General features: G+C 48.5%; 2 protein-coding genes across 4 annotated transcripts; both read left to right on the forward strand.

Annotated features, from left to right (window-relative positions):
* The first annotated feature begins 30671 nt into the window (after window positions 1-30671).
* On the forward strand, window positions 30672-104913 carry LOC144145003 (uncharacterized). Its single transcript, XM_077676503.1, has 15 exons — window positions 30672-31267; window positions 48066-48385; window positions 51665-51805; window positions 55218-55615; window positions 60946-61609; window positions 62708-62847; window positions 63295-63398; window positions 88909-88971; window positions 92313-92407; window positions 93790-94017; window positions 97729-97872; window positions 97929-97989; window positions 98502-99290; window positions 102542-102783; window positions 104709-104913. Exons 2-15 carry the CDS (start codon window positions 48127-48129, stop codon window positions 104870-104872), a joined length of 3492 nt encoding a protein of 1163 aa, XP_077532629.1. The 5' UTR covers window positions 30672-31267; window positions 48066-48126; the 3' UTR covers window positions 104873-104913.
* On the forward strand, window positions 66233-80211 carry LOC144144456 (uncharacterized). 3 transcript variants are annotated; one of them, XM_077675909.1, is made up of 6 exons: window positions 66233-66494; window positions 67215-67284; window positions 67706-68004; window positions 70894-71037; window positions 71924-73573; window positions 79932-80211. In XM_077675909.1, exons 3-6 carry the CDS (start codon window positions 67794-67796, stop codon window positions 80078-80080), a joined length of 2154 nt encoding a protein of 717 aa, XP_077532035.1. In that variant the 5' UTR covers window positions 66233-66494; window positions 67215-67284; window positions 67706-67793; the 3' UTR covers window positions 80081-80211. The 3 variants fall into 3 exon arrangements, with proteins under 3 accessions (XP_077532035.1, XP_077532033.1, XP_077532034.1); XM_077675907.1 differs by lacking the exon at window positions 67215-67284; XM_077675908.1 differs by lacking the exons at window positions 66233-66494; window positions 67215-67284 and adding an exon at window positions 66508-66649.
* Window positions 104914-120893: the final 15980 nt, after the last annotated feature.

A 120893-nucleotide genomic window follows, 5' to 3' on the forward strand; every position in this document is an offset into this window, starting at 1 on the left:
TACCTTTATCGCGTCGTATGTGCGCACAAAAAACGCAGACAAGAGTGGTATGCTGTAGTTCGGTTCCTCAACGTTCAATGTATAGCATGGAAGCTGCAATAAGTTTTCATTACTACGCCAAAAAAGCGGAGGCCCATCGGGAATCTTAGAACGGCCGCAATAATGACAATGAACTTGTACGCCGTGGCTCGTAGCAAGCTCGATCTTTCCCTTTCCCGACTATGGCTTTGAGCATTCAATAAAAGCATAAATAGAAACAAATCAGGAAGCCTCGATCTCGGGAATTCAGTTTACAACAGCAATTTCAATCGCTTCCATTGGTAGCATGACACATTCTGGCATTTGTGGGATGCCCTGAAATGGTAACACCACTTAACTGCCCCCACATTTTTTCTAAGAGCTTACAATATCTTTTGTGTACTCGAAAGGCAACATAAAATTACTGAATTTTCACCAGCGCATCGATATTAATGCAACCGTTCAAACGGATATTTTGCTTGCAGCTTTAGTTAAGTGAAATTTTAGCGACTCTGAAGGCAGGTTTGGTGAATAACTGTGTCGAGTCACTTATCTAGGGCTTTCATCGCAAGTGAACTTGCTAATTAAATAGCTAACGCTCGCAGTACAATCAACATCTCACGTTTAGCTAGACTTTTGCAAAGTGACAAGCAAGTTTACAGTACGTGTGTAAACCAAGCTTCTGGGAACTTACAGTGAGCACGTACAGGTTTTCTGTTACGGCTGCAGTGTTGACCATTAGCGTTCCTTTTAAAATCTAACGGGTGCCTAAAACAGCGATATTTGTTTGCATTCTTGCGTAATGTCGCATACAAACTATAAAGATGGAAAATGAAGTTGCCCTGTTGCAGATGTAGAATAATGTTTCTTTTTATTTCTCGTTACGAAACAGCGCAACGGGTTTTCGGTAACTACTTTGTGTTGTAAACTGAACCTCGCTTTTGTCTTGGCATTTCTATCTTGAGGATTGGCTAGAAAAGGCACGGATAAAAGTTTTCTGTGCGCTTCAATTTTTTTTTTTTTTGGGGGGGGGGGGAGAGTTCTGCCAACGTTCCAAACCCAAATAACGGGAGAAACCAAACGTTGGCGATCAGCATTACTGGCAACTGGAAGTACGCTAGGCATCGTGTTCCGTAGCGGTGAAAAGGCGGTACTGCAACAAGCAGACGCCAGTATTTTCAAAACTGATTAGCCTCCCTTTGAGTTGAGGCCTCGCTGTAGGACGGACAACTCGGCTGAGGTAGGCTCGTACGAGGAGAGGTTCACGACGTTGCGCCGTCCCTCTTCCGTGGGCTTTGGGCGTAACGCTTCCAGCCGAGTTGTCCGTCCTACAGCGAGGCCTCAACTTCAACACGGACACTGCACCAGACCCGATGAAGGTAATCAGCGCGGTGGAAAAAGCCGTTTGTCAACTCCCGCCAAGCGTGCGGGATGAGGCCCGCACTCGGGCAATTGGAGTGCTCTCGAAATGGCGAAAACAAAGGTGGTCCCGCACAGGATTCCAAGCTGCCGAAAAGCGTGCCATACGAAGCCTTCAGGACAACAGCGATGTGGTAGTCCTTCCAGCCGACAAAGGGAACTCCACCGTACTTCTAAACAGGAGTGACTACAATACGAAAATGATGTCTCTACTGAACGAAGGCCCAACGTACGTGGGTTTGCCCAAGGACCCGACAACAAGCGTGCAAAGTAAGCTTCAAGGGCTTCTAGCTGAACTTTTCAAGCTAGTGCCTCCTGAACAAAAGAAGCTCTATTACCGACTTCTATGCACCAACGGTTCAGCCCCCGCCATTTATGGCGTACGTAAGATACACAAGCAAGGATGTCCTCTCCACCCAATAGTAGACTTTACAAGGTCGCCACTGTACCGCCTTTCTGGATACCTGCACCAAGTGCTGAGTCCCGTAGCGGGTAAAACATCGACGCACATCCAAAACGGATCCGACTTTGTTGAGAGAGTGTGACATGTGACCTTGAGTCCCGACGACGCTATGGTGTCCTTTGACGTGACATCCCTCTTTACCAGCGTCCCTGTCGACCTTGCTGTGACCGCTTGCCGGGATGTTTTGAACCGTGACAGCACACTCACCGACCGCACCCCCCCCCCCCCCTTTGACGTGCTTGAGCTCTGCAAGCTGCTCGACTTCTGTTTGAGCTACACGTATTTCACGTATTGCAACAAATTCTACAAGCAGGCCCGCGGCATGGCGATGGGAGCTTCAATATCGGTAACTACAGCTAACCTTGTGATGGAGGCCATAGAAGAAAAAGCTCTGAGTTCTTTCACGCCCGCCCCAAAAGTTTTCTACCGTTACGCGGACGATTGCTTTTGTGTTCTCCGAAAGGATGACGTTACAAGATTTCAGCAATGCTTGAATTCCGTGGAACCCAGTATCCAGTTCACTGTTGAACAAGAAGAAAATGGATGCCAACCCTTTCTTGACGTTCTCGTGAGGCGCACAGATAATGGACTCGCCTCTTCTGTGCACAGGAAGGCGACCCACACAGGCCAGTACCTCAACTTTGCCTCCTGCCACCCCGTTGGCCACAAGACATCTGTTGTTTCCTCCTTGGTAACCCGCGCCAAGCGCATTTGCACCGGGGAGAAGCAACTAGATAGAGAAGTAAAGAAGATTCAACAAGAACTATCTCAGAACGGGTACCCGCGGAAATTCATCAAGCAAATCGAACAGCGAATTTTGCATCCTGCCGAAGATGCACCGACGCGAACATTCCACTCCAGGGCGGCAATCCCTTATGTCGCCGGCGTCAGCGAAGCCCTTTCCAGGGTATTTTCCAATTATGACTTGCGGGTTGCCCACGTGCCCTGCGCAAAACTTTGTGGCAAGCTAGTGAACGTGAAGGACAAGCTCCCGAAAGAAAAGTACCCTGGTGTCATTTACAAGATCCCGTGCGGCGACTGCGACTGCGTATACGTTGGTGAAACTGGAAAGTTCCCGAGACGCCTCAAAGAACACCAGCGTGACGTAAACAAAAGGAACGTCACTGCGGATGCTCTCGCAGAACACGCGGAAGCCCATAATCACCAAATTGACTGGGACAGTGCCACAATCATCGCCAAAGAAAGAAACGCAACAACCAGGCTCCTCGTCGAATCACTTTTTATTCAAACGACGGCAGATACCATCAACCGGACAGAGGGCAATATGCCCGGTATCTACGCACGATCATTACGACGCATCTTGACAGCATGAAAACCGCGACGACGTCTTACCTCGCCTCATTGCGGAGCCGATCGCGGAGGCCGTGGCCATCCACACTCGGTACGTCCCGCCGCCGCCAGGGGCCGACTGTGTTCGATCTCGAGGTGAATAGGCTGCCGCTTCATCATTCTTCAACATCATGTTCCTGCGTCGAGCAGCGATCACAAATCCTGCAACTGCGGGCGTTGTGCTGTGACTTACATCGGTCTTCATACTGGAGCTTTCGTCACAAAGTGGCCGTCTTCAAAGTACAGAATGTGCTTTTCCGCGCCTACAGCAAGGCTTGTTGAAGAGAGAGAGAAACAACTTTCGCTGAGCCCATTTCAGGTGACGCTCGCAGGCGTCAGACGGGGTGGAACCCTAGTCACAAGTCCCATATGAGTCCAATAGCTCCTGGCCCCTGGACGCGAGCTCTTGCTGCGTCGACAGGTCGGGGCTGGACATCAATATCTCCCATCGCTCGGGTAGGGGGGGAAGGGGAAGGGGGAGGGAAGGTAGAGGATTCTTGAGCTCAGTACACTCCGCCAGTATGTGCGGCAGGGTGCCGTCCGTCTTTTTGCAGAATGGGCAGATGGGGTCGTATTCTGCCGGGAACATCTTGTTCAATAAAGCTGGGTGCGCCAGTGACCCCGCTTGTGCGCGGAAAATTGGGTTGGAAATCAATCAATCAATCCAACACTTTATGCGGATTACGAAACTGTGTTTTCTACGGTGAATTTGATAAACAACGACCTCACAAACGAAGGGATGCTGGAGTTACGTGTGGGAACGTCTGGAAATCCTGCGAATCAAGTTTGGGCTGCGGCTTTCAGACCTCAACCTTACGCGCATTTCAGGCTGGGGAAGAGAATGTGCGAGGGTTATTCTAGACATGATAATATCTCTTCCAGATGAATATTTCATGCGCACGTGAATGTACGGAACTTTGATCATATTTTTATGATATTTGCAGTCTGGTTGCAGATCCAGTACGAGGCCACAAATTTTGAGCACTTTATTCTGTCGCATACACTCTGCTTGAAATTTTTACAGCTTATGATGCATGTGGCCTCATGTTGGCTATACTAGTAGCGTTAGGAAAAATGTCATTGGTTCTTCTGGCTCCTTTCGGCTTGTTCACTGGCTTCCTGTATTAACTTCCAAACGGCAATCCTGTGCCTGTATATAGCCGGACTTAAGTTGATTTCATTGCCCATCACAGAATGGCAGGAGATGTGATGCGGTTTCAGCACATTCGCATATGGTTTTAACGTACGCTGATGTTAACCGCCAAAGGACGCTGAGCCCGACAAACCCTTGCTGCGTTGCAACACCGCACCAAACGACACACACGCAGCCGCGAGTAATTAATTATTTACTACTAAAAAAGCATCGTTTTTCGTCGTACAAAAGACGGAACAATTTTGAATAGAATGGTCTTGCACGTAAAACAAAAGCCATCCACTTTAGTGTCCCTACAGCGTCCTTCTCCGTTGCCATTCGCCACGCCAGTAGCCACGTGCGCATAACAACGAGTCGGGTAGATATAAAGCAATTGCAGGGCAAAGGTTATTGCATTTAGCAGGTATACGTATTATTTACGAAGCATGTGATTTTGCAGTTTCTAATGGAAAATAATTTGAAAGGACGCCCCCAACTTACCCTTCATGCACACTGGTATTTCTACTGTATGTGTATCCTGGAAAACGTGATGCACAACGGCTGTTGCGTTTTTAGGTGGGAACAGAACTGCTTTGTTTTATTTTTAGTGTTTATTGTTAGAGAATTTCACGCAGTCCAGGAATAAAGAAAAAGGTAAAGCAGTCGCGCATGTTTCTTTTTCAGTATATTCAGTTTCAGGAGTGTTGTAAGCTGGGATGGTGGTGCTGTTCCATGACGGCTAACAGCGCGAAAACTGTACGAAAACGAAAACACGAAAAGGGTTGTGTCTTACCTCCCGCTGAAACCGCGGGAATTGGACCAACTTGACATACTACTGCGGAAGGCGTACAAGCAAGCGCTAGGCCTCCCTCCTCACACCGCCACTAGCAAGTTGGAAGCGCTCGGGGTGCACAACAAGGTGCGGGAGATCATTGATGCCCACCTTGCATGTCAGCCAACTAGAGCGGCTCAGACAAACTTCGACCGGTCGCACGGTGCTGAGGCAGCTAGGCTACCGGATAGCGGACGCCAGCCACCCTCGTCCGGAAACTGTTCCCCAGGACATCCGCACGCTCATCAGGGTTGCTCCGCTCCCGCGAAATATGCATCCTGAGCATCACGTACAGCGCAGACAAGCACAGGTACAATTCCTGCAAGGGAAGTACTCTGACCACCCGCATGTGCGCTTGACGGACGCGGCCCACTACGCGTCCCATCCAGCCACAGCAGTTAGTGTCATTGACGGCTCGGGCGATGTCGTTCGCACTGCGACCGTAAAAACCACAATAATCGTTGAAGCCGAAGAAACGGCCATCGCACTGGCGATGATGTCTCCAACTTCAAGTAAACCGCTTCACGTAATTACAGACTGACAACAGGCATGCAGAAACTACGGCAACGGTCGGATCTCGATAGCGCTCTCCGACTTCTAAAAAAGCACAAGGACACCCTAAACCCAACTGTACTAATATGGACGCCAGGTCACGTAGGACTTGACGGAAATGAGCGAGCACACGCTACAGCCCGAGCATGCACCCTCCGGGCACCGCACCAGTCGCTCCGTGGCCCAGAGCCTGTCCAGCAGCAGTACCGTACACTTCTGCAACACCACCGCCTTGCCAGATGTGCCTACCCACCACCGCACCAGAAGCTCACCCGAGAGGAGGCTGTAGCCTGGCGGCAACTACAGACAAACACATACCCCCACCTTAGCTTCCTGCACATCATACACCCCACAATGTATCCACCAACATGCCCACACTGCAGCGAACATCCAACACTGTACCACACCATGTGGGCTTGCCAAAACACACCAGCAGCCCCCATTATTCGCACCCCCACCCTCGAGCAGTGGGAGGCCGCGCTGTGCAGTTCGGATCCTGAGGACCAGCGACAGTTGGTGGACCGGGCACGCAGAACCGCAGCCGCCGCAGGGGCCCTGGACTGATGGCTTCTCCCGCTTTCAAGCGCGAACCTCTTTCGCTTGAATAAATGTTTCTCCACCACCACCCCCTTTTAGTGTTTTCGTACAGTTTTCACGTTGCTAGCCGCCATGGATATTCCGTTTTCCTGCCTGTTATAGATCAGCTTTAATAATCGGAGAAGCAGTGACGGGCTATAAGCGGGCTTGAAATGAACCAGTTCAACCCGTTCACATACTCACTGAATATCAGAGGGCGTAGCATTTCTCCCTGGGGAACTCCAGAATTAATGCCCGAAAGGTCCGCAAAGAAACATGCTGGTTTCAATGGCACAGATAAGAAGTCGTAAGTTTGTGAGCAATGTCATCGATACCGTAGGGGAGTATCGTGTCGCGAAGTGGCCTTCCGTACTGCAGTCTGAATCCTCTTGAGTTCAGAGGAGAGGTCACCCCATGAAACGTGCTGCTTCGGATAGCTCAGATAGGAAGTCACATGACTTAGGAGAAGGGGCGTGACTTATGAAAAAAAAATATTTTGTGAATTATTGAATCAGCTATTTTTTACAAGACAGCATAAACACCCCAGTTTCAAGTAAGTGTAGTAAAGATTGCGAAAAATAAACTATTTTTGCTTTTGGTTTTAGTTTAACTTGAACCTGAAATGAAGATATATTGGTCGAACGAAATTCAGAAAAAAAAAACTACAAATGATACAAAAATAAATACTTTACAACAACGAGCTACCGAAATTAAGAAAATGCGCACCCTATGCATCCCCCAAAAAGCGTAGACTGAACTAAAAAAAGACCGACAGAGTACCACGGAAAAACGAATAAAAATATCGTGAAAAACGAAAAGAAAAAACCGGAAATGCTGTCCGGAAGCCATGCTGAAAATTTCCTAGCAACGAGTTTTTCGCAAAATGCCTGGATTGTCAAGATGCGGAAGTTTTCAATTAGTTGAAGAAAAAAAAAACACGAAAAATTAAAATACGGCGGCAATTTCTCCGGGCATTTTTGTTCCTGTTTTGAAATGTTAAAGTCACTCCGCCATTCGCATCCTTCTGGGAAATGAGTCACTTGATAGCTGACTTAATTTCTATGCTGCCTACATCAAAAGTTCTAGTATTGCTTAAATGCAGCATAGCAGTTAGTATCTCCTGCTCATCAGCAGGAAATAGAAATGCAGCCTTGTGTTTGAGTATAAAGACATCATGCATGCATTCTCCCGTTTCTACCAGGTATCTAAATTTTGATCAATAAATTTCCAATCCCCTTCGTCTAGCGATGGTGATGGTTGAAACGCGAAACTTTCTTTCTCGTGCTAGAATCGAATGTGGGAGGGCCAAAATCAAACCAGCTGCAATCAAAGTCAAAGCGTCAACGATCAAAGTGCAAACTGCATGCGAGTCAAAGTCTAAACTCCGGCGACAGCAAACAAATCCCTCTCGAGAAATCCGAGTGCCCCCTCCCCGAAACCATCGTCGTCTTTTAGACGGAGGGGACTTGAATTTTGCTTCGAGAAAGAATGCTCTAAATGTGTAGTGTGTGATGTTGTTTGAAGCAAGTTGGCTTGCCTGCAGTGTGTTTTGATTACGACACCGCCATCAGCGACGGCAAGAAAGTTTCGCTTTAAAATGAATTCAGTGCCATACCATTTTGAGAATGGTGGATGACCAGCGGAACTGTTTCGGCGTTATTTGTGGGCCAGAAACTCCAGCTCAAACGACGCCGCAGCGCCGGGAGTTGCAGTTCAACGGGATTGCAGCCCCGCCGACGTCTTGCATTGTCCGCATCGCGGTATTCCAGGGGCCGACGGGCATCATCGCCCTTAAGGTCCGAACACATGAGCGGAAAGGGACGCGTCCCCGCACGCGTCCTCACGAGAACAAGTTTGGCTGCCGGATGACTCGCCTCGTTGGCCGCTCCCGCGCGCATCCAACCTGCTAGATATTTTGACGCGCCGCGCTTTACGTTTGGCCACCGCGGCCCGATCGTCTTCGGGGGTCTCCTTTCGCTGTCTTCGCGCTCATTTTCGCCTTTTTTTTTCAATTTATTAGTAGGCTTCACTGTATAGCACGCAACGTGGGAAAGCCAGCTTTCAACACCCAGCAGCGATCTTCCCAAAGTCAGCTTCACTTCTAAACACAAGTGCATTGCTGGGAAGACATTTTTAAAAGACGATAATCTTTCTTGGGGGACTTAAACCCAGAAATTTTGGTTTGTCTGTCTGTCTGTCTATCGGTCTGTCTGTCTGTCTGTGACTCGATTCAGCCACCCGGCCAAACTTAAAGGAAAGCTGCGAAATAGTACTAAACATCTGAGTCCCCTGTCAATGTTCATACTTGTCAACATTTCTGCACAAGAACAAGACATTACGAACATATAAGGCCGAACATCAATACATAAGGGATATTTGCAGTGCTTCTTTATTTAAAAATTCATAGATGTTCTTTTTTTTATGATATACTACATCTACTGCAGAAAGACGTAGCCTGCTGTTTTCCGCGCTCCTGGCGGCATTTGAGAAATCACACGGCAACAGCAACGAAAGGTTTAACTAGATAGGTTACACGTTCTGTTTGGAACGCGTTTGGAGTAGGGCAGCGTGGTTCTATAAACGTTGAAGTAGGACGCCTCTATTCACGCACGTCTGTGCCGTACTACAGCGCTGGCATAGAAGAACCTGGACTGTAGCCATGGAACGCGGTAAATTTAAATTGACTTGAGCAAACGTTTAGTGTTAATCGACCAGGGAGGAGCGCGGCGGAAGAGAAACAGCATGAGAGGTGAGCGGGAAAGCAAAGGAAGGCATTTACTTGACAAAAGACTGTCGTCTTTTGTCGACATCTGCAACGGAAGGAGCAGATACGCGGCCAATTTTTTGAGACGGTATAGACCCCTTTTAATATCAGATTATAAAGCGCCGGAGGTAGGTGCACAGGTGGACAAAGGGAGAGGGTGTGTCGATGCGAGCAGGGGAAGAGCTGGTTTTTTCGGTCTACGCACACACAAAAAACGGGGGAATGTGCCTATAACAGCTCCGCCGTAAAACAATCCTTGAAGAGATTGGAGAAGAATGACCCTGATATAACCAGACCTGCATTAACAATAGCTGCAGTTCTTTGAGGCTTATTGGGAAGACGAAGTGCGGGGTTTATTTTTCTCGCGTAAATTCAAAAGGACGACGAATACTGCTGCCTCTTGAATTGCGCTGGCTGTTACTACGACGGGACGAAAGTGGGGAAGTGCACGAAACAAATCGAAGTCAGCTCATTTGATATCGCGAGATTTGAGTCATCGAATAAACATTTTATTGTTTTCAGTCTTGGTGCTGGGATTAAAGAACACGCCTAGAGGAAGCCGTCCTTTGCCCGGGATTACTTGAATATTGCTGGCCGTGCTCTATCCCCAAGACGTCGCTGGTCCAAGAAGTCGGATCTGGTCAACAGTTCCACCCCCTGTTAATAAATTCGGTGGGAAATTAAATAATTTTGTTGTACCAACTTTTCTCAGAAGTGACGAGTTGATTTAGGGGGTCCTTAAATTCTTTGAATGCATCGGTGTTTGTACTAATAACGAATCGTTAATACGTGTTGTTTTTGTGATTTGCTAACCAAAGGGATTACGACACTTACTTATTTGCTCCATAGTTTTGAAAGCAAAGGACGGCTTTATAAGCTTTATAAATAGCCGCGAATTCTTTCAATAAATTTTCACGCGACGAAGTGTGATAAGAAATTGGCCGCACATCTTCTCCTTTCGTTGCAAATGACGACAAAAGACGATAGTCTTTGTCGACATTTGCCAAGTAAATGCCTCCTTTTGCTTTTCTGCTCACCGCTTATGCTATTTCTCTTCCGTCGCGCTTCTCCCGAGGTAAACACACTAAGGGTTTGCTCAAGTCAATTTAAATTTACCGCGTTCCACGGCTACAGGCCGGGTTTCTCGATGCCAGCGCTGCAGTACGGCGGAGACGCGCGTGTATCGAGGCGCCCTACTTAAACGTTTATAGCACCACGTTGCGCTACTCCACGAGCGTTTCAAGCGGAACGTGGAACATATCTAGTGGAACCTTTCGTTGGTGTTGCCCTGTGATTTATCAAATGCCGCCAGGAGCGCGGGCAAGAGCAGGCGACGGTTTACTGCAGCAGATGTAGTAATCATTTGTTATCTCTAAAACCGAGCATTCATGAATCTTTTAATAAAGTAACACTGCAAATATCACTTAAGTATTGATTTTGTGCCTTAAATTTGTATAATGTCTTGTTCTTCTTCAACAATGTTGACAAGTATGAACATTGACATCGGACTTAGACGTTTAGATTTGGCTGTGAGTGTATAAGACTACTGCGCAGATTTTGTTTTACTTTGGCCGGGTGGCTGAATTTAGTCCCACACAGACAGACAGACAGACCGAAATTTCTGGTTTTAAGTAGCCCAAGAAAGGCTATCGTCTTTAAAATAGTAAAGAGATCACCGCGAGATCGACATGTAGGTGGCGACAGCGTCGCGCTGCTTGTGTGGATGCTCCGCTGAGCGGACCGGGAGAATGCACACTGTGGGCGCTCTTCGTGCCTTTCTCGCGCCGTATGTGGGGACGAAAGGCGCAGACAAGAGTGTATGCTGCAGTTCGGTTCATCAACGTTCAGTGTATGGCATGAAAGCAGCAATAAGTCTTCATTACTGCGCCAAAAAAGCGGCGACCCATCGGGAATCTCAGAACGGCCGCAATATTGACAATGAACTTGTACCCCGTGGCTCGTAGCAAGCTCGATCTTTCGACTATGGCTTTGAGCCTTCAATAAAATCATAAATAGAAACAAATCAGGTAATCTCAATCTCTGAAATTCAGTTTAAAACAGCAGTTTCAATCGCTTTCACTGTTAGCATGACGCATTCTTGCATTTGTGGGATGCCCTGAAATGGTAACACGACTTAACTGCCTCGACATTTTTTTCTAAGAGGGTATACGATATTTTTTGTGTGTTCGTAAGGCAACATAAAATTACTGAACTTTAACCAGTGCAGACATATAAATGCAACCGTTAAATGAGGTTTGACGAATAACGGTGCCGGATCACTTATTTAATTAAGGCTTTCGTCGCACGTGAACTCGCGAATTAAATTGCTAACGCGCGCAGTACAATCAACATCTCTTGTTTAGCTAGACTTGCATAGTGACAAGCAAGTATACAGTGTGTAAACCGAGCTTCTGAGACCTCACAGTGAGCACAGATTTTCGGTTACTGCTGCACTGTTGACCATAAGCGTTCTTATTGTAAAATCTAACAGGTGCCTAGAACAGCGATATGTGTTTGCATTCTTGCGTAAGGTCGCGTACGAACTATAAAGATGGCAAATTAAGTTGCCCTGTTGCAGGTTTAGTATAAGGTTCCTTTTTATTTCTCGTTACGAAACAGCGCAACGGGTTCTAGCAACTTCTTTGTGTAGTAAACTGCCCCGCGCTTTTGTCTTGGCATTTAATTCTTGAGGATTGGTTAAAAAAGGACGGATAAAAGTTTTCTGTTCATTTCATTTGAAAAGCCAAGCGTTGGTTATCAGTATTACTTGCAATTGAAAGTACGCTAGGCGTTGTGTTCCGTAGCAGTACTTCAACAAGTAGACGCCAGTATTTTCGAAACTGATTAACCCCCTTTTGTTACGAGGTTGTCCAGGAAATGTGGCTCGCTTTTTTCAAAATTGTATTGAAAGCGAGCATTGTGGGAAAAATAAAAAAAATCCAGCGAGTGACGGCACACACCCTCCACACATGTGGGCAACGACGTGCATTATATTACGCGATTTTTCCTCTTTCTTTAAATTTATGTCCAGATTAAGAGGCTAGGACGTGACCATATCAGGGATTTGGTTATGCTAAGTGAAGCACATTTTTGGACAAGGTGGGTTATGTCGAGATTTGAAAATGGGATTTATAAAAATGACACACGAAATGCCACAGAATAGATGCAAACTCACAACTGCTTAATTTTCCTGGGAAATCCCCCAGAAATGCTCTTACGCATCCACAGAAACGTATTTTAAATAATACGTAAAATTAGCAGCACAGATAAGCAACGACTGTCGAAAAATGGCATTTATTTTCTGAAAGGTCCGGGAAGAATTCGATCACACAGGCGCTTGCGGGTGTAAAATACGTCCCCGGTAATGTATGGGCGATAGTGCACGGGTCGTGGGCAGTGTAATTGTTTTTGCTTGTTTCTTCTTTCTATAAGGACACACTGCAATTTTTACAAGGGTGGGGCAAGTGCACGGGTATGCACAGTGCACGGGCATAGAATATTGTCAGGGCCATCCTAATGACGATCGAGATTTATTTTTCTCTTGAAGGCGATGCAACAAAAGAGAGCTTAGACTACTACTTTCCCCACAACTTGATCCGTCATCTTTCAAAACGTTCGTGTTAGCGGCGAAAGCGATCTGCTCCAAAGAGCGCTAATGAAAGAATCTTCGTTAAGAAAAACAAAAGGTAAAGCGATTAGGTGACTTAAAGAGCAGACTGACTGCATAGCGAAAATTCCGTGCGTCCAGTCGGGCGTCCGAATTTGTATGTACTTTGGATATTCAGTAAAAATTTACAGAATCACATAACAAGAGGCTTATGTTCCTACAATGAATACTGCACCGCATATGACCGCATTACCAGGGCGTAAAAAGAATTTATTATAACCCACATATCCGGGCGTACCAGGGCATACCTGAACGCAGTGAACTCGCTTCACATTTCATTTACAGTTTTGTATTTTATTTTTGTGTAAAATTTCTTCTTATGTTCTGAATCATCTTTATATGGGACACTTTGATTCCGCCCCGAGTTCTCGAAATTTCCTTCATGATCCCCTTCCACCTTCCGCATCACCCAAGCAACCACCGGACGTCCGTCGGCCGTCCATCGTACGTCCATTCCGGCTCTAGCGGACATCCGTAGGACGTCCGTTTCAATGCCGATGGGCGTACCATGTACGTCCGTGGAACGTCCGGATTTAAATCTTCCGTGCGTCCAGTCGGGCGTCTGAATTTGTATGTATTTTGGATGTTCAGTAAAAATTTGCAGAATCACATAACAAGAGGCTTATGTTCCTACAATGAATACTGCACCGCATATGACCGCATTACCAGGGCGTTAAAATAATTTATTATAACCCACATATCAGGGCGTATTAAGGCATACCTGAACGCAGTGAACTCGCTTCACATGTTTCGTTAGCGGTTCTCAATTTTTATATATTGTCACGAAGCCAAGGACGACGCAGTTGTCTTAAAGGAGAAACAAGTTTATTGGAGCGAACTTGTGCTCCCCTAACAACTCAAAAGAACACAGAGGCGGTGAAGCAGCGGTCAACAAATTGACTTGCGTCGGCGAGCGTCGCAGAATCGAATGCCGAGGCGTCCGCTCTGCAGGCTGTTTATCTTTCGGCGCGAGTGTTTCTGGAACCGTCGATTCACATCCAGAACATTGTAGATCACAGATGATTATTCTGGGCTAGCGACGTTAGGGCGAAACAGTTTGCTTATCTGAATGTGATAGCCCGTGCGGCATAAAAATAAAGAATGAAAGAAGCGCTTTGCTTGGAACGCAGATAACACAGCCGGGCATGGCCCGGTAGTAAAAACAAACAAAAATAAGCAAGCCCATACATGGTTCGCCGCAATATCCTTCCCCAAAAAGGTAATCATAGGAGTCGATGAGCTGCTTCAAAAAAGTAAAAAGGAATTAGGCTTAATTTTAGAAATATGCAGATGGAATTTGGCACACACAAGTCAGGGTGTTGATGTAAAAAAAATGTTTTTAATTGAAAAACAAAGTAGCTTTTTCGTTTTTGCTTTTCTATTGAATTTAAGCCATTATTTGATGCTTCGTAGTAGCTCTGTACGTCCACTGGTGGATGTTATTCGGACTTGTACACCCGTTTCTGGATGTCCCCTGTACGTCCGAAAGTGTACATCCAAGCATGGACGTACAATGAATGCACAGTGGCCGTCCAAATTGGGCATTGGATGTTCGGCTGTATTTCGGACGTCCTACGCACGACCGTGGTTGCTTGGGTGCAGCTGTCCCGAAGAAAGTAATACGTCAAGATGGCATGACTCTCCTTCGCCAAAACCGCATTATACCGTATTTTCTCTATTCTAAGCCCCCTCCCATACTTTCAGGGGAAAATGCCGAAAAAAGTTTGCATGCGAATCTAAGCACCCCCTTTTCTAAGCAAGCATAACAAGGTGGATTTCAGACTCATGGAAGCGGGTCCGAGTTGACGTTGTGGCGAAGCCATTTATGAAGTTTTCAGTTACAAACCTCTTCAGAAAACGACCTGCTGGGGGATACTGCAAGCGGTGTCCCAGCTTCCCAAGTGGCACAAGGACTCTAGTGGTAGTGAAGGTGACTGGGTATCTTGCGTAAGCGGTGGGTTCACTGTCTGTATCTATTGTCCTTTTGAATGTTCGCCAAATAAAGCATTGTTCCTTGCGCCCGTCCCGTCGAGATACGGCCGCTAAAAAAGTGGCGGGAGGGGGTATTGAGGTTCTTCGAACCTAAGCACTCCCCTTACTTTGGGAATCGAGGTTGTGGAAAAAGGGGGTGCTTAGAATCGAGTAAACACGGTATAGGCGACTGAGAAACTGAAATCTCACTATCGATATAATGTCAACTAAAATCCCGACCAATATTCACTCTTATGGAAGAACGTCAAGTTGGGCTATTTGGTTTAAATTCACGATTTAAAGAACAGCGCGAAGTAAACAACGACATCAGATCTGCGACATAGGGAGGAATCACCGCTGTGCCGTCGTTCCTTCTCTGTTGTCCCCGTTCACTTCGCGCTGTTTTTGAAATCGTGAGCCAGCAATTATCTGACAAATTACACCGTCTAGATATTCGTAAGACGTCACCGTGGTCGTTTGCCGAGCTTTTCAGACAAGTGTCGTTCACTTTGGGTTATCAATTTATCCACCTTACGCTCTAAGCCGTAGGTCGTCTTCCCCACAGCGCTCCAGAATGAGCAAATTCTAACTGCGCAACAGGACGAGTACAAGAAAGGACACAAAGAAGCGAAGTTCTTGTCCTCGTCCTGTTGCATAGTTGGAATATAACGGATCCTGTTCAACTCGCCCAGCTTTCTCTTATTCCAGAATGGCCAATTGGAACTAGCCGCGGTAGCTCAGTGGCTAAGGCGTTGTGCGCTGGCTCTATTCCCGGCCGCGGCGGCCGCTTTTCTGATGGAGGCGAAGAGCAAGAACGCCCGTGTGTACGAGATTTCGGCGCACGTTAAAGATCCCCAGGTGGTCGAAATTAATCCGGAGCCCTCCACTACGGCGCGCCTCATCGCCTGCTTTGCGTCGGTGCGTTAAGCCCCACAGTCAATCAGTGACCAATTGGAGTGACCAAGTGTGCAAATTCGGCGAATGAAGAAGCCAAAGATATAATTCGACTTCAAAAAGTGCACGTTATGTCACACTACGTCATTCATCAGATTCGCACACAAGGCCGCTTTGATTAGTCATTCTGGAGCATTGTTGTGAAGACGCCGTACGGGGACTTTTAGAGTGTACCCCTACTGGTCAACCTGTTGGTCAGTTCAGTTGATAGAGCGAGTACCCGTGCACGGCGCACAACTTGTCGCCTTTCCCTTCTCCTCCACACTTCTTAGGACAGGCCCTCTTGAGGGGGACTGACCTGTTAATATTCCTATGAGACTTACTACTTCATAATACACGGACTTGGAAACCATCGTGCAGCAATACAAAAAGCTACACAAATACATACCAATGTTCAGAACAGCCTAGCTTGCTTATTTTATTGATATGTCACTTCTGTACTGAAATAAAAAAAAACAAATCTTTTGCTTGCTGGACAGCTTGCGCAATCTAGTGAAACTGGATGAACCAGAATACGTTTCTTGTTTAGGTACTTTTTAATCTCAGTAGAGGAGCGATATATTTCTAAAGGAAGGAAACCAGACCGTTAGGAACATTTCCTTGCATCTGTAAAACGATGCGTATCGGCACACGATGCTCTTTAAGCGCGTGGGTCATGAATCAGTGAGTTCTGTAGGAATGTGAGGCCCATTTCGAACATCGATCGTCCCGTTTATCTAACAGTCGCCGGGCTTTAAAGTTCCATACTACGGCGATAAGCAGTTCATCCTTCCCCATTGCCATAACCATTTGGAATGTACAGCCGGTAAAACGCTTGTCTATAACAGCGATTTCAACTTCAACCAGCTACATCCGAAAACTGCCGAAACATACTCGGTCCAAATTTATGTCGGAGGCAAAAGCGAAGGGCTAAGACTTCAGAATTCCGCAGTAGTTTTATTCAAATCCCGCTCCGGCGGGGCAGGATAGGGCTGAGAGTACGAACGCTGTGTTATAGACAAGCCTTTTACCGGCTGTACTCCCGGATTATATTACTCCGTGCAGCGACCGCGGAAGATTTTGCGAAAAACTAACCGATTTCAGTAACCAAAACGATGTCACATAAGTATCACGCCTGTACCTCTGAGTTTTGTTTTTTGGTTTCGTTATCACTCAACAGCTTCATTTGTCCCTTACTCCGCTGCTGTAAATTATGCGTGTATTTTTTTTTTCATTTTTACGTTTTTGTTTTTGCTTGTTACAATCTGTGACCCGCGTTACTTTCTTATGGAGCTGCGCAATTTTGATCTACGCCCCCCCCCTCCCCCTCCACTTTATGTAATGCCTTCGGGCCCTTAAGGATGCAAAAATGAAATGAAAATAATAGAAATAAAGAAATAAATGAGATAAGAGGTGATCACGCCTTCTGGGTCCAAAGCTTTCCGGACTCTGGCCAAACGAATCTTCTGAACTTCCAAGTTTCGCGAGGAAAATTTAGTACCTTTAAACTTCCTCCACTTTGGGGGTTGCCCCTGAAATTATTCGGTTAGCTGAATATTTTTGATTGTGCAAACCTCTTTACACTTACAGTAAGTGTGTCATCTTTAAAAGTATCTGCCCCAGTTTTTTAGAACCATTTTGGAGTGGCGTGGATGTTCCCCCTCGCCTCATTCACACACACGATTATGGCTGTTAAGGCCGCGCCATCTGCTGACCACCTTCCAAATTTCACCGCCCCGCGCCAAATTCAAACCGGTCCAGTACATCGCTCCGGGTAACCTAGACAGGAATTGGTTGCTCACTATTCTGGCTCGAGTGGTCAATATGATGCTCATAAACTACTCGCCATTCATCTGCTCGTTTTTTGAACTCATTGATATCCTTGTCGCATCGCACTATATACTAGGCACTAAGGAACTGATCCCTGCCGTGTCCCGCCGCGCTGGCTCAGTGGCTAAGGCCAGTGTCGCTAGCTTATTTAGTTGCTCTAGTTAAGACGTTCTGCTGCTGAACCCAAGGATGTGGGTTATATGTGCGCCGCGATAATCGCTTTTCAGGCGGATGCGAAAAGCTTAAACTCCCGTTTGTCGAGACTCAGGCGCACGTTAATGATCCCCAGGTGGTCAAAATTATTCCGGAGAACTCCACTACGGCGCGCCTCATAGCCAAAAAAATTAAACCAAGATTTGAAAGGTTTGGTTTTCTCTATCGTAGCCTTTCGTTTAGGCCGCAAACGCAGGAACATCCCTGCATTGCTTGAGAACAGCTGAATGAAAGAGCATGAACTTCATGAAGAGAATTGCACGCTCAAATATTGTCGCACATGAATCGACAACGAAGGATGACGCAGAGGCGTTTAACCTATTCAAATTAAGTGTAAAGCATTGATTTGAATGTAACCGAAATTGAGGCTGATAAATCGTGAGCATCGGGGGTTGGGAAGCTGGCCGGTGGAGGGCATCCTTAGTCCGCTCTGCCTTGGCTGCGGCTGGCTGTCCGGGCCCTCGTTAATACGACCGGTCTTGCTGGATCGCAGGTTCTGTGCTGGACAGGCAAGCCATCCACTGCTCGTAAAATGGGGTGGGATCGGGAGTGACGCCCGGGGTTTGTTGCATGGTGTACAGGACGTCGAAAGAAGGGCAGAAATTTCAGTTGGCGGGATATCGAGTGGGGTAGATCGCGCGAAAAACTGTGCTTTGGGGATATGTATTTATTTGCAGTCTTCAGAGGGTAGTCGAATTATCTAGTGTTAGCCGTACGTGCGGTGTGGGGTATTTTCTCCGGTCTAAGTATGTCGCATACTTGAAGAGCGAAAAATTGACATTCGTGCAGCAGCTGATTTCGCACATGTTTCCCCAGAATGAGTGACAATTATGCTCGGCATTAAATAAAACTCTGCTGTTCAAGGCTAAATAACACTTTAACGATCGGCACCACACCTAAAGTAACGATATTGCACGTACGTGTGCATGGGAACGGAATATCGCCACTCTGTAAGCTACGTAGTGCTTGTTCGGCAGTTCTTAGTGCCAAATCCCAATGTCTTACTGCACGGAAATACTACCGAATGCTGCCACGAACGAGGACAGTTCCGCCCACTGCACGCCCCCATCTTTTCAATGCCGACGCGACTGCCTTTCGCCGGCTTGAGACCAACTCCCCTCCCCACGGCTCTCCTCCATGCCCTGTACCCCACCCTCTACTACGACACCTTTAATTTCTGTCCCCAACTTGACACTCTGTCCCACATGGCATAGAAGTGTCAGAAAACCCTGTCCCCCCTCCCCCACCCCCCACCCTCCCTAATCCTCACGCAAACTACGAGCAGTGGGCGGGCGGGCCAGCACCCGGACTAAAGAAGCCCACCCGCCATTTCCAGTGCGGGTGCCCAACCATCAGCGCCGGAACCTTGAGGAAATAAAGTTTATTCGCTCACTTACTCACCCGTCACTGCAGGGTATATCCTCGAAGTTGCATTTTGGCTTTACAACCGATGCGATGGTTGAGACGAGCCTGTGTGTTGCGAGCTTTGTCACTTAGGGAGCGCATTGAAGGACATTATTGCTCACTGAACCACACAAATAAAGGTCTTAGGCGGTGTGCTTCGTGTATCACAGAGCTAACCCAAGTGGAATGCATTCAAGGTCAGATAAAGAAAAATAATCCAATGCAGCTCACACTAACGCGTAAGACTTGAAGGTAGTGAAGCTGTACGCAAACTTTACGACCATCACGATAGTTTAAGTTCATGATTGCAGCCGATTTGCCTCTTCTTCGCTGCCGCAACGACCTTTGCTCCATCATCGTTGCTAAAGGGAAGCTCACAGTAACACTAAGTTATAATCAATAGACATTGAACGTTATGTATGCATTGGCACTTTCACCACACTGACACCGAGAGGACGAGCTGTATCCGTTCGACGTTGCCGGACCGCTCACGCCCCTTGGCCCGTTCGCGTTGAACAGATTCGTTGTTCCGGGCCCACCAACGCCTCCGGGCAGTATTATCTGTGGCCACGTGGTCCGTGCTCGCTCTCTGTATTCGTTTCCTTTCTCGATCCCTAGCGCTACGAGACTCGAGGTGAGCGGCCTCTTCATCGGACGTGCGGACGACCCGTGGCCGACCCATCCCCGCGACTGATTGCGCCCCGATGCTATTCTTCTCGAACGCAGGAATTTATCACTTGCCAGTGGTCTTTACAAAGCAGTGCAGAGCGGTCTGACAGGCCTAGTAGAGCGTGCAAACGGACAAGTTGTGTTTAATAGGGTGCATGAGACTTTCATTGAGGCTTTCGACTCCCCTTCCCTCATCTTCCAATAATACCCCCCCCCCCCCTCCCCACAGTGCCTCAGGCTTGTTTCTAAATCAAGTCGTTCATTCATTCATTCAGCGTCTAAAGGTCCAAAGAGACGAAAAGATACAACGAGACGACAGGTCCAACAGTGAATTTTTCTTCGCGGTGAAACTTTCATCTCGTTGGGCATTCAGGCTCGATTGGACCTTCCGTCTCATTGGATCTTTTATCTCGCTGATGACGTGACCGATTGGGTCTTCCGACTCGGGGGATCTTTCGTCTTGTTGGGCATTCAGGCCACAAGCGCCTGCGACTGAGCCGGCGCACTTCTAAGACGGACCATTGTATACCTTTTAGCACATGAGAATGACGAACGCACAGCCCTATATCGTGGGCGGAAGGCCGCGGAACCATGATTAGCGAGTGACGCGAGCACTGTGATTGCGATTGCGAAAGTTTTGCCACGATTTCGGCGAACGCTGGAGTTTTTTTTTTTTTTTGCCAATATTAGCAAGTCTCCCGTCAAACGTGCGCCGGGGACGCTGGGCGGTTGGCGCGAGGCACGCGCTCACCTGCGCTCGGCATTTACTTGGTATACTTTGAACTGCGGACAGGAAAAATAACGATTTGCTAAATAGCTTCCTTGTCAAAGAAGTTGGGGCAGGTTGGTGACACAAGTCGGTGTGGCTAACAAGGGATGAGAGGAGTTTTAGGGGGCGACACACGGTGAGGTGGCCATACGGTATGATAAGGAGAAAGTGTAGTAACAAACTAAGTAATTTAGGGACATTGTTGGTAGTCATCCGTGGGCGATGGTGACAATAGTAATAGGGATGATTATACCACGACGTCTATTGTCCTTGGAAATTATTTCAAGAACCTGGCACATCGCGTAGCCTTCATGTATGGTACTATAAGGACGGGGCGTTCATCAAGCGGCTTTGTCGGCCCAGCCTGACTAACCAGCTTTCCATTCTTAGAAGAGGACGGCAACCGGGTTGGCGCATACGCTGAGGATTACACGCTGCTCTCTTTAGAGCCCTCAGCTGCAAAATGCGCTATGGCTGAGGGGCAGTACACTTACTGCTGCTGAGCGATAACTTTATTACACAAGGTACGTTATTCCTCCTAAAGTGTGCGCTAACAGATATTACTGGGGGAACTGCCTGGTGGCCTGATGGTGGTGTTAACATCGTCGCTGGAACGTGCGCTTTGACGTTCCGCGCTCGCCCGAGGCGATGATTAGCGGAGGGTTTGCCGCCATCCGCTTGCCCTCCATACTCCGACCAACCTCTCTTCCAGCATCCTCTCTATTGAAAGCGTACCGTCACCCGCCAGCCTCCGTGGACGAGCACTCAGTGCTGGTACAGGAACAACAAGAGGCCTATCTGCCGCGTCCTGAACATTCTGGAAGTGGTGCTACCCCGTCTGCGGGTATTTTGGAGGGTAAAAAAAAACAAACAAAAAAAAGGGCCCATCTCCCCGCGAGGGGGACTCGAGTAAATGCGTCGCATAGGGGGTGGATGTATTGCGTTAACGTTTAGTGTTTGGGGGGTTGGTGCTATCACGTGTACACCACGCAGCTATCACGCCGCTAGCACGCCGCTGAGTCGCCAACGCACGCCGCTGACGACGTAGTTTGAATGAGTCAAGGATATAAGGCGCGTTCGTAGCCTTTCATTCTGTGTCGGTTTTGTGGCGCAGTGGGAAGAGCACCATGTACCTCGCGTTCCGCCCACAGGTAGTGAATGCGTTGTATCAGCAGCTTCTTGGCGTAGTTTGAATGAGTCAAGGATATAAGGCGCGTTCGTAGCCTTTCATTCTGTGTCGGTTTTGTGGCGCAGTGGGTAGAGCACCATGTACCTTGCGTTCCGCCCGCAGGGTCGTGGGATCGAAACCAGGCGCCGGTAACTGTTATTTCTTTTTATAGTGTAGGGGGAGGCTGGCTGCTGCGGACGCCCACGCACGGGTGACATCGTGAGTTATACAAATGCTCTGCATTTAAAACAGAGGACACCCGAGTACTTCTGATGCGTTGTGGATGCGAAAGCAGCGATGTTCAAATGATCGCCACTGAGTGCTCCGTCGAGTTTTACAAAGGGAGCTTACATTTTCGAGTGTTGATGCGGGGTACGTGTACGGTGTACTGGTGTGGACGGCCCCCTTTCGCTGCAGCCGAGGTTGCAGTCGCCGACGAAGTAGATGCTTCGGACTCACGCAGAGGGGCCCGGCTCGCAGGTAGCTGTTGCGCCGCTGGGTGACGCGAAAGGGCATGTGTTTACCTTTGGGTATGCAACACAGTGTGAGCATTGGGACTGGCACGAAACTGAACATTTTGGTGGCTAGCCTTGGACAGTACACCTCTGCGAGTACGCTCTATCGCCGTTGTTTGGGTTTAAAGGGGCCATGAAGACAAAATACAAGTTTGTTTTATGCGAAATATTTCATGTCCCCAGTGCTTGTCCGGATGCAAACGATGTTTTATTCACTGAGAAATTATTCAATTTAAGTTAAAATTTTCATTTTCCCGCTAAATCGCCTGTTTTCGTGGTCTTCAATGACATCACAGGAATTGACCGCTCTGCAGCCGATTGGGAAGCCTGGTTTACCGTTAGTGAACCTAGATGGCGCCACCATACCGTGGCAAGCCGTTTTCCGCATCTGGTTTGATTTTGACCTTATCTGAATCTGGCTTGTTTTTGTTCGGGGAGAAAATAATCGTTTCGTGAAACATTGTACTCGCCCGACAAATATGATCACGTAAGACACCGTTGCTTGCTTCAATCGGCCAGTGTCGTCTGAGACTACCCCAAAGCTCCGCAGTTCTGTGCAGCTAAACCAAGCATAGTGCGCGCAGTACCAACAGCAGTACGCATCGGTACTCCTATGTCTACGTGTGCTTTCGTAATTTCCACTGTTTGTCCCACTATTCTTACTGCTTTAACTTTTTTCCTAATTATATAGCATATTTGAGCGAAGTTTACGTTAAAAGTGGTGTCAGTATCATTCTAACGAGGTGCTCTTTTGAATGAACAAAACTTGTGTTTTGTCTTCATGGCTCCTTTAATGTTTGGTAGCCCTAACTTCAAGATAGGTTACGTGTGGTAGCCCCAATGTTAACGTGAACAATCTTCTCACAGGCGTGCGGATCGAGCGGTCGTTGTCACGGCGCAGGGGAGAACGGCCACTCCGACATGCCTTGCGGGTACTGCACCCCGTACGTGGTCAGGTGGCGCTACCGCGCATGCGAACGAGCCTGGACCCAGTTGCGCGTACATGCAAAGACAGCTACGACCATAGGGACCGGGCGGCCGTTGTATGGCACAACTATGCACAACCTTCGCTTCAGCAAACAGCACCGCCTGTGGCGAACCGCTCGTCACAGGAATGCCGGTGGCAGTCAGCGCAACGTAGTTGTGCATAGCTTTCTTTCGTTCTGCTGCCAAGCGTAGATAACCACAAGGTCTTATTTCAGATCGGTAAACACTGAAAGTAGGGGCGACCTTTACGAGGCATGCCATGTGTGTTATTTACACCCATACTCAGTAATTACAAATAGCAGACGACGCTCGCGCCAAGCTGGAAGTCAAGCTGGAATTGCAAGTCCGTTCCTTCGTGCAAATTTTCCATGGCTGCATGCAGTTTGTCGTATCGAGGAATATATTGCAGCTAAATGCCACAACGTTATTGCTTGTCGTGGAAAAGCAATGCATTACAATACTTGCAATGGTTGCTGGCTAGTTGGTAAATGGTTTTTCAAAAAGCAATTCCTGCCTGGGTGAAGGACGAGAGACAGGAGGGTGCCGAAAGCCTGTACTCAGTTTCAAAACTGAATGCTGTCGAGTTTTACAAGCTGCCACCTTCGCTTGAAAAAGCATGCACTCCTCTTTTTAACGACGATGATGGTTTATCGCAAAGCTTTCTCGTGTGTGTTTCCTTGGTTGCCTTCTGGATTTAAACTTTGACTAGTTGAGATTTGAATTTCACCAGCACGCAGTTTGATCTTTTGATCGTAGCGTCTTTGACTTCGACCCTTTCTCGATCTATTTCGCGCGAAGAAAGCTTCCCGTTCAAACATCATCGTCGTTAGACGGAAAGCTGGATGATTTTTCTATTTAATTTTGCACTTCCATGCACCCCTCCCCAAATCCTAACCGCTCCCAGTGTTTTGGAAATGCGTCTGCGATGGAGGACTCGGGCTGATGCACCCACATTTTAGTCAACTAGTCGCGCGTTTTTGGTTTCTTCACAAGGCATTACGCGATTTTTAGGTGCTCGGCAAAGAATACTGGAGCATTAAAAATACAGGCTGGCGTTAACACTCTCGCATTGTTTAACTATCGGCGCCAGCCTTTTCGTTCATGCAGATGTGGGATGGTTTGTAGCTAGCGCTGTTGGGTGGGTGAATAACTTTGGCTCTTGATAAAATGACCACTACAAACGTGGGAGTTCCGCTTCATCTCTCGGGTTCACATGCTGTCACAGTGTCCCCCACCAAAACCGAAGGCACAAAGCTCACGGTAGTACAGAAAGAAAGTCTATACTGCCGGGACGTTGGCATGGCCACATGGTAATCGGTCTCGTACATAAGTGCCTTCTCTTCAGGATTCTCGGCTTGAGAATTCAGGCCAACGGACAAAATACTGAAACTGTTAAATTTGTAGAAAAAAGCGTCCATCAAACAGACTGATTTCCAGGATACCAAGCAGACATCATGGAATGAAGGAGGGCAATTTGATCAGGCTAGTACAAGCGTTCGTACTGAGTCGCATAGCGGACGTAACACCTTTCTCGAGACTAAGGGAGGACGAAAAGACCAAAATTAATACCATGATCAGGAAATCATACGAACAAGCTCTCGGGATACCAGCTACCACGTCCAACGAACGTTTCGAGGCGTTAGGAATTCATAATACATTGGAGGAAATAATAGAGGCGCAGAGAGTTGCCCAGCTAGAGAGACTCACAAAGACCTCGACTGGCCGCCATATTTTAATGACTCTAGGCATTCGGTACGAATCTCAATTCGGCACCAAACGCGGGATTCCATGTGAAGTATGGGAATGCATACACGTCCCTCCTATACCGAGGAATATGCATCCCGAACACAACCAAGAAAGAAGACGCGAAAGAGCGAAAGCCTTACAAAAGAGATTCAAAAACTCTGAGAACGTGGTCTACGTGGACGCCGCGGAATACGCAGCCCGCGATGCCATGACCGTGGTAGCTATCGATTGCAACGGCAATTCCGTAACTAGCGGCCCGATACTGACGTCGTCGCCGGATGCGGCAGAAGAGGCGGCCATTGCGATGGCGATGGCCTCCACGAAAGCTAAATTTATTGTCAGCGACTGTAAAACTGCAATTAGGAATTTCGCAAAGGGATGGATCTCGTCCGAGGCACTGAGAATTCTGGTCGGCTTCAAAGACCGGAGAAAGGTCCAAATTGTGTGGACGCCGGCACACTCTTCTCTTCCGGTAACGAGAACGCTCACGACGCGGCTCGAGGTTTGGCTAACCGAGCCGAACACGTCGAGGAAACATCTGAGCACTTCTCGCGCGCTGGGATGGGGAGGGACCGCATGGTCTCGTACAGAGACATAATTAATCATTACAGATTGGAACGGGTTCAGTATCCTCCCCCTCACTGTACTCTCAACAAGTGGCAATCTGTAGCATGGCGCCTCTTACAGACAAATACATTCCCCAATCCGGTCATGTACAGCCATTGTTACCCGGGGCTCTACACGAGCGAATGTAAGCTATGTACGAGCAGGGCAGACCTGCGCCATATTATTTGGGAATGTCCCCAGAAGAAGAATTCGTTAGGTGCTTTGCTATTAATTAAGACCGAGGAGCAGTGGGAGACCGTTCTGCGCAGCTCCGATCCGGATGTACAGATCCGGGTTGTCCAAATGGCCGAAGACGACGCCGGAGCCCAAGGACTTCTGGCCGCCGTCTGAGGGGGTGAAGAGGCTCGGCCTCCTTTGCATCAAAACCATGTTGGACAAATAAATGTTGTTTCTCTCTCTCTTTCTCTCTTCAAAGCAGACGTGTCGCGGTATCCCATCGTTAAGGCTTGCGTGGAAATCGTGGTCATTGAAACCAGCGAAGATAACTAAATAAATGTAGTAGAAATTAAAATTAATAATAATGATTTCATTCCTACTCAGATCGCGCGGAATCAGGCGCAGAGCGCTGCAAAAAACACTCATGTCAATATAGCCCGTTCCCAAACTTAAAAGCGCCCAACAAGTTTATGTAGCCGTTAGTATATTTAACAATAAATGAATACTAATAATAGTACCATTATTCGTACTCATATCGGGTGGAGCCAAGCGTAGATCGCTGCAAAAAGCGCTCATGTCATTGTAGGTCGCACCCAACTTTAGAAGCCTCCGTCGACAAGTTTACGTAGCCGTTATACACAACACATCTGCCTAGACTTGGTTTCACCGCACATATGCGCTCACAACACCACCAAAACATTCTAAGCACCGAAGCGAGCACGGCAAAAATAGCGGCAGGCTGCGTAGTCCAATGCACCGGCTCATTCCTCTTACAAAAGGAGTGTCGAGTGGTGGCGCCACCCGTTCTCACCGTGTGCTCTCGTCCCAGTTGCGCGTAAGTACATGCAAAGACACGGCTCCGACCTTGCGCTCAACCAGACCAAGTCTGTGTGCATCTGTATGCTCTCGTCTGGCCGCGTTCTTTGATATCCGAGTAACAGCTCCAAAACAATGAAAAAATGTGTGTTCGAAGAAATGTTTAAAAAACGGCGAGCACACAAATAAAAAATTAACATTTTACTATTATTGTTCGACGACGTATGGCCGGACCTCATAAGCAAAATGTACGTTCGTCGACCCCTGTAGTCGTCCGAGAATGTCACATATGGAGTGTCCACCTCCTGATCGAAGGGAAACACAATGCCAGGTAGACCTCAGGTTATTTTTTCTGCTAAAAATGTTATGCTGCAAACGCGTGCTGTTGACACCGAAGTTTGCAACGACATGCACAAAGTAGAATAGGCTGGTGGCCGCTTCTTCACCTCCCACCCCCGCTCTGTAATGCATTACATCTTCCGCCTTTGTACACCTCGTATTTCCATGTCACGGTGTAGAAAGGGCGAGCTAACCTAACCTCCTCATCCGGCAGTTTGTGTTCCCTTCCCTCCCCCCCCGTGAGGCACGCCTCCGAAAACCGTGACGGATCCCATTCTTTTGTTACGGCAGCACGGGAAAGCAATCCGCGGTGCGGAGACAGCAAGCGAAAGGAAAAAAAAAAAAAAAAAAAAAAAAGAGGGGGCAAAAATCAAGCACACACAAAAAACTGCACCTTATGGCTGGTAAACACCCCCCAGGTGAGAAAGACGTTGTTAACAAGCCTCCCGACAACTGTGAAGTAAGGAACTTTCCGCGATGTTTTTTAGCCGAGGTACAAAAAGCAATCAAAGTGTGCGTATACTAACTACCAAAACCTGGGGAGACGCAAGTTTTAGGCATTAGCGAGGCGCAGCGGGCTTTCCCGTTGCTCTAGCAGGCGTTGGGCTCGTGCGGCTGCAAGTGGTGCACGCGGATGACGCATTCAACGCGGCGGCCCTCGAGATGCGTGACGGCCGGCTGGCCCGGAGACGCAGCTGCGGCCATGAGGCGTACGCGAAGAGCACGTCTCGGCCGACGAGCACCGACGAGATGTTGGCCGGCGAAGCTTTGCAAGGTATTCGGTGAGGCCGCTTCTGAGATGAAACACGGGCGAAGAAGGAAATTCAGAGTGAGGTTGAGCTCGAGGGAATTTATTTATTTATTTATTTATTTATTTATTTATTTATTTATTTATTTATTTATTTATTTATACTGCGATCTTTGTTCAATATATTAGCAGGGTGGGAGAAACATAATTTACATGAGTAACTTTCACGGCAAAACACACACACAAACATAAACATAAGCACAACATACAGAAAACAGAAAAAGATGCATAATGTGAGCAGATGCGACTCGAAAGCAGATAGTGATTTTTCGGTTACCGCATTGTCAGAGAGGTTGTTCCAATCGACGATGGTTCTTGTGAAGTATGAGCATTTGAAGCAGTTACATGCTGTGTGGATTGAGTGGTGTGACTTCTAGTGCGTGTCGGCGTCTTGTATCGTAACCAGTTGAAAAGTGAAATATGTTGGTGTCAACAGCATACGGTCCCGTAACTATTTGATGGAAAAATTTAAGACGTAGGATTCGATTCCTTTCTGACACTGTGAGCGGTTTGCTCTTATAGAGGAGCGTAGTTATCGATGTGCGCTCGTAAGAATTGTAAATGAACGTTACCGCCTTCTTTTTAATGTTTTTTTAGTTTTTTAATATTTGCTTGAGTGTATGAATCCGAAATAATTACCGCTTACTCTAACATACTCTGTGGCTCAGGCGCGTAGAGATCGTTAATTTTCATCGTTTCAAATAGCTTGCATACGGTATGACTAGCAAAACTCTAGACGTATATTTTATTGCCGCTTGATGGCACAAAGAAAACTCCGGTACACAAAGAAAACTCCGGTGAAAAGTACAGGACACAGAAAGTCGATTTTCATTTTAGAGAGCTATATACAGAAATCGAGAGGTCTCCGAGCAATCAGGTTAACTAAGCAAACATGGGTAAGCGCTTATTAATGAGTATATAAGTCAACGCATACAGATATTCCGAAAACCTACTTAAAATAAACAGCAAAGTAAAATATGAAATCCACAACGTTCTGTTAAAAATAAACAATGCGTTTGAAAGTCCACGTCTAATTCACGAAAGCAACTGGCTGCATAGCCCTCCACTGCACCGCGCGAGATGCCGACCAATGTGTAGTCACGAGTTTTTCACATAGCCCTGCGGCCTGTGGATAATCCGACGGCGCCAGCTTTAGGATATCAGCAGTCACCGTATCTAGACTGAGAACCTTTCTGAAAGCTAAGGCGTAACCACAACCTCAGGTTCCTTACAAGCAGAGGCAGGCTTTCTGCTCTATGGATTTCGTTTTGAACGGTGGACGCAAAAGATTTGCAATTTTTCATTTTTTTTCTCAAATAAAAAATATACACAGCCCTTTTTTGCCCCTGTTTTCGCTCGGAATTTCGCGTATCACATCTAGTTTTGAACACGGTAGTACCTTTCATGCTGAACAACCGAGTCCGTGGTCAAGGTGGGGGCATGGACGAGTAGAAAAAGGGATAGATATCATGAACCATCTCGGAGAAAGTTTCTGATGGGCACTACGAAGCGGCTGTTCTTCAGTCATGCTTCCGTCTTGAAACTCGTACGGAAGAATGCCACGTAGACCCAGCATCCTGTGTGCTTGCACTGGGAAAATGGCTATTTTATGAAGTGTGCCCGGATCCAGTCGGTGGGGGTCCCGGTTGGAATGATTTTCATGATCGTTAGAGAGTGTGGGGTTTAATTTCGATAGGAAGCAAAAGTAGAAGTCCAGGTGAGATGGTGGAGGGAACAAAAGTTAGAAAAAGAGTATTATTAAGTAAAGAAGTCTTCATACAGTTAAACCTCGTTACAACAAACACTGATATAGCGAATTATCGGTTATAGAGAACTAAATACAAACTTTCGATGGTCACGCTTCATTTCAATGACACTTATTCTTTTGTAACGTAACTGAAACCACGAGAACCGCGAACGATATTGGATATAACGAAGAAATATTTCACGAGCAGCCTGAGAAAGTGCCTGAAAAAAAAAAAAAAAACCGCAGAAGTATAAAGGCGTTTTTGTTCGTGGGCACCATGAAAAACTTCATCCTGCTCAGTGCTGTTAGCCTCCAGACGAAGATCACATCTTTTATCGAATAAATAAGGACGCAGGCCTGTTTTGTTAAGTGAAATTTGTTCTGATGTAATTTCACGTACTTATGTTCCGGTTCATTGAGGTTTGAAATGCACCAAGGAGAAAGGTAAGGGCTACCTTGTCTACCGTGAATTCGAAGCCTAAAAAATGCATTTCTTAGCAAGTATTGTCGCGCGCGCCAGATTTTCGATTTGTTAGAGCCAATTTTTACCTCTACTGTTGCAACGAATATCGGTTATAACGAAATAATTTTCTGTCCAGATACTACTTCCTTATAACGAGGTTCGACTGTACTTTTGATTTGTTCATCTAGACTCCCCCAAGCCTCAGTGCGTGTCTTTACGTTAGATAAGCCAATGTCTGTTCACACCCCCGAGAGGTTTAGCTCAAGGAACCTGGTGTTTAGTGCTTACTCTGACATCACCTCCTCCACGTAAACACTAGTTCCACTACGGCCCCAACAATATTCTCATCCGTTTTGGAAGCATGTTGTCCTTTTCAGCGGCAATTCCACTCGAGCAATTAAGATTTTGGTTGAAGGAGTGCCATTCTAGATTTTATTGTTAAAACAGTACCAGCAAGTTACTGATTTCTCGAAATAGCTTGTGGCTAATCTACTTGTCTCCGTTACTTAACGCGCCCATTGACATATATCTCGGGAGGATCATACACAGGTCTTGAGGAATCCTCGGGAGACGCGTATTACGCAATGCACACGTGTAAGTCGCCATGCTGAGAAATGGGAAACGACGGTTTCGCGCCCCGTGCAGCAAGCTTTCCCGCGCAGCTTTCGTGGATCGCAAATGGCGGAAGAGAGAGCGGTTGTCCGTGCTCTCCCAGGAAAAGCGTTTGTTTGTGTGTGAGCGGTGTGACCCCCCACTCGACCGCGGAACGCGCGGCAACGCGCGACTCGGCAGCGGCCGCCGCGAACGGGGACGCGTTCGGCGAGCCGCCGACGCCGGGCAGTGTGGGTTTGCCCGCGATACAGCGGTTGGTTGTGCTAGATCGCCGAGACGCTGCGTACGCTTCCGTGGCGTCTACAGCAGCAACAGACGGCGGAGGAACGTCGCTTGCTCCGTGGTCGCTTGTGTGCGCGCGTACCCGACTGGCCAAGTTCAGCGCACGTGCGGTATCGTTTCGCGGGGTCGAGCGCCGTCGTTCCCAGCGTCGTATCTTCCCGCCGGCGATGCTGCCCGGACCAGCAGCATACCGTCGATCGCGATAACGCGGCGCCCTCCTCCGCTCGTTTTCAGCGGCCTGCGCGCTCCTTCCAACGCCACTCGCTGTTGCTCCTTCCCAACCGTTCCCCTCGCCTCTCTCTGCTCCGAAGTGCGTGTTCGGTGTCAGCGCGGCGAACGCGAGTTCCCGCCTGACACTTGGTCGAAAAGCGCCGAGTATGTCAAGAACTACGCTGACTCTCTCCTCGCTGACGGCGTCGCTGCTAGCATCATCGACAAGGTGAGTCAGGCGATTGTGATCGCGTGTTGCCTTTCCTCCTCCCGTTATTCGTATCGGGGACGTTATACTCCGCGTGTTCATTTCTGGGACGCACAGCTGAAACGAGGATGCTAGAGGCGCGTGGTTGTGGTATGCTGCACCAACTACGCGCGTTCCGCCTACTGACCTTACAAAACAAAACGAAGGAATGCGCCGTCGTTTGGGCTGCGTTAAAATAGTAAAAAAAATTAACCTTTCATAAGTGTGCTTTCCATAAATTCAAGGCATGTGACGAGCTGTATAAATACTACTCGAAGGCCTCTGGAAAGCACAGGCAGGGTGTTTGCCGGCTTTGACCGAACCAATAACTCGACGGAAGCTCGCCGTGCACGCTCCAAGGCTGAAGGCAGGCCGCAGGTGTGTGCAAAATTAAACGCTAGCGAAGGAAAGGAAGAACGCGATTTATACGCCGTACGGGCGCAGGTATATAGGTACGCGCGCACGGTTTCTGGGCGCGCCTCCGACGAAGGTCCCTCGTTCATGCATCATGCATCGTTAGGGCAGACACCATTCGCGCTTCCCTCGCAGCCGGCAACAGCGTTTGCTCGTATAGGATGAGCTTTTTGCGCATTTTTCGTAGCGCCTTTCTGTATTCATGAGTTCCGCCAGGTATTTCGAAAAGGGTTGGGGGGGGGTTGGTAAAATGGTACAACTGCATGTTTTTGTCGGTTTCCTAAGAGTAAACCGAGTAGAGGTTGTATGCAACGAAGTTACACCGATTATGAAGCGCGTCCGCTTAGATCTACGGAATAATTTTGATCACCTGAGGATCTGATACTTCGACACTTGGGTGTTTTGTTTCCTGCCTCCGTCCTACAACGCCCCCCGCGTCTGTGGCTCGAACCCGCGATCTCGGGCTCTGTAGTGCTACAAGAACTCTTAAGAACTCAGTCGGTGTCCACGCATTCATCTTAACTGAACCCTTTTTAAAACACTGTAAACACTTGTATCTAGCGAAATTCAATCCGCGTAAGATTCACGGGCTATTTGCGGCTTCTATACCCTTCAGAAAACGTTGCTGTGTGTTGCATTCACTCCATAATGCATATTCAGAAACTTTTATTAATGCGATAGCGTTATTTGGCTAGGTTGGCGAAAGCGCGCACATGGCTGGCGTGCACAACAATCGTCCACAAATAACCGCCTCGGCGCGCGGTCAATTCCCATTGGCTGCGATAGTGCGCGCACCGGTAAAAAATATTACGCAAAGAAGTGCGTGTGAATCAGAAATCTCTCGCGCAGTCCCGGTTGGCTTTCGGGTTATGTGCAGGCAGTGTCGCAGCAGCATGGATAGTGATCGTGCCACAAGTACTGCTGCAGTGAGTCTGGTGTCGAGGTTGCAGGCTTAACGTCGACATCGGCAGAAGACTCGTCGACGAACCTAGCCTCAGAATGACTAGCGCCGGATACTCAAATCAGGAGATACTACTACCGGCCAGCATGCGCTGAGGTGTATAGAAACCAATGTTCCTGCTGTTCTTTGAGATTTCAATTTTCGCAGGCCCTCTCGCACGCAGCTGCGAACGGAAGTCCACAATTGTAGCGGGGAATGGTCGAGCTTTTATGGATGACCTCTGCGCAGATGTTTCCTATTCTCCACGAATGTTATTGCTGCCTGCTCGCGACGCCGTGCCATGAAACACATGCCGAATTTTGCGGCGACACATGTGGCTACATGATGGACGAGTGGTAAATGCAGTTGAGCGACCAGCGCTTGTTAAGAAGCGCCCGGGTCGTGCGCTGTGAGCTATAGGCGGGCACAGCTGAGCCCTTTGCGCGGGTGTCCTTTTTTTTTGTCTGTCTAAGAGCACCTGCCTTTTTTATAGTTTGTGAAGCGCATGAAGGCGGAAACAGTCTTTGCTCGAGGGTTACGTAATTGTAATTAAATTGAACGGGAAGCTGAAAAAAAAAAAGGTCGTTCCAAAGTTGACTCAACACTTACCTTTATACAGAAAGAAGTCCACCCGCATCGCTTTCCATCGGCTTCTTCACACGCTCAGTCGGGTGTCAGTGATCCACACATGCCCAAAAGGTTCTCCCGGGGGGAGGGGGTAGGAGCAAAGGGGTGGGGAAGCGACCTCGAACGGACGCTGCAGTGCGTTGTAAACATTACTTAATTGTATCATCAGATTGAAGTACGAACTTTCTGGTCGTGTTGTAAGTGTTTGCGGCCGAGTTACTGGTATTTTTACTGGTACTACGGTCGATTTACTGGTATCGGAGGTGCGTTTGAAAGCGCCAATTGTACTATCCCCCTCCGATGACGACACACTGCCAAACTTAAAGGGGCCATAAAGAAAAAATACAAGTTTGGTTCATTTAAAAAGAGCGCTTCGCCCCAATAACGTTGATGTCAATTTTGTCGCAAACTTGGGACTAATAATCGAGATTCTAAAGAAAACATATACAGGGTGGCGCGACGATAATTGGAACACTAAATTTTTTTCCTGAACGAATCGCCGCTCTCTTCGCGCTCAAACTTAACACGAAGGTCGCATTTTCTGGTCTGTTTTGTTTGACACCGGGAACAACGACGGTACTTACCTGTTTATTCTGAAAATAGATAAAAACGATTTTCGCCTATGGCGGCTGATTTGGACGTGCGAGCCAGCGCAAGGTGATCTTGGAACGACGGCGCCCCCTGGGGTATTCAGAGCGAAACGCACATTTGGGATTCATGGTAGGAAGGAGCTAAATAAATGGTGTAGCAGACGATCAGAAATGTGAAAGCGGGTTTTCTGATCGTTTGCTAGCTCATTTGGCTCCTTCCTAGGCGCATTTTCTGATCGTCTGCTGCACCATTTGTCTCCTTCCTACCATGAATCCTAAACGTGCGTTTCGCCCGGCATATATCCTGGGTGGCGTCGTTGTTCCAAGATCAACTTGCGCTGGCTCGCACGTCCAAATCGGCCGCCATTTTACGATAGGCGAAAATCGCTTTTATTTTTTTTCTCCAGAATAACCAGGGAAGTACCGTCGTTTTTCAAGGTGTCAAACAAGAAAGACAACAAAATGCGACCTTCGTGTGAAGTTTGAGCACGAACAGAGTGGCGGTTGGCCCAGGAAAGTTTTTTAAAGTGTTCCAATTATCGTCGCGCCACCCTGCATAAACCAGTGGTGACTCCTCAGTCACTTTCCGGCAATTTCTCTTTGACGTCACCGAATATTGTTTGGGCGATTTTGGCGGTGGCTGACCAAATCCACCGCCAAGAAACATAAGTGGGCGATTTTAATGAGCCATCTAGTTCCGTTTTGTGGCATCGCTTCAATTCTAACGTGCCGTTAACACACTCATAACTGCGTTTTTAGTGCTGGTCCATGCGGCGTCAGCCCTTCCCATAAGATGTCACTGTAGCGCGAAATTCGAAGGTTTTTCTACATTTCTTCGTTTTTCTAGCTTGAAAAAAACGTATTTCGTGGCTGGATTGGAGCGGAGCGAGTTACCAAAGGCTAGCTCTTTCAAATTGGACGAAGTTGTATTTTAGCGCGTTTAACATGTATAGCCCGTACGTGAACGAACAAAGGTCGGCATTAGCCACAAAGAAAGGAAAATAACAACATGGAAGGCAGAGGAAGCATGAAACCATTTTGCAAACCCGTGTGGCATCATTAGCTGGTGTGGCGACCGTGAACGGCGCATGGGGCTTTCTGTTTTGCCGTGCTATTCGGAGGAACAGACACAAGCAAATCAACTCGGGTGTCCCATCAGCGCCTGCATAAACCAAAGGAAGTTAAACTTTACCCACTTCATATTGGTTTATATCGACAACATCCACCGCGCGCACTGATGCAAACTTGCGATCTTGTGAAGAGGCTGCGCGGGGCAGGAGTAACGCATCCCTGCGTTCTCTCAACAAGCGCCAACATGTGTGGCATGTGTGAGGGAGTTCGCATTTTTCGTGGCTTAACCTCAATGTATCAGTACGGGATCACTACAAATAGGGAACATTTTCGACAAATCTTGGCCTCTACGGGTTTGTCATCTTTGACTGGTCGGAACTGCTCGAGAGCAGCTCAGTATTTCTTTTTTCTTTTGCTCATACCACAGTTGTCATGAGCTGCCCAAAAACTTCTCAAAACCGTTTAGGATAGGCAAATAAAAGAGACCAACTGTAAGTATTCACGAATGAGCTCTGATGACTTCTGAGTTTTAATTTTGTTTTCCCGCCATTTGTTTCCAATGAAATTTTTTTCGGACAACGACATTCGAGGGAGGAGCGCAGATGTGTCGACCCCGCCGTTGTCGGGCGTGACTCAATTCAACGCGGTCGAAAAAAAATCCCCCGTCCCCAGAGGTAGACGCGCCTGCTCGTCGGTGCCGCCGCAATGTCACGGATGATCGGCAACAGACGGCCAGACCGGGAACTACGCTCGGGGTGTTCCGGAAGGCGCCATCGCGCACAAGCGGGGCCCGGGAACTAAGCAAAATAGCGACGACGAGGAAGAGAGAGATGCCTCTCTCGAAAAACAAGGGTATCTGTGCCGCTGCTGCCGCACACAGCCCCGCGCAATTAGGCTTCGCGGAAGCAAGCGCTCCATTGGAATTCGTCAAGTCGTGACGCCTGTTCGGCGTATGTGGAGGTATCGGTGGCAGCCGTTCGGTCGAATCGGCGTTCGAAGAACGCGCGAAGGGGAAAGAATGCTGCGATGTAACGGGATATCAAGGGTATCCAATCACCCGGAAAGTTTGAACGCCACCCTTGCTGCTGTCGGGATGCTGCGGTCAACACGATCATTTTACATGTGAGGGCAACCATCTTTGCGGAGCTCGGTCCCTAAAATAACGTGCCTAGTTTACAGATGCGCCAGACTAGGCGACAGCAGCCAGCGCAGAGCTTTTGTTTTTCGCAACTATTTGTGACGTCATTTGCAGAGCTTGCTGAAGGCCCGTGGGGAATAAAATTCACGCGCGAGATTTGAAATGCGTGCAGAGGGCTCTTGACAACTTCCGGGAAGTTGCTTTCATGTTTGCAATTATAAAAATAGCGTACACTGCGCGCGCGCGAACGCACGCACGCTGGGAACGAGATAAACTTGCCGCTTTTGTAATGTAGAAGTAGGAAGGGCTGTTCTGCTCTTCAAACTAACACCGATGTGCCTCTTCAAAAGCTTCGAATCTGCGTTGAAATAAAAGCTTAATCCGCCTCGATTTGTCAAGAGGCTACGAAGGAATAGTTCGGGCTGACAAGCAAAAAACAAACATGCATTGTCGGCAAACGCGCGCGCGCGCGCGCTCAGAGAGAGAGAGAGAGAGAGAGAGAGAGAGAGAGAGAGAGAGAGAGAGAGAGAGAGAGAGAGAGAGAGTGAGAGAGAGAGAGAGAGAGAGAGAGAGAGAGAGACGTTGCCGTTCGAATATAAACCACGGCAAACTGCCGCCCCAAGGAGCGGCTTGTGCTTGTACAAGCTGTACAAGCGTCACGGCTCGCATTTACGAATAGCTCAGAGTGGTCGTTGTCTCTGTGCCGGAAAGGAGTCGCTCTACGCCTGCTCTTTGCTACGGGGCGTTTGCAGACAGCTCTGGTACTGAAGTGATATGAACGTATGCAATCAAGTCTTAAAAAAATCACCCTGTCCGCAATCTGACATGATGCTGTTGGCATGACAACTTTGCAACCGGCACGGGAACTTCACCGCGAATATAACCACCTAACGGTGATATTCTATAAAAAAATTCTGTTTTTGCGAGCAAAACAAGCCTAATTAGACTGTCCGGATCTCGAGCGCTCTGTCGAACTACGAGAGAGCGTCTGTGTTGCGTCACTGCCTTGTATGGGCTCCCCGGCGGTTCGTGACTTCACGAAGGAGCAAGTCAGCGAATACTTCAAGTATAGTCCCTGGAAATTTCGTTTGTCTGCCGTCCGAGGCCTTCAGCAGGGTCGTTTTGGTGATGAAAGCCTCGGTACAGGAAAGTTCACTGTAGCCTCGCGCCATTGAAAGCTTTCCTTTATGTCTCGGACAGACAGCACACCGGTCGGCTGCAGCACGCTTCTCAGTGCACTAGCCCTTTTTTTGCTACTGAGATATTTTTCTAAAAACTAAATTGTTTTTATAGTTTTCCCTGAAATTGTTATTTCTGCATCATTTTTTTGTGTCTAAATAAATTTAGTTAGGAATTTGCAAACTGTCAGCAGTACTCTTCACATCCCTGATCGTCTGCTCACCGCAAAGTGCAGACCGTTGCCTCCGCGATCGGCTTCCGGCGGAACGGCGCGCTGCCGGCAGCAGATCGCGGAGGCCATGTGCAGACTAGAGTTACTCAATATATATCGCGGAGGCCACCTGCAGACCAGAGTTACTCAATGTATACCAGTTGCCAAACTTCCCATGGGCACCATGTATCAAAATCCGGTCTGCGGTTACCCCCCTGCGCTGAGGCAAGCCCGGGGCAAGTTGACTAGCCTGTCGTTTTTCGGCACAAAGTTGAAGTAGTGCTCAAGTGCTTGCGGCTGCCGCTGTAAGTCATAAAAAGAAAAATCGTAAAAACTTAAGTATATGCTACCTAATTTATGTATTTTAATTTAAAAATCAAGCATTATTTTACGGAGATATTCTGATTAGGCCTTGGTTTAGCGACGTCTAGTTTTCGTCCCGTAGGGGCGTGCCAGTGCGCTTGCCTCTCATCTTCCCGGGAGCAGAGGGTCCCTCGCCGCCCGGCTTCTGAGGCGGAGTTAATTATTGATTGTAGGGTTTAACGCGCCGACGTAACGCAGGCGATAAGGTGCGCCGTAGTGGAGGGGTCCCGAGTAAGTTTGACCACCTGGGGATCTTTAACGTGCGCCGAAATCTCGTACACATGGGCGTTCTTGCTTTTCGCCTCCATCAGAAAAGCGGCCGCCGCGGCCGGTAATCGAACCCGCGACCTCGTGCTCAGCAGCACAACGCCTTAGCCAATGAACCTCCGCGGCGGGTCTGAAGCGGAGTTTCGCAACAGCTGTATATTGAAGAACTCTGGTGCAGACCATAGAGTTTCATACTAATAATACTAGAGGGAAATCTGGCGACCCTGTCTAGGGAAGCCGCGCTTCAGCGAACGTGCCGTCCTGTAATGAGCAGGCACGTTCCACGAGTCCATGGCGTGGCTCATGAACAGACTGGAAAGTTGCCTCTGGCTGCAAAAGAGCAACAATATTACCGTAGAATATAAATCAGATTTGTTTTTTGTATTATAGAATGGAAACTCCAAAAAGATTTATTTGTCAGGAATTATTCAGAAGCTTTATGCAAGATGAAAAATAAAAATATGTTATCCTCTTTTATTGATTTTGGCTTCGAGGCAAATAAGAAGCTTTGTGGCTAGTCAAGCCAATTGGCCAGAAAATTACCTAGCTGCAATGGCGGCGCCCACGATGGCCCGCGACTACAGCGGCAGATTTTCCTCTAGTATATATTAGCATGAAGCTCTATGGTGCAGACGGACCATACGGACATGTGCTTGTCGGAGCTGGGTTTGCTGCTGTCGTTTTATATTAGGGTTTGGAGTTGCAATTCCAAGCCTAACTGTTTTGGGTGATTTAAAGTCTAGTTGCGGATGGATTGGGGGCTGAGATGACGGATCTTGACAGCCGTTGCTGGGAGCCAGGATGTATGGATGCGTCGTGAGCTTGGAGCGAACGATGCCGATGCGATGCGCCCATAGTTATGGACGTCGAAACGGTAACAACAAGAGCGCCCCGCCAATATTTCCCGATTTCAAAACTATATATTCCTGCGGCGAAACGTGTAAATGTGCGAATGAGTTAATTACAGCAAGCTTCGAGGAGGCCACTGTAGTCGGTGAGCTCTTTCACACGGCGCATGTGAGGTCACCCGTTAACACCGTTCTGCGCCCCGCTCAGCGTATCAAGTTCGGCGGGGCCGCTCTCATTGCGTTTAACCGCTCGCGGCGCCCTCACCAAAGGCTCGAGGTATGGCGAACAATGGCGGACGTAATGAGCCTCCGTCGATGCATTGTTTGTGGTGCGCTGTAGCAGCGCAGCATGCTAACGAAATCCGCCTTGTTATCGGGCTCACGCAGCTCGCACGCCGCGCTTCCGTCGCAGGCAACGAAGGGGCCGACGCTGCAGGCTGGTCTCATCTGGCAGGCAGGTGTCGCAAGGGTCCTGCTCACGAGGCTAGCAGCCATTCCACCGCGTGAAGGGGAACGGCCAGTGAAGCTAGAGTGTACTAGAAGTTTTTTTAGTACACTCAAGTGAAGCTGCATAGAAGCGCCACAAATGAGCGGCCAAAGAGGCACGCACATGCGCAGCTTTCCCGCTCACGGTAGTCCTTTCTCCGGTGGTTACTCTGCAGCTATTTAGCGAAATTTAAATTTTTTTACACAGCTAATATTGAGGGTGAAAACTTGCTTTGTACCACGGTGTAAGAATAGTTCTTTGTACACAGTTTCTCAAGTCTAGCACGTTGCCCGACTAGGTTCCTGAGCCATGGAAACTATCTCATAGAAATGCATGGGGGGCAAGGTTTGACAGCTGCGAATTACACACAAAATATTCAGAATCCTGGAAATTTTTATTAGTGTTTTCATCTTCACGTTAACTTCTTGCTTTATGCCAAATATCACTTTTATGAAGTGGTTTTGCTAGGTTCCTGAGAGATAGGAATTTTGAGCGAGAAAGCTGGGTATGAATGCAATTTTGAAATGCGTGATGATGGCTTTGCGATCGCTGTAACCACTGAGTGGGGACAGTGATTACGCTACAGAGGTTACGGTAACAGTGAAACACTGATGTTTCAACTTTCGGTTTGATTTCAACATTATAGAGATATTTTTGCGAAAGTTTAGTCTATACGGCCAATGCGCAGTAGTTTGCTGGTGTGACACGTTAAAATGATATATTCCGAAATCGTTCAACATGAATTGAATGAGCCACGTTGTTGTATGGTTTTGGAGACATTCGCATTGCAGCTACTGACGAGTATCACTGGACCGTGTTACACCCTTCATACCGCTTTTCTTTTTCTGCAAACGCATGGTGTCCTTTTGATGTTTTCATGGACATGTTGGAGCAACAGTTTGTTTTAATTCATAGTATGTTCATGTTCTTCTGGTGACGACAGTTTTGGTGCACAATTAGGCGAGAAAATATGGGACCTCCTGACCATTGATTCACCGCAACTTTTTCTGAATTTTGCGTCGACAATAACGGTACACGTGCGACAGCCACATTGCTTGCACCTAAACGTACAGAAAACGGTCTCTATTTCGAGGCGTACAGTGGCGATAGGCCTCTTTGTATCTTTCTTTTGGTTAGCTATCTTTGTTTGGAGCGTACGGCACGATACCGCGACGATGTTGTCTTTTTATCGCGCTTTTACTGGCGTTGCCTTGTCGTGCAACTCCGCTGAGCCGAAACGGTCGGGAGCTCGTCGCCGGAGGAACAGTTATGTCGGCAGTCATGACACGTCTTGGAAGCCACATGCTTCGAGGTGAGCTCGTTAATCAGTGAAGACGTGGTGACGGAATTGTCTTTGTACAGCGAAGCTGCATATGCCACGCTTTTCACATATCGTCTGCGTGGACAAATCGGCGTAGAACGGAGATTTTTCACCCCCAAGAGCTAGTAGTTGGCGGTTCCTTTTCAAGGGCTGCCGGTGTGACGTTCTGGCCGTTGTCCATCTTGAAAGGTTACCGAGCGGCGTTTTGGCCAGTGTCTTTCGCGCGCACATCACTGATTCCGGTAGTGCGCGCGTGCTCAGGCATGCGTACAGGTTTACTGGTGGTGGGGTGGAGGAGGGGTGCGCACGCGCGCTCACCGAGGACATGGCTGTTGTACTGGTGCAAGATCGAGGGTGTGTAGAACGGTTTGGGTTAGTGTGGCACACAGACAGCTGCCTACGACGCTGGAGAGAAACAGTCAGAGCCATGTTTGTCCGCTACAATAAAACTGTAGGCTTAACTTAATTTAGCTAATTCTCTAGTACTAAATCGCAAATGACCAACAAGCGTGTTTGGTTTCGTGCGCTCCTTGCACTGCGCCCAGCATCGTTAACAACCCTTCTTCACGGTCACAGAGTGAAAGGGCCCTAATATTTTTCTTCACTGGTAACATCGCACATAGGAACAGAAACATCCTTCCTTTTGAAATCTCATGACCAAGGGTAGTGGTGATGATGATGATGATGATGATTGCTATTGGTTTCCCCTTTGTAGCGGGGTGATGACGTGTTATCTTACCAAAAAGGACTAATATACCTATGTTTTATACTCTTGGTTTAATACTAGCGCTGCTTAGGGCAAGCACAAAATGCTTATTAGGCAGAAAATACTTTTTTTTTTACGTTACAGGTGGCAACTGTCCTAGGCAATACTCCCATCTCTGCTTTTCGTCCACCAGCATTCTAATCTTCTTTTCGTCGCCTCAAACGCCTTGAAGTTAACTTCCTTTGTGCTACCCTTAAATCCTAGGGCTTCTGCAAGCCGAATATTTTCAGCGTGTAGATTTGGATGGATACCCTCGCATTCTAACACTATGTGCCGCATAGTTTACGTTTCTTTTCCGCAGACCACGCATACCCCATCATTTTGTGAATACTTCCCCACAAAACTCTTAGTTGGCAGGCAACCTGCTCTAGCCTTAAAAAGCAAAGCACTGCCCTGGGAATTATCGTAAAAATGTTCCTTTCTGATGTTCAACTTCTCAGCCTTGTACATCTCCAACGACGTTTTAGCTCACATTTTTTTTCTCTCCATTTATTCGTTTCTATCTGCCTTGCCTCTTTTTTGGTTACCTTGGCTGTTTTGGATTCTCTACTGTTCTTTCCGTATTTCATCCTTAGCCTTCTAGTCTTCCTTAACCGCTGCGTGTCCACGCTTTTTCAAGTATAAATACCTAAAAACCTTAGCTGCCCACCTACGTTGACCCATTGCTCTCAACCTCCCCTGAACACATATTTTACTCTGCGCTTCTCGAACTTCAAACGACGCCCAGCCCATATATGCCAGCACTGCTTCGTTCGTTGTTTTTCTATGCGCGCTTAAGGCTAAACGGCCTACCATTCTCTGGTTCACTTCAAGGCCTGATAGAACGTCTTATTTTAAGCAGGGATTCCTCTTAAGCTCCCTCTCTATACCTCTTCTCAGAAATAACAAAACTGGCATATCTTCTGATTTGTAGTTACAAATATGTCCCTGAAATGGTTGCCATTCCGGGACGTCGCAGTTTGCCTATACGTGCGCGTAAATATATACAGGATGTTTCCAGTAACTTGGTACAGACAGACAGACAATGAACTTTATTGAATGTCCTGAGGAGCACTGCTGCCGTCCTGCAGTAAAATTGGAGGTGTGGAATTTTCCTACAGGAAATTGCGTAATACTGATTCCAGATTGCGTGCACCTAACCGCGAATTTAAGAACCAGGCGCGTAATCTGAGATGAAACGCTGATGTGTCTCAGTGCGAAATTTGTGTACCGATGTTTTGGATCACGAGAAAGATTCAAGAGTTTTGTAGAGCAGGCTGGGCTTTTTTTGTTAGCACGCTTCTATTTCCCAATATAAACGTGTGTCTCCAAAATTAGCGATAAAAGTTGACAATTTTTTTAACTAGCTATGTGGTATTTACACGATAGCTCGCATTTTACATTTCCCCCAGCTGTAGCAATCACCGGCAAAAGTGCCATTTGAGGTTTCTCTCATAGCTGCTTTAAAACTGGCATGTTTCAGATTATTTGAAAGGCTCCATATCTTCGTGGAAGTTAACGGGTGTGCTATACTTACCCTGTTTGCATTTAAGGTAAGCGCTTGGTGAATGTTAGGTATCACGTTTGAAAAAAAAAAAAAAAAAAAACCCGCCGCGGTGGCTCAGTGGCTAAGGCGTTGCTGCTGAGCACGAGTTCGCGGGTTCGATTTTCGGCCGCGGAGACCGCTTTTCTGATAGAGGCGAAAAGCAAAAAACGCCCGTGTGTACGAGATTTCGGCGCACGTTAATGATCTCCAGGTGGTCAAAATTAATCCGGAGCCCTCCACTACGGCGCGCCTCCTCGCCTGCGCTGCGTCAGCGCGTTAAAACCCTACAATCAATCAATCAATCAATCAATCAATCAATCAATCAATCAATCAATCAATCAATCAATCAATCAATCAATCAATCAATCAATCAGTCAATCAATCAATCACGTTTGAAAAAATGAGTTTCACTGGGTTCTTGGAATCATATGTCCGGAATTGCTGGGCGTTATGCATGTTTAGCGTCATCATAATCCGCTCATTGTCCAAAGGCTAGGCATATTAACAGCGCTTTTCAACCCGTTGGTCGCAACGGGAACGTCGTTTTTATCGACCATTAGATTCATTAAGCCCCGGCCACTCCTACAAAATGTACAAAGAAGGTTTTTTTATTTGAAGGTAGGATTAAATTTCGCGCGCGCACGCACGCACGCACGCACGCACGCACGCACACGCACGTGTATGTGTGTACGTATATCACGCACACTGACAGAGTCAGAATGGTGGGATAGTGAGTGAGGGAGGGAGCTAGATCTGTAAAAGATCTTTTACTTGAGAAGACAGCGAAATATGGATGAAGGCAGAAGCATGTGCGTGGCCCTTACCGCCGCCGTTACAGCAAACGAATGTCTTCCGTGGAAAAAAAAAAGGAAAACGCATTGGTAATTGTTTTTTTAATGACTTCGTGACCTTCCGCGTTCCGCCAGAGCGAACTGAGGGGACTGTGCATTCAGGTGCTTTGCGCCGAAGCAGCTCCTCGTTCCTACATCGTCCGGGCTGAAAACGGAGCGAACCGTCCTAACAGCGGCAGCTCAGTGCGTTTACAACTAGAACACTGACGTTTGCAGGCAGCTTGTGTAAGACCCGGGTCTACTAGCACGTGCAGGTGTTGTGGGTTTTACCGATTCTGCGACGTAGTTTATAAGGTGTCCGTTGACGCCTGACAACCATTGTACCCTGCTGTTAGCAACACGCTCGCTGCTGTGACGCGCTTTAGCGTACAAGTGTCTGTTCGGAGCGTTTACCATGCATGTCAAATTTCTAAGGTCTCAAGCATTGTTCGATCAATGGAGATGATGGTTTGCGCGAAGGAAAATTGCGCAAAGGAGATTGCGCGAAGGAGAGGATGGTTGCTGAGGATCAGGGGATAGATTACGAGGACCGGTGATTGAAGATCAACCATTGATCACCAACTATTGCCGCATATTTATCGCCCAAAAAACCTTCACTTCTTTTTAAAGGGAAATGTGCAGGTTAAAAAAAAAAAACTGATAGCATTTTTTTATTGAAAGTGTATCACTGTTTGTGACCTTGTGATGCTACTGCGATACGCCATGCCTGATGCAAAATAAACCTTTGTAGCGCATGTCGTCAACCGGAATCAAAACAGGGATCTTGAAAAATAGCAAGTAAAACACCTCAGCCGCCCGCTCCGGTTTCCGCAGACTGCAGTTAATGTCCAAGCCGTATAGAATGAGTTCGTACACACTAAGCTGTCTTCAAAATGAAGAGGCCGTGTGGTGGGATTATTGCAGCAGCTCGGTCATTGTATATCGTTTGCACGGTGGGTGCAGCACAAAAGTGCAGACGTAAACAGCATCTTCTCTTCTTTCCGCCTGCCCGGACTCCCCAGGACGCTGGAGTTAACATCCCCCGACTGGCGGCCTGCTCGAAATAAAATAACCCGAACCGTATTGCCGACGCCTTCAGTTTTCCACAACTTGAACAAGGACTGCAAGTTATGTTGCGCCGCTGCATGCAAGGTTGCGGGTTTGAGTCCTGGACGCGTTTTTGATTTTACTGCGCACTTGATCAAAATTAATTTGTAGTTCTCCACTTCTGCGTGCCTCGTAGCGCTCTCGCCACTTAATTTTCCAGTTCATTTTTTCCCTCCTATTTACACTTCGCTAGCCTGTTAAAATGTTTATTTGTTTCTGACGTGAAGTAAAGCGGTGGTAGGCCGGTGATGATGGTCATAGACAGCCTCGTGTGGCTCGGGTCTCTGCAGAATTAGTTTTAAAGGGTCATGAAGACAAAATACAAGTGTGGTTTATTCAAGAATATCGATATCATCATCATCATCATCAGCATCATATTTAGGTCCACTGCAGGATGAAGGCCTCCCACATTCGTTTCCATCCACCCCTGTCCTGTGCGGCCCGAGTTGATCCCTTGCCTCCGAATTTTCTGGTTTCTTCCCTCCATCTAGTTAACGGCCTTCCCCTCCTACTAGATCCGTCTCTCGGTATCCGCTCTGTTACCTTCGTGGTCCACCCGTTGTCATTTCGTCTCACTAGATGGCCATCCCAAGTCCATGTCTCTTTAACAGCGAGCTGTTAGCACATCATAATTTTTTGTGTCCGCAGTTCAAAATTCCAAGAAATTGCCGAGCGCGCGCACGTGAATACAGGTCTTTTGCAGTTAGCAAAACGAATAAAATGCCGACGCTCGTGTGTGCGTGCCTCGCGATGGCCGCCCAGCGTCCCCTGCGCAAGCTCGTCAAGCCGAGCATGCCCAATTAGGGAGGTTGGTCAAGATTGCGAAGACCGCCCGGCCGAAAAAAAAAAGAAAAGAAAAACAAACAAACAAGAAAATGCCGAGCGGTCGTACGTGCGTGCCTCGCGGCGACCGTCCAGCGTCTCCGGCGCACGTTTGTCATTTGTCAGGCAAAGCATAACCACTAATGGGGGATTTTCCAGAATTGCAACCCCCCCCCCCAAAAAAAAAAAAAAATGAAAAGACTCCAGCGTTCGCCGTAATCGTGGTAACACTTGCTCGGAACGAGAAAGACTCGTCATAGCGTACGCCCCTCCAAGGTGGTATCCAATGACTATCACTTCCAAAAAATGAAAGAAGCTCACACTTATAGCAACAATGCTGAAGTAAGGGTCCTTGCGGCAGCAAAGAAGAAGCAAATCGGTTGCAATCGTGGACTTAAACCTTCGTGATGGTCGTGAAGGTCGCGTAAAGCTTCTCTACCTTCAAGCCGTACGCGTTAGTGGGATTTAGTTAGGCGCGAAGTTTCCGCTCCATACGTCACAATGATTCTAATTTAAAGGCGGTAACTTCCAACAACTAAGCTAGATGTTGTTACCGGGCGACAAGACAATGATCTGGCGAACCATGGGTGACTGTGAAGCGATGTATTTACACCATTTGCATGGTATCAGCCATGGGACAGAACTCGCGCACGGTGCGCGCCGGACACACATTCTTCGTCAATAGTTCTGCTTCAACATCACAGCGGTATGTTAAAAAAATCCCGGGCCATCTCCACTAACGTGAAACCTGGGGAGGGCCGAAGCATGCAGTGGGCAAGTGTATTCTTGGCTCCTTGGCGTTTTTGCCAACGGAGATGAAACCGTTTGGGGGTAGAGGTATACATCTTTTCTGCAAAAAGTCTCTTGTCTTTGAAGCACGATGCTCTCTAACGCGATGCGTAAACGAGTGTCCCGGTGTTTTTTTAGTACGCGTTACATTCTAGCGCGAGGCGTTGGAAAACGAGTGTCCCGGTATTTTAGCGCCGTGACTCCATGAGACGACTATTACGACGACGACAGGAGGCGCCAACAGCCCCAGCCCCCATGGGGCTTCGCACCGAAAAAACACTTCGTTGTTACCTCGTGAAAATATTAAGAAAAGCAGATGAAGCAGTGATGTCTTACCAGCGAGTTTCTCACCCGATCCTTGTGACGTCACAAAAACTCCTTTGCGCGATTGGCGGCCGCCGATCAAGAAACATGATTGCTTGTATAGTTGTGTCTCTAGTTTCGTTTGATCGCACCAGCTGAATGCTAACATGCAGTTTATGGATATATTTTTTTTTTTTTGAAAGTTCTTGAATATTTCCAACTCCATGTTTTTGTTGAAACAACGCTCTTCGAAGCCGAAATGGAGTTGAGGGAGTTACCAAAGTCTAGTTGTTTCTGATAAAGTGAAGTTGTATTTTGTTTTAATGTATTTTTTTAATAAATTACCACCACAGGTCGCTGTAAATCCGTGCGTAATTCCTTGTGCGTATGGGCAGTAACAAACTTCTGGTTTTCTGGTGCCGATTTCTGACTGTGCGGACGCTTCTATTTCGCCTTCAATTCCCACGTTATTAATTGGCTTAATATCGTTAAAATTGTGGTTAATATCGTCGCGTTTCTCGTAAGACGGCGATACCGCATCTCGCCGGGCTTCTTTCCAATTCGGCGCATCCGTGGGTGACGACCTTTCGTGGTCTGTGCCACCCAGGAAGGAACGCATAAAGTATTGATTTGTTACTCCTGTCACGTACGCTGTGGTGTCCATCTGGCGGCGCTTTAAAGGGACCCTGCAACACTTTTTTCAACGTTTTTTTTAATGTTAAATGCTTGCCGAACGTAGTCACCCAACACACCCAGTACTTAGATTAGGGTGTCGCAAAGTACCTCACCCAAAAATTACTTCTCTATGTCCATCAGATAGCTTGTAAACTCGCTCAAAGGGTTCTTCTCTGTTTCCCGGTCTTGACGTCCTTCGACGGCTCCAATTACGTCACTAAGGCCATGTAGCCGCTGTTGGCCGGTTTTCCTTCAGTTGCAGCAATGAACGCTTTTCGATAGCATCTTTAAAAATAAAGCCACAAAAACAAAGCAGAAACGGAAGGCGTATCTGGTGCGACGAGCCAATCACGCAGTGCCGCTCCGCGATGGCGATAACTATAGCTTTCGCAGTGGTTCGAGGCGCAAAGGAAATAGTGAAAGGCTGAAAGCGCATATCGAAAGTGTTGCAGGGTCCCTTTAAACGAGATGCCTTTAATGACCATGTTTTTCTCCCCGTTCCTGCAGGGGCAAGACCTAGGTAGGTGAACTTGGTGCTCTGCCGACCAGCTCGGAGGCGTTCGGCGCCATGGAGGCGGGCGGCCGAGGCAGTGGGGGCGTGAGCATCGTGTCGGCCGGCCGGGTGCGCACCGTGCGCGGGGACTGGTCCGCCGACTCGCGGCTCAGCTGGCTGGTGGCCGCAGCCTGCGCCTGGGTCGAGCTCTGGTGCGGCGCGCTGTCGGCCAGCAGCGGCGTCTTCTTCGTGGCCATCGTGGCGGCCGTGGGCGTGAGCCGAGGACAGGCGGCCTGGCCGCTCAGCCTCATCAACACCCTCTACCAGCTCATGGGTGCGTCCGCTCCCGCTGTCCCGTTTCTAGTTAACGTGCATCACTTTTCGGGGCAGTGGCGTGTCCCACTAGGGTCGCCTTGGCTCTACTGTCGAGTCGATTGACGGCCGCTTAGTGCCGCCTGCTCGCTGCATCTGCTAGACAGTTCTGCTTGGATCCTGTACGCCCTCTTCCAGGCACGTTGGGAAAACAGTGAACTGACTGTTTAGATGAAATCGGTGTCGCAGAGACAATCTAGAACTTCACCTGTGAGATCGTGTGGACTTTTACGTAACCACGCAAAGCTTCGTGTTCACTTTTTCTTTTAACGTCTCCTCCCCTACCACCTTCTTTTCCCTACTTCTTTTAGGGCCTTTACTCCCTTCTCCCCATCCCCGCAGAGTAGCATGTAGGCGGGAACATGCCGGCAAACCGTTCTGCTTTCATCAAATAAAAATAAAAATAAAATATGCGCCGAATAGCGAAGCGCCGGTGCCGGCATGCTGCACTGCCTGAAGTGATTTAGCCAGACCGGTCAAACTGAGGGGACCCAGTCCCTTGTTGTTTCACTGGCAGTGCCAAGCGTTACCGTCTCACTTGGTTTTGTTGACTTACCAGGGAGTGCACGCCAAAGCTTTACCGAACTTTTGCTCTACTTGAACGAATGTCAGCCTAACGATGCTGCCTGACGCATCGGAAAAGCGTGGCACTTTGACACGCTATTACACAAGTGCGATCACCGCTTATCCCGGCATGAGGTAGAGAGTAAGATGGCCATGCGCAGCACTTGTGAATAACTCTACGTAAATCGTCGTGACTGAAACAACGTGAGCGCATAACGCGTGCAAATGAGCTTCCGCTCATCTAAAGTTTTCAGTTTGCTTTGAAGTGCCTCCAAACGTATACCGTCATACAATGCATTCAAAAGTTAGGCTTGAAATTCTGTGAGGCTGACAAATTCCGGCAGAAAGTACGTACGACCTCCATGGCCAGGTGAGCGGAGCGGGAAAGGCACGAGGGCACTGTCGCTTCTTTCCAACATTCAGTCAGCCACCACTGATGATAGTACACGGGGACGTTTCAGCGCCTGTGTGCTGGCTGCCGTTACATTTGACCCCATTAAATCGTCTCGCGTTAATAAACCAACCAAAAAACAGTGCTGTCCGGGTACAGTGCCCAATGTTGTATTTTGAGGTTGCCCTGCAACTTGCTAGGGGGACGACCTAGATGGCTAAACTACAAAAAAATGTTCAATCTACACCTAGCAACAACACGGCTAGTCTCGGTACTTGGCACTTATAAACACGTAGTCATCTTGGGCACTCTAAACAGGGGAACACGACAGCGGCAATCAATCGTCCTCTGGCGTGGCAGCACCAAGGGCACGTCGGTGCCGGAACTGACACTGGCACTAACACTGGCACTAACACTGACACTTTGTGTTAGTGCCAGCACTTAGAACGTGCCAGCACTTAGAACGGCGACCGGTAAATGATGATGATATTTTTTTTTATTAGGAAGGGGGGGGACCGAAGGTCGCTGGAGGGGGGAAGAGGGGGAATAGGGAGGGAGGTAGACGACCACTAAATCACGCTCGCCAGGCCACTGGCAACGCCAAACTGGGCTAAGGTCGCCAGGTGTTGAGGGTGTTCGAGAATGTCCCTATGTAATGCTTCTATATCTGAATTTTGAAAAAAAAAAAACAAAAACAAAAAAAAAACCATTATGGTTCACTTTATGAATATCAAAGCGGAGCAGTGCAGAACAAGATGGTACAAATTTTGTGCCGTATCACGAAAAGACCATCGTTAAAATAGACTTTCAGACGATTTCATGAGGCGTAAAACAGCATAAATAAATGAACGTCACGGCGCTCAAGAGGTGCCCGAACGAGCCCGCGGTGTGCGTGATACACGTAAAATGCTGCGTACTTTCCCGCACTGGATGTTGGATTTGCACGGAATACACCTCATTGCGTTAAACGCAGTACAAATGGAATCGCGTAAAAGTGGAATCGCGTAAAACTGGCTGTTTTTTAAATGCCACTTTTACGCGTGAATCGACCAATATTTAAAATGCAGTATTGTCCGGTGATGGGAAAAAATATTTCGCTGCTTTTCGGTAAAAGGAGAACAGAACTTCCAAACTTTCCGCGACAGAAATTCCGGCAAAGAGCATATTTTTCTCCGCGTTGAAACAATGGAGGAGACCTGGAATGTGGCCTCTGTTGAGTGCCGATATAGATAGCGTCCAAGGGCCGCACTATGGCAACCGCAGATAAGCAACGTCAGAGGTTTTATATCAGTGACCTATGCTGCGCGTTGGAGGAATTTTGGTGAGCATTCTCAAGAACAGAGAGATATAGAAGCCTGTATTTATAGATGTAACGCAGGTTAACTAGTTTCACGATAGAAAATATACACCCAGCTCTGCAGGATTGGGAATTAGTATTGGTAACTCCAATACGAAGAACGCAATACTGCAAGAGTGCAACACTAATTACCCAGAGTTAAGGGCGTCGAATAGTCGGCCCACTTTGAACCACTTCCCCCGTTCTCCGTTTTTTTTTGTGTGTGTGGGTATATGAGCAACGGTCGCTGAACCGTTCGTCACGTCTTGCTGAAACAACACATCGCACGTGTGTGGAAAATTATTTCCCTCTCCAACTATCACCACGAACAGAATCACCGCACTCTTTTACGGGAGGAGTGATCGTCATATCACGGACAATACTGCCCCTGACGGCAGTGAATAGTCGGTGATGGTGGCTATGACGGTGGGGATACCGTGATGTACTGACGTACAGCCTCCCAAATTTTTAATAATACAGCGGGAGCGGCGACCGACCGGCATGTCAGCGCCTTATCACGTTGTTCAGCAGCGAAGTACACGCGCACCCGCATAGGGCTATCTGCTGTATGAGTGTCGTCTGCTACGCTGTTTTCTTGAGAGTGGTGCACCCCCTGCCACTGCATCTTGGCGGTAGTAGCGAAACGGTCAGGCAAGATAAGAAAAACAGGGGGTGTGTTGCCCTGAGAAGAACAGCGGAGCAGACGACGCTCCCACAACAGATAGTTCTATGCGCGTGCGCGTGCCCTCGTCTATTTTGCCGGTGAACAGCGTGATAAGGCCCTGACATGCCGATCGGTCGTCGCTCCCGGTATATTATTAAAAATTTGGGAGGCTGTACGTATGAACACGTCACGTGAACCCGCGGTGGTTCAGCGGCTGCTGTGTATGGTGCTTCTTGGCGGGTGGCGCAGCGTGATGCGAGCGGGGAAGCGGGCGTGCTCGTTGCAGGTCCCCTGACGGGCGTGCTCATCGTGAAGGGCTATGTGCGGAGCCTGTCCCTGCTGGGCGTGCTGCTCACGGCCGCCGCGTCCATCTTCTGCTTCTTCAGGCCGGACTACGTTGCGCTGCTCGTCTTCCTGCCGCTGGCCGGTGCGTGCGCCGGTTGCCTCTGCCTGCTCACTCGACACGTCCTTGGGCAGGGTCGTTTTGTGCTGAGATTTCTCAAGTGGCCGTAGAAGACTCGGACCGTGTTCACGCCCGACCACTTGAAGAAAGTAATGCTTAGGTCTCACATTCCACGTAATTCAATCAATCAATCAATCAATCAATCAATCAATCAATCAATCAATCAAGCAAGCAATCAATCAATCAATCAATCAATCAATCAATCAATCAATCAATCAATCAATGTTTATTGAAGTGCCCAGGAGCAGCCGAAGCCTTCGTGGTGGCGCACTGAGGGAGAAAAGGCAGCACTGAAATACATCAACAGCTGACAAATAAACAATCAGTGAGGAAGGCCAGGGAATAAAAAACGAATAACACTACAAAAACTGCAAAGACAGATTTAACATAAAATAATGTCAAACCGACATTACACAATCAACAGAGACTAATGTCTGGTCCATTGCAAAAAAGACAATTTACAATAAGCATATGAATGGGGCAAAGTAAGTGAAAAGAATGTCTCTACTAGTTCGGCTTAACATGAAGCTTCAATTATATGTACATGAATGCATGAAATAAGACAGGAATTTTTTTATGAATAAAAAATCCCGGGCCATCTCTACTAACGTGAAACCTGGGCAGGGGCGAAGCATGCAGTGTATAAGTGTATTCTTGGCGCCTTGGCGTTTTTGCCCACGGAGATGAAACCATCGGGGATAGAGGTATACAGCTTTGTTGTAAGAGTCTCTTGTCTTTGAAACCCGAACCTTTCTAGCGCGAGGTGTAAACGAGTGTCCTGGTGTTTTTTTAGTACGCGTTACGTTCCAGCGCGAGGCGTAAACGAGTTTCCCGGTGTTTTAGTACTGTGACCACATGAGACGACGATTTGACGACGACGCCTACAGCCCCAGACCCTAAGGGGCTTCTCCCCTAATAAGTACAGAAAATGAATAACTCTAAAATATTTGCAGTTGCAGAACAAACGTGATATACAATGACAAGAACAAGGGCACCCGAGGACGATAACTGAAGAGAAAGAGCACTGCCAAAATTAACTTAGCATATAATAATTAATCAATCAATCAATCAATCAATCAATCAATCAATCAATCAATCAATCAATCAATCAATCAATCAATCAATCAATCAATCAATCAATCAATCAATCAATCAATCAATCAACCTTTATTTTCAGTGCCCAGGAACAACCCTAAGGTCTTGGTGCTGGCACACCATATACAATACATTATTAAAAGAAACGTAAGACAGCACGGCACAACACACAAAATCCCCGATATGACAGAAAAAAAAAAACAAAAAAAACAGCGTTGGAAGCTATGGCACTCGGCCAGCGAAACTTTCGAGGCACTTGAAAAAGGAAATATACAACAAAATACACAGTGTACATGATGGAGACAGAATGTACATATAAAACGAGAGGTTTGATTTTTGAAAAGTCACACTGCAATAAAGTATTACCCTAAAACGAGCGATGCCTTTGCGATGTCCCATCTTGTCGAGACACACAGCAAACAGAGCAACAAATTTGACAGAACAATAGCGAAAAAAAAACAATGGCAGGAGTATAGACATAAATGATCAGACCAACAAATCGCAGAGATAATAAAAATGATGAATGAAACAACCCATTAATTGTTTATTAGTGTGTCAAGGAACGATGTGCTGGTGCGGAAAGAAAGAAAAGTGTATATCTCAGAGAAATGTAGAAAATAGCATTGTATAGTCTGAACGAGAATGAGACACTTTGAGATACACACACGCCGACACACGCACATGACCCGAGCACATATGCAAACAAGGCATTGCAATTAATGCATAGCAATAAGACACTGCTGACTGCTATGGAGACTACAAGTGTAATACAACAAGGCATGATTAAAACTCTGTACACTGAAACAATAATAATAATAATAATAATAATAATAAATTATGAGGTCTCATTTTACCACCTGAAAGAGATGTAAGGGCGAATGCCGCTGTTTTTTCCCGCAATACGGATATCTTTATTTGACCACCATTAACACTTCCTTGAACACGCCGTTAATTATTTTGTGTTGAAGGGGTCATGAACATGGTTCGAAACTTTGAAGGAAGGGGCGGGTGTCAAATTACGGATTAAAGCCTCATAATTTGATGTGACAAGGGCTCTGTGACGTACTCTCAAGAGCAGCCAAGAATAGGTCGTCAGTGCATTTACTTGATGTCGTCACGAAGAAATCAAAAATTGCGAATTGGGGATCAAGGCCTAGTATAGTAAGGCATCATAGCAGGGTAGCTCACAATGTGGTACCCCTACCCGCGTAACTCCGTTTTTTCTTCGGGCGGTGAGGCTGACTGAGATGGTGCGATCTGAGCTCGCTTGAGCCCGCACTTACCTTCTATGGGCACGACTTGTTCGTTAGTCCTTCAATTTCAGAAGCGCTGCGCTGTTGCGGAAGCTACTGAATCACACGTTTAATTTTTAGTCTCTACCCGCACCTTGGCTTCCCTCGTTGACACGGCATCCCTTCTGGTTCTCGTGTTCACAGCGCAACTAACAAGGATTAAAGGAAGATAAGACGCACAGGCGTGTTTTCCATTCATCCTTGTTCGTTGCGCTGGGAATTCAAGAATATGGAAAAACAACTTGCCCAAGTACAAGCGTTGACAGGTTGTATCCCTACTAGGCCCGAAATTGCTGTCTCGTAACCCCAAATCTCGCATACCGTGACAAAGATGAACAAAATCCTGGTAGATCTTTTTTCACCCGAAAACTAAGATGAACAGATCCCTGGTGGATCTCACTTCATCCCGAGACCAAATTGAACGAATTTCAGATAGATCTCTCTTTATTCTAGACCAAGATGAGCAGGATCCTGGTAGATCTCTCTCTATCCCTAGACAAAGAGGAACAGGATCCTGGTAGATCTGTCTTCATCCCTAGACCGAGATGAAGAGGATCCTAATAGACCCTTCTTCACCGCTAAACCAAGATGAGCAGGATCCTGGTAGGTTTTCCTTTATCCTTAGACCACGAGGAACAGGATCCTGGTAGATCTCTCTTAATCCCTAGACCGAGATGAAGAGGACCGTGGTAAAGCTTTCTTCATCCCTAGACCAAGAGGAACAGGATCCTGGTAGACCTCCCTTCGTCTCTAAACCAGGATGAACATGATCCTGGTAGACCTCTCTTCTCCCCGAGACTAAGATGAACAGGATCCTGGTAGATCTCTATTCATCCCTAGACCGAGGTGAACAGTATCCTGGTAGATTTCTCCTCTCCCCGAGACTGAGATGTACAGATCCTTGGTAGATCGCTTTTAATCCGTAAACCAAGATGAACAGGATCTTGGTAGATCTCTCTTTTCTCTCCCCTTACCGCGGCCCGTTGCAGGCGTCGGCCAGGGCCTGTGCATGCCGGTGAACTCGGTGCTGCTGAACCGGTACTTCGAGCGGCACCTGTCCCGCGCCAGCGGCGCCAGCCTGGCCGGCTCCACGCTGGCCTCGTTCCTCTTCCCTCCCGCCGTGACCCTGCTGCTGGAGAGCTACGGCCTGTGGGGCGCGCTGCTGCTCACGGGGGGCATCACGCTGCACGCGCTCGCCGGGGCCCTGCTGCTGCGGCCCCCGCCCTGGGCCGACGACGAGGACGACGTGGACGCGGCGCTGACCAGGCCCAAGAAGACGGTCGCGCCTTCGCCGCGCAGGCAGCTCGAGAATGGCGCTGGCGCCGCCGTCGCGGCGGCCAGTCCCGAGGAACAGGAGTGCCTCAATGCAGCTGTCAAGATGAGCAAAGTTCGTTAGCCTTTACTAACCCTTGGATGCCCAAAACTTTATTGTTTTGCTTAAGCGTCGGGGAAGTTTTTTTATGATATAAATGGAATTCCGGCATCACAAGTATGAAGTCAGAAAAAAAATTTGGTTCATTAGGACGGACTCTAGGACACACTGGGAAACACTGGGCACTGCCTACCCATGCATCACTTGAACAAAAGAGCTACCTTGATCACCAAGATTTATGGTTCAAGTGAAGACAATAATGTAAAGTTTGCATTCATTTGTAATAACAACGAAATTGCACAACTTCGGTTACTGGTCACTAGCCCGTTGAGCCACCCAGGCTCCATGCGAGTTGACACGCGTAAAAAATATTTTTTTTTAGCACACGGAAGTACGTGCTGCCCTCTCTTGTTTAATTTCTGAAGTTCCGGGATCCTTTATCTGTCAATAGGTGGTGTTAAGACTTCGACATGGTAAAAAAGCGCACTGGACGAGGACAGAAGGAAAGACAGTGACAATTTAGCGCTCGTCCCTTGTCACTGTCTTTTCTTCGGTCCTCGTCTAGTGTGCTTTTTACCATGGCGAAGTCGTATCACCAACTAGCCCTAATTTCTGCGTTGAATGGTGGTGTTACATGTAGAAAAAACCACAAAGATGGAGAAAAAAACTAATATTGTTTGAGTTGTTGCTCCTGAGCAACATTGGTCATTAAAGGGTTGATGGGGAACGCCATTAGGTTGCTTGTGAAGGAGATGGGGTGTGCACCGATGCCAGCTGACCGCTGGGATTGGGCAGCAACCTTTAAAAAGGGCGGCGTCTGGGAGGCCTTGTGAGGGCACAGTGAGATTTGACCGTAACGCTGTGGCTCCCAGTGCAGCTTAAGCTGAGACGATTAATGAAATGCCTGACCCACTTTAGCTTGTGCTGGAATGTCAGGCTTCGTACACTGTTTTTATAAACTAGAATAGAAGTTAGCCTACAGGGCGTGCCGCGTGACAGGTTAAACTTACCGCAACGTGAGTAGACCATATGTACATCAGCCGAGTTTAAAAAACTATGATTCCTGGAAAGGTGTAACGTAAAGGGTTGCGGTATGCTTGTTGAAGTAATTCGCGCCAACCGATGAAGAGACGCAAGCGAAGAAAGGTACGCAAATACGGTATTGGCGGTGAGCGCGACCACGGGCGGCGCTGCGGAGCGCGCCTCCGTGACGTCGGCTTAGGGATTCTCGCATTTGTCGTCTGCTTCACTCGGGCTCGCTCTCTATGCTGTTTCTTTGCGCGCGGTTGAGATTTTGTGCTTGTCCGCAGCAGATCTCGCGAATTCGCAACTTTTTTTTCGTAACAAAAGACTTAAAATAGCGTAAACTAGCTCAAGGCGTGATTTTGAGTATAGTTTTTGATACCGTTCCGGGAAAAAACATTGCCGGCGTCGCCCATGCATTGCATGCGAAGCTGGTCCTGAGCGGAGCGCGAAGAGTCGGAGCTAGGCGTCAGCCTCTGTGTTCAGCAGTCTTTCGAACAAAGGTAACAGCCGCAGGCTGACAACCGACAACAGCGAAAATGGAAGACCAAAACAAATTCCAGGCCTTCGGGGCTGTCGGCTTTGGCAGAAGGCATTTCGATTCCAGCTAATCGTATGTAAGGTAAAACAGATTTGGCAACCTTGCCTAACACTCGAAACTATTGTATCAAGTCACTTTACGTTTGTCACGGCATGAAAGTGTGCCGACATGCACTATGGGGCACAAATAATGTAGGTTGATTTCCAAATAACCTGCTATGTGTATAGGCGCGTGCTGGTTTTATACCAGGCTTCTAACCAGTATGCAGGCTGATTGAGCAAAACAAATAACCTGTAAAGCAAACATACAGTAAGACTATGTTCAGATTTGGAGGGATATTTCGGTACATTTGCCACAGCCATATCATCCCAATATTCAGATAGGCGTTATAGTAAAACTGTACTCAAGAGGGGGAGTACAGGGAGGAGGAGAAAACTTTAACAGTAAAATCGAGCTGGTTAGTGGGCAGGCTCCTCAGTCCAAGACGAGAGAGTAAGATTCATTCTTCAATTCACCGAACGTCATCCCGAGTAGGCCATTTGTTCTTTGCGACTGAAAGGGTTGGAAAACAATAAAGAGCTGTCTGGACATATTGGTTCCGAATTGTGTTATACTGAAAATTGGCATGTATACTATTAATTGCGTTAGTTATCAAGTATTTCAAGTTTTCACCACCGTAATCATGTCATAACTTTTCGGGTTGAGATTGAGTTCGTTACGATATCGATGGTTCGATAGAAATTAGGTGCACAAAAGCTGCCTTCGAGTACTGTGGACAACGTTATCTGCGCCGTAGCGCAGATCTTATTGCATTGAATATTCACACGAACTTTGTGAGCCTCGCAAACATCCCCAAACCTCCTAGGACGTTTAGGAAGGTGCGGAAAAATGAATGCGTTGGGCACAGAAAAAAAAACAAAAAACGTTCATCTAACAACAACGAAACAAAGAGAAAACACCCGCTTTATTTCCTGCTGTGCGACCCGCTGCTTGATACGTAGCATTAGACTGTTGAGTCTTCATAAGAGCATCTCAGAAATAGTTAAGGGAAGCCTACATACTTATCGAGGAGCTCTGGGCGCTGAAACTCGCAAATACGCTAGATAGGACGAGGGCGAGTTACACACGATTGTCTGAACGATGCTCTCTGAAAGTCGTTCTCTCTCTCCTCGTGTGTTGTAAAATTGTGCGGGACAAAGCTTGAAATTATTCAGAGCCGCCAGAATCTGATTGAAAACACGCTTTTTAAAGCACCAAAGCATCAAAGCGGGCGATTTCTAGCAAAGGCACTGCTGCCAGTCAGAACCGGACGACCGCGGCGCGGGTGTAGCAGCGGGGCGAATGTAGCAGACCGTGTAGCAGACGACAGCGGAGCGGGTCCCTAAGCTGACGTCAGATCCAGGGGGCGCCACTCAAACATCTCACCGCCAATAGCTGTAACGAAGTCTTTGATGAGTGTCGCCACGTTGTCGCCATCAGAGCACGTAAGCAGATTTAAGTGCCCAGAGGATTTTTTAAGTGCAGAGCGCTTTAGGCGGTCGCCTTGTCGTCGTAGCTTGCTCGCTGGACCCAAGTAGAGCAACAGGGCGTCCCGTGGTAAGGCTTTCGTTCGCGGCGTACCCCAGAGGCTTCGAAATATAAGCGGTTTACATAGTCATAAGCGCTTTAAACTCGTGAACCGCTGGCGCTTGTCCTACATCTCTCGTTGTTTAGCGCAAAGAAAACTATAGGTATATTTGAGGCAGAATATACGTATTTAACTGGCTTCGCCCGCTCTTATTTAGTTAGGAACGCTCGTTGAGTTGGTTTTTATGATAGTAAGCGAAAAACGCGGCCGCTCAAGAAAAAAAAAATGGTGCGTTTGAAATGACGCAGAAAGGCTCCACGCGCGAGAACAAAATGGCGCGTTCGAAATGCCGCAGAAAAGCTCCAGCCGCGCAAAAAAAAAAAAAAAAAAATGGCGCGTTCGAATTGACGCAAAACAGCTCCAGAATACAAAATTAAAGCAAGAACAAAAAGAACAGAACTCCCGCTGTCGAAGTTTCGGGCAGGGGGCGCGCGAGCACTGCGAAGGCGGAAAATTTGAAGTGCATGGGGCGGTAGCAGTGAGCGGATAACGGCGGTACAGCCCATTATGGCGAATCACTGCTCTGCACTTCCCACAGCTTTCACATTGAGTGGAACGGCTTTAATTTTGTTTACTGACAGTGCTTTGTATTTTTGTCCTTGATGTTTCATTTTGTCTGGGAAATTCGCATTGACCAGGCAGTTACGGTTATCGAGCCTTTCACTATTAGGAATGGTTACTGCACAACACTGCCAAAGGGCAAGTGCGTTCGCTATACTCACACTTCACTGTACGCTTCGGCGTCTGAGTCCATCATGCACGTTTTTTTTGGGGGGTCAGTCGTTGCGTCCGCTGCTGACGGACGCTCATTTTTGTCCAGTAGCGGTATTCCACTAAGGGACGTAATACAGTTAAAATCCGATCTAATGAAGTATACAAAAAAGAAGAAAACGTGGCGCAAACTAGACGTGGATGACTAGCTAGACGTGGGCTACTAGACGTGGACGACGTGTACCAACTAGCTGAGCAGCAAGTCTTGTTAAATCATATTTCTTCTACACTGAGCTCTTTTTTGTGTCGACAAACCACACGAAGTCAACTATTCACTTGCGTTAACCTGATCGCTGTTTCTAAGTGCCGGTTGGCGCCTGTCTCTGTCGTATCTTCTCTCGTTCGTCCACGTCTAGTTAGCGCCACGTTTTCTTCTTGTTTGTAAACATGTACCAACTAGCTCAGCAGCAAGTCTTGCTGAAGAAGTCACTGGGAACCACGAAATATTTAGTTAAATCGAGAACTTCGTAAAATCTGTACTGTCATTTCTCAAGCATTTGATTGCCATAAATTCGATGGCCATAAATTCGATGTCTGAAGGGAGGCGCATCCCAGCAGCTACCATGACACCGTAATTGCGGCGGCTGCGGCGTTCGGCTGCCGATATTTTAGCAATGCGCTAAACGTCCACGCTTAAAATAATATGCCAGCCTGGGCTTGCCCTGTAGTCGTCGCACCCCAGCAGGCGCGCGTAACACAGCGCTTTTTTCTGTACCACACTTTCCCGCTGAGCGGAACGTTCTTGGCTCTCATATCCTTGAACCATATAAACAGGGCTTCCTCCAACTTCTCGCGCTGGGTGATCTTGGGGTTCTTGTTCTTCGGCGCAATTCAAAACGATGTGACATGTATAATGGCGTTCTTTCTCTCCAAGATTGTGGAAAGCGTAGTGGCCGGAATGCCGTGGTTTGCAGCCACGGGTCATGCTGAGTTTATTTCGTAGAGATCCGTAAAAACGAAAATAGATGCCCCAATTTGTGTATGCGCGTGCGTGCATGCGCGTGCGTGCATGCTTGTGTGTGTGGTGTGTTGTGTGTGTGTGTGTGTGTGTGTGTGTGTGTGTGTGTGTGTGTGTGTGTGTGTGTGTGTGTGTGTGCGGGTGGGTGGGTGGGGCTGCGTGTCACAGTAATGTCCATGGCCTTCTGCCGAAACACATTCGAGACTGCTCTTTCTTAAAATTTGTCTGTTTCTCGATATACTTCATTACATAGAGAAGGACGCTGGATCTACTTCGTTAGTTCGAGTTCATAAAGTGGTTGAGCCGCATAGGCACTTTCGAGGGACTCCGAATTTGTTCGTTAGATCGGGAAATTTGTAAGATCGGGTTTCCTCAGATCGAGTTTTGAATGCAACTCACGCTCCCCGCAACGGTGCTTTGCCCAGGTCAGCCCCGTGGCGATGGACGCGTCGGCCGCCGACCTGGCCTTCCTGGCGTACCAGCAGTCCGAAGAGCGGTACGAGCCGCCCGAGGAAGACGTGGTCATTTACGAGATGCAGCGGCGCAACCAGAGCCCCGTGTACCAGCCGACCGTGCTGACGCTGCCGCGGAACAACTTCGTCTTCTCGAGCCGGGCCATGCGACCGCGGATGGCGTTCTTCGGCAAGCCCTTCTACTACCTGCTGGCCGCCCACTGGCTGTGCTCGAGCTACGTCAACTTCTGCCTTCTAGTCACGCTCGTAGACCTTGCCCTCGGCGAGGGCGTCGGTCCTCGGCCGGCCTCGTTCCTGCTGTCGGCGTACTCCGTGGGCGACCTGGTGGGGAGGCTCTTCTCCGGCTGGGTCTCGGACCGACGCATCCTTGGCCGCGCCGGCGTCATGGCGCTGAGCTGCCTCGTGCTGGCCGTGGTACTGGTCACGCTACCGTACCTGACGGGCTTCGGGGCCTTGCTGGCGGCCTCCGTGGCGGCCGGCTGGTGCGTGGGCAGCTGCGCCGTCCTCTTCTCCGTCATGATGGCCTCTGTGGCAGGCCTGGACAACCTGCCGATCGCCGTCGGATGCACCACGCTCATCATTAGCATCGCTACTATCGCGAGGCCCGGCCTCATCGGTGAGCTATGGCCTCTTTCATTGGAGCGCGGGGTGTACGTGATTCCCTTTACGTGATTCCCTTTACGTGATTCCCTTTACGTGATTTACGCGCGGGGTGTACGTGATTACGGATTTATCCCTTCCTACATTCCAATCTTCAGCCTCCAAAGGTCCGGATCGTGACGGGGAGTATTAATACGAGTGTAGACGTCCATTGGCCTCTAGAGTGCAGTGTGCCCTCTCCGGCATGTGCTCTGCAACTCCTCCACTTGTCCGGCACTGCTTTCTTTTTGCAACACGAAATTTACCGCCAGAGCTCCTGCACTCCTAGCCCAATGAGATAAGGCAATACTCCGCACTCGCCATCTTCGTCGAAATGGCCGCGCCCTGCACTCTTAGTCGTCGTTCCCGCAATATGAGCCCTGTTCCCGGGCACTCCCAGCGTGAAAATTCGCAATAAGGTCTTATCTATCCTCTGGCTCGGTGATTGCTCCCCGAAGGCATCTTGTTCCGAAAGAATCCGCTGTTTGCTCCTGGGAATCCGTTGAGGTCGGGGGGGGGGGAGAGAGAGAGAGAGAGAGAGAGAGAGAGAGAGAGAGAGAGAGAGAGAGAGAGAGAGAGAGAGAGAGAGAGAGAGAGAGAGAGAGAGAGAGAGATCCCAACGTTAACTAGTGTCGTCAGCCCTGCTAGTGGCAGTGCTAGCAACGCCAGACGGGGATGACTACCGTGAAGTGGGGTGAATAAGGGAGATTGTGGAGGCAACAATTACGGAGAAAACAAAAATTAAATATAAGGAAACGACATGTAATAAAATGCTAGAAACACAAATATAAAGAGAAAGATCAATAAAAAAGTAGAGTCAATGGTGCCGATGAAGTATAGAGAACGCCAAACCAATCAAAAGAAAAATGTATGTACACCCGACGTTAAACGTTTCCGGGACGTGATTTCGAAAGTGGCAATCAATTTCCCTGCTGTCTACTTTTTCTTTAGAAAACTAGAGTCCTGCAGTAAATGCAGCAAGGGTATATTTTAATGTACATACAGTGGTTGTATCCTAGTGTGTTTATAGTTCTTTATTTTTTCGCGAGTGTTTTGTTTGCTTGTTTGGTTGCAGTGCTTTTCCGAGACATCCAGGGGAGCTACAGTGGCCTCTACGTGGCCCATGCCGTCGTGTACGGGGCCTTGTTCGTTGCCTACATGGCGCACTCCTTGCACAAGCGGTCCATCCAGTGTAGGTCTCTTCGCGACGGCTGCTAAAGGAGGCGAAGACACGGCCCACCAACGGGACCAAAAGCGCTACATCACCTTGTACCGAGCGGAGCGACGCCAGCCGCCGTTCTGCTTTCGTCCACGATTCTCATACTGAACTGATTTTATGCTGGCAGTGCCGCAATGTTTTCGCTCGACACGCTTATTTAATGAGACATTTATCGCTATCGATAGTCATTTTATGTTTACGTGTGCTTATTTTATCCAAGTTGCGATGCCGACGGGACTGAGGCTTTTGCGTGTGATGACCTTATTATAAGAAGATAATAATAAACTGTTTGCTCGTGACCCTTGTTTTGTATTGGAGCGAAAGCTCGGCAACACCAAGTCTCGCAAGGTCATTCATCGCGTCCCAATGACCTTGAGCCGCCAGAGTGCAAGTAGGGCAGGTGTGATGTCTCGCCACGTGATCCGATGGGGGATGTGTTGCAGCTGCGCTCGTACGGAGCCTCGCCACTGTGGTACCACGTGACTCAGCGAGGGTTGAACGGCTGGTTTGCCGCCGCTTGGTCGCTCGGCCTCGACATGGATGACGCGTAACTGCCGAAGCGCAAGTGAGACACGTGTGACCTAACTTTAATGAAGCCCTGTTGGCATAGTCTGCGAAACCAAGCCAACAAAAATACATTTCGCTCGTGACAATTAGGTTTACAAGTGTCAAACCTGATTCATCTTTTTTGAGGGGCGGGGCGACGTGTCGGCATCGGGAAAGACTAGTGATTCTAGATGTTTTTACAACCCTCAGTAGGCTCTGGTGACGTACGCAGTCGCTCATGGATTGCGTACATCGTCGCTGGACACTGAAAGCTTTGTGGGCAACACCGCCGTATATGTGTTGCTATGTGAACGAGTTGGCTATAATACAAAAAAAAAAAAAAAGATTAAATCCATTCGAAATTACTAGGTGAAAGATTCCTTGATAAAATATTTGAAACTTCAAGAGAACTCTCGGTCACCCCGGAGCGGTAGGGATAAGGCGTGTTCTCATGTATGCTCCGTTTAAATGCATAATCTGCCCCTATAAATAAAGACACGGTTTTGTGCTAAAACGCAACAGCTAATGCCTACTGAACTAGCTATGGCTTTATATGGCCCACCTGGCGCAAGGGTTTGTGTATGAACCAAGAAAAGAAGGGCTTATGCGCGATCGAACTGGTTCCAATCCTAACCGGTGGCTAAGGCGAATTTTAAATGTAATCCCCATTACTAATTTGACGCGTTTTCGGTTTCTACCTGGCAAAGTCAACGAGAACTCAGCATACGTTAAAGATTGGCTGATTGTGCGGTTTAAGGCGCCGACGCAACGCAGGCGATGAGGCGCGCCGTAGTGGAGGGCTCCGGATTAATTTTGACCACTTCGGGATCTTTAACAGGCATACGTTAAAGAACCTACGGGGCCTATTTAGTATATAGCCCCACACTCAGGCGTGCCTCCTAGCGCAAGTGCAGCGTCGGTGCGTAAAATCGAGATCTCAAGTTCAAGGGAAAGGTTTGTATCCACTGTGACTTGCAGCCAACTTAATCTTTTTTTTTAAATGCAGAGCATTTCAGTATCTCACGATGTCACCCGCGTTGACGTCCGTAGTCGTAGTCCGCACCCCTCCCCCTACACTATATATAAAAGAATACTATCCGGCGCCTGGTTTCGATCCCTCGACCCTGCGGGCGGAACGCAATGTACATGGTGCTCTACCCACTGCGCCACAAAGCCGACACAGAATGGGAGGCTACGAACGCGCCTCATATCCTTGACTCATTCAAACTACGTCAAGAAGCTGCTGATACAACGCATTCACTACCACCAACTCCCCAAACACTAAACGTTAACGCAATACACCCACCCCCTGTGCGACGCATTTACTCGAGTCCCCCTCGCGGGGAGATGGGCCAAATTACGATGGCAGTGCAACGCCGGCACGTGCGGGGAGAAAAGAACAAAGAGAACAGAACTCCCGCTGGCGCAGTTTCAGGCAGGGGGCGCCCGAGCACTGCGAAGGCGGGAAATTTGAATTGCATGGGGTGGTAGCAGTAAGCGGATAACGGCGGTACAGGCCACTATGGCGAATCACTGCTCTGCATTTCCGACAGCTTTCACATTGAGTGGAACGGCTTCTAATTTTTTTTAATTGCGATAGTATGCCCTTTGGCATAAGGTCCTACAGGCACAAGTTGTTTCCAATTAAATCGAAACGCACAACAGCGTCCGGACCACGGCCGGCTTTCCGTAAAGCCGGTCGTGCTCCAGACAACAGAAGCAGCACTAAAGAAAGTGGTTGCGTATCTCTATGCTCGCTTCGCTACAACTTGCAGGGGTTTATGCACCCCCCCCCCTAACACCCCCCCAACACCCCCCCAGAAGAACTTCAACACCCCCCCCCCCAAAGATTCCGCAACCACAAGCACCCTGCCTAGGGATTTATACAACACCCCCCCAAACATCCCACCGACACCCCCCCAAAACCGAAATTCTGCATAAACCCCTGGCTACAAGTGTCGCCAAAAGACGACGACAGTCTTCTGCCGTCCATGGCACGTAACTGCCTCTCTTCTCTTTTCCGCCAACCCCTCACGCTGTTCTCTTCTTGTCTGGGACCTCTCATGATAAACGCAATGCAGGTTTGTAAATTCGATTTTCCCCCGTTCCCACTGCCGGAGCGCCATCTGTTGGGACCTTTGGCTACTGTTTGGCTTGACGCGAGTGTCTTTTGTATGTTTTTAACGCGTTTATCGTGTTGACTATGAGAAAAAAAAAAACGCGACCATGTCTATTTTTTAATTAAAAGAACAGTGCTAGTATCAGTTACGTATTTATGTTTTGCTTCAGTATGCCTAATATTTTCTTTATGCTGAACAATATGGACAAGCATGAAGCATGCTATCAGATTTAGTAGATTGGAAATGTTCTGCCTGTGCAAAGTTCTCGTCCAAGAATTGTTTTATCTTCTGGCCGAGCGGCTGTATCGAGGGAGAAACAGACAAGACATACATACAGACACACAAAAATTTTCGAATTTAAGTAGCCCTAGGAAGGCTACCATCTTTAAGTGTAGAAAACGAGGCGGCCGGAAGCAGCAACGCGGACACGCCGCAACCCGTATCGTATGCGTGTTAAACCTCTTCCGCTTCGCGGAGTCGCACGTGCAACACCAATGTACGGAGGGGTCAACGGCCAGCTTGCACGCGGAAGTAAGCGCGCTCTCTAAACTCTCGGTTTCTTCCGCTGAGCTAACAAGCGGCGCTTTAAGACGCGCTGCACCACGCCGCCGCAGCTCGCGCAAATTTCTCCAGCCTAATGAAACTTGGCTGGATGTCCTGGCGGCCTGAGATTCCGGCGCGGGGCTTGTCGGGTGCAATTGTTTCTGCGTCCCTTTATCTGATAACGTCGCACGGCGCGAAGAAATGCGAATGAAGCTTTTTACGATCTCACGAATGAAGTAATCAGAGGAGATGGCGGCCGCGTCTTGGGGCCAGAGCCGACGCTGCGCCTTGCGAACGGAGCGATATACGGATGCCCGTGTTTCTTGTTTTTTGTTACTCGTTTATTAGATTGTTACGAGCTCTGACGAGGCACGTTTGCGTGTTAGTCCTCATTTGCACGCGTGGTTGTGCAGCCCCTCAACGACATCTTCAAAGTAAGTGCGGCCTTTGGTGTGCGCGGGAAACGCGTGCGGAGCGACGTACGTATCGCCGTTTCGGCGTGGCGGCTTGCAGTACGTTGGACTGCGCAATTCTTTTTCGTCAGTCGGAACGGGATTAGTGAAGGTATCGGTCGTTTCCCGCATATAAGGTGAGTGTTCGTGGGATAAAAATTAGTGGGATGACATTTTGTGTGTACTTGATGTGCGTGCACTTAAAAAAACAACAAAAAAAATATGTTGTGAACCATTGCTGCGAATGCAACGCACCTCATCGCGCTGGTGCGTTTTCGTTTCGACGCGTTGGACGACATTGTGAACGCGAAATCTTACTGACATAAGTTATCGCAGTCTCCGAAAGATCATTGTGCAGATCGGTCGCGCGCGGAAGGAAGTCACCGCGCAAACCTTTGAATCCAAGGCGATAACTTAGTGCACTTAGTTACTTCAGAATATTGAAGGTCTCATCGAGACATTAATATCCGTAGCAGATCAGTATCAGCTTTATCTCACATAATTGCTGTTGCAAAAAAAAATTTTTCTCAGAAAAGTAGCGTGGTTGCGAGTCAACGTTGTTCCAGGATAATCATAGCGCGCTGTATTCACGTGGTCTGTAGCCTTAAGAAACCGTGCCTATCAGTGACTTCGGTATCTGTAGCACGCGGTCATGTACGTAACATTTTGTGGTTCACGTCACATCACCTGACCACATTACAGAATCACATCACCTGTGCATGTCTCCGAGGAGCCGAAGACCGATCAGCATACTCTTGTTCGCGTGACCGACGTGAGTCAGTTTTCCTGGGTTATGCACGGATATTATGCAGCCTAACACTATTAAAACAGTACCGGGGCTCAGTGCACTCGATTGACCACCCAAGCAGCGCATAAATGAAGTATCCGCCGAATGAAGGTGTCGCGTGTTTACGATTTGACTGAAAAGTTCCGTCTGGGCTTGGGTATCGCGCAATGCAAGCATGACGTACTGCATTGCGCAGTTACACAGCGCAGATCACATTTTTGAGTCGAACTATATGCACGGTGCTGCCATTCGCCCAATTCGCTTTAGTGGCTCTTCGAATCGGTCAATAATCGAGTGCGTTGTGGTGAAGCGGAACCACGGAAGTGTCTTAGAGTGTGCCTCATATTCGAAATTTCTCGGGCTTGGAGGTCAGCAGTGTACGCTTCGCTCATCGTCGGCTTCGCAGGTCGGGTTGCCCACTCAGGCTGGCAATGTTACAAATGCTGGTGTACCTTCGGTGGCACGGCCCCGCGCGGGCTCCCTGCGGATAACCGATGAGCTATCGGCGGAGCGCTTCGCACGTGGTCCCCGAGTCCTGCCGCGGCTGGCTGGTGTGCGTGGCCGTGTCGGTGATCCTGTTCTCCGAAGGATGCGTGCTCCATGCCCAGCCCGCGCTCGCCAACGCGCTTGCCGAGGAGCTCCAGGTGGCGCTCGACGATGCTGCCTGGCCCCTGTACGCAGCCAAGGTGACCGGCTTTCTCGCAGGTACGGCTGCGTTTCCTGCCTGAAGAAGAAGAAGAAAAAAAGGCCATTACACATTTCGAATGTGAATGACCAGTGATTCTCTAGCACAGGGGTCGGCAACCTTTTGAGGGGAAAGGCCGAGGTGCATGAAGCCGGCACGACAGAGTGCCGAACGGCAAATCAGTTGGGGGGAAAGAAGAGGGGCTTTGTAGACAATAATCTGGCTAAGTGTGACGATTGGGGACAATGCCATCTGGAAGCGATCAATTCTCTGTTCTTGTCTCCCGTCTAACCCCATTTGAGGTCAAAACTGGCGTGTCGGCTTTCACAAAGGAAGTGACCGGGCGAGGGGGGTGGGGGTGGGGGGAGGTTCTGGCGACGTGCTGGGGGGCAGCATAATACTGCTGCGCGGGTCGCAGTTTGCCGACCCCTGCTCGAGCATATCACAAAGGGTTAGAAAAGGGTATGTGTAATTATTTCCTTCATTTGGCAACGGTAGTGACAATAGCATTGAGTAGTTCAGTTGCAACCTTGCATTCTTGACCGAAGTTAAATCTGTAGACGACTGTTGAATTGAGTCACTGAGTGCATTTGGGCCAGTGTGGAATGTCGAACAAAACTGTTCTAGCGCAAACTGAGGGAACCCTTTCTTGGCTTGTTTAGAAAGCTTCCTATTAAAGTTTCCAACTTCAAGTTTCTCTTTAATTCTTTCCTAATCTCTTACAGAGTAACTGCTGATGACGAATCCGCAAAGAAACAGGCTCCAAAATAGCTCGTGTTTTCTTTTAACGGCGCTCTAATAATTGTCTCATCAGTCGCCGAAGAGTTGACCTTGGTTGTGGCGACGAGAATGACTTTATTTACAATTCGTGATATCACCTCGCTTTCCTTTTCGACATACGATGGGTAGGTCTCTATGTTCCTATTATTGTTTTCATTATGCATAATCATAAATGCACTGAACTTTCACGGAACGATTTATCATGTAATTATTTATTGAGAATCGTTTCTTGATGCCCCTTTATTCATTTTATTTTTCATCGAGATCTCCAACATCTATTCCACTAAAGAGAGTGTGTGTGTTGTTATTGTGGTCTTTTACGCATACATGTTATTATGCGTATTTTTTAACGACTTCTCCAGTGATTACTCATTGAGGATCGTTCCTCAGTCCTGTTTAATTTATTTCCTTTTGTTGTGTCTTCATAACCACATTAACTGCAAACTTGTCATACCTTCCATTCTAGTGCAATAACGTTGCTAATGGGTAAAGCGGATGCGTGCTATTGGTTGCTGTTCAATAACGTAAATAGTATGGGTTTTTCAAACTTTCACCGCAAAGCGAATGCACTGGCGGCAAGCAACACGAGTACAAATACACCAATGCTGAAACCAATTACTGAAACGGTTCATTTATGACCATTTAGGTATGCAATCTGTTTTTTTCTTCTAACTTCGGGATATATGCATATCCATTTCAGTGTTGAGACTCAATAGTGTTCTGTACAAAATCAGCCAGACTTCAATGGTAGAACAATCTTGCAGTCAATTTTTTTCTTGCTGTCGCACACATGGAACTGGAGAGCGCAGGTACTTAATGAGCCCGTTGTTCGTGGAGGCTAGTAAAATAAAAGCATCTTTATAGGTCAGCAGAGGGCAGCAGGTAGCATTGTTCATGCTAGCCAAGGGGCTACAACGCATAGTCACCTCATCACCACGTTAGTCGTCGCGTTAGTCCTGCCTCCTGTGGGCTCTTAGGCTGCCCCAGGCAAGCGCGGCGGCGTTTAAAATTTTTATAAAGCAAATAGAAACAAGAACAAAATAAAACTACAAAAACGAAAATATCAGCGAACGAAATCCCGCAGTTTTATCTTACGCACTAATGCAAAAAGAAAAAGAAAGCGAAATGAAAACTGCCAGAAAAGTAAAACATAAACGACCAAAACCAAAAATATTTGACTTATGGAACACCCTCACACGATTAAGTAAAAAATAAACAATGAAAAACACAATGCGTAGCCCACCCCAAGAAAGACAAGCACGCGCGGTTACTCCCCTTGGATGTAATAACTCGTTGGATCTAGTGACGCACTGGATGTAGTGACTGAGATGGATGTTCTGACTCGTTGGATATTTTGACGCGTTGGATCTAGTGACTCGGGTGGATCTCTTGACTCGTTGGATCTCGTGACTCAGGCATCACGTGACCTAGTGGATCTCCTGGCTCGTCGCATCTAATGACTCATTGGATTCTGTGACCATAAGTGTTCAATCCGCGGAGCCGGCGGCAAAGCAAAGAAAAAAAAGAGAGAGAGAGAGCGAGGGCGAGTATTGTGGCTGCTCTGCTCTGGAGGAGAGCGGCGCAAAGCTTGGAGGATAAAAAAAAGTAAACCAAAACCGACGGCAGAAATTTCCTGTTTGCGAAAGTAGCAGCTCTCCTGACCTATATTGCCGTTTCTCAGCGGGAGCATGTGATTTCGCTTTGGTTCGCGTCTCGAGCCCCTCCGCGTCACCGCCGAGGAAGCGAGGAGTTCCCTCCCTGTCTCTGCTGCGTTGTCGCTTGAGGTAGGGGGAGTACGCTCCCGCTTGGGCTGAATAAAACCAGGCTAGAGCACTTGGAGACAGTCTCCTATCAAGTTGTGCTCTGAAATAAATTATTCTTTTTGTCTTCTTCCTCAATTGTAAGTCTACTTCATTCACCGTCTTGGACCAAGAAATTTGCGTGCACCTGGGCGTGTTGCCGATTATCTTTTTGGGACGGCTTCTGATTAGGTGAACTTCTGAGGAAACGAACATACTATCATGGTCCCTTTGAGTTCGTCTTAACGGGAGGGCATTGTAATGGGTTACTTTGGGATTTGTCTGCGCACTCAAAATGACGAGTGAAAAAATGAGATAAACTGTTCACAGGTCCAGTTGTGGGTTTCCTGAGCAAACTGTGGCCGGGTAGACTGCTCCTGGGGAGCTGCTTGGTGGCGTGTCTGTCGGTGGCCTGCTGCTACGTCGCCTCCTCGAGCTTGGCCTATTGGACGCTGCTCTTGGGGGTTGCTTTCGGTAAGCGGCGCCCTCGTGAACTGACGACACGTCGCTCATTGCGCTTTACAGCTCTAATTACAACACTCAATACAAATAGCATCTGTTAGCTATATACAAAGCCACGTACACCCTTTGTCGAAATTTTCTAGGCCAATCCTAAGCACGCTCTCGACCGCAAAGAATTCAAAGAATAAACTTTACCTTTAAATGTGGCAAGAATACTTTATAACAGTAAGAAAGAAAGGTATTTTCTCTAGCTTTCCGGCTACAAACATTTCAGCCTCGCCCCTGACGTAAGCTTGTACATTGAAATTTTTGTTGTCTGCGCATTTTCGGTTTGGCCAGAAAATTTGGACAAAGACTGCACCTGCCGTGTGAAAAAAGCCGTTTTTGGGTTGTCAATCATAAATGCACTTTACCTTCGCTGTGCATTTCATTGACGCAGTCAGAACGTTTTTGCTAGAAGAGCACCACGTCTGTGAAAGTAAGGGGGTGTGTCGTCGTCTTATTCTGAGGAAAATACCCCGAACCGGTAGCATCTGTTCAAAATTTAATGCGTGTTAGTTGGCCTGTGAAATTTAACTTAAAAATATTGTTTTGAGTGTGTGAAAACGACCTTTACTGTAATTTAATTGGCTGTATTACCCGCAACATCGACGTTATAAGAACATATATCACTGGGTCTTTGCAAGAACAGGCAATTCTATAGAGGCATTGACTTTTGAATACACCTCTTTTTTGTGTTTCTTTCGTTGCCTAAGCGTCTTATCTAGACAAAGTAAAGTTTGTGGCTGCTGGTTTGCTTTTCCTGCGAATCTCCTTTACAATCGCCAGGCATCGTGTCGGTTTGTTATGTTAAGGCTCTGCGCAAGAGTCGAGAAGTCCACCCCCTCCATCTTTGCAGGTGCTTCCTGCGGAGCCACCAGAGTAGCGTCTGTTCTCATCGTGAACTCATGTTTTAAGCAGTACCGGTCTATCGGCAATGGCCTGAGCGTAACGGGCGAAGCCCTGGCACTCTACGTTGGGTCGCCTATCGTTGGAGGCCTCATCCGAGAGTACGGAGTCAAAGGCGCAGTACTGATTCTGACCGGAGTGCTCTTCAACGCCTGCGCCCTCGCGTGTTTCCTGAACCGCTTGTCCTTCGACACGAGCGAAGGACCGCAAGACGAACTGCCCCAGTTGCCGCTCGCTCGCAAACGGTCAGACCTCGAGTACAAGGTAATCATGGAGCAACCGACAGTGACAGCCATTTCTGAGGACTCAGAGAACTCTCCTGCTCTGACTCACACTCACATTTCGTTGTGTTCCGAGTGCGCCACTGACGACACCGATCGCAAGCGAGGCAAGTCTAACCTCGTGATATGCGTGGCCATCATCGAGCATCGACGAGGAAGCGATTCAGACAGTGACGACGGAGCGCTACTGAGCCGCTCACCTCTGATGGGAGACGGCTGGCGTGGACAAAGAAGAAAGAGCTCACACACGTCGGGGATACTACTGCTACAGCGGAGAAGCTGGAATTACGAAGGCTTAATATCGAAGAGACGGATGAGCTTTGTGGAGAAATGGATCAGTTCTTCCATTGAGTGCCTGCGAGCCAGCTGTCAGCCCGAAAGTGCGTATTTGAAGATTGAAGAGCAGGAGGCGTCCTCGTCAATAGACCAAGCCGAGTCAGGCCTCAACCTCGACGAGCGGAAAGCGAGCGAGGAGAGCCTTTCCGCCGTTGTTCCCGTTAGCACTGCCAGTAGCAGCAGTCATGCGTTGACTGGCGGCGGAAGATCACCTTGTCACTCCACCAACCACGCGCAGAATTCTGGTCAACATGCGTCCAGCGAACAAGGATCGGATGTTCAAGATGTGGCCGCCATTGATGGGTCCACCTTACCTGGCCAGGCTTTGCCAGATGGTGAGCTAACGGCCGAAAGCCTGCCGCACCGAGATACGGAGATTTCTTTTCAGAACGGGGATCTGGAAAACGGGGACCTGCTGAACAACTTGGACGTTCCGGGAGTCCCCGTAAAGCGACGCTACTCTCGTCTTGCCCAGGACATACTACTACGTCAGCTGCAAGAGAAGAACCGACCCAGCGGCCACTGGCTCATCTTCCGCAACCCGTGCCTCTACCTCGTGTGCGTGGCGAGCTGCGTGATGTTCAACTCGGTCGCAATCTTCCTCACCAAGCTCGCGGACGTGCTGAGGACTAAGAGCATCCCAACCTCCATGGATGAAAAACTGTTCCCCATGTTCTGCCTGGGGAACCTCGTCGCGTGTCTCTGTTCGGGCTGGTTCACGGACGAAGGGCACATCAGCGGGCGCAGAGCCATCGCCGTGGACTTTTCCATCCTGGGCGCGTCCATGCTCATCGTCAACCTTCACACGAGCGTGAACACGTTCGCGGTGCAGAGCCTCCTGCAGGGCTGGGCATTCGGGCAAGCCAGCGCGCTCAGCCCCGTGTTCCTGGTGAAGACTCTGGGCCTGATATCGTGTGGGTTTGCCTTTGGCGTCGTCCTTTTCGCCACAGGTGTCGGCGCCCTTGTCAGGCAGTTGCTCATGGGTGAGTGCACGGCACGCAGGAAGACTCGCTTTAGGCAGCGATCACTGTCGCCTCAAGGCCTGGCGTTATACTGCCATGAGATGAATAGAGTCAAGTAATCATCATCATCATCATCATCATCATCATCATCTTATCTACGCCCACTGCAGGACAGAGGCCTCTCCCATAGATCTCCCATTATCTCGGTCCCTGTCCTAACTGCGACCGCAAACTTCTTGATCTCATCTGCCAATCTAACCTCCTGCCGCCCCCTGCCACGCTTGCCTTCTCTAGGGATCCACTCTGTTACCCTTAATGACTAACGGTTATCATGCCTTCGCATTACATGTCCTGCCCACGTCCATTTCTTCTTCTTAATTTCTACTAATATGTCTTTAACACCAGTTTGCTCCCTGACCCACTCCTCTCTCTTCTTGTCCCTTAATGTTACACCTAATCATCTTTCGTTCCATTGCTCGCTGAACCCTCTTAGTGAGCCTCCAAGTTTCTGCCCCGTAGTTCAGTACCGGAAAGATGCAGCTGTCATACATTTTCTTCGTCAGGGACAATGGTAGGCTGCCATTCATTATCTGAGAATGCCTGCCGAATGCACTCCCCGCCATTCTTTTCCTTCTAATCATCTCTGCCTCATGGGTGGGATCCGGGGTCACGACTTGGCCTAAGTAGATATATTCGCTCACCACTTCCAATGCCTCGCCAGCATTCTCAAACCGCTGCGCTCTCCCAAGGATGAATAACCTCGGGAGAGTCAAGTACGCAGGCATAATTAAGAGCGATTCAAAAACACGAAGTCCAAAAAAATTAAAGCCAGTTCCACGCCTGTGAAATCTACTAAAACAGCGGAGCCGACTTCGCCACGCTGGCGGTCACCTCACGCAAAGGCGGGCGTCGCTCAAAACTCGCCGCGGTATGTACGTACTCGAAGCTGACCCACGGAGTCTGGTAGCTTATCGGCGCATATATGTGTGATGGTCTGCGCCGCGTTCCCTGGCAAACGAGCCAAGTTTGCGCACTGTACGGTCGTGGCATCGTCTTGGGTGCACTTCTCTAAGGGTCAGAAGGTGGCGGGCTTGCGATGGGCGCAGACGGCCGAAAGAGTACGGCTCATCACGATCGTGTACGGCAACCTTTTTGTTTGACTACGGCAGTGGTATTTGGCGACTTTGGCTCGCCGGCGGCCACCTGCCGTAGAGGCGGGGGTCGCTCACAACGCCATTCGCCGCGGTATGTACCTCCTCAAAGCTTACCCATAGAGTTCTGGTAGTTTATCGGTGCATATAGGGCGGTAGGTGGACGTGCGCCGCGTGCCTAGATCTTGCACTGGATTGATTGATTGATTGATTGATTGATTGATTGATTGATTGATTGATTGATTGATTGATTGATTGATTGATTGATTGTTAACGGGGTAATAACGTGTCATCTTACCAAGTAAACCAATATATCTGTTTTATACTCTTCGTTTACAGGGTGTAGCTGTCCTAGGCAATATTCCCCTCCCTGCTTTTCGTCCACCAGCATTCTTATCTACGTCCCCTCGACAGCCTTGAAGTTAACTCCCTCTGTGCTACACTTAAATCATGGGGCTTCTGGAAGGCGAATATTTCCCTCATGTAGATTTGGATGGATACACTCACATTTCAACACGGTGTGCCGCATAGTTTGTTTCTTTTCTGTAGACCACGAATGCCCCATCATTTTGTGTATACTTCCCCACAAAGCTCCTAGTCCTCAAGCAACCTGCTCTAGCCTCAAAAAGCAAAAAGCACTAACCTTGGAATTATCGTAGAAATTTTCTTTCTTATGTCCACTTTCTCTTCCCTGTACATCTCTAACGACATTTTAGCTTCCATTTTTTCTCTCCATTTATTTGTTTCAATCTGCTTTGGTTCTTTTTTGGTTACCTTGGCTGTCTTTGATTCTCCACTTTCTTTCCGTATTTCATCTTTAGCCTTGTACCTACCAACTTTAGCAGCTGTCCACCTACGTTGATTCATTGCTCTCAACTTCCCCTCAAAACATACGTTATTCTGAGCATATCGAACTTCAAACGACGCCCAGCCCGCATCTCCCTGCACTGCTTCGTTGGTTGTTTTACCATGCGCTACTAAGGCCAAACGGCCTACGGTTCTTTGGTTCACTTCAAGGCATGATAGAGCGTCTGATTTTAAGCAGAGTACTGCATTCGGAAATGTGAGACCCGGCACCATTACTCGTTTCCACATTCCTCTCACTACTTCATATTTGTTATAACCCACAGAGCTGTATGCTTCATTATAGCGGCGTTTCGCTTTCCTTTATACTTAAGCTGCTCCTCGTGAGTTAAGTGGTTGTCCCCTTCGTTTATCCACTCTCCCTAATATTTATATATCTACACTCTGGGTAATTCGTCATGCTGGATTGACAATGCGTCAGTGCTAGTGTCATTGAAAACCATTATTCCTGATTTTTTAGTGCTAAAACAACCCGAGGTCTGTGGCTTCCTGGCCACTAACATTTAGAGTCGTTGCATATCGCTCTGGTTATCCGTTAAAACAACAATGTCGTCTGCGTATGACATTTCCGGAATACGCTGTCGTACCACTTCGCCTTGCCGCATGCGCATTAGGTTGAACGCTAATTGGCTTGCTCTCAGTTTCCTTTACAACACTACCATGTAAAGCATAAACAGTATTGGGTTCAAAGGGCATCCGTGTTTCAGTCCTCGATGAGTGTTGACCTGCTGTGCGCATTTCCGCCCTTACCATGTCGGGTGCTCGTTATCTAAGCCCTGATGTTCAGCATCCTCGACAGCAGTTCTCTGTTTACGTTGTCATATGCCCCTTGAATGTCCAAGAACGTTGTCTATAATGGCCTATTCCTAGCTTTTCGCCACCGCCGGTGGCGCCGTCTGCCGGCCCACTGGGGTACCTTCGCCAGACGTGAGGGGCATCGCCTTTGGCCGCCGTGACAAGCATCATCGCCGGATATTTCGAGCTCCAAAACAGATCCGCTGCTAAAAATTCCCCCACGACTCCGACGGATAAAACCAAGGGCATAGGATGTACTATAGCGCGCACTATAACCTGCAATGCTCATTAGTATTCAGGCGATTATATCGTCAAAACAATGACTGTGGGCATATACGTTAGTATAAGGCTTGATTCTTTAGGACGTTGTGTTCTAGTGAGCGCGATAGTACATTGCGCAAATTCTGGCGCATACTGTTCAAGCAAACACTCGTATACTAGACAAAAACCCGACTGTTAAGCTCGCCAATTAAAGCAGGTAGTCTGATGAGTTGCTAGCTAAAAAAGTCGTTTGATAACCAAATCACGCCGTTTTGATTTTTGTGTGTTATGCGTGCGTATAAGACCATAGATAGCATTCGTTTAGAGTCTCGCTAAACTTGAGTGTAAACTATAAAATAGCGTTTTCTTTGGCATCCGCAAAAAAAAAAAAAGAACTATGGAGGTGAAGGGGCGTAAAGCAATTATTTACGTTGAAAAATTTAGCAAATGCAAAAAGGCGTAAGGGACCCGTATAATGCGACCTAGTGACACTAATGTGACCGATGCCTAAACAAAGCGAACATTATAGGTACACGTGCGCTACAAAACCAATGTCCGATTACTTCATAAACTTAAGAATTAGAAGTTTTTTTGGTCAGTTTACATTCATTTTGTCACAGGAAAAGTGCGCTCCGAAGTGCCATGTTTATTGACGTCGGTTTCAGTGACAAGTCCACTGGGCGAAATGAAACGCAATGTCAGCGCGTTTAATTTGTATAAACTGCGCATGAACAAACGAAGGGTCCATTGTAGCCTAGCCAAGAATAGGTAGAATAAAAAACGGGTTGCAGACAATTCATCGAACGCCGTTACATCGAACGCCACTTCATAGAAGACGTTTCATCGAACACCGTATCATCGAACGCCGTTTGGTAGGAGGACGTTTCATCGAGGACATTTCATCGAATTTTGTCGTACACAGTAGAGCTGAGCCTTTAGGGCGTAACGAGAGCAATAAATGAGATCATTTTTTTTTTGCTGGATTCTATCTTCCTGCTGATCGTTTTGGTATGTCCATTTTAATGCGCAAAAAACCACTGATTCATTCTGTTGAAGCATCGGACCAAGCACTTCGGCATGTAGCTAAGCTTTCATGAGTTCGCTAGATACTGGCACCTACATAAGTGTCTCATCCTCAGCAAGCGACGCCAATTTTTCGGCCTCCATCCGACAACTCTGCGGTTTGACCTTCCTGCCACACCACAGATTTCGACTGAACGTCAATAGACTGCTGTCACTGCGCGTACTGTTAATATCTTGCTGGCTGGCAGGCGTTTCACGAGCTGAAGAAGGAATTTTCGCCAGCCGTCCCGGAGCTGCTATGCTAGTTCCAAAAGAATTTACGCCGTCGGAAAGCTGCCCTAGCTGCCTGAGCTGCCCGGTGACTGGTGTTGCGACCGGGAAGGACGACTGCAGCCGGGAAGACGTCCAGAGCTGATAGGCTAACGTAACTGTTTACTTCATAGCGAGAGGTGAGCCGAAGCCAAAAAAACATACAATGCCCCGACGGGCGAGGTTACAATACAGGACACGAGCAGAGCGACCGCATGGATTCGCTGCTCCGACAGGAATGAAATTCAACGTTTGTGCTGCTTCTATTTATACCCAAAAAACGCCCCCAAGAGTAACACGCCACAAACATCACAGACACCCACACGCTCTTTCCATAGTTCGTGAGTCAACCATGGCTTCGTCCCTCGTGGCGTCCGAGAGGGGGGGAGAGAGTGTCCTTGAAAGGTGCCGGGGTCGCGCTATCGAATGTTGATCGCCGATAGCGAAACGTCTGAGCCGTGGATGTCAAGGCGGGACTCACCGACGCGCAGGTGCCTGAAGGGTGTTGCGCTGGCAGCCGCCGGAGGCGCGTTGCAAAGCGAGGTGACTGACCCGGCATGGCGAGACACGAAAGTACGATTCACTGACACGCGGGCGCACGGGGTCGATTCCCACGTGGTGGCTGATGCGGGAAAATACGGCGACGTTGGCCGATTCGTAACACTGGCGATCCGCGCGCCACCTCGGTTTGCGCCTGCCTTCTGGTCTGTTAAGCACTTAGCACAACAAAGGTTACCACAAGAAAACATATCTGTAGAAAACTGGCACTGCACGTTTTCAAAACTTGTTGGAATCTGACATCCCGGCGTTGGGCGGTTCCTCAGCCGCCTGCAACAGGAACAAAAAGCTACAGACGACCGACTGAAAGCACAGCCACCGAAGCACAGGAAGGCAGTGCTAGCAGTGCATCTCGAACCCTCGAAGAAACATGCCAGTAAATGGTTTTTTGTGGGTATATGCTCACTAATAAAACTAGTTACTGCGTTTTCGTACATTCTTATGTCATTGGACATTGGAGCTACATGTACAGTTTAAATCGTCCTTGCAAAGTAAACTTTTTTGATTTCTGCCAGTCGGTCGATAAATTTTTAGTGCGTCCTGAAAATGTGTGCCTTGCGGAAATTTGTGCGCCCAATTACTTTGTATAAACACGATTACAGAATACCGGAGAAAGGAAATAACAATCAACTTCAGTAATCACAACAAGAAAGGCAGCATCACCGGGAGCAGCTTCAACTTCATGTTGCCTGTAATCGTCACGGGAAGTGGCAGACTCATGCTTGAACAAAGCGCGGTTTTCTTACGTGACCCTAAATTATAAAGCCTTCATGCTTCGCGCATCGCTTTATGACGAGAGAACTAACTTTTCTAGCCGCCATACTAATCGCAACCGGATGTTCCGAACGACATTCGATAAAACGGACATGCCTCCGATAAAACGGCGTTCGATGAAACAGCGTTCGATTAATTGTCACGTACCCCCCCCCCCCCCAAAAAAAAAAAAAAAAATGAAGACTTGGGATCGCATCAAACCTCATTGGAAACCAGTGTGACCTCATTTCTTTAGTTTGTGATGCGACCGCATGGGGCGCCTGATTTTCTTTCGAATTCTGAGTTATTGATTCTGTGTGCTTTAGACATCCGCCAAATTGTAAAAATGAGGTCGCGTGGGTTGGGCTACACGATGCAGGTACAAATATGGAGTTTGTCATATTAGTTTTAACTTGCCTTCACGCGGGTCGTAACCAGGAAACTGAAGCTATTTACATCATCGGCATCTGATCAAAAGGAAAGAGGGAAAGAGGTTAGGCCTTCCCCTCGCACTAACTACATGCTGAGCGTTCCCACTTGGCACCTCTCGAAACAATGCTTGCTATGCCGTGTACATACACGTGAAGCTACCTTTAGTGTGGAAGTAGAACTGCATAGAATAAAACAGGTCGTTAATTTACGTTTCGGTCTGTTTGATTTTGCAGTGCATTTCAAGACCTCTTTCGGGACGCAAGCATTCATCTTCAACTTCCACGGCATCTTGGCGTTGGCGATCGCCGGCATGTTTCTAGTCGAGACGAGGTTCAACCGAGCAATCGTGCGGAATCTTACCCCGCGTGCCCAGGAACTGTGATGGACTTTTTTTGGCCCGATTCCGGATCACTTGCAGAACGCTTGGTCGTTCTCTCCACGTAAAAGCTGTGCTTCTAGCCTAGGGCCCTGTACAGCGCTTAGGTGGCGTCTATATAAAAAGTTATTGTTTGGTACATTTATTGTTCATCTGTGACATCAAGCCGTGAACTAAGAAAACACGTGCAAACAAATTAGTGCCCTTCCACTCTGCGAAGAAGGATGACCAGCGAAGCTGGGCGCAGTTGAGAGAGAGAGAGAGAGAGAGAGAGAGAGAGAGAGAGAGAGAGAGAGAGAGAGAGAGAGAGAGAGAGAGAGAGAGAGAGAGAGAGAGAGAGAGAGAGAGAGAGAAGCTCTTTACTAAAGAAGGAAATGCAGAGGTTTGCCAACATGCGTACGTACACATTCTACCCCTGCAGGAAGGAGAATGGGGAAAGATAGATGGGTAGTAAAACGAGCAGTAGTAGAGGAAAGGAGAAAGAAGAGGGATGGGGTCATATAGAGGGACATGTGGTGTAGCAAAGACATCCCGCATAATGGGGGCTATAAAGTCTCAGCGACGCCAATATCGTCGAGATAGCCAAATAACGCATCCAGCACTTTCCGCTGAGATGATGGAGAATGACATGGTCCAGGTAGCACGCTCAGAGTAATTGGTCCAGGGTGAAGACATGTCAGCTTCTGCTGTAACCGGCTCCTTGCGTCACTGTAGGTGGAGCACTCTAGGGGGACATGCTCAACGGTTCGGGGCGACAGAGAGAGAGAGAAACAACATCTTTATTGCCTGCGAGATGTTACCTACTGTCGCCGGCCTCCTGGGGGGGGGAGGCAGCGTGTTCGGCCGCTGGCGTTCAAGGGCCGCCAGCGCAAGCTGAACGGCCTCCCGCTGTAGGTTGCAGTCTGTGCTGGCCACCGCACTGGCAAGGCGTGGTGGCAGCGTGTCCATGAGTGGGTCTGTCTCTTGGCACTCCCATAACACGTGCACCATGGTAGCTCGATCCCTGCCGCACACCGCACACCGCACACACATCACTTTGGTATACCTCCGGGCATACATGCTTTGCGAGTACTGGCGTCCATATTGCGCGTGCCTGCAGCTGTCGTAGCAGTACTGCCTCCCGTCGGGTGAGATTCCGGTGTGGTGGCGGATAAGTCCTTCTGTTTTCTCGATACCAGGTCAGCACCCCTTTATATGTGCCAACCGGTATCATCCCGTCATTGTCGCCTTCCGTAGGTCGAGGGCTCAGGGCAGTGCCGTGGCCGGTGAGCACATGCGCTGCTCGGTCTGCTTCCTCGTTACGGTTCGCACCCGTGCTCACCGGGCCCATATGCGCTGGGAACCACCTGATGGTCACTGGCACTAGTCGTTGTGGTAGGGCCCCGCACACCCTAGACGCGAACGAGGACACTTTGTTTGTAGCGAAGTTCATAACCGCACTACGCGAGTCGCTTAACACTGTTGTGCACTTTGGGTTAGTTAGGGCTAGTGTGATGGTACGGGCTCGGGACTCCAACCAAGCAGAAGAGCGGGGCGACACAGTTGTCGCAAGATGGGCTTGGACTTTGGCCTATGTGATGTAAGTAGGCATTAGTGAACGCCGCATTGAGTCGCAGTCTATTTCCGCTTTTTCCGCCGGCGTTTTCCGCCGTTTTCCGCCGGCGAGGTAGTCGTTCTGGCAGCCGTATCTGTGGGTCAATTGAGTACAGAAAATCATGATGATGTTCCGGAAGGGACCATAACCGGTTTCTATCTGCTAGAGCTAGTGCCTTGGTCATAGTTGAGGCATCATTTTTTGTAAAGAAAATTTCAATTGAACATACTTCCGAGCTAATTAGCTGAATTAAACTTGGGAGTACTACAGCTTTATTCTATCGAACATATACGGGGCTGGCCCATTCCCGTCCGCGTCGTAGGCGTCTTTGTAACACACCACCCCAAACCGCTCGGCCACGGAGGGCAGCAGTCAGGTAGCATCTGGTATGGATACATCCTAGTTAAAATCTCCCACAAGCAAAACAGCATGTCATTGGTGAGCGCGTGAAGCCTGGCTGCGTGTGCAGGTCCCCACAGGTGCACGCAGAAACGGTAGTTGATTGATTGATTGATTATGAGGCTTAACGCGCCGACGCTACACAGGCGATAAGGCGTGTCATAGTGAAGGGCTCCGGATTTACTTTGACCACCTGGGGATCTTTAACGTGCTCCGGCATCTCGAACACACGGGAATTTTGGAGACTGCGTGGGCTTAGACGTGAAAAACACCGGTCAAAGTGTCGCTACAGAAGGCCTTCAAGCAGGATGGGAAGAACACCGGCCTGGGCATCACTCCAGGCGCCTTTCAAGAAGTAAACACAAAATAATAGCTTTCGGGTAGAAAAAATTTCCGTTCTACGCCGATTGGTCCACGCAAGCTATATGTGTATACAGCTTCGCTGTAGAAAAAAACCACAGCACCAAGGCTATAACGCTGATTAGTAGAAGCGTGCATGTGTGCTAACTTCTTCCATTTTTTTCTTCTTCTGTGTAAACTTCTTACATGTTAACTTACTCACTCCCTCCTAAACCTGCTCTCACACCCTAAACATGATTGCTAGTAGTAGGTGCAAATAGTAACCGAGCTAAAGTGCCATCACAAGCTTTCACTGAGCATATACGCACGATTCTGACATTACACGCATGAAAACAAGCTTTGCCCATCGGCCACAGCTGTTCGAGACAGCCCAAAAGCGATGTTCTGGCTTCCACCCCCTCTTTTTTAAGTGCGAATGCACTTTATAAGCGACCCCGAACCTTCCGCCGTCCGCATAGCAACAGCTGCGGGTGCGCGCGCTCTTCGTCTTCCTTAGCAACGGGGGGAGATGGGCGCGCGCTGCCTGGCCGCTGACATGGCACATACCCACGTGGGGGATTGGTCAGGAATGCACTTTATAAGCGACCCTGAATTCCGGTGACCGCCGTCCGTCCACATAGCAACAGCTGCGGGTGCGCGCGCTCCTCGTCTTCCTTGGCAACGGGGGGAGATGGGCGCGCACTGCCTGGCCGCTGACATGGCACATACCCACGTGGGGGATTGGCCAGGAATCTCCTCGTCTTCCTTGGCAACGGGGGGAGATGGGCGCGCGCTGCCTGGCCGCTGACATGGCACATACCCACGTGGGGGATTGGCCAGGAATCGGGCGTGAGAAGGGTTAATGCACCCGCTTAAAGGAGTACTGACTCGAAATTTCAAAGCTGAGATCCGCTCTAGCAATCAAGTACAACGACAACACAAATAGGTGTCTGTGCATGGCACATACCCACGTGGGGGATTGGCCAGGAATCGGGCGTGAGAAGGGCTAATGCACCCGCTTAAAGGAGTACTGACACGAAATTTCAAAGCTGAGATCCGCTCTAGCAATCAAGTACAACGACAACACAAATAGGTGTCTGTGAATAATTGCATCTTTCTTTCTTTGTAGTTGTGTGTGTGTGTGTGATCTCTCTTTCGCGAACATTACCGAACCGCGCAAATTCAACTCCTGCATTCGCACTTTCACATTCTTCCCCTCGGGGAAATGCGGGGAAATTTTTTGTGCTTCTGTCGTTCCTGAGGTAAGCGAGAAAAAAAAAAGCAGTGGCTTAGCTCGGCTATGCCAGGATATACGTAGCGTGAGCTAAGGTTCAGCTGGTTATTCTTGGCTTTTCTGGTTGTCTAGGATTAGCTTGGTTATCATGCTTACTGCTGCTTCAATGACACACACGCGATAGCATTATGTGACCTATGCATATTTATCAAGCGGCTCCGGCGCAGCGTCACTAATCGCCGAGAGATAAGCTGGTTCCACAGTCCACAGGCGCACGCCGGTGTTGCTGCGACGCACGAGCCATCGGTTGCACCCCCCTTCCTTCCATGATCATCAAGTGTACCGGGCCGCCACGCGCGGAACGGAGGTTGGCAAAGAGGCTGGACGCGTGGGGTGTGTGAGAGACGCCGGGCAGCGAGCAACGTTCTGTGCGCCGTGTGACGTCATTGCTCCTCGCGCATGCGCAGCAAGGCCCTCCAGGAGCCACGCGAAACTTCGCAACCTCGGCCAGTGTAGCTCACGCTACAAAACAACTGCTCTCATTTGTTTGTGCTTGTATTAGCAGACGATGGATCATTGATTCCGACAGCGGATTGTGGCCACCCTTGCGCGTAGCAGTGATTGAAACCCAAGGCTGTGTTTTTAAATGCGGTGCATTTCTTAGGCTCGCCTGGTCCTCCGTCGTTGATGGCGGCGCCATCCACACGCTCACACCGCATGCGCGTCGCGTCGAGGCGCAGGTGCGCGTCTCTCCCCCGTACCCTCGCTCTCAACAACAGGTGCGGTGGTGCGGGAGGAGCGCGTGTACCCCGTGCGCTCCGTCGCTCTCAACAACAGCTGCGGCGGTGCGGGGGGAGCGCGTCTGTGCGCGCATGCGCCGTAGCTACCCGTGCGTTGCGTCGCGCTCAGCAGTAACGACGGCAGGGCGTGTACACGTGATAACGGCGTGGTGGGTGCGTGGAAAGCTCGCGCGCTTGTGTACGGAAGTGTGCGCATGCGCGTCTCTCCCCCGTACTGCTCTCCCTCGAGCGCGGGCGGTGTGTAAATAAGCGGCGGAGCGCGCGTTCGGAATTCAGTCAAGGGCTTCTTTGCTTGGCTTTCGCTTGACTTGACGCTTGCTTGACTCGAGTAATTGCGATGGAAGCAACGTCTTCACCAGTTACGCAATCGCACGACCGCTCCTCAAAGACCCCTTGACAGTGCACTTTAGCGACCACAAAGCAGTCATCCTCTCCGTCCAATACAACGACGGCACCAAGCAATAAAGACAGACTTTAACTTTACACTCCTTGCCTTCGCTTCTCCTTCATTCAATAAATAAGAATAATAAAGACGAAATAACAATTAAGCATTCCCAAACCATACCCAATTACGCAACATTCACGCGATACCCCACCACTCTGCGACGCATTTACTAGAGTTGCCCCCGTGGGACGATGCGGGCGGGTTTTTTTTTCTGTAGCTGCAGCAGGGCAAGGGATAGGTAGCAGCCTGTGTTTCCGCACTGGGTACTCTATCTGAGTTCACCCGGTTTTCCGTTTCCTTGCCAAACATTCGCCGGTGACATTGCGCGCTCGATTCTGTTCTTGCTGCGTCTACTGGCACTCCACCTCACTGTTAATGGTAGTTCTGTGATCGCGTAAACGGCTGTGAATTCACTCACTGGTTAACCGGGGAGTCAATTCACAATCGGAATGTGCGCGATAGCCGTGGCGACGCCTGTTCTTTTCGGAATACCGGTAGGCGTGCTGGTAAGCACAGCGACTTGTATTTTGCCCTGCAGGGAGTATGAAGGGCTGCGAGAGCGCAGTGCCAGCTAAATATTTTCCGCCGTGGTCTGCTTGTTTTCCCTTCGTTCACACGATTGGACTTCCACCAGCATACCCGTTGATTGATTGATTGTGGGGGTTTAACGCGCCGACGCAATTGCGATGAGGCACGCCGTAGTGGAGGGCTCCGGATTAATTTTGACCACCTGGGGATCTTTAACGTGCGCCGAAATCTCGTACACACGGGCATTTTTGCTTTCCGCCTTCACCAGAAAAGCGGCCGCCGCGGCCGGGAATCGAACCCGAGACCTCGTGCTCAGCAGCGCAACGCCTTACCCACTGAGCCACCGCGGGGGGTACCAGCATACCCGTGCCTCATCGTGAAGCCCGTAGCTACTTTGTCTGCTCTGCCGGGGCTTTCCTGCAGCGGTGTGACGCTAGGGTGGTGATCAGGACAAGTTTTATAACCACGCAGTTGTTGTAAACGTAGTGTATACAATTTACTACGCTGCGAGTTACCGGCATCACGCTGTGAAGCAGAACCTAAAGGAATACAAGTGTCTGTACGCGCTCGCGAGCTCTTCTCGGGCGAGCTCGCGAGTGCGTCCAGACCGGCTGTGGTATTAGTTAAGGTGAGATTTGTTCTAGTTTATTGTCTGTTCGTTTCTGTTCTTTCGTTAAGTACGGAAGGCTGTGTGGGCTAGCGATGTAAACACATTCCTGCGCACACTTTTACGCGTGAACGCGTCTGCATGCGCTAAAATGCTGACAGTCGCGCACAGACGCCATTCCGCTGCTCTATTCCCAAACCTGACATTGTTGTCTATGGCCGAATAAGATTATATACTTAAAAAAAAACTATTTAAGCTAACGCTAGAGATAACCACTGTTCGTTTTCACCGTGGATCCTCAAACACAACCATAACATTTAGAACAAAGTCCCTTTCCTGTATCGCGCTCCATACAAATCTAGGCATGCTTGTGTTTGTTTCCCTAGTCACACTGTAGAGTGGCGACCACTTCAGGACGATCTCTGCCAACAGCGCTTTACAATGTATCTGGCTCCACCTGGCGGCGATCAAAGCCACCGCCATAAAATGCAGCGAGCCAAACCCCCTCTCTCCGTGTTTTTGGTTCTGAAGTCCGTTGTCCTCTGGGAGCAGCAGAATGTGGCTTGCCTCAGAGATGCTCTTCGCGGGCGCGGAAGGACGCGAAGGCTTTTTCTCGCAAGCATCCGTCATCTCTACGACAGCGGCGACACAACAGAAAACGCTAGTCTGGGACGCAATTGAAAATCGGGGTCCGCACCGCAACATTCAACGGCGCAGCGACGGGTGTTCGGCGTCAAGGTAAGACGGGGCTTCTGTGTAATGCTGCGCCTCCATTTCTGATTTGTACGTAGGTAACTGGTAAGTTGACTGGGAAACTAACAGCTGTAGGTTGCGATTGCGGTATTCGCGAAACGGGCACATACGAGGCTGAGCAAACACGACGCTTCTCCGGGCCTTTCGTCGTTGCGCAACGTGCGATATCACCATTAAAATCCAACGTGTTTAGCCTATAGTCCGTCCCTTTGAATTGGGTTTGTGATTGGCTTCTTTTGCTGGCAAGTTTAAGAATGCGTCAAGCAGTGAAATCGAGGGTACGAACACTAATTGAAGGCTTAAGAGGAAGAAATGAAGTTCCTCAACGAGAGTTATACGAATAGCAAATACGGACTACGGAAGCGCCAGTGTGGCTGCGGAGGCCCAACAAGAGAAGCCGAGAGAGGCAAAGTACTGGATGGAGAAATGGAATGAGAATTTTAGGTTGTATTCGGATGAAACATGGCAGGGGAGGTTGGGTGCCGTCGTCTTGCAGTGGACATTCAACAACTGATGATGGTGATGTCCTATATCAATCGATCGATCGATATTTATTTGGCATCAAGAGTACACATACTAGGGGCACAGAGAAAAAGCCCGAGAAGAAAGTTTTGACGAGGTCCAGTACTTCGTTATATAAGCTTTGAATGCGACAAAAGTGATTGTGCTGTAGGTGGCTAGCTAATAGTTTCAGTCATGACTATACAGCGCGAAAGTGCACAGAAATACAAGAAATTACAGGGTTGCAGCGCTGCCTTCTTGCCCATTCTTGTCTTTTGTGTTCTTTCGCTGATGTTGAACCAACTAGCCCAAACTTCAACTTGCGATAACTTGGCATAACTTGGATGTCGCGAGATGTGCGCAGCATCTGAAGGAAAGTTCCAGATTTATTGTTCCTGGTAGTTCAGTATGTCATCTTACTCAGGGAAACAGCACGCGTGTTTACTTACTCCGGTGCAAGAAACACCAAAAACCAGCAGCACGCATGGCGCGTCCTTGCTTTATTCTATACTCCTTATAAGCCCCCTACACTCCAGAACCTTAGCACGGCGTCGTAATCCTCCAGAGACACTCAAGCGCAAAATCGCAGCGTCCTTCGACTCCCCCCTTTTTCTTTAAAGTTTGTGTCAGATATGTCCTACCTTTCATAGTGAATAATTATGAGGTTTTAACGCGCCAATGCTACTCAGGCGATGGAGGCGCGCCGTAGTGCCTTTTATATACCATTGCTTTTGATGCATCTACCATGCGTGGCCTGAATTTGTCCCGCCCCTCAGCCGGGTGTTGTTGCGCATTGCAGATTCTGGTGGCTAAATTTTTAACGCGCCGCATTCTTTGCCGAGTACCCCCACAGCCAGGATCGTGTAACGCCCTGCATTTCCACCAAAATGCAGATATCACGGAAGTTCCACCTGTAATCGCTATGATGGCGTAAATGGAGATAACTCGTCGCATGAAATTTTTAAAAACTAAATAATAAGACAAATAAATAAAAATTACGGGAAATGGCCAAACGTGTAACTGTTAAAATACAAGGCGCCCGCAAATATTTCTGGTGTTGCCACTATTCTTCTTTGTTAACTCAGGGAACGGAATTAGCGTAGTTAGAAAAACCTTTTTAGCTGTGCCGAACAGTGACGTCAGGCGCCGACTCACGAGCTCCGCTAATACAAAAATGAAGAACAGGTCACTGACCAAGTCAACAAAAAATGACGTTTCCGGCGCGCTGCGGCTCCCTTGTTCACAGCAGTCAATGGAAGCCGCCATTTTAAGTAGCCCCAAGTAATCTTTTGAGAGATTTGGCGTATCCTGGATGCATGCACCCACCAGTTTTGTTCATCGCGTGCGGCGTTGTCTGGATGATTAGACTTTCCAGATTAAGGCGTACCGCTGTGTTTATCTCGGCGTCATCCCACTTGATCTCGTGTCCGGTCTTTTGCACGTGTTCCGCGATAGCATCGGACACTGCGTTTTCCATTTGGACGTCGTACCAATGTTGCTTCAGGCGTTAGCAGAAATTACCGGATACACCTATGTATACTGATGGACAGTCCGCGCAAGCGATTCGATGAACGACTTTCCAATGTGGAAGCCATCTTTAACTCTAACCAGCACACCGCGCAACTTGCTCGTAGGTGCGTGCGCAAGTTGCACGTTGTGTTTGCGGAAGACGCGTGCCACTGCCTCACTGGTCCAAGGTACGTACAGAACAACGGCGCGTTTTGGCTCCTCTTTGCCCCTGATGGTTACACCTCAATCGAAGGGAGGGCACTCCGGATCCACCTCTGTGTGCGTGCTTCTCACGAATGCGCGTGGGTAGCCGTTCTTCTTGAGGTCTTTTTCAACTCTTAGCAACTCTTCCTGGAGCGCAGCTCCACTGGAGCAGGTTCGCCTGGCACGATTTGTCAAAGCCGTGACCACGGACCGTTTGTGGATGATGGGGTGTACAGATTGGAAGTCTAGGTACCTTCCAGAATGCGTCGGTTTCGAGTACACGTACCCGACAACTTAGACCTTCTGGCTCACGAGTAACGATGGCGTCTAAAAATGGAAGTGAACCATGGGCCTCATCTTCCACAGTAAAATAAATCGAAGGTTCCACGCCGGTTAGGTGCTCCAGGAATCGCTGGACGTGAATCCGGTCCAGGACGCAGAATTAGTCGTCCACATACCTGAGAAAAAGTTTTGGCAGTGGTTGCTAGTTTTGCAAGGCTTTGGACTCAATAGGTTCCATAGTCAAGATTGCGATCGTTGCCGATATAGAGGCCCCCATAGCTGTCCGGAAGTCTGCTGGTAGAAGTCACCTTCGTAGCTGAAATAAGGGTTGCCCAGGCAGAACCGGAGCAGCTGGCATAGTTCCGTCACGTTAAAAGGGGTCCGTTTTTCGCGCGATGAGTCCTGCAAGCAACTGCCAGTTCAACCGGGACGCTTGTGAAGAGGGAGCACACGTCAAAAGACACGAGGATATCAGTCTTCCAGAGCGACAGCCTTCGCTTTCGCAATAAAATCTGGTGTTCTTGTCATGCGTCCCCGTCTTTCCGGCCAGCGGCGTTGTGATTTTGTGCAGTTACTGCGACAGCGGACGAAGAGGGGACCTCGTTAAGTCGACTATTGGGAGGACTGGCACGTCCGGTTTATGCACTTCCGGCAGCCCATATAAGGCAGGGGCTGAGCCGTTAGTACAAAGCAGCTTGTAGTACAGGTTCTTGTATGATGGCGGTAATCCCTTGAATTATTCGGCGAGCCATTTCTGCAACTGCGTTTGTACTCTGGACTTAGTGTCCTTCGCAATTCGGTTATACGTTTCCTTGGAGGCTTACCATTTTTTGGTGGTACGTTGACCGGTCAAGGATCACGGTCACTCTGCCCTTGTCGGCGGGCAGTACAGCGATGTGGTCGTTGGCACGTAGATTTTGCGCTCATAGAGAGCGGGTAGCGAACCGTGCTCTTTTTCATGTGTGAGAGCACACCAATGGCTTTCGTCCTGCCCTCGTCATGGATATCCTGCTCCAGCAAACCTACAGCTCCTTCGACAGCGCTCGCGACCTCTTTTTCGTGTGTGAGAGCACACCAATGGCTTTCGTCCTGACCTCGTCATGGATGATTCGTGCTCCAGAAAACCCACAGCTCCTTCGACAGCGCTCACGACCTTGCATAGGCCATGTGGCTTCCCCTGGTTGAAATTCAGGCCCCAGTAGAGAAGCTTCTCTTCGGCTTGGGACAGGACGTACGAAGAAAGGTTTCGTGTCTCATACCACGGAGTCGTTCGTTCATTTTCCTTTTTGGCAAGCAGCGCCTGCAGCTTGCTTTCTTGGGATTCGCGTGCTTGTCTTCTCTCAAAGGCATTTCGCGGTTCGCAGCCATTTGAACGCTTACGAACATATCGGGGGCGACGAATTCCAGGTGGCGTTTTGCAAAGAACAAATGTGTTTTAAGGCACTTTTTGGTTAGCCTGCACCCTCCGATGCGTGCTTGAAGGAGGTGACGCTCCGCTTTCGCAATAACGTGAAGCCCAAAACTTGTTTTGATGGTTGTCTTTGAGCCGTAGGGATCGAGGAATTACCTGGTTGGTTTTGCAGGCCAGGTTTGCGCTGTGCTCGGATGTTTGCGCGGTGCAAGGAGGAGGAGAAAAACGAACGGAAAGGCCGATAGGTTATCCAGTCTTAGAGCCCGGAGTGCTACTCGACACTGGGGAAGGGGCGTTCAGGGGATAGCAGCGTTCATAGACTGCAGCAACAAGAGCAGTGCAGACGGGAGAAATCGGCTACGGACACAGGTGACACCCGATACAGGATATCTCTCCGTATAGCAGAAATAGAGCTGAGATATGCGCGGTGCAAAACGCGCGCCAACGAAGACACAACAATGAGACATGCGCTCGTGTGGCCGGGTCTGCACGCAGTATACTTGGCGGGCGCCTGGTTGGAATGAGGAGCGACAACAAACCGTGGGAAGCGATGCAAAATGTACTAGTGATCACGCGCTATGGCTTGACACAACCTGGGATCAGCGATTTTTTTGGGGTATTTGGACCAGAAATGTTATCTAATTGTCTGTATAGGATTTTTCACGTTCTTCCGGCCAACAGAGGCGAACAGCTGAGAACCATAAGTGAGAGAAGCTTAAGCCAACCAGACAAGACTTCGGACCAGAGTTCTGAATTTAGCTGTTTCCCAACAATAATCCCCCGTAATATCAATAAAAAAGATATGGCAATCGTCTTTAGGTTACAGTTTTGTTACTCGGAGAAATGCGTAGTTCCCGGAAGGGCCATCAAGTCGCCGAAGGGCCAAACAAAGTGACGTGATAAGATTACGATGCAGCCGGCGACGCCGAACGGGTCAGACGGCCGAGGTTGAGGCCACTGGCATCGCCGGCGGCGAAGCCTCTCCAGCATCGCTCCAGACCCGAGCGGCCCGACAAGCAAAGCCTATCGAGAAGACAGAGCATCTCGAGCAGCACTGCTGAAGTGGTTCGTGATGCAGACTATATACGTGTAAATACGCATAATATCAGCAGGAAGGGAAGATTTACTGACCGTGCCGCTCGGTGTGTTGCCCCACTGTCCGGCTGTGGTCTCCTCACCTGAGTCACAGGCATAGCCCCTACAGATGCCCTGTTACAAGCATATCAAGGTAACAGCGTCGTTGACTTTGAACTTTTCGTTAGTCTCCGACGCCCACATTGTACCTCGGAACCGACGTTAGCAATGACGCCGACCGCTTAAAGTTTTACTCTTTGCTGACAGAAACCAAGGATCGGTGATGTAGAACTCATTTCCCGCAACCTCTTATTCTTCAGCGCAGAAGAAATAAACTTTGAGCTTTTCGGGTTTGAATGTGAGTGAGCCAAAACATGCTTCGAATCTCTTAAATAAATCTCGTAGAAAACTCACCTATATTTTATTAGTGTTCTGCTTCTGTCCTCTGCTACAAGCTGTTTCCGGGAACAGCGAAACCTTTTGCGATGACTGAAAAGCTGTAGAAATAGTAAAGGTGTCTCTGTGCTCCTCACCCACGGTTCATAAATTCCACCGCAGTCAGAATGACTTCAGACCAGAGGCGGGTGTCGAGGAGGCCGAAGAGTTCGTTGCTCGATGGTTCCCAGCAGCAAAGATACGAATGTTTGCGAAACGTACGTTAGAACTTGAAGAAAAGTTTAGAGGCGGAACTTATTTTACAGTAATAATTACAATATACCATAAAATCGGGTAACGCGGTCTCAAACTGTTGGCGTAGCCGAAGGCACAGAGTACCTAACGTAACAAGAAATAACCCAAGGGGTCGGCCTTACTACACAAGTTAGTCGACAGAGTCAACGGTGCGTGGCATCAGAGAGAATGCAAGAATCCTACTCCCGACAATGGGAATCCTCGGTATATAAAAAAAAGGTTTGGGCAGCGTTACTGCTGGCTTTTCCGTTCAAACCACGTCGGGCGGTTAACCGGTTGATGTCAAGGGGATGACATCAAGTCTTGAAACTTGGATTGGCTGAATCTTCCCCCGGCAGCAAACAAACAACATAGAGAAATAATCGCATGCGAAAAAGAGCGAAATAACAAGAGTAATGAGAACACTAAAAAGCCCCACCCAGGCCTCCTCGCATACGCCAAGTTTTAGCAGAGATCTCTGCAAAGAGTCAGTTTTGCGCTCGTGTGCAGACCAGCCGTCACGGCTCTGTATCCCGTCAGTGAAGCACGCTGTTTCCGTACAGGAGCGCCAAGGTGTTAAAAGGAAGCGCGAGGACGGGTAAAACACCGTAACACATTGGGATGCCGCGTATTTCGTCATCGGTGGACCAAACAGAGCTCGTCACCGAATTGGCCGCTTCTGAGAACGGAAGGAAAAAATAATAAAACAGATTCCACAGCGGGCTTAAATTATAGCGGAAAGTGGTGCTGTGAAAAACATTTTTTTACTAGTAAGCGATAGTTTGTTTTTGTACGGCGAGGCACTGCATGGCTTATCCTGTAGTCACTGGAGCGGTTGCCATGGCGCCTGTGATGACGCCTTTGCCCGCTATTGTCAACCTGTGATGGTAATCGAAGGCAAGGTGACGCCCAGTGTTAAATCTACCGTTGTCTGAGACGGAAGTCGTCAGGAAATTTGCCCTAAATTTCCCTACCTGAAATGTGCATACACAGGTCAGAATTTCAATCTGTATGTGGAGGGTATCGTAGGCAAATAAGGCGTTTTTTTTTTCTCGAACACCCTTTTTCTAGACACGCCTTCGCTCTAGATGATTTTGGTGCATATATGTACGCTTACGTTTATTTCCTTGTTAAATTCCACTTGTTTCTGCCTCTTGAGCCTCATGCATGCACAACCTTAAAACCGCCGTCAAGTTAAAAATCGGTTTAGCCAGCTTCAGTGCTTCTTGATAGCCTTCCAGGGGCCTGATTCATCTAGTTGATTTAATTCTGTCCTTCTTTCACAGCCCCCCTTAAGCCGGATAAGACGTAGTGAGTGTGCAAGTGAATGGGCAAACAGAAGAGCACGGCGTCTTCTATAGTTGAGCAAAAGTATTCAGCATGAAGCCGCCGTCGTCGAAGCGGAGCGAGCTGTACCAGGACTCGGCTCGCAGCTGGCTGGTGGCCGTGGCGTGCGGTTGGTGCCTCTTTTGGACGCTGATAATCAACCGCTGCGGCGGCATCGTGTTCGTCACCATCGTGACGGAGATGGGCGCTTCGCGGGAGGCCGCCTCGTGGCCCTTCAGCCTCCTCGGAGCCGTCATCAATTTGTCCGGTAAGCCTACGTTGAGCCCCGAGTACGAGGTTGATCTCGGGTCCGCAGCATCTCCTAGGACGCCAGGGCTCATGTTCAGGCGGCATACCTTGGCTCCGGGACATTGTTGATGATTGTAATAAACAGGCCACTGGCACGGGAACGGGGGGCACGGGCCTAGCTCGTCTCTTTATTACTATGATCGGCAATATTTTGTTTGGTATTAAACTTCGCATTCAGGCAGCTCACTTCGATTCCATTACATTTATTCAGGCTCCGTAACACTTCTTCGGGCGTTGCGGCCTAACCTTCAGGCCCTCCTCGGCTCCCCAGGTCCTTCCAGGCAAAAAACACCAATTAACGCTCTTTAAAGCGGAACTTCTATGGGTAAAGGCCAACTGCACTCAAATTTTCGACAGCGTAAAAATAATTTCACCTAATAGTACACATAAAAAGAGTGCGAAATGCAAAATACTACGCTTCAAACATGAACGCGAGCGACGCAAACTGCTCACGACATTGGCGTTTTCGGAACTGAAACTGAATAGAAAAGGCAGCCATCACCGGCGGCCGCACGTGACGTACGTGGTGGAACGGAAGCGGCCGCGCTAGAACCGGCGGCCGCTGAGAGCCGCCTTAAAGTGCGCGTGGTAGCGCCGCGTTTCGCACTGTTATTTCCACAGAACTCCCACTAACGTTTTCAGAGGATAATGGAGTTAGCCGCGATTCCGACATCGCGTTACTATTTTTCCACCAGAATAACTGCCATTGTAGAAATCCTTGGCATTGCAAGTAAAAAATCGGGCCCTGATTTACAAAGCTATATTGCTAGTACGATATCGAAAAGCAGCTTAAATTTGGTCAGCCGGTGCCTCGGCTGTCACATCGCTCTATTTGAAGGGAATAAACCGGACGCGGGTGGCGATCGATCACTATTTTTACTGTACATTACGTGCAAACAGCGTCGTCAATATTAGCCCAGTATTTTCTGCCCTGCAGCACATTGCGAATCGAATTATAAAAGAGATTTAAACTTCCACAGCTAAACGATGCACTAAAACACGAAAAAAAAAAATTACCTATCTACCGCTGTTTACTACTTTCACCAGGGACATGTACTGTTGAAAACATTTTCCTTCCAAGTAAACTAAATCTAGCGCTCAACAAAAGTAAATACTTCATTTGGGAATTGAAAAAAATCAAGTTTATTGTTTATGAGAGGAGCAGTTTTGTTAGCTTCCGCACTTCGCGAAGACGACGGCCGATATTTGTTCGGATGTATTTGTTACCACGACCAAGGCTGATTTTGGTTCACTTGGGGAGTGAGGGAAAAGTCGCACAAATGTTTATACCCACGTGTGCAACAACTATAGTTAGGTCGCAAAACTTTGGACAGGTCTAAGGGATGGAGGTGGCGTTGGCCCAGCCCAAATATTGCTAATATTGGACGCTGAGCAAGTGGTCAAAAATTAAAAAAAAACGTCATTTTTTTCTGTGATAGATGCCATATGTTTTTTTAAATAATATTTCCAAGTAAAAAGATTTTTGCTATAGTTCCAGAACGTTCGCAAGGGCGCGTATAGTTTGTAGGCTTCTAAAATATTTTATTGCACTGAAAAAAAAAAAGGCGGATATTGATACCTATGCGGTTAGTTTGAAACATGTGATGGTGACGGCGGTACAGCGCGGTGGTGTAGCAGAGAAACCCCGGGCGAACGCGTGCCTGCGCCCGCGCGGAGCACCGTGCAAGTCGCCGGAGAAGCGCGAGCTCCACGGGACAGGTTCCCCAACCATAGAGTTTCTTGTCCCCAACCTCCGTCACAGGCTGCTCGGAACTTGTTTTGGCGACTCTCCGCCAGGTGCAAACGTCGTCTGCACGGAGCTACTTTGAACGACGGTACCTAGTGTGCTGTGTGTTTACGAAGCTTAGGATTTCACCAAGGTGATTTTAAGAGCTTAGATTGCTTATTTGGATCAAATTTGGACGAAGAAAAATTTGAGTGCAGTTGGCCTTTAAGGTGCCAAGTGTTTTTGATGTTCGAGGCTGTCTGTAGGGCGAGGCCTTGTGAAACGAACGTCCCAGTGAGTGAGTGAAACACTTTTAAGACGAGAGGCCATGAGGCCCTTCGGAGAAGTGAGGATGGGGGAGGGGAGGAGAAAGGGAAAGGTCATAATTCACACAATGTACGCAGTTCTAGTCTTGAGGTCGAATTCAGAAAATGCACAGATTACTCAGTCAGGGGCACCAAAATGCACAGTTTGCACTGTTGACATCGGTCGTGGATGGGTCTGGTCATTCCGGAACAGTCTGTCAGACTGCTGCACCAATTTGCATAGACCGTTTTCAAAGGCGCACTGGGTTATTGTTTCTAGAGTAGCGGGGCCGTCACGGACACGACTAACGTGCGCGAGTTCAGTCACGGGTAGGACCTATAGTTAGCTGCTGACAATGTCCCAGTCCCATCTGACGACATCGCAGTCACCACCAAAGTCGCACACCGTTCAAAACATTGATTTGGACCTCAAGCTTATACGTAGAATCACTTGGATAAGTATCTTGAGTGGATTAGTTATCATGGGCCCCACTTTCAAGATTAAGAGACAAAATGAAAGTGTGCGCGTGTATGTGTGTCTTCCTTATGGATGACCGCCGTCAAGACTCAAGGGAAATAAAATTTCGTCGTACCTTCCACCTAAATTCTGTGTTACCTCTATGACGTGTGCTTAAAAGGTTCGCAGGCCAGCCATCTTCCCACAGTGGAGTGGCACCCGCCGCGGTGGCTCGGTGGCTAAGGCGTTGCGCTGCTGAGCACGAGGTCGCGGGTTCGATTCCCGGCCGCGGCGGCCGCTTTTCTGATGGAGGCGAAAAGCAAAAACGCCCGTGTGTACGAGATTTCGGCGCACGATAAACATCCCCAGGTGGTCAAAATTAATCCGGAGCCCTCCACTACGGCGCGCCTCATCGCCTGCGTTGCGTCGGCGCGTTAAACCCCACAATCAATCAATCAAATCACAGTGGAGTGGCTCATAATTTTTTTCTCTTAAGTGTCAAGGTATGTTGAAGGAGACCCACAGATAACTAACAGATAGCTCTAGTTTGTGTGAGAACGTAAAATTGCTTTTTTACAATCTCGTTACCCTCCACCACACTTTTCCTTTGGCCATGTGCAATGTCCGCTTGTAATCTCGCTGTACAGAGCAAGCTTGTGAAAGATATTGCCATTTTTTACTAAACCATTTCTGACCGGTTAATTGCAACGAACAATAACTTTTTCGCTGTACCCGGACATCCTAATTAAGCACTTGCCTTGTAACGAGTATTTAGAAACTGATTGCCACTCTGGATTCAGTAAAATCGACATTTGGGCTAGTTGGTGATGATACATTGTTAATAGCGCTGGGGACAGAACGAAGAAGAGACACACACGACGGCGCTGGATTCATATGAGTCTGGACTCTGGATTCATATGACCTTGTGGCAAGATAGCTTGCAACTGATCTTAATTTCTTCCGTCTAGGCATGTGCATGGTGGCATCAACTTCAGCGTTCAGGCTGATGCCTGAATGCTGAAGTTGATGCTTCTCGTACTGTGCCAGATTCTGCGTTCCTCTAATTAATTTTTTGTTGTGTGACTGCGTTGCCGTATTCGACTCGCACGGTATTTTATTTCCAAACGAAAAGCTAATGAATGGGCAGGAAATTTTATCTGTGAAATCTTCTTTTCCGTATAGGCGTTGCGTCCGGCGTGTTGCTCAAGAAGCTCCCGCTGCGCTCGGTGTCCTTGGCTGGTAGTCTGCTCACAGCAGCCGGAGCTCTCCTGTGCACGGTCTTCTACGACCTTGTCGGGATCACTGTCTGCCTCGGCGTCATTAGCGGTGAGGGAAAAAAGAAAGATTAGGTAAAATCATCATGTTTTCCATTTTTTATGCAGCTATTGGACAAGGCCTCGTCTTTCCGTCAAACGCCATTGCAATCAACACGTACTTCAAAAAGTAAGTAGTTTTAGAGTGGCGAACTCGCGTCATTTTGTTGTTGAGGTATGTGCTCCTTATGTTTTTTGGTTTCAACTGGAGCCATTAACTGGCACATGTTATATTAGGATTGCGTGTTTATTGCGAATTTGTTAAAAATAGCTGGGAAAGACAGTTTTTTTAGTAAATATAAAAATTAATTGCCATTGATAGAAATTAAGAAACGTGGCTTCAGGCTATGTACTTGAAATCAGTATAGTAACCTAACTAACGATAATTACTACTGTCGCGGTTTTAGTCACAGCGTGCCGTAAAATTAGGTGATTTAACGAAACATAGGCCATAAAATTCTTTCACCTGTGGCGCAACAAACATATATGCGGCCTTTTTCTTCCTGGCTTGTTTTTTTTTTTTTTTTTTCGGGGGGGGGGGGGGGGGGGGGCATTAGTTGTGTTTTAGTTGGGGTCGTGCAAGGACAGAGCACTTTCACCGCCATTTTCCAACCCTAACCTCGCAACTTTTCTTCCCGAGAGGTTCCGGGCGTCGGGAAGTGGCATCAGCTACGCCGGTGGTAGCCTCATCGCCTTCGTGTTTCCGTCCGTGGTAGTCTACCTCAACGACAAATACGGTCTGCGCGGAACCTTCCTCGTCGTAGGCGGTTTGACTCTCAACGCAGTCGCCGGCTCCCTTCTGATACGGAGTCCCGAGGACCTCATCCGGGAGTCTCAGTCGTCAGCGGAACGCCACAAACTGCTCGAACAAAGTGCGCTGGCCGAAGCGCACGAACCATCCCGCAACGTCGGTGTGTGTAAAGATGCTATCACTCGCAGCGAATACAGAGCCGGAGACCACTGCATCGCTACAGGGGACGAAGCAACCGGAATCCCGCTGACCGCACCAAAAGAGGAAGTTGAACTGGAAGGTGTTAGAGATTGTCTGCAAGACTGTAAGGGATGTGGCACACAAGGACAGAACGACAGCGAAGGAAAGGCAAATGAGCGTTGTCTAGGTCACCAGCGACTGGATGCAACGGCAGAAGAGCAAGGCGACGGCAGTGCTCGCGTCAAGAAACAAGCACCTTTCTGGTCCGTGCTCTTCAAGGAGCTGAGTTTCTTGAAGAGGCCCATCAACTACGTGATCACGCTGACGGGCGTCGTGTTCACGTCCGTCTCGATACTGTACAACGTGACTCTCGCGGACCACGCGATCGGACAAGGACTGGCCAAGTGGGAAGCGGCGCTTCTGTTCTCTTGTTCCGGGGCGGGCGACGTCGTTGGTCGACTCGTCTCAGGCCAGCTGTCGGACCGGAAGCTGTGCCACAGGTACGAGTCCACGGTATTGCTGCGCTGCCCCCGCTCAGCGCGTTTGCTCATTGCGTTTCGTTCAAGTAACTCTATTCAGGTCGTATGAGCGGAGCAAAGTGTCAGTGTGGAAAACGGACAAAGGTGTTTTAGGTTTCGGTCCGTTTCAGCTGGAGCGTTTGAGGGGGTACGTTAAGCGGCTGCGCAGGATCCTTTGCCCTTATTAATACAGGAGGCAGGGCCGTTTTAGACAGAGCACTTGAGGATCACAAGTTACCATAAAGCGGGCTTTTGTCGCAGAGCGCGAGACTTTAAAGATGATATGGAGACAACAGACATCATTGCTTTACTCGAAGGAATTAGCCTTTTGTAAGTAGTTCAGTAGCATTGTGATTACAAAAGACGTTGGATAACTCCCCCCCCCCCCCCTTTTCCCCAAGAAAAAAAAACAGTAATATCGAGAAACCCCGAACTTTACGCTGTGCAACGACAGCAGCACTATCGTTAGGGAGGTAGCGAGAACAAAGTAATCACTGTGTTCACTTTGCGGGAGCATTCAAGCAGTTTGTGAAACTGCTTGAATGCTTGGAAGCACTATTAAAGTTGCACAATCATGCTCATTGGCACTAGCTTTTGATGGCGGCCGCCATTACCACAAGTGATGCCTTAGCTGGTCATAGGGGCGGTGCGAGAGAGAGAGAGAGAGAGAAAGAACTTTATTTGCCGAGAAGTAGAGAGCTTGGACTCTCTTTGCCGCGTTAGTCAGCCTGAAGATCTTGGTCCCTGGCGGCTTCTTCTGCCATCTGGACAAGGCGTAGCTGCGTTAGAGGATCAGAGCTGCGCAGAAGAGTTTCCCAGTCCTCTAGGTGGTTGATATCTATGGGGGTAGAGGGGTCTTGCTCCGTGGTTTTCTTTGGCATTTCCACATAATGTGCGTGGGGTCTGCGCGGTGGCCGCAGTGCGAGAAAGTGGCTGGTACTCTTCAGTCTGTTTTCCATGTTGTCTAGCGTAATTATTTAGAGGTCGCATTGAAATTGGTCTGGTTGTTATGTGCCGTTGAAATCTTTCGAAAAAACAGACAAACAAACTTCTATTTTGTCTGTGTGGTCCGTTAAAGAAGCGCGATGAAAATCTCTTCGGAATTATATAGGAGCACGGAACAGTAAAAGCTCTGTGTAATTTTCGGTTGCGTTGTTTGTGTTGATTGCATCAGAGACGTGCCCAGAATTTTTTTTGGGGGGTGGGGGTGGGGGTCGGTGTTGCGGGAACAGCGGTGGCCACGTTGAGAATCTATAGTAGCTTAGCTTAGCATATGAATCATACGCATCGGTGACATATAATAGGGAGTTATAGCAGAGCGGAGAAGCGGTCCCAGTACGGTGCCCCGTAGCCGACCGGCGCCACTGCGCGTGTGCAGAAGCGGGAGAAACCCGCTGGGCGCATGCGCAGGTGCAACGATCGTGTACCGGGCGCAGTACCGGGACCGCTTCTCCGCTCTGCTATAACTCTATGATAAAATGATTCTTTCGAATTACTTTTTCGACGAGAAAAAACTTTGTCCCATATTTAATTACTGTTAAGGTAAGGCATAAAAGTTCTGGTTAAAACTTTTGCGACCCAGCTAGCGACGACCCCGCGTTTCATAAGTGGCAGCTAGCTGCCTTCGCCATCCCGCTACCACCGTGATCAGAGGACCTATTCACGACTGTCAGCGAAATAGTTTTTCACGTTCAGGGCAATCGCTCTCGTGAAGTTTTAAACCCCAGTTGCAATTTATATCCATTCTATTCGTAGTTGGTTGAGGGCACAAACACGAGTTGTGTGCATACGTTGAATGCTGCGTGGGGATCTGTACATTCCTTACGAGATCCTGACCCTTGCCTACGGGGGGGATCCTGACGTCATAACAGTGGAAATGTCACCCCGATACAGGTAAGATGGGAATGGTCGGACCTCGAGGGCCGTCGCTGGCGAGAGGGACGGCTCGGAGCTGCTGGCGGCTTCGACAGGGGGCACGTGGGAGGCTTCGGTCGCTGGGCTAATGGTCAACATGACACGTCGGTGCGAGGAGCGCAAGCGCTGGTCGGTTTCTCTATTGCAGAAAGGAGCGGTTTGAACTGGAGGCAGGGTGTCGGGTATACAGAAGGGTGGCACGAACGGCAAGCCGCACGTGAGGCAGCGTTGTCTGAGCATGGAGTTAACGAACATGGAGGGGCAGCACACGTTTCAATCGCTGGAGAGGCAGTCGGTCGACAGGAGTCGTCACAGTATAACATTTTCGGATCACCGAAAATGTTGGAGAGAGAATATGCCATGACTGGGGTCAGAACCCCCCTCCTCCCTCCCTTGGTTACGGCCCTGGTTTGCATATATATTTAGGGAGAGGGTTAAACGGTTCCTGGTTATTAAGTCCTTTATAAACTAAACATAGTTTAAAGTCAGAGTCTTGTCCACGTGCTTTATTTTTGTTCCGTTTTTCCTGCATTTTGGGACAAAGGGCAAAGCAGAGTAATCCAACTAAGACTTGAGACCACTCGGCGCCCACATCTCCCCCCTCTCCTTTTTTTCTTCCCCTGCTTCGAACCACTTCGCGTTACAGTTCCGACGCCCAGCCAGTACGAATTAAAATAGCCCAACGGGGCTGGTAGACGGCGGCTGTGGGAGTGCAGCTTCCATTGTTGTGGTGGGCAATACTTGTGCATGCGCCTTACGAAGGAAGCAAAAGTAGCTTGCTGAGCGCGTCCGAAAATCTCGGCGCCTCTTAAGGGGAAGCACCGTGGGGTCAATTCAGACTACGTGAGATTCCTCAGGTGCCTTGAACGCTATCTGCTTTTGTTTCTAGCCGAAACTGTCTGCACGGGTACATCTACCACCAATGGAACAGCCTCCCCTCCCTCGCGTACCACCCCTTCCCCACCCCCACCCCCCCCAAAAAAAAAAAAAAATCCTACCCCGAAGTCAACAGGGCTCAACAAAGGGGCAATGTTTGCGCCGATTTTAATGAGAACTACCTAATGCCGAACGTAAAAATCGTACAGTTTCTGAATTGTTTTAAATTTGATTATACCTTTGAAATATTTAGGTAGTTTGAAGCAGGCGTCTTGAAATTGACGTGTAATTTTTCTTTTTTTTTGGCCCGCGCAACTTTTACGCCGTGCCACTTTTAAGCCGGGGCAAAGCAACGAGCAACGTTGGTACTTAGGGGATGTAGTGTTCTACGCCATACAACGCTACCGCCTCTTGAAAGACACTGCCCATGAACCGCGATGCAGGAGGGACGTGATGGCAATCGGTTTCCTGATAATGGCGTCGTCTCTCGTGGGACTCATGTACGCCAACTCTTTGGCGCTCCTCGGCCTGGTTACGGTCGTGTTCGGGTTGGCCAGCGGAAGCCTCATCATCCTGTTCTCTGTCATCACGGTGGAGTACCTGGGCCTGGAGGCGCTGCCGCTGGCGTTCAGCTTCCAGTCGCTCGTCTGCGGCCTCGTGGCCCTTCCCAGGCCGCTGCTCATCGGTACGCTCGGCTTTAACTATGTTAAGAAACAGGCCCCGTGGCCTGTCACGAATACTCGGGATTGGAAGCCCAGGACTTGGCTTGGCGTGCTATTTCAGTATGATTTCTTTCAGGATGCCTACGTTAAATCGAGAGCTCATTCACAAGAAAGTTGGCTGCGTCGCAAGATCCTGAATTCTTCGTCGGCGCGACACTGTTCGCGGACGCAAAAATATTTGCAAACTAGCGATATAGACAGCTCCGCTGTAAAAATGACAAAGCAGTATAGTTAGACATTCGCTTGCCGTGAAGCGTTCTCTGAAATTCTATGATATTTGGTATGTGCTTTGCGCTGTCTAGCACAGGGAAAAACAACAATTATATATATTTTGATGTCACTGGAAGCTTTATAATTGGAAGGTATCACTTATAATGGAAGCTTTATAATGGAAGGTATTATTGGGTGTAGGTTTGGGCTTGTCGATATTTTATGCTCTACTTCACTTGCTAAAAAAGGCGGCTCAGGAGAGACGACACGACATTCAAAGCGCATAATAAAAAGCGATAGTTGAGTATTTGTAGTTTAAGCTGATTAGGTGCGTCCAGCATGACCACAGCACCCCCTCGCCATTCCTAAATTTCCGCCTTATTTTCAGTCGAAAAATAAATAGCTGCAAGCATACGTAAAAATTTAAAGAAAATTTTAACGTGCCGTGCTCCACGTTATCTTACCGCAAGTGGAAACGTTGGCCCAGCTTCACTGACTTAACGTCGAGAAAGGCGACATCAACAGCGAGAGCTGCCTGACGTTCCCTAATCGCGAGGATAAGCATCATAGAACTCCTCAAAGCCAGCAGGTCGATTCTCGTTCGCGCCGATTCATTTTTGCCGTGTTTCACTGCTCGCGCCTTCTGCTGGAACCTTCCGTTACTCCTGAACCTGAAAAACTGTTATTCGCATGGATTCTATTTACAGTTATAAACTTTGCCGATGTTACAAACAAGCAGTAGTAAATAACGGTTCACTAATTAATCTGGCCAGCCTAGAAAAGTTCTCTCCAATGTATTGTACCCGCAATCCTGAAACCTGGAAAGTAAAAAAAATGCCGAACAAATTACGGAGAACAAATGTTGCGACACAGATTGCCGTCTTTACTCAATAATTACCAAGACATTTCTACCATTTCTTTTAACCGTCTACGCAGCATCTTTACACTTAACAAATGATGTTGTAATAAGGATAAATATATTCCTCTTTCTCGCTATTGTATTCGTAAGCTTACTGCTTTTCCAAACCCTGCTCAGTATGTATTTTGAGTGCTGTTTATAGTCACTGCATATATTGTATATACGTTGCATTTTTTGTTTGTGTTGATTTTTGTTAATATTGGCCAATGCCGCTTGCCGCCTGTCTGCACCGGGGGGCTGGGGCTAGTCAAGCTGTTTTTACGGCTTTTTTTCCCGGCTACCTTTGCGCGAAAGTGATTTGTTTGTTGTTTTTTCGCGCAAGAATAAAATCAAATCAAATAAAATCAAACTTCCACGAAGGGGGGCCGCGAGCGCTTTTTGTTTTTTCATAGCGTATTTCCATTTGCTACTGCAAAAATCAAGCGGCCATGTATTTTTAATTAAAGAACAACGCAAATATCACCTATGCAATGATGTCTTGCCTCAAATATACTTAGTGTTTTTTTTTGCTCAACAATGTTTAAAAATATGAGCATTGCCACCAGATTTAATAGTTTAAAAAAAGGGTTTGCCTATTTAAGCGTCTCGTGCAAGCGCTCTTGTAACTTTCTGCATGTGTGCTTAGTGGTCTATATAGGCTATGCGCTCTCAACATCGCTGTGACCACATTGCCACATTTCGTCCCATGAAAGCGTCGACTAAGGACAGCTTCGCTGTTGAAACGAATGTTTCCTTCGTACTTCTCCCCCCCATGCCCAGGCTACTACAGGGACCGGAGGAAATCGTACGCCGGTCTCTACACGTTGCTCGGCACGGCTTGTTTCGTTATCGGCCTCGTGTGGTCAGCGGAATGCTTCCTGCAGTGGAGGGCCGCCAAACGGCTGCGGAAAGAGAAGAGTGCATCGAGGGAAGTGTCTGCCTAGTCATCACCGGGCCAGTGACCAATAAAAGGTGTCGGACCTGTTCCAATGTACCGCACTCCCTCAAGACCCTTTCCCCCCAATCACCAGCAGCGAGAAGTGGGAGGAGGCGCTGGGCAACTCCGACCTGGCCACCCAAGAGCTCTTGGTTGAACGAGCTGCTTTAGTCGCCACCAGCCTGGTGGCCACCGCGACTCCTTAACCCATCTGTTCCTAATAAAGTTTTCTCTCTCTCTCTCTCTCTCTCTCTCTCTCTCTCTCTCTCTCTCTCTCTCTCTCTCTCTCTCTCTCTCTCTCTCTCTCTCTCTCTCTCTCTCTCTCTCTCTCTCTCTGTGCTTCACACTCGCTCATGCAAAAAATCAGGTTGGTCCCTCTAGAGACAAAATTGGTCATTACACGTAACTGAGGTGTGTGATAAAGTCGATAGCCTGGATAGGGCTTGGTAAAAGCTGACATGTTGCTCTGCCTGTCTGTCCGTCCGTACGTCTCCCAACTAACCAATGGCCCACGAGTTACTACTGACCCACCCTTTGGGTAACTTGCTGGTGAATAGTTAGCAGAAAATGCCGCCGACAATAAAACTTGGCAGCACATCCACAAAGAGTGCCAAAGCTAAAAATACTCGAAGTAACCTTTGACCCAAAACTTTCGTTTTTACCACATCTTAAAATAGCACGAAAGAAAATTAATAATTTACCCGTCATCATTTTTGGTTTTCAGGTGACAATTGGGGCATGTCTCCAAGAAACACACTTGCCAGTTATATACACTATAGCAGAAGAAAAAATAATAATATACGGCTCCCTAACATGGGATTCTGACAGGACCGACTTAAAAGGTAAACTGAGGACTATACAACGAAGGCCTTTGTTAAAAATCATAAATCCTTCCGGACAATTCCAAACCTGGCCCTAAACATCGTATGTAATATACCCGCTATCCAAGATACATTAGAAAAAGAAAACGATTTTTCCCAAATGTTAGGAGGCTCGAAATTTGTATTCAACTGGCAAGACGACGTATACTGCACCAATAATGTAACTAAAAGAAGAAGATATTTGGGGAAAACACCCCGCAGAGAGGTTAGGACATGATTTCACTCTATTCAAAAAGCAGACATAAACATATACACTGACGGCTCTAAGTCTAAAGAAAAAGTAGGGTCCACTTATGTAGTCCTAGGTTATCAAAACAAAATAATCGCTACGAAATCACTGAAGCTTACTCAGTATTCAAGCAACTTTGAAGCCGAAGCCGTAACTATACTACAAGCACTAAAATAAAAAAAAATTGAGATCCGTGCCACAAATATATAATAATATCGTACATTTTTTACACATTACAGGGGCTTTTTAAAGAAATCCAAACAACGTAAATATTTTCATCCAACAAATCAAGAGATAATTAGACAAAGTTAAAGACACCCATGATCTAATCTTAGCTCACACCAAATGACACGCTGTGCTGTTATTTTGACTAATTAGCGAACCAAGCAGTCATTATTGGTAACAGTTTAAATATCCCCGTAACAACCTAGTTTATGAAATTTTAACCAAGGGAGCGCAGTAAGGATAAATGGGACCAAATATGCAATGAACAGGGCAGGGAAACCGCAGCTTATCAGTGGGCAAAAACATAAATTGTGGAACCCGCGCTCCCGACTCGGTACGCGGTTAGCAGACGAGGCCCGTGAGCCACTCCGTGAAGGCACCAGCCTTGGCGGAAATAGGGTGGCAACTGCGGCGGAGTTCGCTTCCGCCCCGAGAGATGGTGCCACCGCTTCGGCGCAAGCTGCAATGAACCCGCGCACTGCCTAGGGTATGGGTGCAATGGTGGCGGGCTTGGTGGAAAGCCTAGGTCAGTGGTTCTCAGCGATGACGGCCCCGGGGTCCCCTTTTGGGCTTGCGAAAGTGATGGGGGACCCCACGATGTTGCGTATGTTGATCGGTGTCATAATGTCCAACAATTTGTGCTTGAATCTACGAGTCTTCAAAACACCTATCCTATATGCTGCCTTTTAGATGCAGAGCATCTGATTCACTCGCCTTGTCCCTCCGGCGTCGTCGTCGTTGTTGTCGGCGTTGTCCACCCCTCTGCCATTCTCCTCGCCGCGCGAGCTGCGCTCTCCGCCGCTCTCCGCCGCTCACCCCCTCTCCTCTCCGATAACGAACACTCTCTCGCGAGGGGCTTTGGATTGGATTTGATTTGATTGGATTGGATACGCTTGGATTCGGTTGGATTGGATTTGGATTGGATTGGATTAAAGTGGATTGTGTTGGATTGTGTTGCGTCATAGCCGCGGCAGACGCGCTGGGGCCGGCGCATGTGCAGTACTCTCTCTTCCGCGGTTTTCTCTCCTTCGGGCGCGCTGCGCATATAACCGGTGTGCCGTTCTCCGGCGAAGCAACATCCACGCTTGGCTCAAACACCTAGAGTCCACGCCGCTTTACAAGTACGCCAACGTCGTCATCGACTGGGACCAGCTTACGCAGTCCCCTCAACGTTATGCGCGCTATAAAACGCGTTCCCTTCGCCGCTCCGCCTATGCGTCGCATCTACACAGGGGTTCCCGCGAGGGGAGGTGGGAGTTTTTTTGTGGGTTTGTTTTTTTCTTCTCATAGCTGGCCTGTTGTGAAAAGAAAAAAAATGGGATGTTAAAATATGTGCAACGCGGAAAAACTAAACGTACATGAAATGCGGCGAAACCACCTTTTTTGCATTGCAAGAAAGCGCTGTCAAAATAGAGAAAAAAAATTGCAGGAGGGAAAGTTTTGAGGGAGGCTTCGCGGACCCCTGAAATGCTCTCGCAGACCCCCTGGGATCCGCGGACCCCTATTTGAGAACCGCTGCGGCATAGGTGATGTGGCCCGCGACACACGGGCCCTCATTTTCACCGCAATCATTGCCAGGGAGCCAGTTCCGGCTGACTGGCAGTGCGGTCGCGTGTGCCTGGTTCGCAAGAAAGGTGGAGACGCGGGCAATATGCGGGATTACCGACCCATCACTGTGACCAGTGTAATGTACCCGCTGTTGACCTTTGTGGTGAAAAAGTGGATGAGAGCCTAGGCTGAGTGCCCCGGGTCCCTGAAGGAGTTACGGAATGGGTTCCGATCCAATCGCCGCCTGGAAGACAACCTGTTCACCCTGAGCCAGACAATGGAACTGGCACGGAAGGAGGCACGGGGCGCTGCCTCGGCGTCACGAAGGTGTACGACAGCGTGCCTCGTGAGCCGATGCTCAGCCGAATGTCGGCCCTGAGTACGCCACAATCACTGGTGGACATCCTACGACGGTTGTATGAGAACAGCACCGTTGTGGCCTTTCTAGGTGACTCTCAATCGCAGGGGTACCTGTGCGTCGGAGTCTAAAACAGGGCTGCCCGCTCTCACCCCTGCTCTACGTGCTGCATGTTTCGGGGCTGGAGCGAAGTCTGATCGATTTGAGACTGGGCTTCCCGTTCCATTTCCTGTACGAGGAACTGCCTCATACCTGGGTGCTACCTGGACTAGCCTTTCCGGATTATCGGGTGCTTCTGCCGGAAGCCATCCCTGACCCAGTACCCGGGCATGGCTTGAGTGGGGCCAGCGCGAAGTGGGATACGTGGCTCTCGGCTGCCACGGGCGCGCGGCCGTTGAAGCAATAGAAGGTGACCTGGGATGGTCGTTCTTCGAGGCTCGAGAGGCAAGCAGCAAGCTGGCCTTGTCTCGACATGTCTTCAGGTATATGGGCTTTAAGGGCAACACACTGTGTGGAGCTCCCGAGTGGCCACGTTGAGTCACAAGTTCGGCTGCTTTGCAGAGCCGCTACCGGCCTCAGGCGCCCAGAAGCTGAGCCACGCGGCGCGGAAACGTGTACGCGAGGTCTTAACAGGGCAGTGGCACTCGGCCATGCTTACGAAGTCTACCCTGGCGCTATATCGCTCCTACAAGTCGATCCTAGCAGCCGAATCGCTTTACGACAACGACACAGAGAGTGCACTGTTCTTTGAAGCCCGCGCAGCACTCCTCACCCTCCCCTACCGGCAGCACTTCGACTTATCTCTAGCGGTGCAAAGTGCCGTCTGTTGAGCCTGCGGGGAAGCCCAAGCGAATGCGGAGCACGTCATTACCCAGTGTGCTCTGCTGTCGCCAACCCACCGAGGGGGCACCGATCTCAAAGGATCGTCCGATGTGGTGTGGGGATAACTCTGATGATCCTCCACACGCGGCGGCCGTGTCCACGGTGCCTGCGTGGGAGGCAGGCAAGACACAAAGGCAACCGCGACGCCAACTTCCCAGGGGGTTTATTTCCAAAACCACCCTAGCGCTCCCGTCTTCTACGTCGTCGGCAGGTCCCGCGTTGTTCGAGCGGCCGCAGTCGTTCGACTCCGGCGCTACCGGTGGACGATGGTCGGTCCAGGTTGTAAGGGGAGGAGGCAGGTTGCTAAGCCGCTGCACAGCGTGTTGTCCCTGCTCGGCGCAAGCATCCGCCAGCGCCCCGCTGTCCACGTCCCCTCTTTCCGCCGGCACATCCTTCGAACTCCGTGCTCGCGCCGAAGCGGTGGCGTCATCTCTCGGGGCGCAAGCGAACCCTGGACGTAGTTTGCACCCTATTGCCGCCAAGGGTGATGCCGTTTCGGAGTTCCTCACGCGCCTCCTCTGCTAACCGCGTACGGAGTCGGGAACGCTGTTTTCCACAATTCCCACAAATTATACACCAAATTTTTCTTACAACTACTACGCAATACAGGCGATATCAGCCGATGGTAAGTTTTCATTTTATTTGAAAAAAATTCTAGATTAGCGATAATATTCTCTGCAGGTGTGGACTACCAGCCGAAAACTTCCACCATTACCTCACCACGTGAAAAATTATGAAATAGGAACGCGATGAACTAAGCAAATTATTTATACCACGCTTTCTCGAATTCATACAGGAAATTATCAAAAACAAAGGATGCATTGGCGTATTATAAAAGCTGGTCAAGCTACATGGTGTTATGACCGGGCTGCGTACCCGGCGCACCCAAGCATGAACCCGGCGCGCCCAAGCACGGACCTCGGCGCTAATTAGCACTTTCGTCGGTATCGGCTCACGCCACGTGTCAATCCGCATTCAATACAGCGGTTCATCAACCCTGCGTTAACCATGCCCCTTCACCTCTAAAAGTGACTTTAGCGGGAACGAACAGGCGTGTCCGAGCACGCGACTTCCTGAGCCATCCCCGCCTGGGCGATTCTGGTGAAGTAGCAGAGACCAGAGACGTCTTCGGAAGAGCGGACCATTAAATCTGTAATCGGCGAGCAACGTTAGTCAAGCCCCGCAGCGCGCCTCGTACTGTAAAGAGAAAGGTCTTCACGTACCGGCGGCGCCATCGCCTCCTCTCCCTCGTGGTCGCGTGGGCAAGACACCATAACGGCTTCGCGCGACGTCGGTGCCGGCGTGCGTGAGATTATGGGTCTGTGGTTGGACCAGATATTTGGGAGTTGAATTCCCGAGTACGACTGTAGGGACTTTTGCTTGAACAAAAAGGCGATGTTGCGAGCCGCCGAGTGTAGCTCTCGGGTCGCTCTTGGGGTTGCTGTTAGAGTTGCTTCTGTTGCTGTGTCTGTGGCTAGCACAGCATCCTAACTTGTACACATCATGTAAATACGTGTTTAAAGTTTTTCTCCTTCATCAGCAAGCATCGGTCTCTTGATCAACGTCTCCTGTCACCAGTCACGCTACCAAGATGGATTCCCGAACCCCGGAGCCACAACAACTGGTGAACGCGGTGGGATCTGACCACGCAAATCACAACAACTGGAGGCAGCGGTGAGATTAGACCACCCGACGCGCAACAATGGCCAAGACTATTAACGATAACGTTTCCTATTCATAGTAACAGCGCAAACAACACGAGACAAACAAACACGGCGCTTTGTTTGTGCCCTTTTCTTTTTATTTCGTGTTGTTTGTGCTGTTACTATGAATATGTACCAACTCGCCCAATCTTCCGTTTTAGCAGCATTGCCTTACAATAAAACCACCAAACAAAAATGGCGTAAAGTTTAAAAAGGTTCCGAGCATAAACAGTAAACAGGTCCGTAATACAGACTTAAGGTTAGTCCATTCCCATTATCCTAGTTACAAAACAACAAAAAAGACAAAAAAAAACGACAAAGAAAAAATTCAGATGTACAAAAATATTATCATTTCATGAACACCAAAGAAAGTACAACTATACTATTTTCCAGTTTTATACACACCTACCTTTTTTACTCATATTTTACATCAATAGATGTGCAATACTGTGTCACATTAACCCGTTATACCGTAGTAGGAACGGTTTGGGGCGTTTTTATTTTTCATTTCCCTGTTTTATTTTTTCCTTGCCCATAAAAAATGAACAAGTTAGAAACCTGTTACCCGCCAATCACAAGTGTCTTACCGTCTGCCCTTCAGTGGTACACCCGCGGGGCGTCATAAGTGGGTCACTCATCAGCAAACAGTCGGTGGTCACCAGTGATCCCCAAATTGTTCATAGTTCTGCATCAATGCGGGCACCAATCACGCTGCGTTACGCGTCACGAACCAGAGATCCCTGATGTCGTAATGCCGCACTTCCGGTAATGACAGGCGTTGTCCTTGCATTGTTCGTTCTCCGAACACGCGAACACGTTTCGCAGGCTGTGTAGTTTGCCAGCACCACGCTGCCATGCTGTCGTGCTTGCTTTGCATTACGCTTTGGTTGTGCGTAAGCATCCCTTGGCGAGCATTCCAGCGCGAGCCAGTATCTGCTCTAAAATGCGCAATTGGAGAACTTAGGGCACTTAATTGTTATAATACAGAATTAACAGAATGAACAGAAAACGAAAACAAAGAGCAAGAAATGTAGCTAAAGGAGCGATAAGTCGCCACATTTGGCTATTGATAGCCAAATCTGGCAGTTATCGCTTGTCACAGAAAATTAAGAAAGTAAAAAGTACAAAACAAAGAAATAAAACTAAAGTAAGATAATTGCAAAGGTCTTGCTAATCTAGTGCTTTCACAGATTTAACCACTGAAAATAACTGATGAAATAAAAAAGGCCGCCTTCCCGCGATTAACTAAAAAGGTAACGAGAAAGGCGCTGCTTGGATTGGCATGTTCCTGCAATGCCAGGAAGAAACGTAAGGGGGTGTAATTGAGAAGCAGCTGAAAAAGATTTCGCATAGTATACAATTCCTTGAATTTCTGTAGTTTTCTTACCGTATGAGGGTCGTCTGATAAGTGTGGTAAATTTACATGAGATAGAGCGCCACAATATCTCTGGTGACGTCATGACTGGCAAGTATTTGTCTAAAATCAGGCTCAGCCGAGATCGGGTCTCTTCGATTATGAGTCGCGGATTCGTCGCGGATAGTCAACGGGGTTGCCGGAAGATTGTTGCCATAAAACGGCGCGCGAAAAACGAATACCGGATTGCGTCTCGGACGTACACAGGGACTTCAGGACTGAAAACCAAAAGCTCCGTTATTTATAAGCGCGACCCTATTTCCGTCTGGTATAAGTTTGAAGCGAACACGTAAACACTTGTGACGATAATTGAAAGGGGCGATTCCGTGCAACGATAAAGCATTGTGCAAAGAAAGTAGCCGGTGGCGCAGACCAAAGCTGAGATAAAAGAAGTCAGGGCGCTCTGTGTGAACGCTTAAGATTGTTTAATTTTCATAAATGAGTTTAAACCCGACTGTAGACCAAATTAAGTCGAAGCACACGTTGGACGCCCAGTGACGTCACCACTGCGGGCATCGGGGGGGAAATTCATAAAAGTGCATGAAAACGCGGGAAATATGCAGGACAGCCGAATAGCAGTGCGCGATGCTGCCGATAGTGTAGGAATGCCAACTGTAACAGCGTCGTAAATCTTGCACGAAGAACTTGAGAAGAAAAAGCTACAGAAATTCTTAGTATTGTTTACTAATGCGTAAGCATTAATACGTGGCTTCCTCGTTTCTATACCCTTACGTTCCCTTGGTGAAATTGATAGGAATACATCAATACAGACAGCGTATGCTTCATTGTTCTTTTGTAGCGTGAACTACGCTGGCCGAGGTTGAGCAGTTTCGCGTGGCTCCTGGTGAGCCGTGCTGCGCATGCGCGAGGAGCAGTGCCGTCTCACGGCGCACAGCTGGCACGCCGGAGCCACCGCCGCCGCGACTTGATTGGATTGGATTGAAAATCGTTTTAGCAGCAGTAAGCATGATAATCAGCCAATCCTGGACAACCAGGAAAGCTAAGAACAACCAGCTGAAGCTTAGCTCACGCTACGTATATCGTGGCATAGCCGAGTTAAGCCACTGCTAATTTTTTTTCTTCGTCTGAATTAACACTTGAGGGCGATCATTGTGCTTCCACGAGTTTATTTTCAGAAGGTCTCTTTCAATTTCACAAATGCGTTTGTGAGTTAATCGCGTGAGGGGGCTAAATTAGATGAATCGTTGGGATTCCATTTCTTCATTTTGACTTCTGTGGATTTTGATCTTTTTGTTTCTTAAGTAATGGCGTGAGGGCGCTGGATAGCTAGACTTATGTTAATTTCTTACTTACTTTTCGGCTTTTGTTTTCATAGTTCATACCTAGTTTTTTCTCGGTTTCTTGCGACGGACAATAGTTGCCCCATTTGGCTATGCTAACGATTCAGCACTTTCGTGCAGATACGAGGAATTACACGTGTTCCAGTTGGGGTACTTCGCAAATAATTCAGCTTGGCAATTAAAAGCTGTGTACGCGATGGGTGCCGAGGTTTTCATAGCGGACCAAAAGCGCAGCGCAAGGCCGCATCTATGGAGGGTCTTGTGATACTCAATTCCAATCCGCGGGTCCTTTTGCATCGATTCGTGACCGTAAACGAAACATGGATTCACCACTACACCCCGAGTTACGGCATCGGCAGTCAAAGAAGCGGAAAACGCCAGGTGAAAGCCTTCCATAGAGAGCAAACACCACATTTTTGGGTAAGAAGGTGATGGTTACTGTTCTTTAAAGACAGCTAAGGAGTAACATTTGTCGTTCATATATGAGAATGACAAAACGATAACAAGCAGTGTATCATGCAATGCCATCGATCTGTCGGAAGGAAGAGCTGAAAGGAAATGGCCTCATCTGGCCCACAATGAGGTGCCCTTTCATTAAAAAAAAACAAAACAAAAACGCTCTGTTCAACATTTCATTAATTTGGCTTTTAGCGGGTTCCATATACCTCCATATTCTGCGCATTTGGCCCCGTATGACTTTCTCGTGCTTGCACACTTGGAAATATGCCTCGGCGGGAAAAAATCTGTTAAACTACTCCCCCCTTCTCTCCCCTAAATACCCCTAAAGAGAACAGGGCTGCGCGCGAAGCTTGTTACTAGTCGGTTTAAACCAAGCCACTATTAATAACTCCACACCAACCCTTAACCGAACCCAAACCCATCCCCAATCAACCCCAACCCAGCTTCCCAACCCCTTAACTGAGCTGGACCCGATCTTAAAAGGAAACCATATATTCTTTATCAGGTGTGTGACACACTCGATAAAGAATCACCCCTTATCACATAAAGAATCACCTCATCACTTACAGATTCACTTCCGCTTGCGTGTCCGCTTTCACGCTATAGTTATCAGCAACTTTCAAATCGGCCGCTCATCTACCGGCATGCTTCGCGGCCTATCAACGGCAGCGTCCGTGCCAACGGCGCTGCAGTAAACAGGGACACGAGTCGGCAGCGCGCCCATTTCAAATTATCCGCTCATCTTCGGGCCTAGTAACTGCGGTGTCCGTAGCAACGACGCACCGCAAGGATTGGATCACTTCCAACGCTTTTCATCAGTACTCTGTGTCTGAATGGCGCAACCGGATAGACGTCGGCTTCATAGCGCACAGGACCCGGGTTCTATTCCGACCACAGGAAACTTTTTAATTGAGGCGCTTGACTTTTTTAAATGCAGAGCATTTCAGTAACTCACGATGTCACCCGCGTTGACGTCCGTCGTAGCCCGCACCGTCGTTGTCCGCACCCCTCCCCCTACACTATATAAAAGAAAATACTATCCGGGGCCAGGTTTTGATCCCTCGACCCTGTGGGCGGAACGCAATGTACATGGTGCTCTACCCACTGCGCCACAACGCCGACACACAATGGAAGGCTACGAACGCGCCTTATATCCTTGACTCATTCAAACTACGTCAAGAAGCTGCTGATACAACGCATTCACTACCACCAACTCCCCAAACACTAAACGTTAACGCAATACACCCACCCCCTATGCCACGCATTTACTCGAGTCCCCCTCGCGGGGAGATGGGCCCAATTTTTTGGAACACCATCACGAGCTTCCACGGCACAAGTGAGACAATACAAATACCGCTTGCGAAAGATGCCATCGGCGTCAGCACTTATTTTGCTGGACTTGACGATTCCTACTTTTGTGACGAGTTTAAAAAAATGGAAGTTCGGTGGAACAAGCATTAGCCCTCTATATACGGAGACGTGCCAAGAAATAAAACAGATTGCTTTCTGGAAAAGGCGTTTTTTGAACTGGCGTTGCTACCATAAAAACAGCCCCGAACGCCTAGTCGCAAGACCGTGCATGCACCTTGTGTAGATAAATTTTGTGGGCTGCTAAGGTCCGCAGCTCCTTTGCGGGTGCCCAGATGCAAAGATGTAATCGCAATGCACGTGTATCAAAGCATTTCGCCGTACCAAATTCTCATCGTTCTCTGGTAAGGAGATGTTTCATGCACCTCTCAGTTCCTGCTCTGGGCGCATGCGCCAATCTTCTCCTAGCCTGGAAACCCAGTGTCACGCCTGCTTTAAAACTTCCGGGAAGAGCGGCTTGTTTTGATTCGTACCCAACAAGCCAAACCGTATACCTCTAACTGAATAGTCATAGTCACTGTAGTGGGGGTGAGACCAAGTAAAAAAATTCTGCAGAAATTCAGATAATTATCTACTAATGCGTAGCAGTCTTATGCCGCTTGTCTTGAGTGTGAGTTTTTACTGTCAAAGTTTTTCGTTTTTTAAAATCATGTACCACCAATTATCTCCATTTACGCTATTATAACGATTACAGGTGGAACTTTCGCAGTATCTGCCTTATTGTAGAGATGCCATGCGTTATACGCTTTGACAGTTTCCGTAATTTTTAGATATATTTCATATTTTTTAGTTTTGTCAAAATTTTGTTCGACCAATTATCTCCATTTACGTTATTATAACGAATACATTTGAAACTTTCCCGAAATCTGCATTATTGTGAAAATGCAGGGCGTTACACGGTTCGCCAGCTTTCGTAAACAATTTATACTTTGCCTATTTTTTTTTAGTTTTTTAAATTTCGGTCCACCAATTATCCCCATTAACGCTATTATAACGATTACAGGTGGAACCTTCGCGAAATCTGAATTAGTGTGGAAATGTAGGGCGTTACGCATTTCGCCATTTTCCACATTTTTTTTTTTGTATTTGTCTTATCTGTTAGTTTTTCAAAAGTTCGTGCGGCCACTTATATTTATTTACGCTGTTATAGCGATTGCAGGTGGAAATTCTGCGATATCTGCATATTTGTGGAAATGCAGGGCGGTACACGGTCCTGGCTGTGGGGGTACTCGGCAAAGAATGTTACGCATTAAAAAAACCTCGCCCAAATAAGCGCAGGACTCTTTTACACAAATAGATTGACAGGAACTGCCGCTCGGGACAGCGTTCGTTTTCCATACGCTTGCATGGAGCCTGCTACTGAGAAACTATCGCCCGCTCCGCTGATGGTTGCTACAGCCATGTAGGGGGAGGTGCGGGGGCGGAGCACAGGAACGTTGAAATTCGACCCCGTGAATCAGCTTGATGACATTGGTTACTGATCAGGTCAATAGGTTAAAACTTTTGAGTGTTTCACGCGCCGACGCTACACCTGGCCTATGTGGCGCGCCTCAATGGAGGGCTACGGATTAATTTTCCCCACCTGTTGTGGCTCGAGGAGAATCGAATCCCTGATGGTGGTGGCAGGTAACGGACTGAATACATCTTCTCCTTCTTGGCTTAGACGCTTTGGCTTGGACGTCTTCTTCTTGGCTTGGGTTGGTGGTCCCGTGGCGACCTCTTCCACACTTGTGACCAGGCAAACCTGTAGGTTTAGGTGCGCCTAAATCTCGACGCCCGGTCGTTTTCGCTTTTCGCTAACATTTGAAAAGCAGCCGCCGCAGCCGAAAATGAACCCGCGTCCTTGTGCTCAGAAGTACACAGGTTAAAAAGTTCTGCCTTAATTAACATGGCAGAAGCGAGTAAATATTCGAGGAGGGCATTGTTGCGTGCTAAACAGATATCGAAACCATACTGTAAATCAACGAATCAACCGGAAGTTGTTCGCCCACGTGCGCAGGATAAGGCCGGTCACCACACAAGCTAGTGCATCCAAGCCAAGCCAAATCCTACAAAAATTACCGGAAGGGGAGAGGGAGCGGAAGGAAAATTTACACCATCTTCCCGCGAGGGGAACCATGGGGTAGATCAACACCACCTAGACTATAAAGCCGAAATTCTCTTTTGCGCGACGCGGCCTACGTCATCGGGCTGGGGCGGGCGGGGGCTGATTGAAAAAGTCGGCTTCTTGGCAAAGCACATGGTCGTCTTCCCTGCAAAGCCCAAATACTTTTCTGCTGGCGTCGCCTGCAGGCTTTTCCGTGGGCCCTGCCACCCCTTCCTCTGTCCCCCGTCCCGGCGCAGGTAGGTACGTGCAGAAGCAGAAAGACGGCCATTGTCGCGAGACACGTTAATTGCCTCCCGATGGGGCCCACAAAAGCCCAACGAGAAGGGGACGAAAAGAAAAGGCGCGCCCACTCAGCATAACTTCCCGGCTTATCCTTTGTAGTGGCTGGGCGGCAGGGTTCACTAACCACAACTTCCCAGAATTTTCATAGCCACCCCACACAACAAGTTTCCTTCAGGGCAAAGAGGTTCAAGTAGTGCCACACAGCATGCCCGTGTTTGTGTCAGTTCGCGCAGTGACAACAAATATCGATGTATATTTTGCGGTAGAATGAGAACAGATTGTTCGGTAAATTGTGGACAAGGATCACGTAAAAGTTTATAAGTTACAGCCTTTATTTGCAAGCAAGTTTGACGGAGGTTGAATGATACCTACCCCGCACTATTTTCGACAGCGCAGGTAAACTGAAACTGCTGTGTTCTCAGTCAGCTTTTTTTTTTCTCACTGCACCCACGTGCATGGTACTGCGCGCATGATCCTGACCACGCTTCTTTTCGTGTCTGTCATTTGTCATTCTGCCGGGATGGTGCGCACTATATTTGTGATGCCGAGCAAGTGATCAGTTCCGTGGTGTCGCGGAAATTACACACCAGAGTGTGAAGTGCCGGTGTTTCGGTTTCCTCAAGAGGACGAGTAGCGACGAAAATGGATACGTGCAATACGCCGAGAAGACTTTCCACCTACACTGAACTCCAGGGTGAGCTCCTGCTGAAGCATGTGCTGTGGTGCAGTACAAACATTCGGCTTAAGAACTTCTGTTGCCGACTGAATGACAAGATCGCGGACGCTAGCGCAAAAACAAAAGAAAGAAAGCTTCAAACGCTGAGCAAGTGAGTCACTGTGTTCACAGCAGCAGTGGTGTTCTTTTAGTGCAATAAATCCGTTTAAAGCCATCATAAATGCATTTGTAGTGTTCGATCTGCATGCTTTTAAAAGATAGCTGGCATCATTAGGATGCTTCGCTGAAAAAAATGGTTTCTTGCCGAGAAGTCACAAAGACAGTCCCAATAACACATGTTTCACTAATCTAGATGTATTAATTCCCCAATAAATACTTTACGCGCGGTATCAAAAAGTAAATGGCTCAGGATTGACGTGAACTGGTCCATAAAAAAATTCGAGTAATTTTGTGGTGATACTTTATCTGAATGTGGAGCAACATGCCCTCAAATTTAGGATAAGCGCAATAGTTCGAATGGTCGCATCGTTTCCTGCGAAATGCGATAAATAGTCCTGACCCGTTCGAGTTTCAGCGTAGTGTGTGAAGGACTGCTTCTAATGGATTTCAAAAAAAAAAAACTTAAAATCGTTACTGAGGTGAAAATTTTTCTTACCAACTCACTCTTTTTACAGGCATCGGCTGCAGACACCTCCGTGCGCAATAGAACATGGCAGGGGTATTATAATGGCGTCCACGAATGATCAGCCAGTCAGTCGTATAATAATCCTATTTGTCGGTCTTGTTTTGCATTACGCTCTCACAGCGCTTTTTGGCGCATGGCAGTGAAGTTGAATATGGTGTGCATGTTACAACAAAATATTCGTAATGATGCTGTTGGTACGTGACAAAAAGAACATATTTAAAATAGGAACAGGTAAAATTCAAATTTAGCTTTATGTTGAGTCTTTTAGCATGTATTGCATTCTACTGCCCAAAAAATATCCAAAACGAGCTCGTGTGCTTCGTGTGTTAATGTTTTGTGCTTATAACTTCACTTCTAAACTGTCCAACTTCTCCTCGTTTGCGCTTGTAGCTGAAAAACGTGAAAGTTAGTTGCATGTGCAGCACATTTAAATCCCTTGTATACACCACAATGTAATCAATGAGGAGTCTACTATTGTCTTATATATAGTTAGTGCGGTTAATGGTTAGACAAAAAAGTATTCGCGAGCAACAGTGCAAACGATTTTTGTGGCCACCGATATGTTTACTCAAACAACACAGCTTGGGGTTACATGGTCGGCAAACTATGGGGTCATGTCCAAGCACGGGAACAGAAACAGAATACTACTACCCCACAATTTTTGCAGTGACACGGCACTAAACCTGTTCATTGCCTCCGCTTCCGTGCTCTGCGGGCGGCGCACGGCCGCCCCTGCCCTGTGACGTCACGGCGGCACTCCGCAGGCCTTGAAAGTCTAGGTGGTGTTGGGTAGATGCGACGCATCGGGGGTTGCCGTTGCGTTTCCGTTATGTTAGCGATGTCAGCGTGTGGATTGCTGTTGTTGTGTACACTATTTACGCAGAATGTTCACCCCGATGCGTCGCATCTACCTCATGGTTCCCCTCGCGGGAAGATGGTGTAAATTTTTTAACCGAGCGCAAGCTACACGCTAACGCACAGCTGGCACGGCGACGGGAGCGAGCGCAGCCGAGCGCAAGCTGCGCGCTGGCCGCGCTGACGCACAGATGGCGCTGCGGTGAGAGCAGCGGAGCGCGCAGCTGCCGCGGCGAGGATAATGGGGGAGGGATGCGGACTACGCCGCGACAACGCGGGACAAGACGAGTTAAAGAGATGCGTTGCATCTAAAATTTCTAATGGGTGCATGCATCTGAGTTGGTGGAGACGTGGAGGATTTAGACAAGGCTAGATATCCCTAAACACACCGGCATCGACGGCGTGTAGGTGCTTTTCACTGAAAAGTTTAGCTGTGAATTTCTTCGCTTGGCAACACTGGAAACGGCCACGGAAATGGCCGAAGCGCCACGGACATGGCGCGGCTTGAGCACTGCGCCCGCACGCCGCAGAAAAAAAAAAAAAAAACACCGGCGTGCGTCGTCTGCCCCGTTTCAACCAGATGCTCAATGGTGGTGTCAACAAACAGTTTATTAATCGCGCACATATTGGAGTCGAGGCATTACTTTGCATTCGGTGGGGCAGAGTTTAGAACGTCCAACACACATCGTGTGCTTAGCACGGACAGGTTCCGCCACCCCGCGGAGCCCGACGTAACCAGTGACGGCGCACTCACATGGTTGCATGCATGCGTGCCTCGCCTGGGAATACAACCCATAGATCCACAGCTCGAGTAGGGATTGTCGAGCGAAAGCGGCAGGTGGTATCATCCGCTCCTTGAAAGCTCTGTGCGAGCTCTGTGCAGTAACCCCGTTAACACAAACCTCGTTTGTGAAATTCATGCAGCAGGAATTTACTGGAACTGAATGGCGCCCTGTGTAGCCCTGTGGGCTACAGCTTCGGAGGGGGTGCCTAGAGACCTCTTTAAAATTAGCAGGGAAGGGCAGTTTTCGGCGAGCACATTTCCTTCAGAACAT

This window comes from Haemaphysalis longicornis, unplaced genomic scaffold (genome assembly GCF_048455015.1).
Source record: "Haemaphysalis longicornis isolate Haplotype H1 unplaced genomic scaffold, Haemaphysalis longicornis Haplotype H1 scaffold_7, whole genome shotgun sequence".
In the NCBI taxonomy this organism is placed as follows: domain Eukaryota; kingdom Metazoa; phylum Arthropoda; class Arachnida; order Ixodida; family Ixodidae; genus Haemaphysalis; species Haemaphysalis longicornis.

Excerpts from the sequence above, each read along its gene's own strand:
- LOC144145003 (XM_077676503.1), top strand. The coding sequence starts at position 48,127 with ATGGAGGCGGGCGGCCGAGGCAGTGGGGGCGTGAGCATCGTGTCGGCC. Across the intron at positions 88,972-92,312 it reads CACTGCCTCACTGGTCCAAG|TCAGAATGACTTCAGACCAG; the intron begins GTACGTACAGAA and ends ATTCCACCGCAG. Across the intron at positions 99,291-102,541 it reads GACCGGAAGCTGTGCCACAG|GAGGGACGTGATGGCAATCG; the intron begins GTACGAGTCCAC and ends ACCGCGATGCAG.
- LOC144144456 (XM_077675909.1), top strand. The coding sequence starts at position 67,794 with ATGAGCTATCGGCGGAGCGCTTCGCACGTGGTCCCCGAGTCCTGCCGC. Across the intron at positions 71,038-71,923 it reads GCTCTTGGGGGTTGCTTTCG|GTGCTTCCTGCGGAGCCACC; the intron begins GTAAGCGGCGCC and ends CCATCTTTGCAG. Across the intron at positions 73,574-79,931 it reads TGTCAGGCAGTTGCTCATGG|TGCATTTCAAGACCTCTTTC; the intron begins GTGAGTGCACGG and ends TTGATTTTGCAG.